We start from the raw sequence: 113665 nt of genomic DNA on the forward strand, positions 1-113665 counted from the left end.
TTTGGGAGTCGAAGATTATGTAGCGTTAAGAGTAACATTTAATTAATTATTGCGATTAGTTATAGTTAGAGTAGTAATCTGTTTTCCACAAGTTTCATTATGTTTTGAACAGTATCTACCCGCCTACCAATTATAGAACACAATTTTATACTTTATTCTATTTGATTATCTCTAAAATATAATTTTTATTAATACATAACTATAACCTAAAATAAACTATTTAAAAACTAAATAAAATCTAAAACGTCCTCGAAACCACCGCAGCGAGGCACAGTTCCTAAGATGCTGGCAGCATTTCCCCTCTGGATGGCCAAACTAATTCGTTGGCCAAGGTAACTGCCCGCTCTAGGAATATATTATATACTTGATATATTATATTATTATTATATTTTTATTCTCTATTTTATACTTGCAGTTGTTTTGGAAAACTTGTGGGAGTTATTAAATTTTCTAGAATAGATTTATCTTGATATGGCAAGATAGGACATGTCCTATCGTCTCTCAGATGCAATTCGCAAAATCTAAGCATAACGGTTTATGTTTGAAAATCATGGACACATTAATTTTGTAGGTAGGCATTTATTTTCTGTACATGGGTTTTCTCCGCCATCGATTGACTGGAAGAGATCGCCATGTAGCGATATTTGGCTTGCAATAATTGGCTATCATACTTTTTGGCTTGTATTCATTCATTTATTCATTCATTCATTCCTTTATTAGTATAACGTTTGAATGGAACCAAGAATCAAAATTAACTTATCCCACGTAACGTCTGTAACAAGCTTCTAAATCTAAATCAATGTTCACAAGTTTAGTCTAGATTAAAATCTAATTGGCAATAACATTGCAGAGCTAGAAAGCTAGCGGGAATTTATCAGGGTGTGCAAGGTGAGAGGTGGCTGTGAGGGGGTGTAAAGTAATCAACAATTTAAAATTGGGGCTAATCCTGCGCTTGGCGTAATCGCGGACGATCACTCAAGATTCTGAGCATTTGAAGAATGCGCACACCTTTCTACTTTCGTAAGACCATCTTTCATATTATTCACTTATCGTATGAATCCTGCAAAGTCCTCGCAGCACGTCAAATATTCGTGTATTGTCCATTCATATAGAACTAAATCAGTAAAAAATTACACTAAACACTTTTGAATTGAAATTTGTACAATTTGGGTGAAGTGAGTCGGAGATAGGCGGTAATAAATGCAGCACAGTTTTTACTACTACAGTGCTATATTTTAAGTATATTTTAACATTGTGGCTTTGGCTTTTTTATCCTACTATAAATTAGCCCTTGACTGGAATCTCACCTGGTAAGTGATGATGCAGTCTAAGTTGGTAACGGGTTAATCTGTTAGAGGTATTGGCAGTTGTATTAAACCCATAAACTATGAACATTTCTCTTTTCTTTCACCATATTGGATGTATTGTGATTTCAGATACCTAGCCTACAACACATGGGGCTAAAATGAAAACGATATCGCAATTATTAAAATCAAAATCAGAATAGAAAATAGTTAAAAACATTAACCTCCCGTAGTCGTGTAAAAAAAAAGTAGGAATGTAGGTAAGTATGATAGTCAAAATCGCACATGTGTGCAAAACTTCCAAGGTGTTTGTTTAACGAACGCGGGACAAATCGACGCGTCAAAGCACCCATCTCACTCCCACAAGCCTACTTTGCATTATTCGTCTTGCTCTAACTAAATAACGAACAACAAACATAATCCACGAATAATGGCGAATGATGCCGATCCAGGGATTATTCCGAATCATTTGTTGCCCAGATTTGTTTAAATTGTTCAAATGGCGCTAACTGATGGGTCGAGGATTGGTGTTATTCATTTATTTTAATATTATTTCACAAATAAATATTTTAACTTATAGCTTATTAGCGACCCGCCCGGGTTTCGCACAGGATGATATAAATTTGTTTTTATTTTCTTATTGTCATAAAATAAAACTAGTTACTTTTTGTGACTTAAATATAAAAGCTAGACATATGATATCCGTGACTTTTTTGTAGGTCTCATCGCTTCATAACCTGCGTCCTGCCCAAGGTTCGGAGGAAGACCACGTCAAAAAAAGACCTCTTTAAGCTCTACAACCTTTCTCTATAACTCAATCATATTTCTCTGACCATTAAGCGCTGTCTTAATTATAAGACAGCGCTCGTAATAGACGTGGTAGTTCGCCAAATTTTATCCGACTTGGTTTGCAAAACCGACTACCGCGTCATGTCTTTCCAATTTTCTGGTGAATATAATAGACGCCTACAGAGCCTATAGACCGCTAGACCACAGAATGAACACTTATTTTGAATGTATGATGAATAAAATTGCTTGATTATAATGCATTTCTGTTAATATTTTTTGTTAATATTTGATTTTGTTTTAATATAAGATGATAAACTGAAAGCATTGCTACAGTTTTATAATTTTTTATGTCGGATACATAATTTTCACAAAAGATAACTTCATGAATTATTCCGCCCATTAGTGCAATCCTATCTTCAAATACTGTGGAAGGAAATGATTAAATTAATTATCTAGGTACTACCTACTTATACCAATAAATAAATTCATAACTGTTTTACGCTTGAAATTATAAAACACAAAATGGTCTTTGACTTTTTTCGTTTTATTCATTCTACCTTTTCATTTAAGCATATTGTAACTTTCATTCTCATTATACTCTTATTCGGTGGTCTAAAGGCTTAAATGTTTATTGGAGGAACTAAGTGGCAGAATTTGTAAGGAAAAATCTAATCGACGTCGCTTTACGAATAGAGGTTTATTATACCGTGGTTATTGTTAAAAAAAGTAATTTAGCGCGGACAAAGTCGTGGTTATAGAAGGTACTTATCATCAATAAAGTAAGAATTTCGTAAGAATAAACCCTAATATTTAAATTTATCAAATTTTTTGGAAAGTATTCAAATAATTCAAAATATTGAAATAGATAAAAGCAAATAAAACTAAAACCAAAACACTAGTAGTACCCTCTAGCGTTTAAGTACAACACTACTTCACATCCTGAGCGTTGGACTACATCAGGCTTAAGAGCAGCATTATAGTTCAAAGTAGAATGCACAGATGGCGCTCCAACCTAACGTTGCAAGCTAGTTTGTAACATATTCAATAGATGGCGCTGTTCGCAATTTTTTAAAGCCTAAATAAATTGTTTTTGAAAGCCTTCCTCGCAGAATGGTATGCGGTATTTCAGTAGACCATTCCGACATTAATTCTTTCTTAAGATTAATGTTTTATTTTGAAATTTACTCAAGTCTGGTCGAGTGGGAGGCTTCTATTTCTGCATGTATTAAGAAATGCAACCAGTTATATATATATATATATATATATATATATATATATATGTATAGTCGTGTATTACGTTATAGAGCTCAATGACTTTTTGGGCTATTGTGCTATTGGTTAGCATTTTTAACTGTTGGTTACGAGCTCCTGGGGGCTGGGTTCGATTCTCGGGACGGGTCAATAATTGTATATCATCATCAGACTTGAATTATTCATTGTCGGTCTCCAGGTACCTCTGAATTATGTTACGTTAAGATTTTTTGAGCGGTGGTGCCGTATCTACAAAAAAATGAATCTTAATATTAAGTAAAAAATCCATTAACGTACCGGGATAAAAAGTATCCTTTTTCTATCGCCGGGATGCGAGCTTTCTCTGTGATACATTGAGATAGGTGCAACAATTGAGCCGAATGTAGGTAACAACAGACAGATACTTTCACATTTTGGTTATTGTATTAGGGGGCTCCAGCCGTGGCTACTTACAACCCTTGCCACAAAGATTTAGCGTTCCGGTACGATATCGCATAGAAACCTATTACCACTGCCATACTCCATAACAGGTTAGCCCGTTATTTAACTTGTAGTAGATTAACGGTAATAACCCATAGAAAAACTCAGTAGTTTGTATCCTCTTTCCAAGTAGGCATTAAAGATTAAAATAATACACTGAAGTATGAAAAACTATTATATTTTTCAATCCGTTCTCTCTCTAACACTAAACTACAATCTTGCGCTCTCCAAAGTCGTCTAATCTCTGCACAAATAATTTACAGTTTTCCACTTATATCTATAGGAAGCAAAATTATTCTTATGTGATAACGTCACCTTAGCCAATGCTACACCTACAAAGAGATGAGAGTAAGAGTTTGTCGCACAACAAAAATTACTGGAAGGTACTTTGTATATTGTACTAAGGAATCTGTTTTGGTCTGTATGTTACAAATATTTCTCTCAGACAGTACCGTAAATTTTTTTTTTAGCATAGTTAAAATACATAGATCTAAAGTAAAAATTTTAAATAAAAAAAAACATACAATCTAAATAGAAAGCTAATTAATCATACTACTGCAACTGATTTATTTATTTTTACTTTTATCTCAATGTATAAGTATATATATATATATATATATATATTAGATGACCATCATGTCAACAAAATATTCAAAACTGAACTCAGTAGTTGTATAAAAAACTGAAGATAGTAATAGAAATATTGAATGGCTATTTTATCGATTGTATGGTTTTAGCTGATATTTAGGCATATTTATAAGTTACTAATACAAAATTTAAAATAGCATTGACTGTAGCTTTAGTAAGGTAACGGTTACTCTATTAATATAAATATTGTATGAAGACCAGGTAAATGAGATATTATATAACAAAAAGTTTAAATAATGGATAGCCTAACTAACATGGATAACATAGATAAAACATAATTAAAGCTGTACAATAGAGGTAACGTTGTAGTAAAGCCTGTATATACATATTGTACATCTTTAATAGGGTTTTAACTTACTATTACTAACCGTAGGTTCCAGTTAGACAAAACAGAACAAAATAAATAAAATACTATATTAATTCGAGACAGATACTTGAAAAATTGTGCTTTACATTTTCCAAGAAATCATTTAGGAGTAAAACTAGGCTCTGATTTTATACACTGAATTTAAATTGCCTCAAACTCATAACTGCAATAATAAAAATCAAATCTTCAGTGGTGCATGGGCAGATGTAAAAATTTATATCTACTGGCCCTCACATTATATAGATTCAACAACAATTCATCTCAAATTAAAGTATCGGTGTTGTTTCAAGTGAGCAGAGTGCTACTGACACACAAATATTGAAAAGTTTGCATTATTTCACATATCAGAAAGCTCAAATTACATTTCACTCGAGTCACTAAGAGTGGATATGGTGTACGAAGGCTAAAAAATGTATTTAGCGCTAAGTGACGTTTTTAATGTCATACCAAATCAGGGCCTACATATTAAATCTTAAAAGTAAACTATACACGTAATACAAAATATTACAACTATTGGAGCCAACACAGATGAAGTAATATTATTATTTATTTACATTGAATTCGCATTTATATTTAGTTAAAATCACGCTAAAATACATATTCTCAACTAGCACAAGAAATTAACACAAAAATAGAACGTTTTGAGCCTTCTAATAATGGCTATAGCATTTTGCAGTGATTGCCAATATACATCTCTTCTAGGCTTTTAAGAGTCAAATTATGATTGCTAGTTGTAGTTTTCATTCGGTCTTAATACAATAAAATATAAAAAATCTGCTAGTTTCACACATATAATAGTATTGCACAAAAATTATCAAGCTTCTTAATAAACTAAATAGCACTGTATTGTTATAAACAGCATGAAGTTATCTATATTAATGAGTTTTACTATAAAATACTATTGTTCTCAATTTGTATACCTATTTAGGATTGGCAATGCAGATTTGAATAGCTATCGGATAATAAATAGGATCCTCATTTTCTAAGGCATTTAAACCTTAAATAGCACTTGGAATTTAATTCGCAAAGATACTGCAGTTATCGTTTAAAAATGGTTGTTTATTAGATGTCAGTGGACTTATAGCTTATAGTAGTATTATTTAGAATTTTCCGGTTCATATGACATACAATTATTGATTCTATTATAAAACAAAACAATTATAAATAAACTTAGTAAATTTAAAACATTATATAAACGGGTTTGAAGAACTTGTGTACTTTTCTTGAGTTTTATTTCTTGCTGGTCCACCGACCGCACATGAATTAGGAAACTCATTTTACACCAGTAGAGCTATTTTGAAAGTATCTCAATTGACACCAAATTTAGCTAGACACTGTGGAAAGTTGCCACCCGGTTTAGGGCTTAAATAAGGACTTCAGGTTTAAAACAGACGCATTTAACTTTAAAATTATCAACTTTGCAATCAATAAACAAATGAACAAATCGTTAAAATCATTAAAAAAAATTATAGACTAGTTTGTGTTGCGGTTTATTCGTAGACAGTGGACAGTCAGTTTAAGCAAAATTGAATAAAATCAAATCACACCCACACTTATAAAAATAAGCTATTAGAGATCATTCCGCGGGGCTTCACATGTTTGCAAATTAATGATCCACGCAGAGCATTTTTGTCGTTACCCAATGTAAAAACGATATGTGTAATTACACTGATTCCAAAGTTTAGAGTGACCACCATTTTGTCCCCGGGACTTTCCGTATCAATCTCTAAGCATTTAAATTTGTATCTTATTACAACTACTTACGTATGAATTTACCTTGGGTACAGAAAAAAATGCTCTGCCATCTCCAGGTTGCGTTAATCATTAGGCTCGAAGTCAAAGCATCTTAAGGTGATTTATTCCGAAATATCCGCAGAACAACCAGAGCAACCAATATAACTCAACGAGTCGCAAAACCAAAGTGCTGATGAGTGGGGCTCTTATTACGGAAAACCGTGATACTCTGCCCCAAAGTGCTGAAATAGAAGCCCGCATATGAAGATGCAGCGATAGTAGGTGGGCAAACGCAAGGCAAGGAAACCCCTTCAAAATAGAATTGAAATGATGACGATGCTAACAAATTGAAGTATACAGAAATAGTAGAGGATAGTTATTATCATCATCATAGTCTCGACAGATTGACGTTCACTGCTGGACTTTATTTTGTTGGGAGTTTCAAAGTCCAAGGTTACGCCACTTGTTTCCAGCTTTTCCCCGCGACACTTATAATGTCGTCCGTCAACCGACATTTGGGTAGATCAACGCTGCGTTTACCATTCCAGCCAGCCATTCCAGCACCTTGGGAATCTAACGTCCATCAGTTCTCAGTGCTATGTACCCCGCTCATTGCCACTTCGGCAAATCTAGTTCTTCTATCCATCTCCATGAGCCTAATTGGTTCACGTAGAAATACTGTGGGCATAGCTCGCCCGATAGCTCGCTGAGGAGAATAATGGATGTATAATGGATGGATGATCAGTTGAGCGTAAAATGGTACAGTTCTACACATGTAGAGACTGCGTCATATTAATGTGCCGGAGTTAACGCCGTAGCTCTGTTATTGTACGTATGGCAGATAAAGGCACCAATTTCAAGTATCAGTAATAATCTAAAAAAAAATCTCTTAATCTCTCTCGCCCTAACTGAGCAACCAATGGACTTGACTTTTGGCAAAGAGTTAGTTGAAAGACAACATAGGCTGGTTTACTGGAAGGTTCGTATTTTTACATCAAATGTCGTCCTTCCTTTAAGCCCTTACCGCGGGTAACACCGCAGTATGCATCTAGTAATTAAAATATTTAAAAAACACTACTATTTACTAATTTATAATGGCGCCATACAGACGCCATTTTGAATAAGTTGACAGAATTGATGCGGTCGATCGGTGACACTCGGGATTTATGGTTTCTAACTATACCTTGTACATGAAAATAAGATTGAGCATTTAGAAGTTACGTTTAACACACTTCATTTTTGGGCGTCTAAAAAGTTGTCAAGTTCATGGTAGCCCGCAGTCCACAAGCGCCCTTCATACATGTACACTGTCTACCCTTAAATTTTTTTGCAACGTGAGCAGGAGGGATTTTTTTATTTAATGCCATCTTTCTGCTTTATGCATAGCCTGACCCGGAATTCAGTGTCTTTTCTTACAATTGCTAGCCGATTTTGTTCTGTCAACTCAAAACAAGATTAGCGTTAAGTTAACAACTGTGGCGATCAGTTTGCAACTTGTTGGAAAAGTTACTGAATAAGGCAGCTGGTCAGAAACCCTGTGCACGCTACAGACAAGCGTCTAGCCTAAAAATAAAAATAAACTATAATTCACATCTCAACCTCTCTAGAGTCGTACTTCTCCTTCACCTCCTCGGGAGTGAAACTTTTCACCGACACGGCCTCCGAGAGATCCGTATTCGATAGTTTGTTCGTTATTTTCGTTATCGATATCCTACTTTCTATGTCATTCGAATCGCATATCGATTCTAAGATAACACCTTTCTCTACTTTTCTAGGTTTTGGTATAATTTGAGGGAGGTTCACTTTTTGCGTGGTGCTCCTAAGCTTTTCACTGAGTATTTTGTTGCAGGTTTTTTTGGACATGTCCAAGGCTAGGGGGTCTTGAACTTCTTCAGATTTCTCTTCTGTGCCCGGCTTTGTCTGTTGTTTGATTTCGGCTACTTCTGCGTTTGACAAGTTGTCCTTCTTCTTCCATTTCGTTCTTCTATTTTGGAACCAGATTTTCACCTGGAATGAAGAGAAACATATATTGAAAATATATCGAGATACTCATTTTACCATCATCATGATATAAATAAATTGAAAAATTAAAATTAAATAAAATAAAAAATTAAATTGATGACTGAGGAATACTTTTATGAATAATATACATTAATACTTGTCATATACATATAAACATATGACCCAGACACTGAAAAACATTCATGTTCATCACACAAACATTTTCCAGTTGCGGGAATCGAACCCACGGCCAAAGCAAAGCGGAACTTAGAAAGCAGCGCAAAGCGAAACTGCGCCAATCAGCCGCCAGAGAATATACTAACATATGTTCTAGTTATAGTTTATAAAAACAACTTTTTCAACTACACTAGTTGAAAAAGTTGTTTTTGAGGGTACTTATCTCTAAAATTACTGTTTTGTTTAGGTTTAGTGCTTAAATTTCTAAACTCGCGGTAACTTCTAAATCAAATGTCCGATTCGAATTAATCAAATAGTATTTTACTACTAAACAAGTACCCTTGATGATACAACTATTTGTTTCAATAAGAATCAATACTGCAAGTAATGTATCCGACATTTGTTTCTAGCAGCGAACTAATAACATTTTAGACCAAAAAAGCTACTATTGTGAGTTAATAGTAACAATAAGATATAGGTAGGTAATAATATGTACTTTAATCACGTAGTACATGATTTTAATTTATCACAAATAGTTTTCTCAGCGCACGCCATATAGAAAATAATACATTACATTTTTGCAATTTTTTGTACACACAATATACGGTACAGCAAACATCACACTATAGGATCAGTAACAGCAATTACTGCCCTACCAGCAATGATATATCAAGCGATGAAGCGTGTCGGTACAATGCCAGGGGCAAATTAATTAGGGGTAGGGTAACATATAGGATATAGACACATTTACCATCAAGTAAGATCTCATTCGAGCGCTTAAGAGTACCTGTTATCGGATAAAACTCCGAATGAACTAATTAAAACTGGTCGACAAGTTTTTGCGAAAAATTGTACAACACAAACACGTTTGCGTAAAGTCTGTGTGTTGTCTGTGACTTTCCATCTCTGTTCGTGCTTATGAACCCATTCCCGGCCTGCTACAGGGTAAGGGTCTCCTCCCAAAATAAGAAGGGATTCAGCTGTAGTCCATCACGCTGGCCAAATGCAGATTGGTGGACTTCACACTACTATGAGAACATTATTCTCCAAGACATGAAGGTTTCTTCCGTTATAGAAAGTGATATTTAATTGCTTAAAACGCACAAAACTCCAAAAATATTTATGTAGTAGTAGAGCTTTTTATGGCAGAGCTCGTCCGGAGAAGTACTACCGCCATGCTTAATTCTGCCGCTAAGCTAAGGCTGTGGTTCTCGGTGTAGTGACAGGCCATGAGGCTTGACTTGATATGTTTTTTTAAAAAAAAAACATATATATATGGAGGTGCGTGGCAGGCTTGCTTCCCCCGAATTTGTGTTCGTTCAAGTGTTTATAGGCAATGGTTTTCCACTTACAGCAGGTGCGCCATCTTCGGTCAATTATTACGATAAAAAAAAATATGTATATATGGAGGTGCGTAGTGGGGTTTCAACTTGCTCCCCCCGAAAGTGAAGCGAAAGTTCTAACCACTAGGCTATCAGCTTAGTCTATCACTATCTCCCATACATTGCAAAAACAATAACGAAAGTTCATAAATACAAAGACAACATCAATACTATCCGTGTTTAAATGTAACCGTATAGCAAAATATGAGGAATGATCGATTCCTATAATGACTAGGGATGCTCAATAAAACAAAAAAAAATATCGATACAAAATATTTTAGCACCAATCTTAACATACTAGATTGTCAAAGTCAAAGTCAAATATTTCTTTATTCAAATAGGCACATAGATGGCACAAAATGTGTACATAGCAGTGAGTAGTGATGGCGATAACTACAATCGTAAACTTAAAACTAAAGCTACGAGGGTTCCAATCGCGCCCTGGTCTAAGAAGAAGCCCACAACAAACTTAACCAGGTGTTCTTTTTGTTATCACCATCTCACATTGTCATTAGAAAATATTTAAGAAGCAACCTGGTTAGAGCAATTGTTTACACCCAAGCTTTTTTATCGTTTACGTAATCCTTTATAACAAACTTTGAACTTCTTTAGTGACATCCCCAAGATATCAACCGGTAATTAATTGTAAAATTGTATACAATTGGAAATTGTATACAATTTTACAATAAATTACCGGTGAATTGTGATTGCGTATTTGAAATTTTTTATGAATTTTATCATTTGATATGAATAACATACATAAATACTACAGACACTGAAAAACATTCATGTTCATCACACAAACATTTTCCAGTTGTGGGAATCGAACCCACGGCCTTGGACTCAGAAAGCAGCAGGGTCGCTGCCCACTGCGCTAATCGGCCCTCTAAAGATGTATTCTTTCATAGTTAAATGTCGAGATCAATAATGACGCAAACCCATGAGTTTTTGCTCTACCGAAAAACGCAATAGCTAGCTAAATAAGTTTTCACTTCAAAGAGACGAATGTAGTAGTGTATGAATGTAGTATACTGACATTTAATAAACATGTCGTATTGTCGATATGCATCGTACAGGTAATCGCGCATCCCTAACACGCACTGACACAATTAGCGCGACTTTGACATGTTGCATATAACCATTGTATCTCCCCGTCCCCCTCCCGGCCCCTACACAAACACGCGCTCTCTCGCTCTAGCACAGCACTAATGCGCAATCAATAATAATTATCTTCGTGTTTGCGACCAAGTGGATTGCATTGTGTTGTAATTTGAAGGTGTATTGAGGGTGACCATCGAGTGGTAATCAGAGGGAATATCCCATATGTAAGGAATGATATTGTAGAATAGAACCCTGTAGTTTTAAAAAGTTTTATATAAAGGATATGATAATTTCTGCACCCTGCTGCTAAATAATTATTTCTATTTATATGAAACAAAATTAAATTGAATTGGACTGATGAGTTCTTGAGGTTTGCGTATTCAAACAATTAAACAATCATTTCACCTTCATCATGATTTCATTTGTTCCATTTAAAGTTTGCCCTCAATTGCCCCCCTGCCGGTAAGTTATAATTGTGTATATGTATTTGTATATATATATATATATATATATTTAAATATAATTGTTGTCTCAGATGGTATGGATGTACTTATTCGGGACACGGCACCACCTGTTTCTCAGCAGCATCGTACCAGAACGCTATAATCGTTTGTGGCATGTCTTTGTATTAGCATAGATTATGGAAGTGTTCTAATATATTCGTTCGATTAACTTTATATAAAGCTCAGCGGTTCTGAGCGTGTAAATTTAATTCTGAAAGCTACGTTATACGTTCAACTGCGAACCACTGGACTGGATCTAAATCAATTTTATCAGGAGCTAAAGCTTCAATTAATGGAAAGGGAAGTATAAGTCATGTTGAAAAGCTGATAAATAAATAAATGTTTCATAAGCATGCCAGCCCTTTTCAAAGTATAGTAATATCTATATTAACCAAAGATTAAATTAACTACTTACTGGTTACTCTATTAAAGAGGTCACACAAGGTGAACAATATGAATCTAACAGGCGTTCTTAGGCCTTAAGGAAACGAGTGAAGGACCTAAGCATTAAATCTTCTATGAGCTAATGCGGTTATGTTTTGGTTTTTCATGAATCCTGCGGAAACCAACCATTTTCCCCGGAATGCAGCCTATGTGTTCATCCAGGGTATTAACTATCTCCATGCCAAAATTAAGTCAAATTGGTTTAAAAGTGGAAAGAGTAACAAACATTCATCCATCTATCCATACAATTTTTAATATTAGTCGGATTGGCTGAGGAGGCTATGCATAAAATAGTAGAAACATCTATCTATCCATCCATCCATCGTTACAGTTTAAAATATTAGTAGGATTGGCTGAGGACGATGATGAGTGTGTAGACAGTCCGTAATATTGTAAACATCATGGTCGCCGCATCAATATAGTAGCTATAGACCGCAGCGGGTCAAATGTCACATGTTAGCGGGATTAATTTGCGAGCCAATTACCCGGAAGTGCGCCATCATGCGTCGCGGCACACGTCACAGATCTGTCGCCGGATGTTACACTAATGTATATCTGCGCCCAGCCGTGGGGCGAAACAGTGACTAAGGTATATTAGGGAACGGCCCTAAGATATTATAGTTATACAAGCTGTTTCCGGCGTCCGCGTTTATTACGGTTTTTAACTAATTCCGTGAAAATCATTTGTTTACCTGAAATAAAGAGTGAGCTATGTTACTCTCCGTCTTTTCAATTAACTCGTAAAACGACGTACGACGTTACTCACTTTCGGATATATAATATTAACTGGCTGTTGTCCGAATACTTCGCAAATCCCATGGGATCCGATTATTCTCCTAGGATATTAAATAACCTAGGTATATTACTATCCGTCATTTCAACTAAATCTTTGACAGAAATCAAGTTGTTTGGTTGCTTGTTTAGGGATGGACAAACAAACAAACACATTTTCGCATTTATAATGTTATTAGTAAGGATAGCTTGAGCGTGCCCATTCGCTACTGAAGTAAATGACGTTTTATAAATACCTAAAATTTCACGTAGTAATATATTTAGATGCTAAAACTATTTCAACTTATATGTAAGGTAAGTAGACTGTGTATATTTGATATATACACAGTCTACTGTGGTGTTTTGATCAATAGTTTCATGATGGAGCTGCAAATGGTTACTTTAACAGCATTTACAGGTCCCTCACAAAAACATCTCTAAGGCTATATTTAAGGACTCTTTTTGAAGAATTTTTACTGTGCTTAAGGGCACAAATGCATTACATTTGTGTTCCTCAACTCAGCAGTAATTTAACAGACAGGGAATAAGAAACTTTATTGTCCAACCACCAAAGTAAATCTGTATTCGTGGTACAATTAGTTTTTTACCTATTATCCTTCTTGTTTCCACGTGACTTTGTGTAAGTTCCTTAGAGTTTATGACATGTGCTTGTTCCGACAATATGAGTAATTTAAATTTGTGCTTGATCGGTAATATTTTACAAATCTTAAATAATTTATTCTATTCTCCTTTAAAATTCTTTTATATATGATAACATCATAGAAAATTCTCAGGCTTACCGATCTCCTCCATATACTTCAATATTCAATCAAATGATATTTAATATCTTAAATTGAACTCAACTCCTCAAAGTTATCCGGGATGTATACCGGGGATCAAACTCAGTTCCCTCGAGAGCAAAGTTAAAGTCTTAACCACAAGGCTATCGTACTAATTCATTTGGGATAATACCGTACTACGTAAGCTAATTCATTTGGGATAATAATTAGATACGCAAGAATTACTCAAACGTCTGCCTTATCCGAACACGATAGATAGGTCAGGCATACGAAATATTAGTCAATAGGGGTGGGAAGTTGATGGATATCGAAACACTAAATTTTATTAATGTAAAAAACTTCCCTGTGGAGATCAATTGCTGATTGGTAGACCTTTGAAAACTCTGAGAACTGGAGTTGAAGCAGGTGATATTTTATTTGCTTAAAACGCACATAAAGTTGAAAAGTTAGAGGTGCGTTCTAGGATTCGAACTCGGCCCCACGAAAGTGAAGTCGAAGTCGTAGTCACTGGGCTGTCACTGCTTACACCCAATAAGTATCTTGAACCTTCGAAAACGCTCTTGCAATACGTTATCTAATCCCTCCATCTAAAGTCAGCTTACTTGTACTTTTAAAGTGTGGTTATTCAAAGCTTTGGTGATAGTTCTATCATCAGAGGAAAAGACAGAAATTGTATGTTCACAAAAATAATGTATTGCAAGTCGGACAAAAATAAATTTACACGGCAATAATTTAAAACCGAATGAATGAATGAATCCACTTTGATTGTACACCAAAGAAAAAAGTAGTTACAGAGATATTCACATAGAGTAAGAGAGTACCATTTGGTGGCTTTATCGCATAGCGATTTCTTCCAGGCAACCAAAGACACAAAAAGAAAAAACATAGAACAGAGGTAGGTGGTGCAATATATGAGACATAAACATAACACACCATATAATAAATATAATACCAATATAATATAATAATATAAATATAATAACGAATCAAACTATCGATAAAAACATTACGGACAAATAATATCCCCATCACTAAGCTTATCTCCATTCTGATCGGAGTCGATGACTAAAGGCTCGTTAATCTAACAATTATTCATTGAAGACCCGACTTGCCGACAAGTGGGCCCAATCGATGTAGGCTATCCTTGTCCCTCCAACAGTAATCCATGCCCGAACGACAGAGATAGTTTATGAAGACTTGCTGTATTAGAGACGGTTAAATCTTCATTGTTTGAACGTTTATTTTACTTATGAACATATTCTCGTCGTTTTTACTGCGACGTAGAATAATATAGAACAACAATAGTAATATACTTTATAAAAAAACTAGTAATAGACTTATAGTGTAGTGTTCCTTGCATGCTCTGCGAAATATTGCTTTGTTTATAGGCGATGGTTTTCCACCTACAAAGAATAAAAACACATACGGATGAAAACTGAAAACCTGTTCATGTTTAAGAATAAGCCCGCAACAAACTTATGAAAATTAAGCTTAATTTGCTATACCTACTTCGCGAACAGCAGGAGAATCGGTATGGTGTAATTTATAATTTCTTCAATCCTTAACCTCTACACCAAAAAGATCTTCGGCAATGTACCCTGTACGCACGTTTCGCTCCGAAACCGGACCATCCTCACGAGATGTTGACATTACAATGTTATTAAGTTATTATAATTGTTAAGTGATACTTAATTATTATTCATTGTAAAGTCAACATCTCCTGAGGATCTGGAGTATAAAGATTGAAGAAATTATAAATTAAACCAGACATATTCTCCTGCTGTTCGCGGAATATACCAAATAAAGCTTAATTTTTATAATATATATATATGGGTTTCCGCAAATTAACGCCTGCTTCTATCGAATACCCGCAACAAACTTTAATTCAATTCAAGCTCAAGGTAAAGTTTGCTAGATAGATGTGTACTGCAAATTCATTTGATTCTAAATGTTTGTAGTTTAAATCGCTAAACATTGTCCAAATATACATTGCCCTTTAATGATTCTATAGTACACATAGACTGTACCAAAAATAATTGTTTAAACAGCGGTAAATCATCGATAATTTAAATTGGTATTCACATGTAATGCCTATTAACGGGCGAGCCTAATGAGCTGAAATAATGCTCCACTGAAATATAATGCTGAGTGCCAGCGACATACTGCTACTGGATGTGATCAAAAATAAGTACATTACAAAAAAACTCAAATATAAAACAAAATTTCCCCTAGTAGGGAAATGGAGATAGCCCAGTGGTTAGGACTTGACTCTTGGAGAGCCGAGTTCGAATCCCAGCTTATCTAATCGAACCTCTAACTTATCTTAGTTACGTGCGTTCCAAGCAAATCAAAATATCACTTGCTTCAACGGTGATGGAAAACATCATGAGGTAAGTAAGTTCTGCATGCCTGAGAGTTCTCCGTCATGTTCTTAAAGGTGTGTGGAGTCAATCAATTCGCAATTTGCTAGCGTGGTGGACTACAGCCTTAACCCCTTCTTCCTGTGGGAGAGTACTCGTGTTCTGTAATGGGTTGATATGATGTGGTGGGATTTAAATCTGTGTTTTATAACCTGAGGAAAGAATGCGTTGTTCTTAATTTCAAATTTCATAGCTCTACCGATTCTAATTGTTTATCTGTTGTTCGTTTTCTTGTTGCGTTTTTGGTCATTCGGGCATTCGATTTTTATTAAGAATACTTGAGATACTCGTTGACTTAGTTCGTGTTCCCGTATGCACACACTAAACCTCCACCCATTGTATCATGTCGCCCGCCTGCACTATTACTTCCTTTGTTGTCTACAAATCCAACTAGTTCCAGAAATTAGCGAGTTCAAATAGAAAAAAGATTGAACAAAAGTCAGAATGTACTCGAACGTACTTTTAAAGTTGTAGAACTGCAGTTTAAGAAGCAGAAAGAAGCCCTTGTATGGGCTGCATATTTTGCGCACAGACAAAAGCCTAATGACGCAGAGAATAATGGCTATCTTCTTCCTCTCGTGCCATCTCGTATCAGAGGTTGGCAACCATCAGCGCTAACTGAACTTTAGTAATAGCTGCTCTAAACAGTGACTGTACTGTACTCATGTTGAACCACTGGCGTAGATTTTCCAGTCAGAATATTCGCCCTCGACCAGACCTACGCTTGCCCTTTATCTTGCCTTGTATAACTAATAGTTGGAGCAGGTCGTACTTTGGACTACGCATTATGTATCCCAAATATTCGAGCTTTTTCTTTGCACACTTTATAGTATCTCTGCGGACTTCCCCATCCTCTGCAACACGGTAATATTGCGGACATGGTCTCTTTCTTTAAGATATTCAAAGCATCCGCCTGTATATCCACATCTTCTACTTCATATACACACACAGAGAATATTTAACAACTTGTTATTCTCATACGAGAGTAATGGCTATAGCAGAGAGCAAAAGATATGATAATTCTGGGCATAAGGCCGGAAATGGCTCATGGACCGCATTAAGTGGCTGGCGAGTATCAGGAGGGCCACGAATAGTGAATGCCCTAGGAGAATTAAGGTTATATATACCGTGACCCGTGCCCTGTAGTGGGTCGGAAATGGGTTGATATGATGATGATGATTATGTCTGTTTGAAGTGACTCTAGTGTAGCGTAGTGACTCTAGCACCGATTCGTAAGGCAGATTCTACCGAGAACAAGCCGGCAAGAAACATAACTGCCAGCTATTTATTTAGGTTTTTACACACATTTTTCACTTTTTACCCGTTCGAATATTTCAACAGAATAATAAAGTTACAAGTTTTATAAACTTTAATAATAATATTCGTAAGTTTCGTGCAATGTTGCCATGAATAATGAATTTTATTTCTAAGTGGGATAAAGAAAATTTAGTGTCTCTTCCAGCGACTCAACATCTCGCGTTTGATCGCTGAAACGTTATTACGAACGCAGTTAAACAGACGGATTACCCCCCGCAGTTATTCACGCATCGCTATTATTCATATTTTGATAAAATATTCTGTTTTATGATTACACATAGGTACTCAAATAAACATCATATCTACAGAATAGTTAAATCTGGTCAGTGTTTAATAACAAATGATTTTTTTAAGACAAAAAAGGTTGGTGCTTCGGTACATTTTGTTTTTGGTTAAACGTTACAAGGTAACTTTGAATATTTTCAATCGAGAAAATTACACTTTATTGTTTCTAAAGTATAAAATGTTTTTTTTTTCGTACACCACCCACGTATGGGCATACTAATTATAAATAATGGTAAAATCCTCAATAAGGATTACTTAATCAATAAAAAAACTTAGCTGAATTGCTAACTTCATGACTGCTAGATGATGATAATAAAAAAAATATTACCCTGCTAAGTTTGTTGTGTGCCCTTCTTAGAGCTAATGTTTAGTAGTTAAGTTGGCGAACGAAGTTATCACTATTAACATTCCTCACAATTATGTAAACATATATGTATGAACGCTTCATAAGCGCCTGTGATAGGCCTACATGAATAAACAATTATTTGAATTTGAAATATTGAATTAAATCGTTTTTGAGCAAAATCGACATAATTGTAGAAATATAATGACAATAATAACTGAGTTTAACTGATTAACTTACTGTTCGAGGCATGGTCAACTTCACCCACCAGTCACCCATCTAGTTACTGACTTGGGTCAACGTTGCTTAACCAGCGCTATCATCATCATCCCGTCAACCCATTACCGGCCCACTACAGAGCACGGGTCTCCTTCCACAATGAGAAGAGGTTGAAGCCGTAGTCCACCACACTGGCCTAGTGCAGATTGGTGGACTCCACATACCTTTGAGCAGTGGCGTGCACAGAGTTTTTGGCCAGGGTATGCATAAAGAAGGCAGATGCCATAAAATGGAACAATCCCTCGCATTAATGGGTTATACAAAAATTTTAGGGTATGCAGAGCTTTTGTGCATGTATGAAGTGCACGCCACTGCCTTTGAGAACATTATGTAGTACTCTCAGGCATGCATCCTCGCGACGGTTTCCGTTGAAGCAAGTGATATTTTAATTACTTAAAACGCACATAACTTAGAAAAGTTAGAGGTGCGTGCTGGGATTCGAACTCGGCCTCCCGATATGGAAGTCGAACTCCTGCCCAATGCGCTATCACCGTTTCAGATAATATAGATAATATAGGAATGTGTATTATGTTTCAATTAGCCGGTGTTAAATTGTGTTAGTTAGTGTAGTGTGACGTCACGCATCGCCATGATCAAAGGATTAGCGTTCGACATAAGCTCATTACCCGGCTTAGCCTGCGCTGAGGTGAGTTAATTATGATGACAATTATATGTTTCCATTAATAACATCGTGTTTAGAGCGAGGATTCAACAACATGTATATTAAACGATTGCTTGGTGGACAATGTAGAGGTGCTAGCCTAGTGGGCTTCGGGGGGACCGAGTTCGATGCCCAGCGCGCAACTCTTACTTTTCGGAGTTATGTGCATTTTTAATTAAGGCAATTAAAATACCCATGACTTACTTTAGCGGTGTAAAATTTTGAAGAAACCTGCATGTCTTAGAGTTTTCATGAATGTCTCAAAGACGTGTGAAGTCTACCAATCCGTACTTGTCCACCGCACATGGTAGACTGCGGCCTAAACCATTCTGAGAGAATAGCCAAGTCCTGTAGTGGGCCGGTCGTGGGTTATTAGTGATGATGATTGTGGTGGACAAAGTTCACAATGCCTGGTCAGAGTTAGTGTAAGCAACTTCGGGCAGAGTTCTCTAAAATCGATTAGAATCTGACTCTGATTGCGTCCGCGTTGAATTTCTGGTTTTCCAATGTACGAACAAATTTTGACAGGCCGAATAAAAAGGGTTTAAAATAAAAGCTCCATACGGTCTTTCTCGGGCGTAAAGAAAGGACAAACCATTACACTTTCGCATTATAACAATACTAGCTGTTGACCGCGTTTATTACTATTTTTTATAAAACCTGTGGGAACCGTTGCTTTTCTTGAGGATAAAAAGTAGCCTATGTTACTCTCCGTTCTTTTAACTAAGTCTGTGTCAAATATCAAGTTGTTCGTTTGGTATAAACGAGCCATATTTATAAGGAGAGCACTGTCGCCTATAACGCAGGTTTATACTTAGGGTCAGTTTCAAATTAAAATTCTATCACAGGCACTTATGAAGCGTTCATGTGTTTACATAATTGTAAAGAGATGGAGATAACTTCGTTCGCAAAATAACCTAAAGCTACGAGGGTTCAAAACGCGCCCATGGCAAACGCGCAAATGGTCTAAGAAGAGCCCATAACAAACTTAGCCGGGTAATTTATTTTTTTGTGATCACCATGTCACAGTAAATTTATATTAAGCTATGAATTTAGAGCAATTAACACCCAAGCTTATTTATCGTTTAAGTAATCCTTAACATTATAGTAGGATTTTTTTGTAAGATTACGTTTTATATTAACTATGAACTTATGGAGAGACATCTCAAAGATTTCATTCGGGAATTTGTTATAAAATAATATACAATTGCCTTTCAATGTATTAGCTATTTTGTGTAGCTAATACATTGAAAGTAAGCCTAGTAAACTGCACAACGAGTTTATTTATGCTTCTAATATTTATATTGTTACAGTCCATTTTCTTTTTAAATATTGTTACATTTTTAAAGACATACATTAAATTTTCTAATTTAACTTTCAAATATGTATTCAACAGTTGATTTCTGTATACCGATTCAGGTAAATTATACCTATGTAATTTTTCTTAAACCTATATATTTTTTTATAAACAAATAAATATATTATTAATATTATAGTATATAACTTTGCCCGGCCAATGTAGCGTATTCGCGATTTAGCACGCACGGCCAAACACCGAGCACAGGAAGGCGTTTTTAGTACAGTTAGCATGTGCTATCGCTTCGGTTGACGCTTAAGTGACATGGTCGTGGCCCTACGATTAGCTTTGATGACCTTGTAAACCTTGAACATCAAATTACGTAGTAATGTTATAAAGTCGATGTCACGTAAACAGAACACTGATGGTCAACTTGCCCATTGCAAAAATCAAAAGATGCATTTGTATAATCATTAAATAGTGTAAATAAAAGAATTTTTTTTTACGTATGTCTGTCTTTTTACGTCTGTCTGTCCATCGGAGTCTTATAACTTAAGCGAGGTCTAAGAATTTACTTGCGTAAAATTGTACTTGTCCTCCCTGTCCAACTCTGTGTGCGGACTCCACTCTTAAATATAACATAAAATTAACAAACATTATTATGTAAGTACCAAATGTGAGAAGTATGAAATGAAATTACAAGTAATAAAACAATTTTATTTACGGGCGTATTGATATCAGTACTGGTTATTTTAATGTTGAGTTTATTTATCTAATAGGTAGCCAAATTGAATTTTAGTTCAAGTAGACAAGGAGCAGTTTTGTCAAAAATAACTTGACAATATAAATATAAATATAGAATGTGACAATTTAAAAGGGTGGCCTAACTAGATTAGAAAAGAGTTAGATAAAGTTTTTTCTTGAATTTGCGATTAAATACAGGGCGGAGTTTTGAAGGACATATACACAAGTTAAATTTTAAATGTCAATAAAGGCTGCAATTTAAAGGGGATAGAGCCTAGATTTCCTTTTGTAACTCATTTGAAACACATTCAGTGCTCATTTTGCATGCCACGCATCATAGGTAATACACAATGATTGTATTAATACACTCCAGCAAGTAATTACATGAGCACTAAGGTATATTGAGCGACGTGTGCGATCAAAGGATTACCGTTTGACACGAGCGCCTTAAGAGGCTTATCCGCCTCGCGGGAGCTTGATTATTATTGCAATTATGTAAACTGAACTTACATTATATACGAGGCTTGTTGGATATTTGGTAGTCATATTACAGTTTCTTTTATTTCCTAAAATTATGGGAAGCGGTGATAGCCCAGTGGTTAGGATTTCGACTTCGCTTCCGGGGGCCGAGTTCCTCACCTCTAAGTTATTTGCGTTTTAAGCAATAAAAACAATTATACCAAATTACCAAAAACTTTAAAAGACATAACTCTACATAAATTTAAGATAAAAGTTACTGAATTATGCTTCGTCAGCTTTATTCAGTAGACGAATATCTAAAATTTAAGGTATAAATAATTGTGTTTATTTAATATTATTTATTTTTAAGTTGACATCGTCATTTGATTTCACAGTTATGATACCTTATTTTTCTGACATTTGTATAAAATGGAAAAATAATTTTATAATTAAGGTGTTATGATAATTTGCATGCCATAGAATGCCATAGCCCAGAACATGTAATGTATTATTATAAGATCAAATTTGCTAACCTACTATCACGGAAATAAAGATTTGAATTTGAATTAGAAAATATCACTTGCTTCAACGGCCAAAGAAAACATCGTGAGGAAACCGTGCTTAAATTAAAAATGCACATAACTCCGAAAAGTTATGTCCGCGGATCTAATTCTGTCCCCCGAAAGATTCCGAATCCTTACTCACTAGTCTATTACCACTAAATAAAATACAAATTTAGAATTTGTTTCAATATCATTAATTATGTTTACCATTATATAAAACATAGACTGCATGGTTTTCCGAATCAAAACCTTCAAAATCTATCATCGGATTTGTAGTGGCTATTTCTAGAACATGTTTTGCTAATTAGGGAAACGTGTAATGAAGTGCACGTGACCCGCTAAACGCCGTCGGCGTATTCGAAAAATACATTAATGGCAGACGGTGTACCTTCCTATCTGTGCATCACCCGGGTTGGGAGTTTTTAGGGTTCCGCAGAAAAAACAAGAGGGTGCCTATGTCATGGGATGTGTGGATAAGGTTTGCATATAAACGCATTAGCGCAAATCTTTTGGTTGCGTTGGTGAAACGTCCATCGAAGTCGGTAATTGTATGAGACTTTGTAGATTTGAATTTGACCTACCTGGATTTGTACTTTAATGTTATGAAAGCAGTAGTAGAACTTTTTGTGACACAGCTCGTCGGGGAAGTACTACCACCATGCTTATTTCTGCCGTCAAGCAGCATTGTTGCAATGCTGTGTTCCGGTCTAAAGGACGTCGTTGCTGGTGTGATAACAGCCACACTTCGCAGGATGTATTCGACGATTACGAAACGATTAATATTGAATGTTAGAAATAATAACCGGGATGCTAAACTTGCTCTCCGAAGCACGGGTGTGGAGACCGCCAATTTCCTCACTTTTTTATATTTTTTATTCCACTACCCGTCATCCCTTGACTGCAATCTCGCCTGGCTGTATGTGATGATGCAGTCTAAGATGATAAGATAAGAGTATGATAGTCATACCCCAAATTGGTTTCAATACTAAATCGCTTAGCGGCACGACTTTGTCGGTAGGGTGGTTACTAGCCACGGCCAAAGCCATCAGACCAGACCGGAAAACATTCAGAAATTATAAATTCCAATATTGTCCCAACCGGGAATCGAATCGATTCACAGCGCTCACCGTTACGCCAGGGAGGTCGTAAAACTAACCAAACATTTTTTTTTTTTGCACAGACATTAAATAAGTACCTCGTCGTCCTTATTAAAACATACTAGCCACTAGACAAACCCGACATTGTGTGCGTTAGGTGAATGTGAGTCAATACAACTCCACAATGATCCGATTTAGCTAAAACACGCTACATTTACTTACAAGCTGTTTATTTGCAAGTTCTCAAGTAGAGCTGAGAGCACTACAGCACAAATGGACTGCGTCAATAAATTACAGCCGGCGGACTGCAGGTTTACTTCAAAGCGACTAGTACGGATCATGGCAATCGTAATGGCGTATTATAAATAAGATTAACGGTAATAGACCAGTGGTTATCGCTTTAGCTTCTTTTTAAGCGGGGACGTAGTTCGATGCTGCCAGGCATCTCCAACTTTTGGGAGTTTTTTTTTAATTGCATCACAACTCGTAGGCCTTGATTGTAAACTCACCTGGTAGTGATTATGCATTCGGAGGCGGTAGGTGGCTAAGCTGATACGGGTTTTAAACTTCTTTTTTAAATAATAAATAAATATATTACGACAATACACACATCGCCATCTAGCCCCAAAGTAAACGTAGCTTTTGTTATGGGTACTAAGGTGACTGATGAATATTTTTATGAGTAACATGCAAACTGCGCCAATCGGTTGTCAACTCTAATAGGTATGATGACTAATTCCCTCGATTTCTCCAGGATTGCTTTAAAAGATCTTGACCTGATGAAAATTGGACCACATAGGAAGTTTACCATTTGAGACGCAAAAAAAATTCTTCAAATCGGTTTATAAACGACGGAGTTCTGAAGTAACAAACATTAATAAATAAAGAAAAATATAACCGAATTGTTAATCTCTCCGAAAGTCAAAAGTCAACAATATCCTTATTCAAAAAGGCTTTTGATGCGCACATTACATGAGAAGTACAAGGTAGTGAGTGCGCGATAACCATATTCGTTAACTCAAAACTACGAGGTAAAGCTACGAGGGTTCCAAACTGCTTTTTACGAGTCTGTTAAAAATAGTATCAGAAAAATACAGCATACATTTTCAAATAGATATCAACACAGAATTTCCTTTCGGAAAGACTGAAAACAAACATTTAATATTAACTAGCCTTCAACAACCTGTCTTCCGCTGCCAAGTCGTAGTGCTGAAAGAGTGCACTAATAGGTAGGTGCATAGGAAGGGGAATAAATAAGTAGCGATAACATCAAAGCGGGCCCCGAGTGATATGAGCTTCGGATGCTGCTCTTAGCTTCGAACTCTCTATACACTGACTGCACCGGATATAGCGGCACTAGAAAAGACACGTCTAAAATTTAGTTTTTTTTTAATTTCCCTACTAGCGGTTGCCTACGTTTTTCGTTTTTATTTATTATACAGTGTGTGTAGTCGTAGTTATGATGGAGTCTAAGATGGTAGCGGGCTAACATGTAAGGGAGTATGGTAGTCATACCCCTAATTGGTTTCTACGTGACATTGCACCGGAACACTAAATCGCTTAGCGGCACGTCTTTGTCGGTAAGATGGTAACTGGCCGAGGCCAAAGCCAGAGAAAATTCTGAAATCTCCAAATGGTCCCAGCTGGAAATCGAACTCAGAACATCCTACTTAAATTCATGGCGTTCACCGTTGCGCCAGGGAGGTCGTCAAAATTACGAGGTTTATTACGGTGTTTTGCAAATTCCGCGGGAACCGTTTGTCTTGCTGGGATAAAAAGTACTTAGCCTATGTTACTTACTCTCCGTCCTTTCAACTAACTCTGTGCCAAAAATCAAATTGATTATTTATCTTAGTTAGATTGTAGAGGATAGACACACAAACATAAGAATAAGTTAGCCCTTAACTGATAACTCACCAGATAAGTGAAAATGCAGGTAGAGGTATGGCAGTTTTGTTAAATCCAACCCATTGATTGGTTAAGTAAGCTATATGTGGTACCCTAGATTGTAACGGAACGCTAAATCATTAAGCATTATTTTTGGCGGTGGGGTGGTAGCTAGCCACGGCCAAAGCGAAAATTATAAATTCCAAAACTATCCCTGCCGACCGGGGACCAAGAAACACCGGGGATCAAAAATGTTACCATCTTATAATGATTTCTACTTAACTAGCCAAACCAAATAAGCAATTTATGAATAATATTCGTGAGGCGATATCATTAAAGCGAATCTTTATAAAAAAGCTACTACACTCAAGTAAAAACACCACGCTTTTTTTTCTGACACAACCTAACTTGCTATTTTATAAATATCTTGTGTATATGTATGAAGTGCCAGCATAGTCAACAATGGCAACATATGCGAGCTAAGAGTTATTGATTGGTTTGAGGATTATTGCCGTCAAAAATCTAAATCACAACCTCATGATTATAAGAATTAATGTACCAAAACACCCGTATTAAACAAATAAGTAGCTCCCACTAAACTATTCGAGAACTCGTTTTAAATATCAATTTAAATCAAAACTTGGCCTTTACGACTTGTCAGTATAGACTCAAATGTCAGCTACTTAAAGGGCTTCGCATAGCATATCGACACGAAGCCGACTTGACACGAACTCCACACAAATTAGAGCACAAATGTGAGAGTTATGTCGTGAGGCATGAAGTTAGATATTGTAAAGACTGTAAAAAATATTCGACAAAACCTCTGAATTACTTCTAGTCTCTGGACGGATGCTTTGAGGTGAATTATAAGCGGTCCTGGTGCTGTCTTTATTAAGATCACGAAAAATGCAATAGATAGAAATTTAAGTTCATTTTATATTTTGTAACATACTTTATGCACCATCCACTTTCCACTTTTTTATCGGCTACGCACGCTCAGGTTGCCTTTAAAAGCCATAAATTGCCAAATGCCAATTGCCATTTTGAGTGATAAGGCCGCCTTTGCACCCTAGCACTAAGTACTATTACTGTTTTCCTTGTATTTTTCCTACTGTATTGTGTTGCAATAAAGTTTTTCTATTCTATTCTAGATCCTAATTTCAATGATTTTGAACATACTACGCTTAGGAAGTCATACAAACTACGCTCTGTCATTTCCAGTGAGCATCTAACTCAATACCTTGCGATATCTGCAAGTGTATGCGCTTGGCACAGGACGACTCGCCAGCGCGACTGGCAGTTGGCAACCAACCAAATTATATATAAAATAGACCGCTTAATAAAACGCCTGCCTCTTCCGTTGTACACTGGGGCAAGAGACGGTTCGGACGGTTCAATTTATCAGTGTTTCCCAATTGTCTATTGCCTCCGAATAGAGAAATAATATTTTGAAATATTATAGATACCTATCAGTTTAACCGGTATTGTTTTAAGTGATATATTAAATAGTTCACTAACTGAATGATGACCGCCAAAAACTAGCTAGCCCACCAAGCCGCATCGGAACAGCGTGGTGGGCTCTAAAACCGTCTCTCCTATAAACGGCGATGCCTAAGAGGTATTAGGTTGCGGGAATAACTGCAGAATTACAACGATCAGACGACTAAATCTAAATTTATAATCTAATTTAGGAACCTTGGATATGCTTATTTACTATATTTATACTACAGAAAAGAGCTGTGCAATCGATATATAAACTTAGGTCATGCAAATTTAAAGAAATAGGTATACTTACAGTAGCCTCGCAATATATTTATAATAATATTATCTTTATTAAACAAAACATAAGTAATTATAAACTAAAAGTCGCTATAAACAGTCGACTAACTAGAAATGGACATAAATTAGTGATATCTGCATATCGTCTGAGAAAAGTACAGAAATCCTTTGTGGGGGTGGGTATATGCTTCTACAGCATGATACCGACGGTAATATTAGATCTACCTTTACCTAAGTTTAAACAATATATTAAAACACATTTAATAAATCGTGGTTACTACACGATTGATGAATTCCTAAACGACAAGGCTGCTTGGAAGCAGGCCTCTCCGCTCTCATCTCTCACAAACAGAAAAATTCTAAAGATTGTTAAACTTTGATTGTTTCAACTTTCATGTCAATGTCAAGCGATAAAGCTAATCACGTTACGCGTTTATAATTAATAAGTATAATTTTTACCTGCGTTACAGTTGCTAAGTTAAGGTTTTTGTATACCTAAGTGACGGGAGAATCCTCCTGAGTGTTATCTCAGCAAAACATTATTGTTTTCGTGCAATAAAACGATTTTAACTTAGTGATTGTGGTGTCGCAACAATTTTTTCAATCTTTTTTTTTTCGTTTCACCCTCATATGTGGTCGATAAGAGTAATATGTGTCACGGAATAGTTCGAATCTGCCTTGCTGCTTGTTTCTTGGACCAAGATCGAACCCCGGTGTGAAAGGACGCAGATTTTAAATTTTAATATTTTTTATTCACATTTTAGTTTTTATTTTTATTCTTTTTTTTTTCTCAAACCTTAATTTTACCATGAACTGTAGTGCCTGCAACTCCAGTATTTCTGTCACTCAAAAGCGCGTTAAGTGCTCTAACAGCGACTGCTTGCTACTATACCATTCGGAATGCGTTAACTATGACGAGATTTCTACCCATCGATCTAAGTGGATTTGCCCAACGTGTGTTGCCAGCCGTCCTAAAGAAGATAATAGTAATACTCCAATATCTAATAAGGGAAAAGGTATTCAGCGTGCTGAAGTGGTTCTCTCACCTACATCTGTAGACCTGTCTCTTGATTCTATCATGAGTGAAATACGCAGTTTTCGAACGGAAATGAATAAAAAGCTTGAACATCAGCAAACTACTTTGAGTAATTTCAATGTAGCCTTAAAGAAATTACAAGAAGAGGTCACGGGAGTCATCATAAATTTTACTGGTATTCAAGAGGAACTCAATGAGGCAATCAAATCTCTGAAATTTTTGTCCGATTGTCACGACGATCAAAATACTTTGAATAAAGAATTGACGGCTAGAATATCAAAGCTTGAAAGTGAAAATTCTGAACTACGATCTAAGTCATCTGAGATTGAATTTAAGATATCTCAATTGGAGCAACAGTCACGTGACAGTAACTTGGAAATTCAATGTGTACCCGAACATCGGTCGGAAAATTTACTGACGCTAGTAAATCAATTAGCTAAGGTGGTAAATTTCGAGCTTGGATCTAGTGACATTTTGAACTTCCATAGGGTTGCAAAAATGAATGCCGAATCGAAACGTCCTCGTAGTATCATCGTAAAACTATCAAGCCCACTTAAACGAGATAACTTTTTGGCGGCGGTACGAACCTTCAATAAAAAACACGCTGCCGACAAATTCAATACTTCTCACCTAGGGATTGCTGGGAATAAGCAGCAGGTTTATGTCACGGAACATTTGTCCCCAAATAATAAACGTCTGCATGCAACTACTAGAATTGCAGCTCAGGAAAAAAAGTACAGATACGTATGGGTTCGAGGAGGCCGTATCTTTGTGCGAAAGAATGATGAGTCACCGCCAATACAGATAAAAAGTGTAGACGCCCTACAATTATTGTGATTTGTTTTGTGATTTTATTCTTTCTTAATTTTTTTTTTTGTAACGTTCCTACCAAGATTTTAAGTTTTAAAGTTTTAACAGTTTATTTTAAAATATTTTATCAAAATGTAAGGGGTCTCAGAACGAAAACTGATGAGCTATATCAATCCATACTACACACTGATTATGACATTATTGTTTTTACAGAAACTTGGCTTAATGAAACGGTTTTTGATCATGAATTTATAGATGATAGATATATTGTTTTTCGACGCGATCGTGCATCGACCTCTTCGTCTGTTAATAAAAAGGATGGTGGCGGAGTTTTGTTGGCGATTCAAAAGAAATACCAAGTTCATAGAAAGTTTGGGTTTGAATCTATTTGCGAAGATCTTTGGGTTTCCGTTGGTATTGGTAACAATACATTTTTGTACATATGCGCTCTTTATGTCCCGCCCCCGGTAGATTTAAAATATTTAGAAGTGTTTTTACAAAACATGACTAATGTTTGTCAAAACACAGTATTAGCATCACATTTTCTGCTTATAGGAGATTTTAATCTGCCACAAATTTCCTGGATTCCTAGATCTGATAGTCTATCTCTGAGCCCTCAGTCCTCCAATCATGTAACAGTTCATTATTTTCTCGACACATTATCTTTCTGTAACTTACATCAATACAATCCTATTTATAATGCCAACAATCGAATGCTTGACTTAGTTATATCTAATTATTCATCGTTCACTGTAACCCAGTCTTTTTCACCATTGCTCCCCATAGATTCGCACCACCCTGCCTTAGTTATCGATTTTAAAAATATCACTGAAAGATTGCTTAAAAGTAATTCTGCTTCTTCCCTTAACTTTAATTTGTGTGATTTTGAGGCCATTAATTATGACTTGGCTCAGATTAATTGGGAAGTGATACTCAATTCGGTTGAGTCCGTAGATGCTGCAGTAGATACATTCTATGGTTTACTGATGCCAATTATCTATTTGCATACACCGATGTCGAAAAGTAAAACTAATAACTATCCTTTTTGGTTTTCGCGCAGCTTGATTAAATGTCTTAAAGAGAAAGCGAAGTATCACTCTAGATACAAAAAATATAAAAACAATAGAGATAAACTTTCATTTGAAATAATTAGAGACCGTTGTGATTTATTAATCAAACAATGTTATACAAAGTTTAAAAAATCTGCTGCAAATCATTTACGTAGTAATCCTAAATATTTCTGGCGATTTTGTAATCATCATAAGACCAATTCTACTCCAATTCCAAATAAAATGTTTTTTAAAAATGAATCTGCTAAAGGCGGTCAGGAAATATGTGATTTATTTTCTAAATATTTTCAATCAGTTTATGATGAACGCACTCTTACTTCTCAAAACTCTCTTATGTACGATTGCAACCTATACTACAGAGAAACAATTACAACGTCTCATGTTAGAGTGAACATAGATGAGGTTTATAAATATTTGCTCACTATTGAAGTTAATAAGGGCAGTGGTCCCGATATGGTTCCTCCGATTTTAATTAAGAAATGTGCTAAATATCTTGTGTATCCCTTAACTTTCATATTTAACCTGTCATTAAGATCTGGTGTATTTCCAACTAAATGGAAAATTGCTCATGTCACTCCAATACTCAAATCTGGCGCGATTGATAACGTTGGTAATTATAGGCCGATTTCAATATTGTCATCCTGTGCCAAAGTTTTCGAAGCGCTTATACAAAAAAAACTTATTTTTCTTCTGAGAAAATATATTAATACCAATCAACACGGCTTCCTGCCGCGTAGATCTACGACTACTAACCTCATTGGGTATGTAGCTGATATCGCTGAAGCATTGGATAATAAAATGGAAGTTCATGCAGTTTATACTGATTTTAAAAAAGCCTTTGATTTGGTTAATCATGATTTATTATTACTTAAACTTAATCATATGGGTATACATGGCTCCCTATTAAGGTGGTGTGAATCATATTTAAAAAACCGATCTCAACTAGTGTCTCTATTCGGTCACAAGTCTGACATTAAATCAATTCCATCCGGAGTTCCACAAGGGTCTCATTTGGGTCCACTTCTCTTCTTGATATTTATTAATGACCTTAGTCTTACACTCACATCAAATTTTCGTTTTTACGCAGATGATCTAAAAATTTATCGCGCCGTTAGAAATAAAAATGATTCTGAATTACTTCAACGAGATATTAATAATATTGTTAACTGGTGTAATAATAATTTAATGGCATTAAACTCCGATAAATGCTTACACATTAAATTCACTAGAAAAAAAATAACAAATAATACAGTATATTATGCGTATAACGACATTCCGTTACGGGAAGTAGAAGTTGTCCGTGATTTGGGCGTACTTTTTGATTGTTCACTATCTTTTCGATACCATTTTGACTCAATCGTGAAAAAAGCTTCAAAATTGTCAGGTTTTATATCCCGTCAGATGAAATTGTTCCGAGACCCTTTTTTATCAATTACTATCTATTATTCTTTGGTACGTAGTATACTAGAATACTGCAGTCCAGTTTGGTGCCCCACATATAACGTACATAGTGTCCGATTGGAACGCGTTCAAAAACGGTTTATCTACCACCTAGCGTATAACGATAACAAATCTCGTGAGTTGGACTCGTACGAATCACGCTTACGTTCGTACAATATAATGTCACTAAAGAACAGACGTAAAATGCTAGACATGATTTTTTTTTTCAAAGTCATCAATGGAGACATTGAGTCAACGGAAATATTGGAGAGGTTGAAGTTTTGTGTACCGCGTTCGGGTAGTCGCCTGCAAAATCGGAAACCGTTTCATTTACCTTTTTGTCGGACCAAGGCAGGACAACATGCGCCTGTCTTTCGAATTTGCTCACTTTTAAATGCTTACAGAAATAACTGTGACATTTTTAGTACTTCTTTGACCTCATTCAAAAAACATGTCAAACATTTACTTACATAACTTAAATTAATTTATTTTTCGTTTTAATTTTATATCATCACTATTCATTGTATAGTATTGCAGGTATGCAGTTTTAAATTTTGCTTTATTTGATTAGCTTTTAGATTATCTAAATTAAGCATGCTGTGGTCATTTCTAGAAGGTTTCAATCTCTGTCTTTCTCTTGTATTTATGTTATTCTCATGATAACGTCATTGGTTGTTACCAGTTTAATGATCCAAAAAAAAAAAAAAAAAAAAAAAAAAAAAACTTTAAAATTATGTTGGAAAAGAGCAATCTGCTGAGTTTCTTGCCCGCTCTTCTCAGTGGAATCTGCCTTCCGAACCGGTGGTAGAGTCACTACAAACATACTTGACGTTTCATAAGTGCTTATTAATTAGGCCTACTTGAAATAAATTAATTTTGAATTTGAATTTTACTAAAACTTAGGGCTTAGAATCAGAGCCCTAGTGTAACTTATCAGGACTGAGGTTAACCAACTTTACTTTGGAATAACGTAAATCTATCAAATTTGAATGGAGTTTCCAAATTTAAGAGTTTGATTTTCCTCATAAAGTCATCTCTAAGTTTAATATTAATATAATCTCTTGATTTCAGGCAAAGCCGTACGCGGTATTATATATAAAATAGTATAATAAATTATTATATAATATATTATAAATAAAAACAGTAGATATATTTTCGTTTAAACCTACATACAAGACTTGAGATGCTTCGTGCGTCTCAAATCTTGTACGTAGGTAACTCAGCTACGTTCATAGGTAGGTACTATAGCCGGAAATTGGCTCGAGAAAATATCTTAATTCCACAAGAAACGCATAAATCTCGAAGAAGAACTGGATAGAGTACTAAATATAAAGTTTAAAATGTAAAAATATTAACAACCATTAACAAATCATCACAATATAAGTGTTTAAAAATTGCTATAAATGCAATAACGTTTGACGAATACGGAATTAATCGGCATTTAAAAACACGCTAGCTCATGAATTGCTAACTAAAACATGCGCCCGCGCACGCGACTCATTGGCTGGCGATATCTAGGCCGTGGAATACTGCGCAGTGATTGGCCAGAGATTTCACAATAATATTTTGGCAAGAAATCAACTAGGCGGGGCTTGTTACTAAAGATATGTATGTCCGTCTTATGACTTGTTTAAAAAACGATAGATATATTGTCACCGCCATACTTTTCCATGATAACGTTAGCGTTTGACAAACGGCATTAATAAAATTATATAGCTATGCTATTTTTGAAATTTTTCCCTTTTCCATATTTTAATATTGCCTGAAATAGGTTTATCACTAACATTATAAATATACGGAGGTCTTAGGCACTGAGAGGGTTATAGAACATAGACCCACCACGCTACTAAAATACGGATTGGCGGAATTTAGAGATTATTTTCATATGTGTTTCGTAATAAACGGCATGGACAATTTCACGTGCTCTAAGTAAGTATTACAAATATGTGAATCGACTCGGGAATAAACAGACCTCAAATTAGGACCTTCGTATTCCTTAGTTCAGCAATCTAACCACTACACCAGCGAGCCAAACTAGCTTAAAAACACTAGATTCAATTCAAATATTCTTTATTCATGTAGGCCTATCACAGGCACTTATGAATACTTAATACATATTTGTTTACATAATTGTGAGGTGGATGAGATAACTTCGTTCACCAAATTAAACCTTAAGCTACGAGGGTTCCAAACGCACCCTAGTCTAAGAGCCCACATCATATTTAGTCGGGTAATTTTTTTTTATCACCATCTCACAGTCAATTAATATGTAGCTATGAAGTTAGAGCCATTCACACCCATTTTATATCCTTTAAGTAATCCTTAATATTATCATAAGATTTTTCTATAAGATTGCGTTTACATAAACTTTGAACTTTTTGAGAAACAAATATTTCATTCGGTATTTGTTATAAAATAATATACAATATATACAATAGATGGATATTTTTTACCCCCTTTGGACTAAACTATTGCACCGATCTTGATTGCGACATATATATAGCTTGCACGCTTGAGACGGACATAAAATATTTTTTAAACCGACATAACTAATGGTTCCTGCGGTGTATACAAGTAGTGATGAAGATAACAAAATAAATCGTTATTTAGCATGATTTAGAAATAGGAAATAGCAGTGATTTCCTAATTTCTTTATTGTAGAGACGCAACCGTAGATCAATAGTTTTGATGTCTTTATAATATATATATATATATTTTTAAAATATAAATGTGTATTGTCGTACACATATCACCATCTAGCCCCATAGTAAGCGTAGCTAGAGTTATGGGTACTAAGACGACTGATGAATATTTTTACGAATAATCCTTCCTTCATTAATATTATAAATGTGAATGTAAGTTTGTTCGTTACGCTTTCGCGCGAAAACTACTTAACCGATCATCATTACACGTATTCTTGGAGGTATCAGAAGTAACATATGATACTTTTTATTAAAAAAATATATATAATTTTTACGAAAGATAAAAAAATGTTTCTCATAAATCACGAGTATGACTATAGGTGTAGACTATGTAGCTGTACGCTACGTCCTGAAATTTACGCGGGCAAAGCCGCAGGGCATATCTAGTATGTACATAAATACTTATAATATACAGATAAACACCGAGACAATGAAAAACATTCATGTTCATCACACAACATGTTCCAGTTGTGGGAATCGAACCCTCGGCCATGGTCGCTGACCACTGCGCCAGTCGGCCGTCAAATTTATTGTATAACTTACAAAGAAAACGTAACATTTTAAATTAAATATATGTAATATAGACTCTATTAACAATAAAACAAAGGTCACTCTCTACAGCGGATAACATAAAAGAGTAAATCTAAATTCAGTCTATGCGACCCGATATTTAATACTATTTCGACGGTTATAAAGTTTAATTTAGCATGGTATGAATAAGAGGTAAATCCAGTTCGGTAGCTTTTAATCGATTTAAAATAGTGGAGAGATAACTCGAGGTGCTAATTAAGCCTAATCGGATGAATAGCTCGGGGTATTTAATCGATTTCGTGCTTGTTTTATGTTATTTATTTATAGTAGTTTTGGTTAAAAGCTTTAATGACGACGGAGTTTGTAATTTTGACGGAATACTTACCATTCTGATGGACCTAATGAACGTACACATGTACGAATGTACGTATCATAAGTGCCTTCTATGGGCCTGTTTGAAAAAAGATATTCTTGATTTTGACTTTGACTTTGAACTAGCCTGTGTTACTTTATGGAATTCTATAAAAGTCAAGCTTAAGCTTAATCCGCGAAAAGCTGGAAAATCGGAAATGGTTTAATTTATAATTACTTCAATCGTTATAATAATAATAATTTTTATTGTTTAATTCAAGTAAAACCCATCTCAATATAAACGTTAAAAAGTAGCACAGTATTTTAAAACATGTAAAAAATAAGAAATGAAAACAATTTAAAAGAAAATACAATTAAATAAATTTACAGTCCAGAGCAAATAGATCTTCCGCTGTACTCTCAACGCACGTCTCGCTCTGCCAATCGAAGCATTCTGAGGAGATGTTGACCTTACATTAAATTACAGCTTAGCAATTATTCGTTGGAAAGTTATCGTAATTTTAAAATTCCTACAAGTTTTCCAGCTTCCAAATTTAAATTCCAAACTCTCTATTGCTTATTTGGGTGGTTGAATAAAAGGAGAAACACTGATAAGTACAGCCAGATTCCGCCTAACAGCGTGCATTATTATGCAAAAACCTTAACATTTTCCTTCATAGTATAAAAAATCAAAGAATGAAAATTCAATAATGTTATTTTACCATTATTGGTTTTCATTAAAATTATTCTTTCTTAACTTTTTACTTTTATTTGATTTGATTTAATCGATTAGATACTCTTTTGCAGAATAGTAAGACTATTCCAAAAAAAATCTTTAGTTTTAGCTTAGTTCTTTAGTTTCGGCTTTTCGCGGATTATAGCAATTGTAGCTTGATATTTACTGCATTCACATCAATATCCACATCAATATTCCGCGAACGAAGTCACGTGTCAACCACTAGTATTAGTAGGTATCTACTTGTTTTTGTAGCTCATTATTTAATTTATATACTACTAGCTGACCCCAACGCCATCTTTCGGGCTGATTTGTGAATCTAAACCATCCAGGGTACCACCCAAACGCATACCGAAAAATTCATTCAAATGGGTCCAGCCGTCTAAGAGGAGTTCAGTGACATACACACGCACACAAGAATTATATATAAAGATTTCCCCAACAGCGTTACCAATTGTTTTAGTCAAATCAAATCAAATCGTTTATTTGCAGATTGGTATTACATTGTTGGTAGGTACACAAAATATAGGGACAAACAATCCGCCTTAGATGGCATGCAAAAATATATATGATCGTACACTAATTCCTACTTACTATAATAATACTATCCTAAGTCAATCCACATTATTAAAATAAGAATAAACTTTAAGACTGATATTGATACAAAATACTCGTGTTTAACTTGATACTAATATAAGGCCAAACATTGATTTCAAATCTTAACTGTGACAATTGAAAAGTTGAACAGATATGAGATATATATACTTAACAAGAAATTCTAGCAGCCTATTTGTGAAAACTTGTAATCGTCATTCATGTTCTAGGTACGTGACTTGTTCTTATATATTCTGTATCAGCTGTAAGTTTTGCCAACCAATAAAAAAATATATATGCAAATACAAAATAGACAGAACGATCAAAAGAAAGAACGGAACAATAAAAAGAAAGGAATAAATAAAAGTCACTATGCAATTAATGACATTCTCATAGATAAGGTGTGACATTAATTTGACAGGATTTTTACTATTATACCAACATGCTTTGCATGCTGTTATGCGAAATTTGGTTAAGAGCTAACCATAATATTGAGACCTAAGCTACACTCAGTGACTTGCATAGAGGGATGAACAGGGTATGCAGAAAATATCCAGTACGAGATGTAAATACTTATGGGTAGGCTTTTAATTACCCTTACAATGCCTTTCCTTAAGTTTTAAAATCTGGAGATTTTCTTCATTTCATATCACCTACATGCACGCCACTGGCTAAACTAACGAAAATTCGCAAAGAATTAAATAAAAAAAAAAAAAAAATAGTCAATTGGGACATTTACAAAGGCACGAGATAGCGAGAGTGGGTGTTTGTGTATAAGTGCGTCTGTAAATGTGTGTGCGTGTGTAATACTCAGCATCTTAAGTACAATTACCAGTAAGCATTACTATTAAACTCAGAAGAAATGCGTACAGCTCACGCGGGACGCCTTACCGGGACCTCGGCGGATCCGGGGACCACCGGCGCGACTCATTTGCATAAAAATGCAGCGACACGCGCCTTAATTGATTATACGTGGTGACTACTAAGTTTATTCATTTAGTTATTTAGCTTTAATTGCGTCCTTAAGCGTTTGAAATACGCTTTGCAGTTTAATTGGGGGGCGAATTTTAGTTTATTACAGTCGGCTTTTGCCTGCGGTGTCGCTTGCGTTTGACTTATCTCAATGGTTTATTTTTTTAATAAAATTCCTTTATATAGCGCCTAATGCGAAAGTGACACTATTTGTTTTTTATCTTCACTAAGATAGCTTATATCCATAGTCCAGGAAGCGACAATTGGTGACTTTTTCATGGGGAAAATCAATCTGGAACCGTTTTCGCGGAATTTGAAATTTCAATTTTGATACATATCTTGACCTATAAATAGATCTAGACGAGCATAGAGATTGAATTAGATACTTTTTTAACCGGCTTAACGAAAGTATCTCTCGTATAAATAATCTAGTTTTCCCTGCTGGGTTCGAAGCTGGGACCTGCCTCGTATAAGACCACAGAGCTCATCACTACGCTAGGAAGGTCGTTAAAAGTCATAGAGAGATTACTGGGCGTTAGTAATCATTTAAACGACGCACACGTTCCTTTGCTTCGTATTTATTTAAAAAAAAACTGTCAGTACGCCCCTCCCGCGGAGTTATTGAGGCTTCAGGTACTACACTGTTGAATAGACAACTCCAATTAGTGTCCACTCAGCTGCTTTAATTGTGCTTGTTTCTTTGGACTATTTACAGATCTCGGCGTGCTCCCAGAGTGCCGAAATTTGGCTACCGAATGGCCATTTGCCGATTTTTAATTGCATATTTTGTAATTTCGCTAACGACTGCCGACTGCGCCTTCTGCGCCAGTGACCGGATACGATTCGTACTCACATTTGCTATAATCCGCGATAGCCGGGCAAAACTTTTAGTCATAGTAATAATTACGTCAATTAACAAGCAAATGGCAGACGGAAGTAAGGAAAGTCATTGCCTATAAATAGAGCAAAACATCACAGAGCATGCAAGGAACCCATCATACAAAGTGCCGCTCTGTGTCCATCAACTCTAAGCGTAGGTGCTAAGCCTCATATGGACCAAATTACACTGGTAACTACGTCTTTTAGGCTGGAACACAGTAATGCTGCTTTGGCGGCAGAAATATGCATGGCGGTAAAACTTCATTGTACGGTGCGTTTATGATTTTTATTATCCTTATACTCTACACCATTGTCCATATAGATATTTTTATAATTTTTCTTACTGTGTTTACCTACACTTTGAGGAATTATCACTTTTATAAATATAAAATGCATATACAAAATTTCGGAACCGACAGGATTTGAACTTGCGACTCTCGGGCAATCGCGGCCTGAGCGCTTTCACCAATTAAGCTACGGCTCTCCTACCATCGATGCCGAAATTAGTATATGCCTTTCACATCAGTCTTATAGCTGTCGGTTCCGAAAATTTTAAATGCATTTTAAATTTATAAGACCATATAGATATACCAAAATGTACACTCTACGCACGTTTCTCCCACCCCGGAGCATACTCAGAACATGTTGACTTTACAAATATATGAGTAAGTAAGTAAGGTGAAAAAGAGTGAGTAAGTAATAATAGCTAATTATTACTTACTCATAAATAGTCCACTACGCTGGCCAAGTGCGGATTGGTGGACTTTACACGCTTTTCAAATCGTTATGGAACTCTCAGGCATGCAGGTTTCCTCACGATGTTAAAACACCGATAAAACAAGTAATATTTTAATTGATTACCGAAGTTAAAAATGAACATAACTTCGAATAGTCTTAAGTGCGGGCCGGGGATCGGACGTCCTCCCGGAAGGAGAACCGAAGCCTTACCGAATCAGCGACAAACAATCAGAATGACATAAATTAAAATTTAATACACTCTTGACTTCCACAAACACTATATTAGTGTAGATTATTCAATCCCTTTCATATTTTGAAACTCTTATTGAGGGAGTTTAAAAACAATAAGAATTCACCATTTCATGGCGGCAGCCATCTTGGACCGATTTTCGCCAAACATAGCTAAGAACGTTACCGACTAATACACTAAAAAAAACAAAATCAAAATCGGATCAGCAGTTCGGGAAATACGATGCCACAGACAGACACACACAGACACGTCAAACTTATAACACCTTCATTTTTGCATCGGGAGTTAAAAACAAAACGCGTATTATCCATAATGTCAATGCTTACTGTCGCTATCTAGATGCAGTGTACCGATGCCTGCGAGCCCGACATATCCGCTGCATCCGCAGATATCCGCATACTGCGATCGATCGACCGCATGTCAATCACATGGTGCGGTCGCCAGGAACGCGGTCAAACACGCCGACCAATACATGTATCGGTTAATAACTTGTAGATAATTACTATTGTTAGTGCTAGCTACATGTATAAACGGGGATAGTCTAGTGGTTAGGGCTTCCTCCCTTTTAGCTAGGTATTTAACTATATAACTACTGATAGATAGGTCGGGGATTTTTATATTAATTTAAATTCTGCTGCCAAGGTAGCAGAGCAAGGTAAACATGCAATGGTGCTCTTTTAACGTTGGCGCACCAAAGAGTTGTTGCCATTTTGTTCAATGATCCGGTCCATAAGCAGTAATATAATATATCTATGGTATCACAGAATGTTATTAATAATATATACTACGACAATACACACATCGCCATCTATTAATTTTTTTTTTTTTTTTTCGGATTGTGTGTAGCTGATTAACCCTAATGATTTTAACAGCGTAACGCGGGCTTGTTGGCGAGCCTCGGAATGGGGCTCTGCCAGGAAGAGTTTGAACCCTAGGGCTCGAAGAAGCGAAGGGATCGTCGGCCTGAGGGCGCCTCATTTGAGGCCGAACCTCGGCTCAGGCGACGATTGGAGTGAAAGGGTTACGGACGGTGATTAATCCGCACGCTTCCGAGAACGTGGTGCGAGCCCACGTCCGGTTGACGTTAGAAGTCGGGGACCTCGTCTTCGCCGGCGAAGACGCTGTGCATAGGTTGATTGTGTGTTCTGATAGGGAGCTTTGTCAGTAGTAATCTGATCGTCAGGGTCGTGAAGGATATGTTTAGGCCTCCTCTTGTTGAGAGTGGCGCTAAGGTTGGGTGAGTAAAAAGAAGCCGCAACTATGAGAGGGTTGGGATGTCGGATAGACTTCTCAAAGTAGATTTTCGAGAGTTTTTTAAAGTATTGAGCAATAGTGGGGAGTTTGAGATCTCTATGGAGATCGACGTTGCGTACGAACCAGGGGCACCCAGTAGCGTTGCGCATGAAGCGGTTTTGGAGAGTCTGGAATCTCTTATATGCGGAGGGAGGGCGAAACGCGAAGGCGACGCTCGCATATGACATGATGGGGCGGACACAGGTTTTATAGAGTGTCACTCTATGACGAAGTGACAACTTGCTACGTCTGTTTAACATGGGGTAGAGTCTACCGAGAACGAAGGCAGCCTTGTTACGGGCTGCGCTAATGTGATCTGCGAAGTTAAAGCGACTGTCAAAAGTTACACCCAAGTACTTGGCTGTCTTTTGCCACGGTATAGGACGGTTGAATAAGGTCCCTTTTGTCCCTGAGGTCAGGGCGGGCTCGTCCAGTGAAAAGCACTGCTGTGCTTTTATCCGGATTCACCTCTATCCTCCATTGGCGAAACCAAGCGCCTAAGCGCTCGATGGCCTTTTGGAGGCGGGATATGATGCTCGCCATCTAGCAACTAAATAAGCGTAGCTTGTGTTATGGGTACTAAGATAACTTAAGAATATTTTTATGAATAAAATAAACATAAATATTTATAATTTACAGATAAACACCCAGACACTGAAAAACATTCATGTTCATCACACAAGCATTTTCCATTTGTGGGAATCGAACCTACGGCCTTGGGCTCAGAAAGCAGGGTCGCTGCCAATCGGCCGTCAAGTTTAGCCGATAACAGTCCAGTCTGAACTAAAGGCCTCTCCCAATTGTATGGTTTGTCCAAAATATCTACGCCGGGCAGACGGGTAGCTTATCACATATTCTTTACTATGTATTGTGAACAAGCTGTTGGTGTTCCTTTAATAACTAAATAAACTTCCCTTGAAATAATAATTTCAAAAAACAATGCTAATATGCAAGAATCGTTTTCGCACAAAGCCACTGATCAATTTGCCAAGATTCCAACCCCCTCCCCTCACCTCCAGCACGAATGCTGAGTTACATTGTAATTTGATCCCTGTAACACTTACTTTACTACGTCAAAAGGAATCACTGACGTAGGGTTGTCACAACACAGTAATAATTGAACTTATGGTTAAAATGTGTGTGTTCGTATGTAGATACTGTCCTTATATCTGTATTAGTATTATAAAAACAATACACGCAGTTTTTTGTATCGTGTGCATCATAATAACAAAAGAACTATTCCACCAAAGTGTTCAGTCTTTGATACCGGGTAAAGGCAGTTTATTATTCCTACATGTACCTTTTTCTGAGTTCATTGTTATATAGATGAAGATTCTTTGTAAACCATATTGTCCAAACCAAGATTTCATTAAACAAGTTTCGCGAAGGCTTAATAAGTTGGCCAGCTAAAGTTATAATGAACTGGGTATATAGCTTGTATAACAGATGGTCGTTGGGATCCTCGGGTGCTGGTTGCGTTAGTTGACCCCCGAATGTGTGGACAGATGGCATCCCGCGCGTTGTATCCCGCCGGCAGAACCAAGCGACAAAGACCGTGGACCTAGGAACTCGCTAGAAAATTTAGGCCTTTAGGGTATATATGTCCATTGGTTAACATGATGATGATGACAAGTTCCAGTTAAGTTTACTGAAAACTACTCGTTAAATGCCTTACCATCTAACTGGTTCCATTTTCACCTTTTGTACCATCAAACTGCAAGGCATCGTAAGGATCTGTACCGTTACGTAGTTGATGTCCCATGGACTCGTACAAAGCGTTTTGCTTCCTCGTTCCTAACTCATACCGCAAAGATATGGAATGCCTATCTGGAGTGCCTCGAATCAAGAGTGAATAGACATCTCCTAGGCAAGCGCGCTTTATCCTAGACCGCATCTTCACTTACTTTCGGGTGTTATTGCGATCAGGTGCTAGTCTATAGACACAAAAAAGGACTTATTGAAAGTCAAGGAAAACAACTTTTTAATTGCTACTATAAATATCAGTGACAGCCCTATTAATCCCCGTAATAGACACAATTTAAACGGCAAGTCATCATTAAAATAAAAGCGTAGGTACCGTCGCCCCAACCCCCCGGGCGTGCGTTATCACCATCGGGGGAGGCCGGCGAGCACACAAACGAACGTACCGAGACCTTGTATTGTTTCATTGGATAATTGTTACGGAAGATGAGGAACGCAGATACAGAAGAATGTTTTATTCAATAATTGGTGAAGCTTTGGATTCCCATTTATAAGAGACATTATATACAAAGATTAATGCAGGTGGGCGTTCGTATGAACATGGGCAAGACGAAAATCATGACTAACACTCATGTTCCGCTCCACCCAGTGGCGTGCACTTCATACAGGCACAAAAACTCTGCCTACCCTAAAATTTTTGCATAACTCATAAACATCTTCCTTTTTTATGCATACCCTGGTCGAAAACCAGCACGCAACTGGCTTCACCCAGTAATAGTTGAGAGTTCTGCACTAGAAATTGTAGACGAGTACATATACCTAGGACACATGATCCAGGTAGGTCCAATTTCGGGAAAGAGTTGAACCAACAAATCTAACTCGGTTGGGCGACGTTCGGGAAACTTCGTGACGTCTTATCGACCAAAACCCTCAGTGCCCTTCAGGCAAGATGTCACTCACCGGGCGTAGGAGAGAGCGATCATTAGAGTATCTAGACGGGAACGAGGAGATCCGTAGAAAGTAGTAGAACTAGAGTTATAGCTTGACAAGGTGCGAAGCTGAAGTGCAAGGGCGGGATAACTAGCTCGGAGAAAAAAAGGACGTTGGGTCCAGCAGCCTTTGAATTCTTGTAATTTTTTTTTTAATTGGCTATCTTTGTCTGTTGGTTAGCCTGCTACCATATGAGACTGCATCATTACTTGTGAGATTGCAGTGAAGGGCGAACTGGACATAAAAATATCTACTATCTGCATGCAATGTGAGGTAGGTATCTGTAGATAAAAAGAGCTGTTCCCAGAAGCACAAAAATACACATAACTGCTAGACTGGGCTTAAATTGTCACTGGATCTAATTAACAAATCCGCCGTGGCATCCGAGAAGCTAAACATATCAAACGCGATTTCAAGGCGGCCATTTCGCGGAAACGTATGTTGTCGTGGGTGCCGTCTTCGGCTGAAACACGGCTTAAGAGGAATCAGATACTACTTTGTGTGTTAAATATCAAATGGTATAATGTTTGTAGCACAGTAGGGACTGATTGCGATAGAGAGATATAATATATTATTGTTTACCATGCAGACTAATCGCAAGGTCAGGAGGTCGGGAGACGCATTAAGATATATTTTTCGTACGATTTATTTGAGCCAATAACTTTATTTACGCTAATTAAAGACAATAGCCGGTGACGCTGCTGAGTACAAAATGATCTTTAGCCAAAATGATTGATGGATATAAAATTCTAAATGTTATCAAAGATACACTCTAAGAGATATAGGCTTTTTCATTGCCATATTAAGCTGTACATTTAAAAATAAACAATTTAACAGGGACCGATTCACATTTACAACAACTCGTCAGCTAATGCTCGATTTTAAATGTGCTGGTGAAAGTCTTTCCATTGTATGAAAATTTTGTAGAATCTATAGATTTTTTTGTAAACACTCGCGATTTTTGCCTGTATTATTATACCCGTCGGAATGAAATCTATCTATTGATCTGCTTTTAAGTTGGACATTTTAAATTATTAATAAATAACCTCAAAGCGAAAAAATTAACAAAATATTAATTACGGAAAATGGCACCACGGTTTTTCTTTCGTGTACCAAGGTAAGCCGACCTACCGCCAGCATCGTTCGCTACATACGGCCTATATTAAAATATACGTAAATATACGTCAATCAGTTTAGGTAAGCCTCTTGTAAAAGTTATTTTTCCATCACTCGGAAACAGTCCTTTTTCTGGATGTAAAGTAACTCCGGGATTTTTTCTGTAGCCCTGACAATGTGTATGCAAAATGTAGATAGATAAGTCAATACTATAATTTCTTATTTTCTCTTTTGATTTGTGCAATAAAGTCGTTATTGCAAAAATTAAAAGACAAAACAAAAAATACCAAAAGACAACTTTGTTCTAATTTTAGCATTTTAATTTCTGCGTTGATGATTTGAAAGCAGGATTCAAACTTTACGCGCAGCTTAGCTTTACGTGGATAGTAAACTTCCCGGCATCTCTGTCGAATGCAATTTGACAACTGTCCGTGCGTTAATAGCTATTTTCACTGCACTACGCCATGTTGGTCTCTTCTTGTGAAATGTGCTCGGATTTTCAACACTTCACTTCGAATATTCAGTGTCCCTCGAAATAGTCATTCGTGGTAGTGATTAGGTGATTATGAGGTGTTCGAGAGATCATAGAGCTGGGATATTAAAAGCTACAGATTTTTAAACTTACTTCGGAAAAGAAGGACAATTTAGTTATTTAAGTGCCTACTTACTTATACTATAAGCTTTCTTCATAAGCATGCTGAAAGGTTAATATTATTTCTATCATCTTGTAATGAGCGATTGAACTCCAATTGAAAATATATTTGAGCACTTAAAAAATCATGAAATGTCCGCACATTTCATGATTTTATCGGATTGCTGAAAGATATGAATATGCAGAGTTTGATAACTACCTCGTTGGCTAAATTGGCATATTCAACAACGAATGACGAGGTCATGGGTTTGATAGAGCAAAAATTGGCTATGTCCATCACCGTGCACGGTGAGCACGTTGAGCCATCGGTCTTATTTAGTAATCGTTAAAGTTCACCAACATTTGAGTGGTTGGGCGGTAATTAGGTTATGCTCAAAATCCATCCGTCTTTTATAATAAGGGGGTCCTTGCCCAGCTATGGGTCTTTGATCGGCTTATGACGACGATGATGACGATGTCTTATTAGAAGTGGATCAACACGGATGTGCTGAGATCAATGGCGCGGACGGCGCGTCTGTACCCCCAGTAACTCGATCACAGGAAGTGTGCAATTAACTGTGCCTGGTCACTGCGCAGGCGCAGCGCTCGCCATTAATGTCTGTAGATCGCTTTCTTAAGGCAAGGCCAAACAGCGTCATCATTGGTCTGGTGGGAGGCTTCGGCCGTAGCTGGTTACTATCCGGCCGATAAGGACGTTCCGCCAACCGGTAAAGCGTTCAGCGTTGTAGAAATCGATTAGGGGTAGGTTAATGTTTACTATAACTACCTAACAGCTAAGCCCGCTACCATCGTAGACTGCATCATCAATCAAGGGTTAACTTGTAGTGGATTAGTAAAAAAAATAAAATTTCGTTATTGGTTTCATGCAGGACACAAATCCCGCTGTTTGTTCCCGTCTTAAACAAGCGTAGTAGCGAAGTTAGCAATAGTATTATTGCACCAATTTTACCGCAATGTATGTTACTAATAAAAAAAACGGTCATATCCTAGTGGTTAGGACTTCGACTTTACTTTTGGAGGGACCGAGTTCGATTCCCGGCACGCACCTCTAACTTTTCCAAGTTTGAAGCAATTAAATATCGCTTGTTTCAACGGTCAAGGAAAACATAGAAACAGGCAACTACGGCAAAAGCCATAATTTTTCTGGGAGGTGACCCGTGCCTTGTTCTGGACCGGTAGTGGGTTGATATGATGATATGTCACTAGCAGTTTCCCTCGATTTCACACACGTTTACTAGCTTTGGGCTCGCGATCTGCTTAGCTACATCTCGTGGGAAAGCATCCTGATTCTCCTAAGTGTCGGAACCTACCGCAATACGCGACAGGTATAGCGACTCCAGCCCTACATCGCACAGGGGCTAATTAGCGCGACCCTCTAGGGCCTCCCTTTGTCCCGCGCCCCTCGCTGCGACGTCATAACGCTTTAATTATGCCGTAGACTCTATCTGTGCCAATTACTTCATTCGCTTAGCTGCGACCCCAGCTGGCTGCAGGATAAGACGTGTGATGGTGATAAGTGTTCTCACGGTAATTTTCCTTCACCGTTAATCAGAGCGATATTTTTATTCAACAAACCACCACCATATGTAATTTATTTTTTATTTATGGGAGAGCAAAAGGCCTCTCAGATGCCTTGTGCATTGTGCCCGTCTCTATTGGAAATGATTCCCAACTACTTACGGACTTAATAACCTCCTCACTATCTCCACTGGATCTTCCAGGAACCGTTTATGCATTACATCATAATATCAACCCATTACCGGCCCACTACAGGACACTAAAGAGCAAGGTTAAATCCACCATGCTGGCCCAGTGCAGATTGGTGGACTTACCTGAGAACATTATCAAGAACTCTCAGGCATGCAGGTTTCCTCACGATGTTTTCCTTCACCGTTGAAGCTAGTAATATTTTTTATTGCCTCAAACGCACATAACTTGGAAAAGTTGGGATGCGTGCGACGAAAACGGTCCCTCTGCAAGTGAGCCGAAACCCTAACAACTAGGCTATCACCGCTAATATGAAGCGTGCGTAGATACGTTTCAGCTAGATAGGTAGGTGTACAGCATTACGCCGGTAGCTTCCTCTGCATCGCGCCAAATTGCGAAATCTATAATGTAGCGATAAATGCTCGTAATAAATCGCTCTATGATAAGGGGAGACTCCATAACAAACCTGTTTTGTTATTGTTATATTAAATTTACACATTGTTAACTTTACAAAAATGTAACCACATAAAGACAGCTTCTAGAAGACTGATTAAATTTTCATTATATAATTTTAGAAAACAATAACATTTTGTTATACCATAGTCATAGTATTTATCAGCGTATGGACCGGATCATTGATCAAAATGGCATCAACACTTTGGTGCGTAAACGTTAAAAGAGCACCAACGCATGGTTACCATGTCCTGCTACCTTGACGTTAGGATTTAAATTAATATAGCAATCAATCCCTCACCTATCTGTAGTTTTTTCTTTAAACTTAGCTGTCCTAACAATGAAACTCAGGTAAGTTCAGTCAAGTGACATTTTTTATTTAATTAATTATTGTTTTTATTTATATTTGTTGTATAGCTTATTTTTTCCGGAGTATGTGTAACTAACCTAACTTATTGCTGCAAGACCATCTAGAGTTAGAGCGAGCAAAGTCTGGTAAAGGTTGGGAACAACGTCACAGCTAAGGGGTCAATTGTACTGAGCTTAAATCTAAGCAATTAAATATCACTGGCATTATTGGTGAAGGAAAACATCGTAAGGAAACTTTTATGTCGGAGAGTTCTCCATAATGTTCTCAAGGGCCTGTGAAGTCTGCGCACTTGGCCAGCGTGGTAGACTACTGTCTAACCCTTCTCATATGACAGGAGACTTGCCTCCTGTAGTGGGGCAAGTGTCGGAGTCCCGTCGTGACCACGATCTATGCTACTGGGTCGAAATATCAATTCTAAAATATTATCGTGGTATGTACCCGTTAAACTTTACATAAGAAATGTTGATTAACCACGAAAATATTGGTTTAAAATCTTTAAGTGTGTCTGAGCCTAGTCTACGTGCCGTGATTGTGGATTTGTAGGTACTAAATCGGTTGCCGTATAAAGGGGTGGTCTTTGCTAGCATAGTTGTGCAGAGGTAATTATTTGTACTCTTTATTTGCACAACACTACAAGTTAAGGTAATAATAGAAAAATAGAAACAGAAAAACAGAAGCAGAATACAAAACGCAGCCTTATCGCCCAATAGTGATCTTGCCTTAATAATTAAAGAAAAAAAACTGTAATTTGTTGCCCGAGTATTACTTGGGATATTTTGTTGTCGGTTGCGAGCTTCCCCTTAACACCGAGACCAAATAACACCCATAACACGATCGCGTAGTACATCACCCGACACGGGCTTGCCCTTTGATCTCTCATGCAAACAAATCACAATCGCATAAAAGCTTTGCCAAAGTACCATTTTCCTTTGAAACCTAAACCAAAACCTTTGGTTAAACTGCATAACTTTATTTCTACAAAACCATCAAATGATTTTGTACTGCACGCCTATAACATTAAAGTCTATATTAGGCTGTGTGGATTTCAATGCATGACTTTATAGATCTATCAAATCTATTAAGCTATTATGGACTTTATATGTATGTTGTTGGAGTCTATTTTGAGCTGTGTTTGTCAAATTTAGTCCAGTGCATTTGACACAAAGTGTAATTGGCGCGAAATGGACTGGGCCGCATACAGGTTGTTTCAAAATGTGTCAAACTGAAGCCGGGTTCAATGACGGTGTATCGCTAGCCGCTGGGCCACCAATTTGGTACATAAGCGGGAGATCAGAGCTAGAAAATTTATTGTACGGGTATGCGATAACCAACTTCTAATTGGTTGTCAGTTTTTAAGTTTGCCAGAAGGTACGTCACGCAAAACAAAAACTAATGGTAATTGAAAAATCATTATGAAACCTTCTATACCTTTAGGATTACATTAATAAAATAAACTTTGGAGTGAATTGCTTTCGCTAATTCTTCAAGTACCAATGTGAGATGGAAATAACATAAAGAATATGCAGCTAAATTAGTCGTCTACTTCTACTTAGGCAAGGGCAGGGTTTAACTTTAATTTAAGTTAGTGAACATGAAAATTTATAATAGTAGGGAAAAAAATTTGAAAGATCTCGGGTATGGGCATATTTGAATGAAGGTATAGCCTATAGACTGACTGTAACTTTAAAGGTAAAGGTCGCACACGAAGCATAAGAATCAAGACAGTGTAAGTGAAGATAATTTTTATAACTTACTAGCTGTTGCCCGCGACTTCGTCCGCTTTTGTTTTTCTATTTCGAAAGACATGTGCCTCATAAATGTAGCAGCACTTTATGTATTTAGGATAGCTAAGCCTGGTGTAAATTTGTCAAACATTTTCGTTCCCTCTCCCAAGAGAACTGAGCTTAATTTTGGGATAAACGTGTCGAAAACATTCTACCACAGTTATCTGGGTCAGCGATTTCACCGTATCTATCCAACGAATAGGTGACCGCCCTCTTGCCCTTTTTCCATCAACCTGTCCTTGCACCACCAATCGTTCAATCAACCCCTCATTCCTTGATATGTGGCCAAAAAACATGAATATGCGGTAACTGCACCGTAGACGACAGTCGTTCCTTGATATTCAGTTCTTTTAAAATGGAATTGTTGGTGAAGAATGCAGTCCAAGGGATCAAGAATGCGTATGAACCATAAATAGCAAAACAGATTAACTTGGCAAGATAGTATTACGAGAGCCGAGCCCAATTAAAACCATAAACAGAGCAACTCTTCAGAGGTCTTGTAAGGAACATATTTAGGATATGCAGTGCAATATCAACCTGAGGCGTAGGTGTTAAGCTTTATGTGCTTGCAATTACAGCGGCAACAGAGCTTTTTATACCGAAACACAACAATGCTGCTCGGCGGCAGAAATCAATGACGGATGAGCTTTGTGACAAAATGTTCTTGTCAACTAGTAAAGATTATTTGTGACGTAGATTTTAGTAGTAGGGGAGAGAGGGGCTAGTTTTAACATTTTTTTCTTTTTTCGACAGGGTGACTATAAACCATTGAGTATTTTAAGACGAAACATTGAGTTCAAAATGAAAACAATTTTTTTAAAACCAGCTGAGTTATTAAGCTGTTACTAACTAACCTACAACAAGCCCCTGTCTCCCCTAAATTTATATTTTTTTCATTTGATTGAATGCTCAGAACAACACAGTTATGGCCCAGTGGTTAGGTCGTTAGCATGGATGGTCTATAACTTCCGACTTGCTCTCAATCTGAATATCGTGCGATTCTCAGACGACACAATAATAACATGAAGTCCTCTGTTGCGCAGTGGACTTCTCTCGTCATTCTTTAAAGGCTTCTAGTCTATTCAGATGCGCGGGTAGCTACATCTTACACATTATTAGTAGGTGGAACTTTCCTCAACGGAGCCCGTCTGAGAAAGTTTTACTTTCATGCCCTCCATGATTATTTCCGCCAAGCCTGTCGCAAAAAATTCAAAATTTACATTATTAGCACTTTTGAAACGCCAAGTCAGTCGTTATGTAGTGACGCTACATCCGGTTTGGAAAGCAGATTCTACCGGGAAGAAGTCGGCAAGAAACGCAGCAGTGCTCTTTTCTAACATAATTTTATTAAAAATTCTATTGGAATATGTTTACTAGAAGGTTTCATTTCATTTAAATTAGGAAACCAAATCAGTGAGTGGGAACGATTTAATTTAAACACGAGATAAGAACACGCTGTGAGTGAATATTTCAAGTAATGGCCGAATAAATCACAAGCAATCATATAATTACTGTGCAGCTGTTCTGAGAAGTAGTGTCGGGCTCGAGCCGCCACGTGTTTACTTCCAAAGTATCTTCAGACAATACTAATATTATACAATATATACAGCAGCGATAGCCTCCTTATAGAGTTAGGTGTTAGAGCTTTAGTGGGACCAAAATTAATCTCCGAGTACCTCTAATTACATATACTATGTAACAATTATAAGTTTATAGAAAAGTCCTATTATAAATGTTTACGTAATAGATGAAAAATCTTGGCTGTAAATTATTGCTCTTACCAAGTTGCTCTTTTAATAACTTCAAATGACAATTTCAGATGGTGATAACAAAAAAGAACACACGCATTATAAGTGGGCCTAATTTGATAAAGATATTTTTGACTTTTACTTTCGTAACGTCATACAAATAGATTAAGATTACCCGCACATAAAACCGCTCTGTATAACAATAGTTTTTATATTATGGCGATAAAAATATTCAATAAATTATTTGACGAAATGAAGCTACTAATAAATGACATGAAATGTTTAAAAGATAAGTTATTTCACTATTTAAATAGACATTATTTTTATACTATTGATGAATATTTAAAATGACATTCGTTAGTAATTATTAATTTATTTGTATTCTTAGACATGTGCCCTTATAAACTTAATTGTAATTTATTATTTTATTAATTGTATTGTGTTATTATAAACATTGTAATTGCCAATATCTTAATTGTACCTAGTAGTAACATCAATTAAAATTTTAAACACTAGCCTGACAACAATTTGCAAGTCAATTTGGCGTGGTACAGTTAAGATCTGCAATTTTTTTTTTTGTAACACCTTTTTACCTGTATCAGCATATAAATAAAATTGAATTGAATTGAACTTTATTCTGAGTTATGTGAGTTTTAAAGAGTTTTTTTTATTTGTATACATAAATATAAATAAACTACGACAATACACACATCGATCTCCACCCATATTGAGAAGGGGTTAAGACCTTAGTCCACCACGCTGGCTCTGTGCGAATTGATGTACTGCACATACCTTTTGAGAACTCTTAGGCATGCATGTTTCCTCATGAGGTTTTTATTTACCCCCAAAGCGAGTGATATTGTTTAATTATTTAAAAATCACATATTAAACTTATTAAAGTTAGAGTTGCTGGGATTCAAACTCGGCCCCCTGAAAGTGAAGTCGAGCTCGTATCCACTACGTTATCACCACTTCAGCTCACGACATTATAGAATATAGCTAGAGCTGTGAATACTCTTTTTACGTAGTACAAGGTATGCCTACTCGACAAAATTTTGCTTTTAATATGCTTAATATAACAAATCCTCTACAAACAATTCAAATCGTAAACAATTGCAACAAACGTCATTATTCCCGCTTTTTATGACATCGCCCGTCGCTTATTAAAAGACCAATTTAACCCATTATGCCGCCATAAAAGCGTTTATCATCCTGTTTTGTGGCCATCTCTTTTACACCTGCAACAATTTCACTATTTGTCTCCTTTGCTCGGTGGGAGGAATACTGCTGAATATGGTTTACGAGATTCTTAAGTGAAGGGAGTATTTTCAAAATTGTTAGGGAATGACAGCATTAGGGATGTAATGTATACACAAGAAATTGAATCGATAGATAGTTAGATGTTATAGATTTGTATTGTATTTTGTGTATGCGTCTATCAGACCCTACTACTATTACCCTGTTGCTAAATAGAGAAACTTAGTTAACAGAAAATCTAATCATTAAGAGGACCCTCATACAAGCAACAAGGTGTCAATTTATCCGGCTTGCGCATGTTTGGTTGTTCTTTGATATATCCAAATTGTGGGTTAGACAAAACTCTTAAAAATAAAACTTCTGTACGGCTAGGCAGCAGATAAAAGTTATAACCACTGCCAAGGGATAAAATTTACCGTTTCATCTGCCAAAGCACGGCAACAGGTAAGTTACAAGTATATTATTTGTATAAAATTTCCATCTTTACAGACATAGTTAGAGAGTTTATAGCTGTGGGAGAAGATAAAAATGGTATCTATTTCCCAGAGAGAAAAATAACTACTTCCCTTGCTAGCCCTGCTGCTGTTTTGAAAGAATTTCATTGTATTGTCTCCATGTAGCTTAATCATGTTGTAACATCTCGAAAAATCCATCGGTTACTCACTCGTTTAATAAGTAGCCTTATGTACCCAACGGATTTGCAAGCTATGTTCGCATCAAGAAGACACAATTGTATACACATGCCAAACAGTGCTTTAGTTTAAATTAGAGTAAGCAGATGATTGTCAGTTTTGCGAACTAAATAAAAAAAAAATGTTATGGAAAACTAAATCTAGCAGGAGGCAGCATTTTACGCGAACCTGAATCCTGAACCCAAATTCGCCATGAGTTCTTTTGTAAGGGTCGATTTATATGGTATTAATAAAAATGATAAGAATCGTAAGGGTTGTAACAGCATCACCAGCAGATGGAGAGCAAGCGCAAAGCTCACAAGAAGTTTAACCCCAATTCTAGATGACATCTAGGGGATTCGTAGAATGTTATATTAGTCTGATAATAGCTTAAACAACATACGACCTATACAGAAAACAAAAAAGTGTTAATTTAACGTTATTAATAACTTCATAAGAGAATAATCAAATAATATTTTCAAACATTTTATTTATGTAATTCAATACCCAACAGGCCATTTATAAATAACATGTTCATCATTTACTGCGGAACTACAGATCTCTTACCAAAAGTAGCAATTAATAAAACGAGTTAGAAACATCAAGCTGCTATACAGATACCATTAAACCTCAATTATGAGAATAAACATCGACTAACAACTTCATACACATCACTAGCGCCTAAATAAGTACGGCGCGACAACTTTATATTTGCGTTCACTGAAATAGCATTCAGAACCTTGTTGCTTAAGAAATAAGAGTCGATTGAGGTTTTCACTGTCGGTTAGTTAAGTTTGTGATTCGCTAAGTGGTCGATGAGTGCTCTTGTGATTTTATTTGATTGTTTATTTGTGTGATTCGCTCGCAGTAGGAAATTAAAGCTTATGCGGGGTTATCGAGCCCTCGGGCGAATGGCGATTAATGCGAAAGGTTAAATCGGGATCGAAATGTTTGCGCTTCGAACACAGATCCTTCAGAAAATGTCCACAAAAGAAAATATAACTACCTCCTTGGTTATTGCTTGCTCTCCGAGATGATGCTTAGTTTATAATATGCGATTGTTATGATGTTATAAACGCAAAAGTGTGTTTGTTTGTTCGTCCTTACGTTACGCCTTAACTAAGCAACCAATCCATTTGATGATGATTGGCACAGAGTCAGTTGAAAGGACAGAAAGTAACGTAGGTCTTTTCATCCCACAAAAACAAATGGTTCCCACCAGTGACCTGCACAGCAGCGCGGTTGAAGAACGAGGTCAATAGTTAGTTATTACAATATCGGTAAACTCACAATTTTTTGTTCAGCCCAAAAGACAACAGATCTTCAGAAACAGATCTTTGAGGGTACATTGCCTAAGATCTGTTTGGAGTGGAGTATAAGGATTGAAGAAAGTATAAATGACACCATACAGATTCTCCTGCTTTTCGCGGACTATAGCAAATTAAGCTTAGTTTTCATAATATAAAGGGGTTAACCGCGTAGTGACGGCAGATAAGAATATAGTAGTCAACACAGCCCTCTCCCCGCGGTTGTCTTACGAGCATCCGCTGTGACTCTACTACCATCTCCTGCGATCACCATCCCGTCTGCCCAGCGTGGAGATTATGCTCCAAACCCTTCCGTTACTAGAAGCCTTCAGTCCAGCAGTGGACTGTCATAGGCTATCGATAAAAGAAAACGGGCGCTGACATATCTAAACGGAAGGCCAATTTTACATACAGGTACACGCTATCATGTCTTCAAATCTATTTAAAAAGCTTTCATTGATCGTCGCTCCAAATGTCAAGCCAAAATAAATTCTATGTATAGATTATTAAATGGGATGGCAACTTTGCCAAAACGTTGTGTCATCCAAAATAAATGGATTCGTTTAGCTGCCGTAGAGCGCTTATACAGGGTGCGCCAAGAATATCGTGTAGTAAGAGTATTCAACACCTATCAAAACAGTGTTGTTTTTTGTTTATTATCAACAGCATCTTTAATAGTAGACTGGTGAACTATAGCCTCAGCCGACGCCTTCCACCATACAAAACTAAAAAAAATCTATATATTTAGAACGGTTTTTATATAAACAATGTTTCAATGACATTTAATAACTACCATATACTTTTATACTAAAAGTATTTTTTTTATTTTCCAAAAAAAAATATTTTATTTTTTAAGTTATACAAATGTTAACTGAAAATTACTGACATTATGCTTTATAATAATTTGTACCTTACATATACAGGTAGGTTTGCAGTAGTCTTTGTTTGTTTCAATAGAAACGGGAAACGTATCAATTTTATTTCTAAAAGCTAAAGAATACATTATGAGAGCAATTGTTTATTCTGTGGAATCAAATCCACATGCCCAAAAGCTAGTTTGATATAAGTTATGCAGGTTTCCATTCATCTACGCAAAATGTAGAAAATTATTAGAATTCGAAAATTAATATAAGTATTATTTTACTTAATTATTAAAATTTCTAGGTCAAAGCTGTTAATTACTCTCTATATTTACTAAACATCCTGTATAGTATCACATTCGCTAAGTGTATTTAATGCACAATAAAACTAACATCAAAGTTTGTGTTTGTAGAGTGACACAAAAATAAACAGTTTCAGTTTTGAATTACTTTTAAGTGGCATCAAATGACAGTTAACACTCATTCCGAAAATATGAATCAGCGTTCCGGTACGCTTCCACATAGTTACCGATTTAAGTGTGTACCGACTAATAAGGTCAGATGTAAAATGAGTACGACATATTGTAACACTGAACACTTGATTTAGACAAATGATTTTAATTTTAACTCATCATCAACATAAAACCCATTACCTACTGCTTCATTACGGGGTACAAATCTCCTCCCAGAATATTTATTTATTTATTTATATTCTTATTCTAACACTATCATTACAGAATACTTAAACCTAAATAAATAAATAAATAAATATACTACGACAATACACACATCGCCATCTAGCCCCAAAGTAAGCGTTAGCTTGAGTTATGGGTACTGAGATGACTGATTCATATTTTTATTATCTAATGATATAAATAAATACTTATAATATACATATAAAAACCTGACACTGAAAAACATTCATGCTCATCACACAAACATTTTCCAGTAGTGGGAATCGAACCCACGGCCTTTGACTCAGAAAGCAGGGTCGCTGCCCACTGCGCCAATCGGCCGTCACTTAAACCTAATACGATAGTGTAGCTTTTCTTAAGAAAAAAATCTTAACATCATACTATATACTTATCTATTCCTGTAACAAATAAACCACGCGCGTCATTGGTGCCTCTTTTTAATAAATTTGTCCGACCAATCGGTACTTGATAAATAAGAAGGGTTTACGCCATAGTCCACCACGCAGGCCTAGCTCAAATTGTTAGACTTCACACGCATTAATTGATAGCATTATAGAGAACTCTCAGGCATGCCGGTTTCCTCATTTTCCAAGTGATATTTAAATGTACAAGTAACCCAAAGCTATAAATTAACATCTTCTTCTAATTATTATACCACTGTGAACGCGCGTGTCGCCAGTGATGACTTACGGAACTGAGACATGGACGCTAACTATGGGCCTCATAAGAAGGCTCAGAGTCACTCAGGCGATGGAGAGAGCTATGCTAGGAGTATCTCTACGTGATCGAATCAGAAATGAGGAGATCCGTAGAAGAACTAGGGTTACCGACATAGCTCAGCGAGTCGCGAAGCTGAAGTGGCAATGGGCAGGGCACATAACTCGGAGAACCGATGGACGTTGGGGTCTTGAAGAGCTGGAGGGGCGACCCCGCACCGGTAAACGCAGCGTAGGTCGGCCCCCGACGAGGTGGACGGATGACATCAGGCGAGTCGCTGGGAGCCGCTGGAGGCAAGCGGCCCAGGACCGTGTATTGTGGAACTCCCTACAAAAGCATAGGTCTTTTGTAGGGAGTTCTCCAGCAGTGGACGTCCATTGGTTTACATGGTGATGATGATGATAAACGAGTATGAATTATTTTTTATTTAGTCTACGAACATAATATTTCTTCTGTTGCCGTGACTCCATTAAAAATTTAATTTAATTTAAGGTTGAACAACAACTACAGCGAGGTTACTATACATTTGATGAATTCCTCAATGACAAGGTAGATTGGAAGCAGCCAGCCTCGCTCTCATCTCCCGCAAGATAGTAAAATGATTGTAAATGTTGATGTTGGAAAAGAGCAACTACTGAGTTTCTTGCCGGCTCTTCTCGGTAGAATCTGCTTTCCGAACCGGTGGTAGAGTCACTACAAACATACATACTTGACGTTTCAAAAGTGCTTATAAAGTAGGCCTACTTGAAATAAATGAATTTGAATTTGAATCAAATATAATTATAATTGTTTCATGGAAACTATTTATTAATTGAATAATAATAATAAGCGTTTTTGTAAAAATCCTAATCAATGTAATAAAATATCTGGCCAATATGAATTTATAGTTATCAAAAGTTTAATTATTTACCCACTTTATAAAATTTACTGTAACAGTGGATAATGCTCCCTATCAGTGTTTTCTAAATTTAAAAAACCAAAATCATTTTAAAAACCTAAACGGACTTTGGAAGCCTAGGGTGGCAATCCTGGTAAACGAAGCGTTGATAGGACTTCTCACTACAGGTGCACTAATCGCTGGACCAAGCTGGACAAAAAATCCCTACAGAGATATATTTGCCGCGACTGACGTAAAATTTGACAAGACGATAAGCTATCTGTACTTTATAATTCCTCTGAGCCAAGTATACTTGTACAAAGTACTGGCAACAATGCTGATATAGATCGGAAAACCAATGGACTTTAAAGACCTAGAGGGCGACCTGAACTGGTAGACGCAGTGTTGGTAAACCTTTCTGAACCCAAGCAGCACAAAACCTCAACGTTAAAACTACAGAAGAGGTTTGTCCAGCGATAGGCGCTACATTTTTGACAAGACGTTTGTATAAAGGACGGCCGATTAGCGCAGTTTGCAGCGACCCTGCTTTCTGTATCCAAGGCCGTGGGCTCGATTCCCACAACTGGAAAATGGGTGTTTATTTTTATATTATAAGAACTTATGTTTTTTTTTTTTCTTAAAAATATTCAGTCATCTCAGTCCCCATAACACAAGCTACGCTTACTTTAGGGCTAGATGGCGATGTGTGCGTTGTCGTAGTGTATATAGTATATAAAGCTACTAGTGGTCCCACGCGACTTCATCCGCGTATAACTGACCTTAAAAGATAGAAATATGCTGACGCGGACTTTATTTTAGAAATTTTAAAGTAGAACCACTTTGTTATACATCATTTTATCGAAACTATAATCGTTTACGTAACGCAAGCCGAAGAAGATCTCAAAGGGGGAAAAAATCTCCAACATTGAAACATTCTTCATTGATGCTGTGCTACTTTTGGTCTTAGCGTGATGATATATCGTCAAATGGGCTATCGACACTAAAATGTTTTCAAATCAGACAAGTAGTTCCTGAGATCATCGCGATAAAGTAAACAAACAAACTCTTCAGCTATTTATAAGTATTAGTATACCATTTTGCTTATTAGCTACATCTCTCCCTATTATATTTAAATCCCCCTAACAGCCAGGTATCCTTGTACAAAGTACTAGCCCCGCTGCTGACATTTGGAAACGCCATTAAAGCCATGTACGATGGAGTTGACTTATGGGCTGTAAAATGTGTTTATGGCTTTATTCCGCCAGTTCACAATAAATTAATACGCTATTAAGAAGTAAATTTCGTGAAGGAAATATGTAACTGATTCTTTAACTTTGAAGATGTGCTGTAATTCAAAGAAAGAAACGTTTACTTTAAAAAATATTTTTGAAGTTATTTATTCTACCCGCGACTTAAAAGTCGTCTAAAGCTTAGCTCGTTAACAATTTTTTATCCTACAACGGTATCATTTGAAAGATCGGTTTAGAAAGTACATGTCCTTTTCCATAGCATAGGTGACATGCATACCAAATTTCAAAGCTGTCTGCCCGCGGATTAGCTCGTAGACAATTTTCGGGATAAAATGTTCATTTCCATGTCAAAAGCTACATGCATTCCAAATTTCATCCAATTCCGTTCAGCCGTTCGGCGTGATTGAGAAACAAACATCCACACTTTCACATATATAATATTAGTAGGATATACATTTATGATGTTAACTCGCGTGGATGTTATCATTACTGTTGATGTGGGTGATAATGTAGACTACATTATCACCCATAAAGCCTAAAAAATGGAGATTCACACTTGATATTACAAAAGGCAAGAACACAAAAATTGGTAGTAAGTAGGGTATCTATATATATAATACGTGAGCAAGCTACTTTCTGACATATTTAAATTTTATTTGCAACAAATGATACAAATGTACACAATTGTGTGACAATAAAGACTTTCTCTTTCTTGCTTTATTACATGTATAAATGAAGATCTTGATACTATAATTCCGGATGTAGTTTTAAAAATATTTAAAAACAACAAAAAGCACTACCTTCTTTAAGTCCCCTCATCCCTTCATCCACAGAATAAATAGCCCGAGGCAATTAAAATTGTCACTATTATTCAGCCGGGGATTAATATGACGACGAGTAAAGTGTGAAGTATGGCGGCAGTTACAGATATGTCTTAATCCGTCAAACAACATATTATAAGAGAAGGGCCGAAATCTTCATTAGTAATACAATAACACCGGTGTAGGGCTACCATATTGACAACAATAACATTCTTTAACAAAAAAAACGACATTTGCAATAGACGTCATCAGTATACGAACTGGAGAGAGCAATGTTTGGAGTATCCTTAGGTGATCAAATCAGGAATGAGGAGATTCTTAGAAGAACCAGAGTTACCGACTTAGCTCAGCGAGTCGCAAAGCTGACGTGGAAATGGTCGGGGAACATAGCTCGGCGAACCGATGGACGCTGGGGTTCCAACTTTCCAAGGTGCTGGAATGCTGTGCTGTCACCCCGCACAGGTAAATGCAACGTTGGTCGCCCCCAACGAGGTGGACAGACGACATCAAACTAGTCCCTGGGAGCCGCTCGAAACAAGCGGTCCAGGACCGTAGACTTTGAAACTCTCTACAAGAGACCTATGTCCAGCGGTGGACTTTAATTGGTTGAAGCGATGATGATTATACCAACTAAAAAGTAAATATGTTTTTTATTTAAATCAAGCTTAAACGCTATGTGCTAAAACATATGCTACATACTTGTAACTTTGAATGAATGTATGTCTACGTTACCTACAAACGTGATATTATGGTATATGACCGCGTAAACAATGTATATTGTGCGATACAATCATTCGCGGTTAATTTGCTGTAATTTTTGAGTTCCGTTGTCTGTCTCCGAAATTGAAATATAACTATTTTGGAACAAACAGCTTTCGAAAAAAAAAGAATTTGAAAAATCCGATTTTAAATAGCGGAAACACGCAAATTGATAACCTCCACCGTTTTTAAGGGAATCGTTTCAAAATAATTAATTTATCACTCGAGTAACCTGAATCGTATTTCTGCTATCAGCTTAGAAGTATTTATTTAGTATATATTTTTGTTAAAGGTCTAAGCTTAGCAGCGGATGTCCGCAGGCTGAAATGATGATTATGATGACTAATTTTTGAAGCACATTCATCTGCAGAAGTATTTTAATTAAAACTTAATAACTTAGTCAGTTTTTGGTGGGTTAAGCTAAGTCGGCGTTAATGGCTCGATACATTTCTACATAAAATAGGAAATTCTCAACTTAAAAATAACATGGTCACAACTATACATGGTGGTAGAGTCGCCGGTAGCCCTCAACTCAAATCGGGCATAAATCAAAAGAGGAATTTATGGTCGTCCGGGAGTCGGCTTCCTAAAATTACATCGTTGACTTTTTTGCGCCCTCATAGGTTGAGATCACACCGTAGACATGAGACGAGACAAATAGTTGTATTAGATTGTAATTAGATTTGGTTTCTTACTCTCGACGGTTTAAAATCCATTACTTTACGTAACATTTTATGTTTGCATAGCAATTGGTTAGTGATTTAGTCACCCCCATCTTACAAAGAATGAATGAATGAATACACTTTTATTGTACACCAAAGAAAAAAGTAGCTACAGAGATATAAATACATAGCAAGAGAGTACAATTTGGTGGCCTTATCGCTACATAGCGATTTATTCCAGGCAACCAATGCGTAAAAGGAAAAAACATAGAAAAGAGGTAGATGGTGCAATAAATAAGATTTAAAAATTATACAAATATATAAATAATACAATATATATATATGAATAATATAAGAAAGATATAAGTAAGGTCAAATAATTTAGCGTTACGGATAGAATCCCGCGTTTGTGCGTAGTGAGTGACACAAAAAAGTTAGTGAAGAACAAAATAATAATAATTCCTCTTTATCGAGTCTCCTTTAGAAATACCACACGACAAAAAATTTATTTACACACGATAGAAAATATGTCGCCAGTGTGTCACACCCCTTACTGTGCTTTGAAGAACGAATGATAATTCAAATTAATTAAAATATATTTAGTTAATTATAGGCCGAGGGCGGGGGTTCGAAGCTCGGGCTGATCAAAACCGATTGGTATGGTTTATGTTGGCAATAAAAATACTAATTAAATAACTATAAATATCCATACCTGACTGTTTCGTTGGTCTAGTGGTAAGTTGCTTTAACTACGGATCACAATGTCCTGGGTTCTAATCCCTGATCAGGCCAAAGATTTTTGTATTGTGTTTTTCTGTTAAAGAATTCAAATTCAAAATTCAAATTCAAAATTCAAATTCAAAATTCATTTATTTCAACTAGGCCTTTTTTTTTTTTTTTAATTTATTGTTCAAAATAAAAGTAAAAAATATTTTTCCAACATAATTATCTATCCCCTTAGAAACTATGCGTTTATGGTGGGGTGCCTAATATAAGCACTTTTGAAACGTCAAGTCTGTCTGTGTGTAGTGACTCTACCACCGGTTCGAAAGGCAGATTCTACCGAGAAGAAGCCGGCAAGAAACTCAGCAGTTGCTCTTTTCCAATATCAACAATTTACATTTTACATTTTAAAATTCATTTTTCTATCTTGTGAGAGATGAAAGCGGAGCCGGATGCCTTCACGCAACCTTGTCATTGAGCCTTGTAATTTCTTGTAAAAGAAAGTTGGTATCTTCTTGCCTCGGAGAGCACTTCAAGCCGTCATTCCCGCTTTTTATTACTTGTGGCAATGGTCGTTAAAGCCCACCATTGGAGTAGCGTAGTAGATGTATGCTCTAAACCCGTCTTTCCAATGTTAGAGGAAGCTTGTGCCCAACATATATTTTGGGCAGCGGTAGGCTATATATATAATTTTTGGAAGTCTATATAACATTCATCATTGTCAATCTATTTCCAACCCTCTTCTCAGAATAAGAAGGGGTTTATGTCGTGGTCCACCACGCTGACCAAGTGCGGACTGGTGGACTTTACACGTTTAAATAATGTAGTTACATTATAAAATAATCTCAGGCATGTTGGCTTCCTCACGATGTTTTCTTTAAACGTTATAACGAGTAAATTTCAAAGAGTTAAAAGTGCGTGGGATTGGTCGCCCCGAACGGTAAGCTGAAGTCCTAACTACTAGGCTATCACTGCTCGAATCAGGATCCTGACAACAAAGTCTAGTCATAGTTGTATTGAAAGCTGAATGACGCGGTGGACAGTAACCCTGCTTTCTGAATCCAAGGCTGTGGGTTGGATTCCCAAAACTGGAAAATATTTGTCTGAATGAACATGAATGTTTTTCAGTGTCTGGGTGTTTATAAACTTATTATAAGATATTTTATAAATTTAATAAATTTAAAATGCATATAAAAATTTTCGGAACCGAGAGTATTTGAACCTGCGACTCTCGGGCAATCGCGGCCTGAGCGCTTTCACCAATTAAGCTACGGCTCTCCTACCGTCGCTGCCGAAAATTAGTATATGCCTTTCACATCAATCTTATAGCGACTGTAGCGTTATCTAGTGGGAAACGTTGCAGTTTCGATCTAAGATATATACATATTTACTGAGATAACAAAGGGATATTTTTAAAATACCCCTTTGTTATCTCAGTACCCATAAAACAAGCTACGCTTACTTTGTAGCTAGATGGATGCTATTGTCGTAATATATTTTTTTTAATTTGAAATTTGAGAAAATAGATCTACGCTTAAACTAATCTTAACCACAAAAACTTAATGTTTCGAGTTAGCATTCACGCAAGTTTATAAATCCTATCCTACAAAAAAGGTTGTAGCGCAAACAAGAGCCGAATAGGTCCCCCGCCGAGACCCCTTACAAGGGTGACCAAATCTCTACGCTTGAAAGAAATAAAATTTTCTTTACTCCGCTACAAATCTTGCGTAATAAGACGACTGGTTTTTATTTTTTTTTCATCTATTCATTAATATAGCTTATCATAATATATATTAGTTTATTATTTTTATATTTATATTATATATATATATTATTTTATGTTTTTATTTGTGCATATTTTGTTTATGTTATTTTATCTAGTTATTTGAATGTAGGTTTATAATAATTTTACACCACCTATTTGTTCTCGCTCTTGTTGTCCTATCGCTTTTAAGCGATAAGGCCGCCTTTTGTATTCCACTCCAGTTTTGTTTTTCTCTCTATTCGTCCTTTATTTTCCTAACTGTGTAGTGGTAATAAAGAGTTTAAATAAATAAATAAATACCAGTTTACGCTAGAAATATGTATATATATGAATGAATTGCTGTCTCAAAAAGTATATTTATAATGTTACAATAAAACTTATGATTAACTAATTTCTGCTGCTTAGTGCTGGCTGCAAAAAATGATCCAGTCCTTCTGTCATTGTTTATTAGTCTCACTAAAACTCGAGAACTGCTGGACAAATTTGGCTAATTTATGTACGTTTTACGTATTAAAATATGCATCGAAGCCTATAGGATTAAATGGCAAGAAAAGCACACTAATAACACATTGAATTGTTCGGTAAGTGTGTTTCTCACCAAACTTTTCCTAAGCTGGACCAATCTTGATGAAATTTTTTGCGGAATATTTTAATAGTTTCAGTTTGGTTTTACACATTATTAGAAAGTGTAGGTAGCGCTGCTTTACCGCTATTAATAAATTAAATCAATCTAATCCAAAATCTACAGATCGCATATTGTATATAGTAATGCTATCTACTAATTTCAGTCCACCATCTGAAGATATATAATAAAATTGATAGCTAATTTCCGGCGTTAAACATTTCATCACTGAAATCATCAAATCATCATCATTTGTCACCAGGAGTGTTTGCCAGTTAACAAACTAAATTTTTAGTTCATTACAATATAACACATTTTAGATATTATGAAAACGTGTAAACGTTAAGTAAATCTGAAGTACTTTACTGTCCACCATTCTTAGCTATTAACTAGCGGACCGACATCGTCCGCGAATAAGTCGACTTAAAAAAACACGTCAATTATGCCTATCCAAAAAACCACGTCAATCTAAAACTCCGTTGCGCGGATTTTGAAACACAGATGCTTTCATGTGATGTCCGGACAGACAGATAGACAGACAGACAGACAGACAGACAAAAATTAAATAAAAACTTTTGGACTCAATATCGATTATAAAGTATTCCCCCAGTCCAAATTTTCAAAATATATTAAATGTACAGAAATCTTCCAGTTACAGTTTTATTATAAGTATAGATATTTGAAATAAATGAATATTGAATTTGTTTTTTTTTTATTTAGTTCCCACAGGATTTGTAAAAAAAACGTAGTAAACGCGGATGAAGGACACGGGCAAAAGCTAGTCCTGTACAACTCTTGACGCGTGGTCACGTCACTTCCAAAGTAAGCTTAATGAGGCGGTCCTGTTTGATGCCTCGGCCCGATCGGCTCTCCATCCATCAAACTTTAATGGCGGCATGTTTATTAATTTAAATTACGTATCCAATGGCCGGCGTAATCGACGATTTGGCGGTTGTAAAATAAAGTACTTGCTTACCAAGTAGGGATGTCAAAATCAGCTTATCTTACGGTTTGATTATTTGTGATAAAATAACATATAAAAGTAATTGTAATTAAAACAAGATGCAGCCAAATCGGAAGTTTAAGGTATATATAAAAAATAACAATAATAAAATTCAAAATATTCTAAATTCAAAATTCATTTATTTCAAGTAGGCCTAATATAAGCACTTTTGAAACGTCAAGATCTGATAGTTAATATTGTTACCGATCTTCGTCTCAATTTAAGGAAATCTACTGCTATGGACATTCTATATGTTAGTAGTCCACTTAAATATTGGCATTTCATTATACATACTTGTTGTTTTCAATTCTAGTTACTACAAGTAAGCTCTTGACTACAATTTTACGTAGGCACGACACTGCCAGCAGCTAAACAGGTATGCACCAAGCGGGCAGATGATATTAAAATGGAAAGAATCTCCAGTATGAGTTATAATAACTGAAAGCTAGACATCGTACGAGTTATAAAAGCCCCACCCTTTAGTTTTTTATAACTTCCAATGTAGATTTTTTCCATTTAATATCATCTGCCCCCTTTTTGCATAACTTGTATTTTCGTATAGAAGCAGGCGTTACTTTGCGGAAATCCATGATATATTATCAAATTAAGCTTAATTTGCTATACTCCGCGAAAAGCAGGAGAATCTGTGTGGTGTAATTTATAATTTCTTCAATCCTTATACTCCACACCACACAGATCCTCGGCAATACACCCTCTACGCACGTTTCGCTCCGAAACCGGAGCATCCTCAGGAGATGTTGACTTTACAATGAATAATTGTTTTAACAATTATTCATTGTAAAGTCAACATGGGTCAACAAGGGTGGAGTATAAGGATTGAAGAAATTATAAATTACACCACACAGATTCTCCTGCTTTTCGCGGAGTATAGCAAATTAAGCTTAATTTTGATAATATACCTGTATTTTCCACTGCCTGCTGATAAGTAACGATGCAGTCTCATATGACAGCGGGCTAACCTGATCACCGGCTAACATGAAATCGCAACATCGTACCGGAACGCTTAATCACTTGGCGGAACGTCTTTAACGTCTAAGCCGGAGAGGCAAGATATATCCCATCGCTTATTATTTCACCTTTTGCACCTCGCAGAACTTTATCAATGTCTCTGTTTAATAAAAATCATCATCATCACCTATAAAATTCCCACAGCTGGGCAAAGGAATTTCCTCTATCACGGGCAAAAGAAATGCTTTAAAAAATTTGAATTTGAGTTGGGAACTGAATCCAGAATATCAACAAGAATCACCATAATATAATAATTAATCCGTGCAACTGTGACTTGAACAATTAAGTTTTAAACTGTCGTTATTGAAGTCATAAATCGCATTAACGAGACTGTAAAGATTTGAACGTGATAAAGAAAGAGTGTCCAAGTGAAAATCACGGTGGAAAAAGATATAATAATGATAATGCTTAGTATGTAAATGATTTCTCTCATGCCCATTACGATTAGACTGGCCATTAAGCAGCGGCAGTCCCGATTGGTGTTTATTAATTTATATTGGGCCTCCAATGGTCAATCGACCAGCGACTCAACGACCCATTTAGTGGTTGTTAGCTAACTCACCGTAACTCAGGGCTGGCGCACCGTTGGAAATGTGAATGATATATTATGAATATGCTCCATACTCATTGCATATCATCCACATTGTGATAGCCTAGTGGGTGGAACTTCACCTTAACTTTTCTTTATATCCAAAATATCACTATTTAAAATACCACTTGGTTCAACGGGGAAGGAAGACATGGGGAAACCTGCATACCTGAGAGTTCTCCATAATTTTCTCAAAAGTGTGTGGACATCACACACTTCTGCTCTGGTCCAGCGTGTTGGAATTAATGAATGAATATTCTTTTATTGCACGCCACAAAAAGTACATAAAAAAGGAAAGTATAACAAAACAACGTATATAATTTGACTGACTACGGAATTAGTCGAGTCGAGTCGAGGAGTGGGCCGGTAATGGGTAGATATGATGATTTTAACAGACAGAGTTTAATTTTATGAAGCTTAATTTCTGTAGCCCACAAATTTAGAATCTGTACGGTGTACCGATACTGGATCATCCTCAGAAGATTTTGACTTAACATCTCCTGAGGATGCTCCAGTATCGGAGCGGCACGTGCGTGGAGAGTACACTGCGGAAGATCTGTTTGGTGTGGAGTATAAGGATTGAAGGAATTTTAAATTACAACATAAAGATTCTCCTGCTTTTCGCGGAGTATAGCAAATAAGCTTCATGTTTTGTTAAATACGTACTAGGTTACATTGAAACCAATCCCAGTCGCTTGGCAACCCTAAGTTAACTTGTGTTCGATCGCTGTGTTATTAATCCATTACGATTGCTATCTGAGCCAAAACAAACTTTATTGTATCAAAATAGGGTATTGTTTTCAATGTATTGCCGAGTTAATAGGAATTATTTCTGAAATTCGGTTCAAAGGCCCGGCCCATCTATTTGTTCTCAGATTAAGGTAGTCGCACATTAGCAAGCACCGCAAAACATTAATGGTTTACAAATATGTATCAAACAGATAGTTGGTTGAATAGGACCGCACGTCATATAATTTTAAGATTTACAATATTCTCTCCACGCAACTAACTATGGTTAAAAGGAGGTGAGAATATATACAATTTATTTTTAAAAGCCCTGTTATTTATGGGTAAAGTACGTTATTTGAATATTGCTATCTCGTTTCGTTGAATGATTGCGTCCCTTTCACTCGCCAGAGTTCGTGAAGTGCTTGCCGTATGGTTTTAAAGTATCGCGAGGTGCGAAAAGTGGAGTGTTCATCCGTACTTTTATTTTGTGTAATAATAATGATATCTTGATGAATTAATGATTAATCTTTAATTGATGGACTAATCAGCCCACCAGATGGTAAATGGACATGGAATTGCAACAATCATTGACTAATCGGTTTCTACCCGACATCGTACCGAAACTCTAATTCTATTGGCGTTAATGTAAATAGGTTCCCACCAGACCAGACCAGAGAAAATCCAGAATGAATAAATTCCAATTACCGCCCCATAAGACGACATCGCTCGCAGCTGTGCCAGCTGAGGTCGCTTCAATTAGAGATTGTTAATTGTGCGGCAAATTCATATCGTTCGATAAGTTAGGTGTGCGACCAACCTCAGAGTCCCATCTATTTGTTTATGGATTACGAATGGCATATCAAATTATAGCCGTTGCGCGTGCACTCAATAATGTTATTTAGTGGCCAAGTAATTAGGTTTATTATCGCGTGAATTAATATGCACGTAATTTAATTACAGCTCATCACACAATAATAATTGTCTATTGTGACTTTGTTTAGTTTACGGTTTTTATGTATGTCTGTTTGATTACGCACGGTTTTTGGAATCTATTTTCAACTGGTTTAAATAAAGAAGAATTTTAGTATTTTTTCTCGTGGGTACCTTCTTATGTTTTCAGGGTTCATCATCACCAAAGCTCTACTGCCCTGGGTAGGCCTTGACATGCTCAAAAGAATTTCTCCATTGGAGACCATCAGAAGCAGCTTCCAACTCCGAACTCCTAAAATCCTCATGTCCCTCTCTACTCCATCACTCCACCTAGGTTTTAGACCCTAGGTTTTCTGCTTTTCAGGGTACCGTTGACAAAATGGTAAAAGCGATTTTACTGTACATCCGTTTGTCATATTTACATATTTCAGTAACCAATAGTGCTATTTACTTGAAATTTCAATTAGTTATAGAATATGCATTTTGGCGATATAAAACAATATCTGCATCAAACCAATGTTATTTTATAACGTTTGCATTGTTAAGTCAACATCTCCTGAGGATGCTCTGGTTTCGGAGGGTAGAGGATACATTGCCGAGGATCTGTTTGGTGTGGAGTATACGGATTGAAGAAATTATAAATTACACCATACAGATTCTCCTGCTGTTCGCGGAGTATAGCAAATTAAGCGTAATTTTCATAATATATTATGGTAAGTAACGCCTGCTTCTACCCAATATAATTATGCCTATCATTAGTACATATATGAAGAAAACATAAAATAAAAATAAATTAATAATTCTTCACCATATTTCTGACCATAAATGGTTAGGTTACATAAAATTTACCGACAAAGTCGTGCCGCTAAGCTATTTACAGTTCCGGTGCGATGTCGCGTAGAAACCTATTGGTGGTATATCTGCCATACTCCCTAACAGCTTAGCCCAATACCATCTTGGACTGCATCATCACTTACCACCGGAGATTACAGTCAAGAGCTAACTTGTACCTTGTAACTTGAATAAAATAAAAAAAAACAGAAAAAATTACAAAGTTACTGCAGTAAGGCTAGTTGTTAGAGCTTCAGCCTCTCTTTCGAGAAAACCAAGTTCGATCCCCGTCACGCAACTCTAACTTTCAGAGTTTTGTGCGTTTTTAATTTATGCAATTAAAATATCGAACACGATATTATATTCATAACTAACTATGGGTGACATAAGAAGGCTAAGGGTTACTCAGCGAGCGATGGAGAGAGCTATTTTTGAAGTAGGTATCTTTAGGAGATCCATAGATGAACCAGAGTTACTGACATAGCTCAAAGAGTCACGAAGCTAATCTGGAAATGTGCGGGGCACATAGTTCAGAGAACCCATGGACGTTGGGGTCCCAAGGCGCTGGAATGGCGACCTCGCACCGGTAAAAGCAGCGTAGTTAGACACCGACGAGGTAGACGGGTGGCATCAACCGAGTCGCAGGAAGCCACTGGACCCAAGCAGAAGACCGTGGTATTTGGAACCCCCTACAAAATACCTAAGTACGAGTATATCTAGCAGTGGACGTCCATTGGTTGACATGATAAAGTTGAACAAAACACCCGCCAAAGTTTGTTTTGGGCTTCTCCTTAGACCAGAATGCCGTTGGAACCCTCGTAGCTTTAGTTTTAAGTTTACGAATATTCGTAACCATATTGTTATCGCCATCATCTACTTGAATAAAGATATTTTTGACTTTGACTTTGCTGATGATGAATTACATTATTCCCTGGTTCCTGTAACGGTGAAGGAAAACATCGTGTGAAAACCTGCACGCCTGACAGTTCTCCTTATCGTTCTCAAAGGTGTGTGAAATCTCCCATCCGCAGTTGCCCAGCGTGGTGAACTGCGGCTTTTACCCTTCTCATTCTGACAGGACACTCGTGCCCGGTTGCGCCCGTTTTGGGCTGATTATGATGACATTTAATTTGATTTAAGCACCATAAAAAAAGAAAGTGGACAGAGAAGCCACTTAAAAGCCTAGGTCGCGTTTTAGTTTGCAACGTTCTGAAATCGAATTCCGTCATACCACGCTCTCACGCTTAATGGAGAAGCATAGTTAACATGTTTTGTGCGCTTGCGCAGTTAATAGCACTACGTAGCGGGTGACAGTAGTTGATGGGATAGGAGACAACCTCTCGCCGCGGGGGACGGCAAAAACAACTGCGTCACTAATGACATATGCTCTTTTGGGCTTACAGGGTGATGCATACTATTATTATAAACTAGCTGTTGCCCGCGACTTCGTCTGCGTTTGATATTGTTTTTTGATATCGCATTCAATTTAGTTTTGGTTCTAAAAAAATTTGAAGTATTCAGTATCGCTAAGTATTAAATGAGGGGTTTGCTGCTGTCCGCTGTGGAGTTCTGTCCTCTATCTCCAACCACATACATCAGATCTACACAAATTTTGGGCAAAATTAAATAAATATTATAGCCTCTATACTACAAAAATAATTATTTAAATCGGTTATAATTTTTCGGAGTTATGGTGTAAAATCGTCAAACACTTTCATCCCCTCCCCCGAAGGAACCGAGCCGGGATAAAAAGTATCCTATATTACTTCTAACAATTCCAAGAATATGTTTACAAAGTTTTATGAGGACCATTTAAGTAGTTTTGCGTGAAAGCGTAACAAATAAACTTACATTGACATTTATAATATTAGTAAAATGATAAATCTGCTTGTTTATCCGTTTGTTACCTATGGTGAGCTCAAGAACAGCACCGATTTTGATGTAATTTAGCAATATTGCATCTTAGAAATAGATTGCGGAATTATTTATTTTTTAATCCTAATAGAAAGGTACTTGGGAAATGTTCCCGGGGGAATTAAAAACGAAGACTTAGTAAGCTTTACAGCTTTACAGCTGAATCAGTCTTGGCAATATTTTATATATTTCTTGCAACCTAATTTCTTAAATCCGTTGGAAAACTATAAAAACTAAAACATACCGAGCAAGTTGCGGGCAATAGCTATAGTTTGTTATTATTTCGACCATGATTCTTGATCTCATCGTATCTGAATCAGGAACCATATCAATAAAGCAAAAAGAGCACAATTTGTTTGGTGTAGTCAGTAATGATTAGTAATGACTAGAGCTTTGATGGAGCCGCCTATGGAAAGTGTTGACCATCTGGAATACAATATCTCTTCTTAACCTCAAAAATTATAATTAGCGACTCCAGAAGATTGAGCCAACAAAAACACATCAAATTAAAATCACCCTATATCTTCAAATCCCTGGGGACTGCACGTTCTAAATCATAACAGAACAACACAAATACAACGACAAAAACAAACGAAAACGATCTCTATTTGTTAATCCACAAAGTTTAGAATTGTGTGTACTGATTTATTTTTTTATTTTAATACAGCGTGGGTCAATTAACGTTGGCATAATGGGTGTATACAATAACATTAGATGCAGACAAACAGGCAAACGGGCCGTAGGTAATATGATCGCAAAGTGTCTACACAGCTACAGGGAATTAACTAGATTAGAGGTTAGATTATATTGCCATTTCTAATCAGTTTTAATATCAGTAGATCTTTTCGTGACAGAGCTCCGGGGAAGTACTTTCGCCATGTTTATTTCTGCCGCTAAGCAGCACTGTTGCAATGCTGTGTTCCGGTCTGAAGGGCGTGGTTTCCGGTGTAATTACTGGTACAAGAGGCTTAATACCTGAATAATGACGGCCGATTGGCGGACCGGCCGTTTGCAGCGACCCTGCTTTCTGAGTCCGAGGCCGTGGGTTCTATTCCCACTACTGGAAAATGTTTGTGTGATGAGCATGAATGTTTCTCAGTGTCTGGGTGTTTATATGTATATTCTAAGTATTTATGTATATTATTCATAAAAATATTCATCAGTCATCTTAGTACCCTTAACACAAGCTTCGCTTAAATTGGGGCTAGATGGCGATGTGTGTTTTGTCGTAGTATATTTATTTATTATTTATTTATTTTGAATACCTACGCCTCAGGTTAATGGACACAGGGCGGCACGTAGCACTACGCGTTCTTTGCATACCCAGCGAAGTGTTGCTCTGTTTATAGGCGATTGTTTTCCACTTACCAGGTGGGCAATTTGCTTGGTCCGTTATTATTAGTTAAAAAAAAACAGTTACTCTAGAGTTACTCATAATTACATACATACAGAAGCGGTGATAGCGCATTGGGTAGAAGCTCGACTTCACTTCGGGGGGCCAAGTTCGAAGCTCAGAACGCACCTCTAACTTCAAGTTATGTGCGTTTTATGTTATTAAAGTATAACTTGTTTCAACGGTGATGGAAAATCGTGAGAAAACCTGCATGCCTGATTGATCTACATAATGTTCTAAAAGGTGTATGGAGTCCACCAATACACACTGGGCCAACGTGGTGGACTACGGGCTAAACAGTGGCGTGCACTTCATACATGCACAAAAGCACTGCCTACCCTAAAATTTATATAGAGCTCGTATAGGAAGGAAGATTAGGAGATTATTAGGGATTACGAGAAGGATTTCTGCCATTTTATGAGATTTTCCTGCTGTATGAAATCTTTGAGATGTCTCTCAATAAGTTCAAAGTTTATATAAAACATAAGCTTACAGAAAAATCCTATTATAATATTAAGGATTACGTAAACGATAAAAAAGCTTGGGTGTGAATTGCTCTAGCTTCATAGCTAAATAAATTTACTGTGAGATGGTGATAAAAAAAAATTACCCGGCTAAGTTTGTTGTGGGCTCTTCTTAGACCAGGGCGCGTTTGGAACCCTCGTAGCTTTAGGTTTAAGTTGGCGAACGAAGTTATCACCTTCCCCTTGCAATTAAGTAAACATGTATGTATGAACGCTTAATAAGTGCCTGTGATAGGCCTACGTGAATAAAGAAATTTTGAATTTGAATTTTGAATTTATGCATACCCTGGTAAGAAACCCAGTGCACGCCACTGGGCCTTAACCCCTTCTCATTGTAGGGCGAAACCCGTACTCTGTAGTTGGCCGGTAATGGATTTGATTATGATGACAAACATGTATAACACACGGAGTTTCCATACTCGACAGACGCAAACATTCCGTCGTATTCTAAAGCAAACCTTTGCAACTAATCACACTAAAGTGTAAGGCACAAAAACCTGTTAATATTGGTGTTAAGTTTTTGCATCTCACCGTCGGGTTTCCGGTGCTCGGTTATTTAATAAGCTGTCAAATGAACGTGTATTATGACACGTGCTACTTCACAAACAGTGGCTGGAGATAAATAAACAATGTGAGCGAAGAGGCGACAAAAACCATGCCTCAAATGGCTCGGTTTGCCGGGTGATTCGCCAAATGACTCGAAAGAAAACACAACGCTTCTTTGCATTGATTTTCTTATATTGTATTGAAGTATGAATGAATGAATGAATACACTTTTATTGTACACCAAAGAAACAAAAAGTAGTTACAAAGATATAAATACAATCAAGAGAGTACAATTTGGTGGCCTTATCGCTACATAGCGATTTCTTCCAGGCAACCAATAATAAAGTAGAAAGAAGTACCTATTCTAAAACTCACATCCTCAGTCTATAACCGTTTTACTGCTTGTCACAGGCCTCTATTCTCATAAGGCAAAGCCTTTTAGGGCATAGACCCACCATGCTGCTCCTATGTGGGCTTTACCGATATTGCTCTAACTTCATAGCTAAATATTACCTCGACTGTGAGATGGTGATAGCAAAAAAAACCTAGCTAAGTTTGGTGTGGGCTCTTCTTAGTACAGGGCGCGTTTGGAACACGCTAGCTTTAGTTTTAAGTTAACACCATCACCTAACATTAGTGGTAACATGTTACATGTATGAACGCTTCATAAGTGCCTGCGATAAGGTCTACGTGAATAAAACAGTTTTGAATTTGATTTTGATAACATTAACATTTTCATTTAAATTCTAAAAATGATAATCGAGTATATACTGGAAAGGCGACCGTCCCCTTCAGGATGGTAATTGGAAAATCATCGCCTATAGAGTCAAAGTCAAATTCAACGTCAAAAATATCTTTATTCAAGTAGGCCCATGGGCGGCACTTTTGATGCGTACGTAAGAATTACACGATAGTGAGATGATGGCGATAACCGCATTCGTAAACTTAAAACTAAAGCTACGAGGGTTCCAAACATATATGGTGGTAGAGTCACACAAACATACATACTTGACGTTTCAAAAGTGCTTATAAAGTAGGCCTACTTGAAATAAATGAATTTGAATTTGAATTTGAATATATAAACAGCAAAACTTCGCGGGACATACAAGGAACACGTCCTGCAATGTGCCGCCCGACGTCCATCAACCTAAGGCGTAGGTGTTAAGCCTCTTGAGCATGAAATCGTATCGGCAACCACGCCCTTCAACCGCAACACACCAATGCTGCTTGGCGGCACCAAAAAGCATGGCGGTAGTACTTGCTACCCCGAACAATTTCTGTCACATAGTACCTACAACTACTGCAATTATGATTGAGGGTTTATAATGATAACTAGCTGTTGCCCGCGACTTCGTCTGTGTTTGATTTTGTTTTTATATGTGGCATTCAATTCAATAGTTGTAGTTCTAAAAAAATTTAAAGTATTCAGTATCGCTAAGCCTTAAATGCGGGGTTTGCTGCTGTCTGCTCAGGACAGCAGCAAACCCCGCATGCCAATTCTATAAACAAAATCAAACGCAGACGAAGTCGCGGGCAACATTTAAGGCGAGGAGTTCTGTCCCCTATCTCCAACCAGATCTACACAAAGTTTAGGCAAAATTAAACACATATTATAACCTCTATAGTACAAAAAATATTATTTAAATCGGTTATAATTTGTCGGAGTTATGGTGTAAAATCGTCAAACACTTTCATCCCCTCTCCCAAAGGAACCGAGCTTAAAGTCGGGATAAAGAGTATCCTATATTACTTCTAACACTTCCAAGAATATTTGTACAAAGTTTCATGAGGATCGGTTAAGTCGTTTTTGCGTGAAAGCGTAACAAACAAACAAACTTACATTGACAGTTATAATATTAGTAGGGAAGTAGGGATAGGTATGTTTAGGATGGTACACCTATACTTACGAAGCGTTTGAATGCTAATAAGGTATTGAGGTGTGAAGCGGTGATAGCCTAGTAGGTGGGACTTCGGCTTTACTTATCTTATTTTGGCCTTAGTTGTATTAATAAAGAAATTTATTATTAACTTTTATTATTTATTTTTGTGGGGCTGAGTTCGAAGTTACCTGCTTTTTCAAATTTATGTCAAATTTAAAATTCATTTATTTCAAGTAGTACTAGGCCTAGTTGATAGACGTAGTAGTAGACAAACTCTACCACCGGTTCGGAAGGTAGATTCTACTGAGAAGCAACGGCACGGCAATTATCTCAGCAGATTGCTCTTTTCCAACATTATTTTATAGTTTAACAATCTTTAGAATTTTTCTATTTTGCGAGAGATGAGAGCGGAGTTGCCTGCGTCTAAGCAGCCTTGTCGTTAAAACAATAAAATATCACTTGCTTTTACGGTGAAGGAAAACATCGTGAGGAAAGCTGAGAAGTCCACCAATCAGACTGTGGCTTAAACCCTTCTCATACTGAGTGGAGACTGAGATAATGGGTTGTTGATAATAAATAAATAAATAAATAAATAAATAAATATACTACGACAATACACACATCGCCACCTAGCCCCAAAGTAAGCATAGCTTGTGTTATGGATACTAAGATGACTGATGAATATTTTTATGAATAATATACATAAATACTTAGAATATACATATAAACACCCAGACACTGAAAAACACTCATGCTCATCACACAAACATTTTCCAGTTGTGGGAATCGAACCCAAGGCCTTGGACTCAGAAAGCAGGGTCGCAGCAAACTGCGTCAATCGGCCGTCAATCAGATAATGATGTGAAGGTAAGCAGATTAAATATTTCCTGCACACAATATCCGAAATATATCTATATTGTGTGCAGGTATTTGTAGAACAATGATAGGCAAGTAGGCAACTATAGGCTCGCCGCGCGATAGCTGCTGTTCTGTCGGCTATTAATTGATGGCAGTGCGTCGCGGTGACACAGCTTTAATTAGTGTCGCCATCTGCGCCGCGTCACGGGGGACGCCACCTTGGATGGTATAATTATCTCGCGTGATGCTTAAGTGGCTCAAGGTGCAAGCATGAGCGACTGGCGAGTTGGACGTTCTTTCGAAACAAACAAATCGAAATAGGCGTGACGACAGTAACAAAGAATCGCTAAAAAATGGTATTAATTTATATTATAAGATTCAGGTATTATGAAAAACCTATCTTTTATTTACAATAAGAAGTTGTCAATTTATATCTTTACTTTTAATATTTACAAAAACCAAATATCTTAAAATAAGATAAGATAATTCGCAAGGGTACTTATGTTTTAACTTAATCGCCATGCCTATTCTGTAATCAAACAGACTTAAAATGGAAGTAAGCGCTGGGCCAATATTTCACCTGATATCATAATAACAGGTTTCAGTTAGTCGAAATGGAATTTGGCGAACTTTGAAGTTGTCCGGTAGTTAAATAATAAAACCATCCAGACTCGTTCTTATTAATCTATCTCAAATCTATAAAAATAAATTCTATTACTACCATCTTTTCTTTTTATAATTAAAAACGGCTAAAGTTGAGTCTCGTTGTATTATAATTCATAAAAAGGAATTTACACCCGCAGTCTTCCGATACTCACAGAAACCTAAAACTTCGACAAAACAACATTTGGAATTGTATTATTTGCCTAATTAATTTAAAATGACATTATTGCTTATTTCTGATTGTTGTATTTTTATAGTTTAAATTGTAATGTAATTTATATTTTATTTTTTATTTTTATAAACATTTGCACACTGTCTGTAACAGTCGATTGTAAAGGGTCTGTTTAATGAAATGTGTACTTCTTATGTACCCACAATTTGGCAAATAAATAAATATTAATATTATTGCGATATGCCAATCAAGTCACGTTTTGATTCAAAATCTTATTAAACTCACAATCACTGATACAGAGATTATGATTGATGTCACTTCTTTTGGATAAATCCAAATTTATGTCCAAGTGTAGATACGATGATTAAATTATCAGAAATTCGACTATTAATAATTACTAAGCCCGCTTCCGCTTATGATTTAAGATTTATATGAGAGCGTAGTGTGTAAACTTACAGCTGGCGGGTAAGCACTTAATTTGGTGGAGATTTCGAAGAATCCCGACCGAGATGTCGGCCGTTTAATGACTCGCGCGAGGGAATTTGTCAACACTTGCATGGCATCATCATCTCCGCCCTCCGCAGTCCCACTGCTGGGCACAGGCCTCGACTAATCCGAGGGATTTCTTTTGTATTACAGGGAATAAAATACAATACATCAATATTTTATTAATTTAAGTGGTTTAAAATAAATAGAGTAATTAAATCTGTCTGTCATGTATCACATATACATGTCGTGGACCTTTTTTAAACAATTATATCATGACTCAAATCGGAGAGGCTATATTATAGTCCTTATAAAAATATTACTGTTGGTGGTTTGTAGAATTACTGAATCCGCCAAGGAAAAACTATTCAAGACACCTGTTTTGATTATTAAAACAAAATCTACCAAGTCAAAAAAAGGTTTCCCATATAATATCTTCAGAAGGGGTTTCAGATAGTACTTCAGACTGTCTGAAACCCCTCCAGGCTCGTCGACAGGTTCGTGATATTGTTTTTTTGTTTAAAATTTTAAGGAATGAAATTGATACTCCAAAACTACTTAGTAGAATTGGTTTTGTTTGTCCAAAGAATATTATATCTAGGCGAAAATCCCCTCCATTTTATTTGCCCTTAGTCAGATCAAAATACGCTCTTAATAGTTATATTTATAGAGCTACTCAAAGCTATAATAATAACTTCTCTGATTTAGATTTATTTAATCTTACTCTTGCTCAGTTAAAAAAACATCTTTATTCTAAATTCTAACTTCTAATTGTTTTACGTAAAAGTTAGTATTCCCTTATTTACATTATCTGTCAATAATATGTGTTTATACATATTTTAAAGTTTCATAATTATGTTATAAGTTTGCTGTCAATTTTAATGTATTTCGTTAGATTTATTAGCGGCTACTTAATTGGTGTATGTGTTATTTTCTTTGTACTAATTTTAAGTATTAAGTATACTGTTTGGGCCTTAATAAATAAATAAAATAAATAAAAAAATAATAGTTCTAAGTCATATATCGAGAAAATCCAAATATAGCAAAAACTAATAAATAAGATTGGCCTTTCCTGCGACGACATCGCGACGTTATTCATAATACATTCAGTGATTGATGTCTTATAAACAAAATTTACTCTGTACACACGTTGGAAGTTATACTTATTTGGCGTAATAAGATAAAAGTATTTTCAAAAATTTTAAACATTTTCTCTCATAATTTTTCCCTAACGCGCTAAGAGAAGTATAACTTCAAAAAGAGTACTAATGAAAATACAGATCCAATAATAGGACCTAGAACACAACTTGCAGCGACCATTGCCAGTCTGTGAAAGTCTCATCAAAATCAATATAGCAGTTTGAAAGATCTGTCAGAATAAACATACTACAGCCATTATAAGTACGTTTGTTAGTAATTGGAAGCGAGGATAAGTGTTCTAGTGTTCAAGACTGCCTTTAAACTATGTGCGTTTTAAGCAATTATAATATAATTTGCTTTAAGGGTGAAGGAAATCATCGTGAGGAAGCCTGGATACTTGAGAGCTTTTCATAATGTTCTAAAAGACATGTGTAGCCCACCAATCCGCACTGGACCAGCGTGGTTGATAACGGCCATAATCCTTCTCATGATGCAGCTATTAAGAAATTAAATGTTCTTTTAATCTACTTATAAACTCTAGTTTCTTATGCCTTGGAGTTGACCGTTTCCAAAGCACGTTAGTTACACCGAAGCGTTTAATTTGGTGAGATTTCGTAGAACCGAGCGGAGAGATGTGATGACCTATTAAATATGATCTTTAATTCATTATTGAATGAGACATCTATAAAGCGATAGTATCTCATTTTTTTTTAAATCTAAATACGTATGCGGTTGTTGTGCCTACTGGTTAGAGCTACGGCCTTCCTTTCGAGTGATCGAGTTCGATCATCGGCACGAACCGGAGTTAAACTTTTCGGAGTTATGTGCGTTTCTAATTTATTAAAATAAATAAATTACTTGCTTTAACGATGAACAAAAGCATACACCGACTTGACGTTTCAAAAGTGCTTATGAACTAGGCCTCAATTTTGAATTATGAATTTTATTTGTTGAATCGGTCAGCGAATCTATTATCTTTATATATATAATTCTTCTGTGCGTGTGTATGTCACTGAACTCCTCCTAAACGGCTGGATCGATTTGAATGAATTTTTTTGTATGCGTTTGGGTGGCATCCTGGATGGTTTAGATTCACAAATCAGCCCGAAAGATGGCGCTGCAGTTGGTATCTAGGTTATTTACCTATACTGCAACTAAACGGCTGATTTATTCAGGTACGAGTCTGATTTGATAAACTCTTTCAGTGTTGGATAGCTGATCTATCGAGGAAGGCTATAGGGTATATACCATCACGCTAAGACTAAAAGGAGCATAGGACCAATGAAGAATGTTTCAAAATCGGCCACTTAGCTTACGCCACGTGCGCTGCGTAAACGGTTAAAGTTTCGATAAAATCACGCATAAAAAAGTTTCTCCCTTTATAAGTTCTAAAAAAGCCTGGTACAGGCGACAGCATGTCTATCTTTTAAGGTTGACTTTTAGGGACCACTAGTTATATATAGTTTTTACTTCTGTCTGCAGTACTCATGACTGCCTATTTTTCAAGTGAAACTTCTTTAGAATCGTTGTGATTTGAAATTCGATGAAAACAAAATGCGTATACATAAGAGAAAGAAACACAATTGTATGGGACAGAATGAGATAGACTACATTACATTATTCTTTTTACCTGTGTGTAAAACAAAAACATATATAATATAATTGAGACATACCTGTGTTTCAGTTACGTTTAGCAGCTTCGCCATATCCGCCCTCTCGCCAGAAGACAGATACTTCTTCACTTCGAACAGTTTCTCCAGCTCGAAGATCTGTCTCCCGGTGAAGGTGGTGCGAGCCTTCTTGCGCCTGCCCAGTTCTTCCCCTTCTTCACTGGTCATGGAGCCTTCTCCACCGAGTGGCGAGCGAACGTCGTCCGTTGACTTCTTGCGCTTCATCTGTTTTGTATCTGAAACAAGATTTTAAGACGGAGTTTAACTCTGGGTAACTAACTTTTCACATACAGACGAAGAGGTCCCAGGTTCGACTCCCCTCAGGTCAAGAGTTGTTATGTTTCCCTGTAAGACTAGAGACAAGTTATGTCTACGTATTCTGAGAGACGACCCGTGCCCTGTTGTGGGCCGGTAATGAGTAGATGATGAAGTGTTAAGTTGACATGGTGTGCAAAGAACATTATACCCGCCAACCTACATTGAGGTAACGTGGTGGACAGTTAAACATATCTCTCCAATGATAGAGCAGATAATTACATCCTACTCCCTGGGTCTCTCATATTCCCGTGATGAATTGCAACAGTTCTCAAGTAATTCATGACTTATTACCTTCAACTGCTTGCAATATCTATTCCTATAACTAGTTATATCCGCCGCCAAATCATAACAGTAACTCAAAGATCAATACGACACCCCTATTCTGAAAGCGCGCGAAATTGCTGTAATTAACCGCAGTAAACACTCGATAAATCCTCGCCGAGCAAATTAGGGCTGTCCACAGCTTCTGTTTAAAAATGTGTCAAAGTTATTTTGAAAGTAGTTTATTTTTGACGTCCTCCCTGGCGCAACGGCGAGACGGTCCCGGGTTCGATTCCCGGCAGGGGCGATTTGGATATTTATAATTTCTGAATTTTCTCTGTATAGCCTGGCCACGGCCAAATCCTCCCAGGCTTTGGTCGTGGTTAGTTACCAACCTACCGATAAAGACGTGCCGCTAAGCGAAACCGAGCATGACAGTACTGGACATTTTCTTCGTTTTATATCATCTGCATACCCTGTGCCTCATTGCGACGGGTATAGAAACGCAAAAAGCAAGAAAAATGTCCGGCCGCGAATAACATAGTTTGGAAATAGAACTGGACCTAGTAGGTAGCGCTGCAGTTCGTTTCTTGGTTTTTTTAAGATGTTAAAACCTCTAATAATCGATTCGGTGCAGGAGAATTTGCGCGGGTCAGCTAGTTTATCATAAAAATGTCAAGAACTAACGATGTATTTAAAGTTTAACTGGCAATTTTCATATGAGTATAAGAAAACTTATTTTATGTTTGCCACAGTCGCCAACCCTAATGTGAAGCGTCAGAGTACGCTATCAAGTCAAACCGCCCTTTTTGCTCGCGTTCGACGGCAATTAAAATATTTGGCGACGAAACAACTATGTAATGTCGAGCGCGAACAAAATAGAACCTGCGATATAGGTTCATTCATGATCACATTCTGGGCAACAAAATACCAGCTTTAGCGCTAACTTCTTAGCTTTTAGATTATTATTTTTATTAAAATAACTCTCATCTTTTCAACTGTTTGGTCTATCTGGCTGTCACCTTTCTTAACATCATCAACCCATTAAAATAAGTGAGGTTTAGGCCTTAGTCCACCACGCGAGGCATGCATGTACCTAAAATGCATGGCAAATTCTGAGCTGTACAACCTTTCTGTCTGGTGTAACACAGACATTCTGTTACTTTATTAATAGTGATGTAAGTGAAGATGTTCGTAGCACTTTATATGAATAAATGTATTTTCGTTTTTTCTTTCTTTACTCTCCCTTTGACTTTTCAGAGTTGTGGGCGTTTTTTCGTTTAAGAAATTTAATTTCACGGCTTTAACAGTGAAGGAAAACATCGTTAGGGATGCATGCATGCGTGCCTGAGAGTTCCTCATAACGTTCTCAACGGCGTGTGAAGTCCACCAATCCGCACTGGGCCAGCGTGGTGGACTACGGTATATACCCTTCTCACTGTGGGAGGAGACCCGTGACCTGTTGTAGCCGGTTATCGGTTTATCTGATGATGCTGATGAATAATCGACGTACCAAGCAGATGGCCTAATGATAAGTGGAAAGCAAATTACAACACACATAGCCAACACAGCGTCTTCGCCGGCGAAGACTAGGGCCCCGATTTCTGACGTCATCCGGACGTGGACCCTAACCACGGTAACGGGGGTGTTCGGACGAAACAATAATAAGTCCAAAACTCCACCAACACTCAGATTAACGTCGAACCAAGTAAAGTCCAAGTCCTCGCAAGAGGCACCCTCGGGTCGACGTCTCCCAATTGCCCCCCGATGTCGTAAAGCCCTGGGGCTCGGGCCCTGCCTTCTAATGGTGAGCTTTGGCGCTCGCCCCACTCCCACGCTGAGGCCGTAGCAACCCCTCAGGTGGTGGTGGTATGCAAAGGGCCACTCTGTGTCTACTAGCGGTGTAGGTGTTAAGCCAAATGTGACGGTAACTACACCAGGCCCTTCCGACACCGCAATGCTGCTTAGCGAAATAAGTATGGCGATAGAACTTCGCGGGACGAGATCTCTCACAAAACCTCTGCCACTATCACAGTCTGTTTTATAGAAATAATAAACAAATACCTGGCATTATGACTAGTACAGTTACAAGTATCTAAATGTTTTTAATACATTTTGAAACATGAAAATTCGATTAGACGAAACTATTTCCCTACTTAATCTGAAGTTATAAATCCAATTAATTATAATCTTATCTTCGCTGTTAATATAGTAGGTATACTTATTTAATTAAATAGTCCAATTAAAAACTTCGACCACGTACTCGGGAAATTTCCTAAAAAACTTTCCTTTGTCCTGAATAAAAAAAAGGCCGTAATGTTGATGTGTAAACAAACCTTTATACATTATGAACATAAGTCTTTGTTACATTGTAATATTATATGAGATGATTGTGCTCTGAAGGCGTTGCTCTGTGTAGCTTATTTCTTGCCTTAACCTGCGACTGGGTAACATATCTGTACCTATTGTAATAATTATGTTTTGAACTCCCACTAAACCATAAACTTCAAGTGTAACCCGTAGGTTTATGGGCCCAGCATGCTACTTTTGCGCACTTCTACAGCTGAACGAATAAAGTAAAATATATAAAGATGAAAAACTTAGTAAAGTGCGGGCGATGCGACGAGGTCGGTCGGGGAATATTGTGCTGAAAAAACTTAGGTTTTTGTGTTAAGGAAATAAATTTGTTAGCACACACACATAGGAACTATACTATATATTTCGATGTATTTTCACGTGACACCTATAAGTGAGGCGAGGCGAGCCGCGTGATAAAACACTACACTAAAAAAGACAATAAAACAAGGGAAGAATAAATTTCTTTCGGAGATTATGCGCTTAAAGATGCAACGCAGCCGGTGCGCGGGATGGCTTTGGCAACTTTACAGCGGAAACGTATCCCACTCTTTCTTTCTTTAGGCTCTCCTTCCACCAGCGATGTGGGAGTATGTATTTCATTCGGTTTATCTTTACGCTCTGATATATGAAAGGTAATGTCATTTGAAGCCGTTTGTCATTTAGTAGAAGTAGAGCTTTTTGTGACAGAGCCCGTCCAGGGAAGTAGGTACTATCGCCATGCTTATTTCTGCCGCTAAGCAGCATTGTTGCAATGCTGTGTTCCGGTCTGAAGGGCGTGGTTTCCGGTGTAATTACTGGCATATGGGGCTTAAAACCTACGCCTCAGTTTGATGGACTCAGGGAGGCATGTTGCAGGACATGTTCCTTGCATGCCCTGTGAAGTGTTGCTCTGTTAATAGGCGATGGTTTTCCACTTACCAACAGGTGGGCCATCGGTTTTGTCCGTCAACTATTACTTTAAAAAAAAAAGGTAACATGACGTTTGATAATTCTGAAGTCATAAATCTTTCGCAGGGACGGTCTTTGGTACTTTGTAATTTTACAAGAAGTCGATGATTGTGATCTGTAGGCGTTGCTCTGAGTAGCTTATTTCTTGCCTTTCGTACCTACTGTAATATTTATGTTTTGTACTTCCAATAAACCATAAACTCTCGCAGGGACAGCACACAATTAAGTCACTTGAATAAACTCTAATAAAGGACCTAGCCTCTGTTATTCGAAGTATAATTTATCTCCATTAAAAATTTCAGTCTAATTCTTTTAATACGTTCTGCACGACAGAGTAACAAACATTTATTCATCAATACAAACTAGTTGCTAGCAAGCCATTAAAAGTAACAATAAAATACTGCACGCAATTAAAGAATTACATTTTAATCAATTTTATAGTAGGTATACGTTTTATGTACGATACAGTAGCTTCGCAATACATTTATAATAATATAGTCTTTGTGAGGCAAAATATTACTCTTTATAAATCAAAAGCTGAAATTAACAATCGACTTACCAGAAACGGTCATAAATTAGTGATATCTGCATATCGTCTGCGAAAGGTGCAGAACTCCTTTGTGGGGTTGAGTATACGCTTTTACAACATGATTCCTAAGGAAATTCTTGACCTACGAATGCATACATTTAAAAAAATGTGTAAAAACGCATCTAGTACAGCGAGGTTACTACACATTTGATGAATTCCTCAATGACAAGGTAGAATGGAAGCAGCCAGCCTCGCTCTCATCTCCCGCAAGATAGCAAAATGATTGTTGATGTTGGAACAGAGCAACTACTGCTTTCCGAACCGGTGGTAGAGTCACACAAACATGCATACTTGACGTTTCAAAAGTGCTTATAAAGTAGGCCTACTTGAAATAAATGAATTTGAATTTGAATATGTCACTGACAATAATAAACGCTATTATTTACTGATTTTTTTTAGTGATTTAAAAACAAGTTACCATTTGAAATTCGAATTGTATTAATGCATTTTATTTTTAATTTAGTTTGGTGGTTTTTATATTTAGTTCTGGCGTAAATTTTTTTATTTTTATTTTATTGCTACGTCTTTCTTCTAGTAGTTTTAGTTATCATGGACTCATTTATAGCACAATATATAAATATACTTAGTTACTATAATACAGTTAATACAAGTATGTTTTTTGAATTCTTATCATTACCCACTGCAGTCTTTGATAGATATTAATACTAAATATCGTAACGTATATGAATACAACACTTCTTAAAAAAAAAAGGGCATGGCTAGTTGAAATGCAGCTTTATGGTGTTTGTACAGTAAACAACGGAGATAGGAACACCATGTGTGTTCTTGAATGAAAGCTCTTGATTGCTTCCGCGAAGGACACTATTATGTGGTATTATGTAACCCTTTATGATAGGCACGGTAATGACCATTAAGTGGTTGGTTATCAGTATAAACGTGCTTTGAAGTGAAACATTTGTTGTAACATTTTTATTTTACAGCACACTTTAAAGGAGTTAAGGCCACTAAATTGTACCGTTTATTTAGTTACCTTAAGCTGGCCCCCCTGGAAATCTCACAGAAAATGTATAAACTCTCTTAAAAAATGTATGGCGGCCAAGTTACTGACAGACAAACAAAAGTGAAACACTGTTTTGGCTTCAAATCCTGTCGGTTTCAAAATTTTTTATATGAATTTTAAATTTATAAAATTGATAATTCCTCCAAATGTAGGTAAAGACACTAACAAAAATTATAAAATAAAATAGTTGGAAAATCCATCATCCTCATAATCTCATTCATTACAATAAAATTGAGATTATGTATTTGTAAATAATAATTAAACAACATCTAATTATACCGTGAAAACTGTAAATATATATACAGAAAGGCTTCTATTCCTCAAAAATACTAAAGCCTATAAAAAAAAACCAAATGTGACAATAAAAAAGTGACATTTCAAGTTGGAGAATCACTCGGTGTGCGTAAACTGACAGTAACACCCACCTCAACGCTTCGCTTATGAGGCGGCCAATATTCAGCTTAAATATAATACAATTATTCTAGTAACGACCCACCACCGGGCACAGGCCTCTACTCTCACAGGAGAGATGGTTTTAGAGCAAAGACCCACCACTCTGCTCCAATGCAGGTTGACTTTGGCTATACGAATTAAAAAAAAACACTTGCTCTAACGGTGAAGGAAATATCGTTAGGTTAGGTTAACAGGTTAGGTTAGTTGCCTGAGATTTCTCCGTTCTCAAAGGTGTGTGACGTCTACCAATTAGAACTTGGCCAACGAGGTGGACTACCCTAAGCCCTCCTCATTCTGAGGGCAGACCCGTGCCCTGTAGTTGATAATGGTGGTGATAATATGAATAATACACGTAGATACGGCCTGTTCTAGTTTCAAAGAACTTGTAAAAAATTAAACAGAGCGACAGGAGAATTCAAAAATAAGTTAATAGCTAAATAATTAATAGCAAGTATGTTACTACAGTAAGCCTATAAAATTAATATAATAAATAGAGATTAGGACAATACACACACGCCATCTAGCCCCAAAGTAAGCGTAGCTTGTGCTATCGGTACTAAGATGACTGATGAATATTTCTATGAATAATATACATAATTATTAAATACAGATAAACACCCAGACACTGAAAAACAATCATATTCATGAAACATCTTCCAGTTGTGGGAATAGAACCCACATCCTTTGGCTCAGAAAGCAGAGCGCTGCCCACTGCAGCAATCCACCAACTAACGTCACTGCTGGACACAGGCCTCCTCTCTGATAGGAGATGGTGGGTAACCGCATTGACCCACCACTCCAAAACAGGTTGAAAGTAAGGACACAGTATACGAATAGTAAACGAAGCCGCGGCTAGGTCTAGTATGGAAGAGCTTATAAAAAATTTAATAGCCGAATAGGAGAATGCAAAAAGAAGTTAATAGCCGAGTAATAATTACGAGCATCAATCGCAACAATTATTTACATTTCCCAACACCTATAAATCGTGCAGCGAGCGAGCTTTGATGTCTGCGGTGGCCTTTATGTCACTTGTTTTAGATTTACATGTAAATTGTTATTTATGTTGCACTTTAATGGACGACTAATTTGAGGATTGTGAAAACAAGCTTTATGGGGAAAAATAATGGGCTCCGTTCCGTAATCCCATAAGAGTGCTGCAAGCTAAATGTGTTCGGTTGGTGATGCTTTTATTTCTTCTGTCTTAAGATTTCTTGTGATCCTAGTTTGCTTTATTACAATATTTTTCAGCACGTTCATTCTTTTTAATAATTAGAAGGTACATCATTTTAAGAGTTTCTTGGAAAAAACTATGTTCTTGTATGAGAAGAATTAACTACTAAAAGAAATTTAGAAATAATTAATATGTAAAATGTAATAATTACTTAAACTAATAAAAAGAGTGTAAAACACGAAAAATAACATGTAACGACAAAAAAGGTATTTATAAAAAATATAAAAAAACCTTTTTTTGAAAAACCAAGAAGAGATTTTAAAGTCAAAAAGTCATAGTAAAAGTGAAAAATATCTTCTTTTATAGAGGCCCAATATGGCACTTTTGATGCGTACATTATTGGCCCACTACAGAGTACGGGTCTCCTCCCACAATGAGAAGGGGTTACAGTCGTAGTCCAAGCTGGCCCAGAGGGAATTAATGGACTCCAAATACCTTTGAGAATATTTTGTAGAACTCTCAGACATGGAGGTTTCTTCATGTTCCATAACCGTTGAAGTTAACTTAGAAAAGTTACAGGTGTGTGCTGGGATTCGAACTCGATCCCCCGAAAGTGAAGTCGAGCTAAGTCCTACCCATCGCGCCATCGCCACTCAAACTATAGGCTAACTCTATGTGAAATGAACAAACAGACAATGCGATAAAACTTACGACACTTGCGTCGGGATTCAAAAAGCAATTAACCAACAATTAAATAGTACCCAAGCTACCGTTTCATAACAGAATGTGAAGCAATTCCAAGTATTGTAATTGATATAGTGGCCCGACGTGTGATTCTTTAAATCGCTCTCGTCAGCGATGACGAAACTGCGGCGGTTAGTCTCATAGGCGGAGCGATATCATTTAAACATAGATAAGACCTTTATTGCGCAGAATATGTAAAAAAAAAAGATATTGTATAGGAGCAAGCGCTACTTTGCGGAAATCCATGATATATTATGAAAATTTGCTATACTCCGCTATAAGCAGGAGAATCTGTATGGTGAAATTTATAACTTCTTCAATTCTTATATACTCCACACCATACAGCTCTTCGGCAATGTACCCTCTACACACGTTTCGCTCCTCGGAGCATCCTCAGCAGATGTTGACTTTACAATGTATTATATTGTTAAGTTCTTAAAAATTATGCATTGTCTAAATTCTTAACAATTATATTAAATTAAACTTAATTTAATATTATTGTAAAGAAACCCTCACGATGTTTTCCTTCACCGTTAAAGCTTGTGGTATTTTAATTACTTAAAACGCACATAACTTAGTAAAGTATGACGTGCGTGCTGTGAACCGAACTCGGGCCCCCTAAATTGAAACCGAAATCCTAAGCGCTAGGACCATAAAAATTGTAATTCGTTAAGCGTAAGCGGAAACCAAGGTGTCCACGTCTCGGTGACAGCAACCTGCTCGCGACAATCATCGCGAGCCGCTAACGTAACTATACACCACAGTTTCAGCGGCCATTATTATCATTCATTTAATAATTAAGCACCGTGAACTGTTTTAATTATATTATTATTGTGTCGTTTTAATTGCGTTACAATAATTGTATATTTAGGCATTTTTGCTAATAATTATCTCAGAGCATTTTTACAAAATGGGTGTCTCGCGAGTGTTTGTTGAAGAGTGAATGATTTATGTTAGTACCTAAAAAACATCAACCACGCATTTCAGACCATGCTGCTTGCAGAAATATTCATGGTAGTACTGTTCCGGACGAGCTCTGTCACAAAAAGTTCTAAGACACCATAACTCCGACAAATTATAACCGATTTAAATAATGATTTTTGTAGTATAGGGGTTAGAATATGTATTTAATTTTGCCCAAACTGTGGTTAGAGATAGAGAACAGAACTCTTCAGCGGACGGCAGAAAACCCCTCATTTAAGGCGACTGAATACTTTAATTTTTTTTAGAACTGCAACTAAATTTAATGCCACATGAAAAAACAAAATCAAACGCAGACGAAGTCGTGGGCAACAGCTAGTTACTCATACATTATTTGGATATTATTGCCACTTGTGCGCCAATGCTCTGAGAGTTAATAAATCTGTGGGAGTAGATACATTTTAATTCTTTCCCCGGGGAGATTATTGTCTCCTGCCCATTCTAGCCATGTAGTCTTAGAACTTATAAATGCGAAAGTGTTTATGTTTGTCCGTCCTTCACACGCCAACTAAGCAACCAATCAAACAGATTTTTAGCATAGAGTTAGTTGTAGGGACGGAGAGTAACATAGGCAACTTTTTATCCCAGAAAAATAAACGGTTCTTACGGGATTTACAGAAACGAAGAACGCGGGCAACAGCTATCCAAATATATAAGAGACCAGCGCTTACTTCAATTAAATCTTACTAAGAAGATGTTTATTCGTAAAAAATTTAAACAATATCAGGAATTGCTGTACAAATTTTATTTTATGGAAAAGCAGACAGAAGTAGGAGACAGAGCTCGCCCGGCAAAAGTATGACATGACTGTGTCATTACGTAAGTGAACGAACTAGTTGATGGAATGATTAATAACATAGCTATTAAAACATAAAGTAAACTTACCTATGAAAATCAGAGACATGCGTGTACTTCGGTACAATGCATGGCAAATGCTGAGCTGTACACCCTTTCTGTCTGGTGTTACACACAGACATTGTTACTATGTTGTTACTATATTATTATAAAATGTACTGTTTGTAACACTTAACATGAATAAATGTATTTTCTGTCCTTCTTTCTTTCTATGTTTGTACTAACACTTAACTATGTTTTATCACTTATAATACCACAAGAGCTTCAAAATTATCGGGTATTTCCCGATAGGTTCGTTGCAAACAAATGAAGGATTCAGTGAGTGATTTTTCCTGAAAAACTTGACGACTTTATTTGTTTGCAGGGAACCTTGAGGGAAATGCCAGATAATTTTGAAGCTCGTGTGGTATTCGGGGGATTATTTTTCCGTCCCAAATGTCGGCCAATAGAATTGCACCATGAGACGAAATGTACAGTTAACAAATAAGAATTTCACAATGAATAAATATAGCAAAATATATATAGCAACTACCAGAGAAAATTTTCAGAAAATTATCAGTATAATACCATGTAGGTTGTACCACGTGACGTCGAATGGTGCAATTCTATTGGTCGATATTTGGGTCGGAAAAATAATCATATAAATTCATTTATAGTAGCATTTTAAAGTATTGGTCAACGGCTACTTTGAGTTATATTAATAAAGCAGCACATTAGCAGATGACACTGGAGTCATCTCGACATCTCCCAGCAGCCTTTAATCTTGCGCTGGAGCCGCAAATAAATCACGCGCGGATTATGGGATTGGTGATCAGTTGACTCATCCCGCGATATAATTAGTAAAAACTACCACAACACACACATAGTAAGCGTAGCTTGTGTTATGGGTGACTGATGAAATTTTTTTATGAATAATATACATAAATACTTATAAAACACAGATAAACACCGAGACGCCGAAGAGCATTCATATTCATCAGACAAACATTTTGCAGTTGTGGGAATCGAACCCACGGCCTTGGACTCAGAAAGCAGGGTCCACATATTATATTGGTATATAATATGTGGTGATCCCGGGATTGATCGCTGAAAGAGGAATTCATCATCATTCAACCTCATTTAAAATCCGTCGTTAAAAAAGTTAGAGCGTTACCATCTTAAAGAAAGAAAGGGATATGGTGATTGAACCCACCACGCTGCTTTAATTTCATGTAGGTTAGACACTAATACAACCCAAATTCAAACACTTCAAAACTAAAATAGCGGTTCTCCGTAACTGCGACTACGCATTTTTCATAAGGTACGCTAACTAGTGCTAAATTTTCATCCGCTATTCTCAAAGTTTGAGCAAAGGCCAATGAAGCGGTGATAGCTTAATAAGTAGGACTTCGACTTCACTTTCTAGGGAGCGGGTTCAAATCCCAGCACGCACCTCCAACTTTTCTAGGTTATGTCTGTATAAAGCAATTAAAATATAACTTTGATACACCATAATGTTCTCAAAGGTGTATGGAGTCCACCAATCCGCACTGGGCCAGCATTGTGGACTACGACTACAACCCTATCTCATTGTGGGAGGAAATTCTTGGAAATTACGTAGTGGGCCGGTAATGGGTTCATATGATGATGATGGTTCTACACAAAATACCCCGCGACCCACCGCGTTGCATTGCCCTCGGCGCTTTACTTCGTTTGCTCGGTTCCTTAAGGCTACCGAAGCGTGATGTAATATAGCGAACCATCCTCGTGAATCAGGCCATAAAATGCCAAAAAAGAACTTTCAAATCTGACTGGGAGTTCCAAAGATTAGCCCGTTCAAACAAAAAGCAAACTCTTAAATTTTATTATTTGTATATTCAACAAATAATATAAAAAAGTCGAATAATGGCAGGCAAAATTATCTCTACTCAAGAGCCAGATTAAATACTGGGAAGTCTGTACGCTGTCCTAAGATAACACTAAATCTAATAGGGTTGCCGACCCTCTAAAAGTAGATCCAATGTAATCTCAAGTCGCCTGCATTTATACTGTAGCGTTTTAATAGAGTCCAATGAGACACAAACATACAAATTACCGTCTTTGATGCGACGTTATGTTCGATTTCCACCCTTATTAGCTCGCAGTAATGACTCTGATTGGTTTTATGAGTGGTTATTTATGTCTGCTAAGTATAATTTGAACGTCCAAGCAATAAGCTATCGGCTTGCAGCTGCGTCCGTCAGTAGGGTTGCCAACTTGCCAATTTATTTTTAGCCAATAAATTTATTCGGATTATTTGTGACACGCTAATGTGGGATCATTGCGTCAATGATAGTGTACAGCTTGTAATGCATGTCGGTAAATTAGGGGCACTAATGTGGCGCGCGTGCGCTTTATAACTAATAGATTATTATTAATTGCTCTCTCACTACGTGCAACTAATGCGTTGAAGATGTCTAAACAATTTAAGTATGTCTATTTTTAACTATTCATTTCTTTTATTGAAGCGGATGTACCCAAGGTATTCGGAATGTTTCTCTTTTAAGTAATTTAGTATTACTTGCTTCAACGGTAAAGGAAAACATATTATTAAACCTAATAAGAGGTTTTCAAAGGCGTGTGAACGACAGCAGAACCTGGGGAATGGGAAGGGTTTAAGCCGTAGTTTTAAACGCCATCTGCGTATTGGTAGACTTTAAATACCCTTCAGAACATTATCGAGAATTCTCCTCACGATGTGTTCCTTCACCAATTAAAAAACTCACGTAACTCAAAAAGTTACAGGTGCGTGCCAGGGATCAAACTCGCCCTCGCTTAAAGCCCAATTATGTGATGCGGTGATAATATGCGCATCACATATCCTAAACAGAGGACTATTACATTTATTTTTTTATTTTAAATATTTAAACTCTTTATTTTTACACCACTACACGAAATATAAAGGACGAATAGAGAGAAACACAAAGACTGGAGTAGAATACAAAAGGCGAATAAAGACATTTTTCTAAAAAATATTTTTTTATTACAATGAAAGTTGTCAGCCCTGACATCCGATAGTATTTGCGAGTGATCAGAAGTTTCGCGCCAGTTAATTTGTCCGCCGCTTGTTTAGACTGGACTTAGGTCCCGCTTTAGCTCAGCGCTCTGCGTTTTGTTATTTTTATTGAGTCGTATCAAAACATAAGTAGGCAGGACTTACGTTTCTAAATATAATACTGCGCTTGAAACTCGACCAATTTCATCTGAAAACTGACCAAAGAAGTGCCTGCAAAATTCTGCAAAATCTCTACATGGTATTGAACAAAGTCGCTTTCCGCGACTGTTTGTTTATATCCCTAATTTTTTTAGTTGTAGTCTGGAATAGCACGTTGATGAGAGATCAACTTGTTATGTTTTTGCATATCTTATATATATATATATACATTTCTTGTGTGCGTGTGTATGTTACTAAACTCCTCCTAAACGGCAGGACCGATTTGAATGAATTTTTTGGTATGCGTTTGGGTGGCACCCTGGATGGTTTAGATTCACTAATCAGCCCGACAGATGTCGCTGGGGTCCGCTAGTCTCTACATATATATTTCTTGTGTGCGTGTGTATGTCACTGAACTCCTCCAAGACGGCTGGACCGATTTTGATGAAATTTTTTGTGTGAGTTCAAGGGCATTCGAGGATGGTTTAGAGTCACAATTTGATCTACTGGAAAATGTTTAAAAAAAAAATTATCCGCTATACGAAGTTCGGCGAGTCAGCTAGTTATATGTATATATGGTTATTTGCGTTGTGTTCCGCGTGGTGATGGTAAATAAGAATTTAGTTTTCACCACCTCTATTCTTCCCGCGGGTGGTGCGAGGCGACTAAGGAAATATAACCGAGAACAGGTAGCAGCGACTTTCGTGCTACTGCTACCATTTACTGCGATCACCAACCCAGCTCAGCGTGGTGATTATGGGCAAACTCTCTCTGGGAACTGTTTAATTTAAAAAGGCTAATTGAAGATGGAACAGCACAAAGGCTACCTTCACCTGAAAGAAGTAACGGTTCCAGTGTGATAGATTTGTTTTTGTTTGTCACAAAACAAGAGATCCATATGCTTTTGTGCATAGAGGTAAGAGAATGAGATAGACATCATCAACCCAGTGCCAGTCCACTACAGGACACAGTTTTCCTCCCAGGCCTGGCCCAGTGCCAATTGGTAGATTCCACACATCTTTGAGAACGCTATTGAGAACTCTCAGGCATGCAGGTCTCCTCACGATATTTTCCTCCACTGTTACAGCTAGCGCTAGCTAGCTTGATTCCTAAAACGCACATAGCTCAGAAAAGATAGTCAAAAATAGCTTTATTCAAGTAGTTATACTTTATTCACTTTAATGCGTACTTGAGAATTACAAAGTAGTGAGATGATGGCAATAACCATATTCGTAAACTTAAAACTAAAGCTACGAGGGTTCCAAACGCGTCCTGGTCTTAGCAGAAGCCCACAACAAACTAAGCCGGTTGTTTTTTTTGTTATCACCATCTCACACTAGCATTTAAAATTATATGAAAAGCAAACTGGTAAGAGCAATAATTCACACCAAAGCTTTTTTATCGATTACGTAGTCCTTTATATTATAATAGGACTTTACTAAAGGCAAATATGATATAGTTGCGAGCCGGGATTCAAACTCGTCCCGCCGAAAGTGAAGCTGAAATCCTAACCACTAGACTAGATCACAGCTTCTTTCACAAGAACATAAAGCAACAATAAAGCTAGTTCGAGTCATCACAATAAACGACAACTCGGGACAACATAAAAGCGTGCCACAGCCACAGTCCGCCGACCGACGATGATATAACGCCGGGCTTTTAAACGCGCAATCAATAAAACTAATTATGCCGCATAAACAATTCCCTACAAACAAACACGTGCCCGTACTAGTGGTGTACCTTTCCGACTCGACTCACACGACCGATAACGCTGCAACACCAACAAATTCTGAGGTTTTAAAGTTTTGTTAGAAAAAAAAAGACATCCCATTTCAATAGCTTCACAAAATGACAATAAGTATATAAAAATGTGTATTCATTAGCTGGAAGTTTATAAGTATTAGTATCTCATAAAAAACAGTATTATGCCGAAACAAATACTCATGAAACTTATTGAGAAATTTATTGACTTATTGAGTTTTTTTATGCTATAATGTATTAATTTTTTTCAAGATACAGACTTTTAAGAGTCTTGGAATGTATAATCTCTACATATTTAGAAAGTTTATATACTATAATTTGAGTAGTTTCTTACACTAGTTTGTCTTACTAAACCACAACTTGGTTTCATAGAAAACATTACATTAAGCTACGACATCGCTCGCGCGACAACGCTCTTTAAAGTTTATTTTTTTTCATTTAATTTTCGTTAGGTAGCTTTTTTTTAGTTAATGTTATCGTTTATGTATAACTAAGTTCTGGAAACTTCAATGGTTTATGTAACAGAAAAAACGACAATGCTCCTATGTATAAATAAGTTAAAAAATATAAAAACATAGACTTCGACAAATTCCCGTCAGGCATCCCTAGTCTCATAGATGCATATGTATATTAATATCATTACGCGGCCAAAAATATAAGAGCACCGCATCCAGCTCTTTCGACTAATTGACTGTGATTTACAACTCCTCCGGTTTATAGCCCATCTGCTTTAAAGATCCATCAAGACATAAATCAATACAACTGCTCTTCAAAAATGAACTCTCTAATTAAAATAAAAGATCACGTATTAGATTGAAAGTATTTTGGAGATATTTGTTAGGGAGCAAGCTGGTCCAGTGGTGACCTCCCAACCACAAGGTTCTTGGAATGATTTGTTTATTTTTCCGCGTGTGTGGGATTTTTTGATGATTATATCGACGTTTACGGTTTAAGTCCGTGGGGTGTAATTGTTTGGAGCATAACGTTTACGGTTCCCTTTAATTTCCGAATACAACTGTTGTGGGACTCTATCACGACTTTCTCTAAATTCCGAATACTAATTCACTGGAGTAAATAGACAGTAGAAATAGTACAGTGTTTTTATTCCTACTTCTGACTTTCGACAGATTAACCAATGTCGATGATCTCAGAAACTCCGATTCCGATTTGAGAAATTATTTTAGTTCAACGCTATCCAGCGCATTTATCGAGGAAGAATATAGCCCATATTCTTCCTCGCCCATCATCACGCTAAGACTAAAAGGAGAATAGCACCTAAAGAATGTTCCAAAATCGGAGTTTTTTTATCCTTTTTAGAGGCTGCGTAGACGGTTTAACTTCGATTAAATAATGCATGGCAAAGTTGTTCCCCTTTAAAAGTTCCAAAAAAAAAGTCCGCGGCTGCATATTTTCATGCTAGACTCATACGCGGGCGAAGTCGCGAGGCACCGCTAGTAGAAATAAAAGTTAATGAAAGTTTACTTTTACTGTGCTATATGTGAATGAAGAAATAGTGTGGTGAGAAAAAGAGTCATACGAATCACTTACTCATTAACTGCACTTCACTACGGCAAATGCCATATGCATTCTTAAAATATTAATATTATAAAAGCGAAGTGTTTGTTTGTCTGTCCTTGCTTAACGGCCTAACTAAGCCACCAATATACTTGATAGAACGGGCGAAGAGTAACATAGGCTTCATTTCATCTACGGAGAACAATAGGTCTTAATGGGATTTTAAAAAAACCGTAAAAAACGCGGATTAGGAAGTGGACTACAACTAGGTGATAGCCCAGTAGGTAGCACTTCGACTTCACTTTCGAGGGGCCGAGTTCGGCTCCCAGCACGCAACTATAACTCTTAAATTTATGTGCGTTTAAAGCAATTAAAATATCACTTGCTTCAAAGGTGCAGGAAAACATCGTGAGGAAACGTGCATGCTTGAGAGTTCTACTGGGCCAGCTTGGTGGACTCATGCCATAACCCCTTCTCATTGTGGGAGGAGACTCTTGCCCTGTAGTGGGCCGGTAATGGGTTGATATGATGACTATGAAGTGATTTTATATAAATAAATAAATATACTACGACAATACACACATCGCCATCTAGCCCAAAGTAAGCGTAGCTTGTGTTATGGGTACTGAGATAACTGATGAATAATTACATGACACTGAATAACATTCATTTTCATCACACAAACATTGTCCAGTTGTGAGAATCGAACCCACGGCCTTGGATACAGAAAGCAGGGTCGCTGCCCACTGCGCCAATCGGCTGTCCTAATATTGCATTTAAGTTATATAATTTGGCGGTTCTAAGAACCCCTATAGCTTTTTCCCAGATCGTGCTTGATCGTAACTCCAATGCATAGTTAATAGTCGGTTTATTTATATGACCGCTGTAAAGCATTGAACGTCGCCGGTGCTCAATCGATGACCTATTAAGTGCTTATAGCTTTATTCGCATCGAGTTAATCGCTTCAAACGATTGAGTTAATAAGTGTTGCGATTTGCATCAAAGCGAATGCGTTTTAACGAATCGCTGTTTATTTATAAATAGCTCGTGGTAATTATGTTTAAGTAAACATTACAAGTCCACTAATCCGCACTGGGCCAGCGTGGTGGACTGCGGCCTAAACTCACTGTGGGAGTAGAATGTAATGGATTGATGTGATGGCGATGAAACATTACTAATGTAACTATCAATACGACGTCATAGAGGTGCCGGATTCGATCCCCGGCAGAGACAGTTACGGAATTTATAATTTCTGTTATTTCTCTGGTTTGGTCTGGTGGGAGGCTTTGGTAGTGGGTGGTTAGCACCTTACCGACAAGGTCGCCAAGTCATTCACCGTTCCGGTACGATGTCGCTTGGATACCGATTAGAAATATGGGTTTAATACTGCCATACACCTAACACGTTAGCCCGTTTCCGTCTTCGACTGCGTCATCACTTACCCGGTGAGATTGCAATCAAGGGCTAACTTGTAGTGGAATAAAAAATGGGCTGTACCAGATTTATTCTTGATCATTAGATTGTGTATCGTAACATTTAAGAACCATATTGCGCTTCGAAAAAGCTTTTTGGCAAGCATGTTAGCGTATAGTCTGGCTCAATTTTAAAGAACTGGCTTTCAATGCACCAAGATGCGGATAAGACAACCTAGCGCAGCGGTGAGCGCTGTGATTTTAAGTTGGGTTCGATTTCCGGCAGGGCGAAAATTTTTCTCTCAAACCTTTAATTCTGAATTTTTCTGTGGTCTAGCTAGTTACCATCCTACCGACAAAGACGTGTCGCTAAGCGATTTAGCGTTTTGGTACACTGACGCGTAGAAACCGATTAGGGGTATGGGTTTAAGTATAACAGTCATACTCCCTAAAGGGTTAGCCCGCTACCATCTTAGACTGCATTATCACTTACCACCAGGTGAGATTGCAGTCAAGGACTAACTTGAAGTAAAACAAAAAAAAACGTAAATAGGTCGAGGTACTTACCGTACCTCGACCTATTTACGGTGATATTTTTTTCATCTTACAACAGTGGCCAAGTATATCTGTCTACTATTCATTTAAAAAAAAATGATTATGAAAATTATATTAATAGTTTGATGTATATATCATCCTATATTAAGTGTAAGCGACGTGGTGCGTTGGGGGTTTCAACTCAATAAATTGCGGTAGTTTCATGCGGTAGAATTTAATATTCCAATAGTTACGAGAACTTCATTCGATCTGCTACTTTCAATTAATGACTAATTGTAGATTAGTGTTGGATCGCTGGTTTATAGTAAACTTTAATTATTTGAATATTACTTAGAAAAAAAAGAAAGAAGGGCTTTATTACTTCATTATAATCTCTTGCTGTAAGTATTAGTAGTTATTATTAGGAGAACAATTTTAGTAAACCGTTTTAATGTGTAATTAACACATGAACTTAGTGAGTTATTGTCGATTAAGACCAAAGCCGTATTTCGATTTATTTGGGGTTATCGAGTCTACCGGTGATCCTAGAGCGGGCAGTTAACTTGATCAAAGAATTAGTTTGGCCATCCAAAGGGACAATGCTGCCAGCATCTTAGGAACTGTGCCTCGCTGCGGTGGTTTCGAAGACGTTTTAGATTTTATTTAGTTTATTTTAGGTTATATTTACAAAACAAATTTACGCCCTAAACTTAGTTATAATTATGTTGTGTAAGAAGGGACATCTTTAAAAATAACATAATGATAAAATATGCAAGTGATTTTTGCGTCCAAAAATTACAAACTATTTTATAACTTTCCTAACCACATCGCAAAAGCTGATAATAATATTTGATGTCAATGAATGCATACCACGATAATTGTTTAATTGAGTAATACTTAACTAGTTGTTAAGTTACAGATAAGAATCAGACATGGCGATAGATTGATAGCAATCGATTTACCAATGCTGTTTCAAAAAAGACCTTCGCTGTCCATAACACTTTTATATTTTGCTAGTAAGTGTTGCCCACGTTATAATCCTCGTTTATTTTACACAAATATAAATATACTACGATAACACACACATCGCAATCTAGCCCAAAAGTTAGCGTAGATAGTGTTATCTGCACTAAGATGGCTGATTAATATTACAATGAATAATAAACTTATAATATACATAAAAACACCAAACATTTTCCAGTTGTGGGAATCGAACCCACGGCCTTGGACTCAGAAAGCAGGGTCGCTGCCCACTGCGCCAATCGGCCTTCAAGTCTATGTTACTCTCCTTCTTTTCATCTAACTATATGCCTAAAACCAAGTTATTGGTGGCGTGAAGGAAAGACAAATATCCATACAAACATACTTTCGCATTTAAAATATTATATATATTTGTAACATTTCTATTGTGTAAATTTCTTTTGTGTAAATGTAAGTACGTACCTTTATTAAACTTATCTTCGTCCCCACCAGGACTCCACGCTGGAGAGTCCTTGGCCTTTGGCACGGACAGGTTCAGCGGCTGATCGTCAGTCTTAAACGCGAACACTTTGTCATAATCACTATCACTAGTTCTAACACCACGTTGAAGCAATTGCTCTTGCAGTTTGTTCTTGTGGGCACTTAGACTAACCTTCCTCTCTGGCACGTCCCTTGGCACTTGAGTACTCTTTTCTTTGTACGCAAAAGTCTTTTTATTGGCGAAATTTCGTTTCACGTTCATTAATTGACTCACTGTCGACCTCTTTTGTTCTTTGACCTCTCCTACTTTTGATAATCCTAAAATGTACTCTATGGTATGTGGCGTTGGCTTCTTAGGGGGTTTCCCGTAGACATGCGGATGCCATGACGGTTCCCCGCTTTCTTCTCTATCACTATTTATATTACAATTATCTTGTATTTGTACGGTACTATCTTCGGCACCTCTGTCTAACTGATTTATGTTTACGTTATAAGTATCATGTCCTGTACTTTCATCTTGACATTGATTCGAATCTTCAGTGACATCATCAGCAATGACCAATTCGTCTTCCTTTTCATCCTCATCGACGTTAATATTTTCATCCCTGTGTTCTCTCTCATCTCTAGCGTCAAACGATAACCTATCTACGTCTTCACCATAATATTCCGTGTAACTATCACTAGGATAATTGTGAGAAACAATTAACCTGTCGGCTTGCGTTATTAAGTTTGGTGTCACGTAATTTGATACTACTGTTTGCATCTCTCCAGTATCTTTTTTAGTATTTACCGGTTCTGCGTGGACTTGTTCTGCGTTCATGTGTATCTTTTAACCGCGAATTTTACGAGAATAGTCGTACATGTTTGTTTTTATGATTGAATTAACGTTTAATAGCCCCTCGGGGTTGAGTAGTTGGCCGTTTGATGTCGGATGGTGCTTTGAAGTCTCGTGTTATCCCGCTTCCTGTAACAAACGGACGATTTGAGTCTAATTGAGTGAGTAAGCTCTTATTGACTAGGGCTGCGTTGGCTATTTTGGTTTTGTGCGTTTGACGTTTTATTGTGAGACATTTATGTATATTATTGATTGCGGTAGATAAAAAAAGACGTGGAAGTAAAAGTTCGTTATAAAAAGAAAAGTACGGTTTCTTCGCTTTGAATAGTCTATGACATTGTTTGAGCAAGGTGGCAATAAATAAACCAAACGAGTTTCTCCTATTTTGAACTAGCTGTTGCCCGCTTTTTTCGTCAGTATTTATAACTGATCCCGTCGAAACCGTTGGTTTTGCTGCGATAAAAATGAGCCTATATTACTCTCCATCCTTCCAACTAAATCTATGCCAAAATAAAGTTTACTGGTTGCTTAGTCAGAGCGTTAAGTAACGACAAACAAAATGAACACACTTTTGCATTTATAAGATTATTAAGGATGAACTCAAAAATAAGCGCAACTTGCTTCAAATAAAACAGAGCGATAAGTATGTATTACAACAGAAAAACTTTTTTTTAACATTAATATCTAATTAAATAAAAAGTTAAACAATAACTTTACAGTCAACATCATAATCCTAAGCTTCTTTTATCACGGGTGGGCACAGGCCTTCTCTCTGGAAGGTGAGAGAGAAAGAGATTTAGAGCTCAGAACCTCCACGCTACTCCAATGAGGATTTGGTAGGCCAGCTTCATATTGATTCTGAATTAAATTTTTGCTCTAATATCGAACGTGTTTGAGATAAAATTTTCTGAAATAAACGCTAATTGAAATCATTGTCACATTACATTTCTTGAATTCACACGCGGGAAAAGATTAGCTGTAAAAGAACTATATCTCCCTCTATGCTACTCTCTACGATTTTTTTCCTTCTTTTTAATGTAAAAATATGCTTCCAAACGTAACCACGTTATTAAAGTCTTAAGTCAACCTTGTTTCATTTAAAATATAAAAAAAAAAACAAATTGTGTGAGAACAAACGACGAATAACCACGTTAAAGTCAGATGTGTATTTATTTCAACCAATCATTTTTGTAGCAACTCCCGCGTAAATTGTTTTTTGTATTGAGTCATTGCCCATACAATATCAAAGTGTCTTTCCTCTTCCATAATCCCCATTTTCCTTCACAAACGTGCCCTATCTGGCCCAGCTCATTGCTCACGTAATATTCACCCCTCAAAATGTCCCTGGATCACCCCCAATCGTCCCTGTACACTAGGGTTGCCAAAAGTGTAGAGAGTTCAGATGAACGCGTCGCATTTTATAATTATGGAATAAACGAATGAATGAATAAACTTTTATTAAAACTACTCTAACGTGCTGTGTGGTAACGACTGATCGGAATACAGTTGTCAACACTTCCCCTTCCCGCGGGTGTCGTGCGTGGCGACTAAGAGAGTGTAACGGTTGCTTCTTCCTTTCTGATCCGCACCGCAAAGCCCTGAAATGCCCTCCCATCTACCGTCTTCCCCGATACCTATAATCTAGGTACCTTCAAATCAAGAGTGACTAGGCTATAGCTTATTGGTAATGCGCTTAGGCCGCGATTGCAAGAGAGTCGCAAATTTTTTTATAAGCATATTAAAATTTTTAAAACAAATTAACAAAGTTACATATATACGCATTTATAATATTAGTATGGTTTATTCCAACGAAGTCAGACAGACATCAAACAAACGGCCCAGGACTGTAGATTTTGGAAGTCCCTACGGATGACCTATCTACAGCAGTGGACGTCTATCGGTTGAAGTGACGATGGATTTTCTACGATTGTTAAACTTTTTATATGTTATATAATTTTTATTAACCTACATATTTATAAATAATGTTGGTGGCAACCCTGATACACTCGTTGTACGTTCACCGCACGCACACTTACACACAATATCATAACTGAGTACTGATTGATTTTTATTGGCAATATATGGTTGGCACATTGGCTTTTAGCATAAACTAGCATTTGCCCGCGACATCGTCGGAGTTTATTCGCTTTTATATAAAACGCCGTGGAAACAGTTACCGAGATAATTTTGGCAAGATCGATTTCGCTTTAATTTTGCACGAGCTCTTAGTAATATTATAAAAACAAACGAAAATGTGTTGTTTGTATATGTTTTTCCTTCACCTCCGAGCTAAGCAACAAAACTATTTGATTTCAGGCATCGAGGCTATATGCGTCCTTGTATAGTACACTGTTCAGTAACCATGATTTATAGTAGAAATTCAAACAAAAAGATTTTCAGAAAAAATGTTGAGTTTCTTGCCAGCTTCTTCTTGATAGAATCTGCTTTCCTAACCGACGGTAGAGTCACTACAAGCAGACTGAATTGATTTTACAGAAGTGTTTATACAGTAGGCCTACTTGAACAAAAAAATTTTTTGATTTCATGAACATCAAAATGCCTATTATAATTTCGAAGCTGGGCCTGGGCTGAGCGCTTCACTACTAAGCTACGGCTCTCATTCTGCTGAAACCGAAATTGGTATATGCCTTTTAAATCAGTTTTATATATGCATTTTAAAATTTACAACATTGATATTTCCTCAAAGTGTAGGTAAAAACACTTTAGTATAAATCATGAATTTTGAATTTCAATTGAGACTGGCAGTGCCATCCCTAGTGCAGCTTAATTGAAACAAAGCCCGCTGTCAGGCATCATATCGCAATCCACACATACTAACGAGCGGGATACATTCGGACACAATATTGGATTTCTCGGAAATTACACGAGAGGCAGCGATGCCGATCGCTCTCGTATCTATTTAACAGTCTCCTATCACACACGCACGTAACTTTTGGAAGGTTTCTAACTGCTTTCTGAGTTCAAAGCTGTGGGTTCGATTCCCACAAATTGAAAAGTTTGTGTGACGAATATTCATGTTTTTCAGTGTCTGGGTGTATTTATGTATGTTATTCATATAAACATTCATTAGTCGCCGTAGTACCTATACCCATAACACAAGCTACTATAAGCTAGCTACTACTAAGTGTATTGTCGATATATATATATATATATCTATATATACGTTTATTCATACGTTTTTATCAATAAGCTCTGAAAATATTAAAATACTTTTTAACAAACAGAAAAAGCAACGATCTGCTGATTTGAAAACAAAATACTTATAATATTTTTTTGCAAAAATCGAATTAAGATAACTTTAAATGTTTCCTTTTTTAAGTTAAAAAAAAATACTAAATTCATTTATTTCAAGTAGTCCTATTATAAGCACTTTTGAAACGTCCAGTCTGTCTGTTTGTAGTGACCAGTTCGGAAGGCAGATTCTACAGAGAAGAAGCCGGCAAGAAACTCAGCAGTTGCTCTTTACCAACATCAACATTTACTATCATTTTTCTATCTTGCGGGATATGAGAGCGAAGTTGGCTTCTTCCAATCTACCTTGTCACTAAGAAATTCATCAAATGTATTAGATGTGTTTTTACACGTTTTTTTAAATGTATGTATTGGTTTTTGACCTGGGTACGTAAATGGGTTGTTTTAAAAATATCAACAATTTACATTTTTCATTTTAAAATAAATTTTTCTATCTTGTGAGAGATGAAAGCGGAGCCGGATGCTTTTGAACCACACCCTTAAGACTAAAGCACAGAAATTCTGCTTGTCGGCAGAATTGAGCATGCCGGTAGTATTTCCCCAGATGAGCTCTATCACGAAAAGCATCATCATCATATAAACCCATTACCAGCCCACTACAGGTCTCCTCCCACAATGAGAAGGGGTTAAGACCGTCCACCAAGATGGCCCAGTGCGGTCTGGCGGACTCACAACCCTTTGAGAACATTATGGAGAACTCTCAGGTATGCAGGTTCCCTCACGATGTTTCGCTTCACCGTTGAAGCAAGTGATATGTTAACTGTTTAAAACGCACATAACTTAGAAAAGTTATAGGTGCGTCCCACCCACTTGGCTATCACCACTTCATAGTGTGTACATGTGTACATACATTTAGTTTTCACTTTTATCAGCAGTCCCCAAAGACTGCCCCGCATTTTTTTTTTATTAGTAGGTACTTTTGCCATGGGTCGGCCACATGCTTTTTACCAGAAAAGTGGTATAAAGAAGAGACCTTACAGAATCTTTATTATTTGTTATAAGATTCGCTTGTAAATCTATAGATCCATAGATACCGAGATTACAATATTAATCGAAACTGCCCGTACAATGTTGCGGAAATCCGTACGCGACGTGTGTGGGCCCTTTGATATTACCGACCAAGCTTATAATGCCACCCACAAACGGATAAAACGACAAAAATCAACCTTAATCCCATAAAATAAAGTCCTACTATTATAGAATGAGAGGCAAATTAGTTTTGATGTGATAATAATTTTAATAGATGACGACGGAAGTCGGTAGTAGCGAATCAAAACGTGGTTTCATGACAGCGATTTTCAAAGCTTTACATTTCCTGGATTAATATATTTTTAATATCAATGCTCTTTGATTTTTGTTATTCAAATATCATCTGGTTTGGAGACAGGATATCTGGTTAGAGATCTGAGAGTGCGTCACACCATCGCAACTCAATTATTGTTCTTCATTATAACGACCTCCCTGGCATAGCGCCGGGAGCTGTGGTTTTAAGTTAGAATTCCTCAGTTCGATTCCCGGCAAAAGATTTTCTGAATTTGGTGAGAGGTTTCAGGGCCGAAGCCTCTCTAGTTACCACCCTATGGACAAGCGATTTAGTGTTCTGGTACGATGTCGCGTAGAAATCGATTAGGGGTAAGGGTTGAATATAACTAAGACTGCATCATTACTCGAGATTGCAGTCGAGAGTTAACTTGTTCTGATCGTCCACCATAAAATGGAAATAGGAAACAGTTACAGAGCTAGGAACATTCCTCGGGTGTGAAGTGAGAGTTTTCACTGTTTTTGGAAACAATGCACTGCATGCAGTAATGGCTGAATGAGCCTTCCGTATGTTCTTAATTCGAAGGTTAAATCTTAAAGATTAAAGCATAACAACGCCTTTCTTCCAATATTATGATACATATTCACGAAATAATTCAAAAACAAGAAACCTTTTGATTTGTTTGTAAATTGATTTTAAAACAACCCATTTACGTACCCAGGTTCGATTTGAGTTCACGTTATAAATTCTTTTATGTACTTACATATGTTCATTTATAATGTACAGATAAGATTATTAATTAACATCGATTAACAATTTTAATAATATTCTTATCTTTTCCACGTCTATTTAATAATCCAGGCACGCAAATAAAAATTATGGGGCGTGTCATTAATTGTAGGATACCTACAAATAAAATAAAATATTTCCTTAATAAAAAAAAAAACATTTCACAGGCGATACATTTTGGAGCGTTGTTATCCTTGAATTGTATTCTTTGTTGGAGCCCGCCATCCCGCTTGAAAGCAGCGAGGCGGCGTGTTGTTAATGCCTCTCTTCTACGAGAGACGGGGCCAAACTAGAAGATCAACATATTAATCGGGACAAGCAATTCACTCTCTCTCTCTCTCTCCGAAAGCATTTCTAGACTAGTAGGTAACTACTGCAAATTTCTTGACAAAAAAAACAAAACCTTATATATTTCGCTCGATTCAAGAATAGAATTCAAAACCCAGTGATCTGTAATCCAAACAAGCTAACCACTAAACCAAAATAAAGGGGACATAAAAACCCATCAAGCACGAGTTGGACTCGCACACGAAGGGTTCCGTAACGTATATACAGTAAAATACTTTTAAAAAAAAACTAAAGGCGCTATAATAATATGGGAAAAGAAAGGTAATTGTCTGATTTGATTGAAACATCACGTCGGTATAATAGGTTGGTGGCAATCTTTTTAATTTCGACATTTTTATATACAGATTTATTTGTCGTTATAATTATTGTTAATATGACTGAATACGCTGCATAATGAAAATATATTATACCGGCCTTTTTGAAATCGGCATTTAGGTGTCCAATTATGTGAGGCGTCAATAGTGATACAAAATCTGAAAAAATTATTCTCTACCTATTTACGGTTTATGATATATAGCCTGCTGCCAGCGCGGGCTTAGTAATATGGCCCAACACCTATCATGTACGGAACCCTAAAAATAGCGCTAGGAAAAGAAACTAAATAATTGCCCAAACAAAATGTAGATAATTAATGTACTAGCTGTCATAATTTATCGAACATCACCACTTAATAATTGCTTTTGCTTTCGTAATTTCACGCAATTGTCGCGTAATTGAAGCACTGCGACCTTATTGAGTTGCGAGACGAATGTTATGACGTCAATCGAAGTGCACTGTCAGCTGACACCTACAATGTGGATAGTGTGAACAAGAACGAAGGCATTGAGTTATAATGTCCATCAGAGACGACATAGCAAAGCAAGTAAGGGAAAGATTTTAAAATAATGTCAGTGTACTTATAGTCAGTACATATTTGAGAATTAAATGTATGTTCATAAAAACATTTCTACATTTAAGAAAAAAAAATGTGACTGCAATAATTTGAACATTCGAAGTAAGAATAAACTTACAGTGCAATACTCGTATATATATATACTATATTACATACCATTCTACCCATTGACATCTTGGAGATGTCTTTAAAAGTTCAAAGTTTGCATTAAACGTAAGCTTATAGAAAAGTCCTACTATAGTATAAAGGACTCCGTAATCGATAAAAAAAGTTGGGTGTGAATTATTGCTCTAACCAGGTTGCTCTTCTAGTAATTTTAAATGACAATGTGAGACAACACCCGGCTAAGTTTGCTGTGGGCTTCTTCTTAGTCCAGGACGCATTTGGACCTTGTTTACTTTAGTTTTAAGTTTACGAATATGGTTATCGCAATCATCTCACTACCGTGTACTTCTCATGTAATGTACGCATCAAAAATGCCACCTATGGGCCACCTAAAGTAGCTTATGCTACTCTCCGTCCTTTCAAGTAACTTCATGCCAAAAATTTAGTTGATCCGTTGCTTAGCTAGGGAGTGAAGAAAGGAACAAACAAACACTATTTTTTTTATATAATATTAGTGAAGATTATTTTCACCCGCGTGACCATTTGCGGTCCCATAGATTTTATTTGAAATGACTGCTCTAGTTCGAAGTACATTACTTTACAGTACAGTACCTACAATAAAGTAACATAGTAAACTGAATGTATGCGCGGCAAGTTAAAGAGGTTGGTATCATTAACTATTTCGATTCACTGACAGATACTGCATGACCTTTATTTTTGTAACTTCAGCCAAAACGACTTCAGCCAAATAGACGATTGCTTTATTTCTTAATATTATGTAACATAAAGTTTGAATGAGTTTAATGTTTGAATTCAAGGGTTTTATAAATTCGTAGCTTTAGTTTCAAGTTTACTCGCGTCATCATCTCACTACCGTGTAATTTCTTATGTTAGTGCCACCTATGGGCCTACTTGAATAAAGATATTTTGACTTTGACTTTAAAATGCAGATTCGGAAAAAAAATCGGAATTGAGAGGATTTGAACGTAGCTAAAGCGCTCAAGGCAGGTTTTTCTGAGAGTCGCAGGTTCAATTCGAAATTTTTTAAAAATTTATAATTTTGTAAGTGTAACTAAGTGTACTTTCTTTCAAGTGTAAGTAAAAACACTAATAAAAAATCTTAAATTCAAGGGTTTATTATCAAAGAAAAAATTTATTTTCGTTACGAAAATGACAGACTTTGGTAACGAGGGGGGAAAATCTCCTGAAATTAAAACACCCGACATCTTGGGATAGAAATCAGGTTACGTGGGTGTTGCGGCGCGTCGGCGTTTTATGCCGAACCAACGCCAAGGGAACGTGTCCCACTGGGTGACGAGGCGCGAAATAAGGCAGGTATAAGAACCCTGCCTTATGTTCTGAGACTGAGTTGGAGCTCTGTCTCGTGCGCTGGTCGGCGCCCGTCTGCTGCGCACTCCGGTCGTGAGTTCTTCCGTGTTCAGGTAGTCGTAGCCCGTGGTGGGGATAGCGACACCGTTCTTGATGGTTTCAGGATGTTCTTCGCAATAAAAGACGAGATGTTTCTTGATTCAATGCTCCGGGACGACTGACTGGCGTTCGTCAGAGTGGTCTATTTATATTAATTTCTCGGTCGAGAACTCTTGGTGAGCTATCGAGCGTGAAAGTACTCGACCGCCAATGGAGACTCTTTATTTAATAATATTTCTTATTCACTCTAACTATATTACTAAATAATCGTCTATTTAACATTTAAATAATATCTACCTTACCAAAATATCTTAAATGCTAATCGCTTATAATTATGCAACTACTTTTCCTACTTATATTAATTATTCTAAACTAATGTAAAAGCTAGTCGCCGACAGTGGGGTTTAAAAGCTAGGAAATTGGAATTATCCACCCACATGCCGCGAAGATTCAGTTCTGGTTATATAACTTATGATAATAATCGTTTCAGCCCACCCACACAGATCCCCGTCTCCTATGAGAGAGGACTCGCACCCACCGATAGGATATTGCATGATACAGAAATGGACATAAATTATTTTGCATTTCGTCTGCAAAAGATAAATAAGACGTTTCTGGGTACCTTTATATGATAAAATAATTTGGTAGGTCCAAATTCCAAATTCCCTTGCATAAGTTTACACGTAATGTGCTAAAACGCATTTATCACACCGAGGATAGAATACAATTGATATATTTATTTAGGAAAAGCTTGATTGGAAGCATCACGCTTCGCTTTTGTCTCACACGAGATAGTAAAATGAATGTTAAATTTTTAATTTGTTAACCGGAAATTAAACAAGCAGGGCCACGACTCGCCGATATACTCGTAAGTACCAACAACACAAACTGTCTTTTAATAAACTCTTAGTGATTACTGTGCTCCTGGTGTTTTGATTCAAGTTAGCTAATGTTACATACGATGAACTTCGGCTTCACTTTCGGGAGGCCGAGTTCGTATCCCAGCACGCACCTCCTTAACTTTCACAACTTTTTTAAGTTATTATTGTTTTAAGTAATTGAAACAGCACTTACTTCAACGGTAAAGGTAAACATCGTGAGATAACTTACAAGCCGGAGAGTTCACCATAATATTCTCAGAGACGTATGAAGTCCACCAATCTGCACTGGGCCAGCATGATGGACTGCGGCATAAATCCTTCTCATTGTGGGAGGAAACCCGTGTGCCTGATATTGGACTGAGTATGATGAATGTTACATATAACTATTACAGCCCACCAACCAGCGTGATGGGTCAATGCTCTAAAACCCTGTCACCTACGAGAGTGGAGGCATGAACTCTAAGGCTGGAGACGAACATAAAATGCTTTTTAATTCCGGAATCACGTATTTATAAGAAATAACGCAAATTTCCCAGTGATATTAAACCTTTAATATCACTGTCATGTATATAATCTTTGTCTACACGGAATCGTACCGGCACGGTAATCTTTATCTGCGCGGAATCGTACCAGCACGGTAAATCGCTTGGAGGCACGTCTCTGTCAGTAACTAGCTAGATAAACCTATCCACCAGACCAGTTCTGAGATAAACCTGAAATTATAAATACCCGATTGCCCCTTCCTACTAAGCCGAAAAATAAAACAAATTCTACTACTTTACCACTTTAGTAAGGTCAAATAGAATTTGTTTTATTTTTCGGTGACTAAATTTTAACTTACAACTTGTTACTTAATTGGTCGTTTGCATGCATTAAATCACTTAAAATTAAGCCAAGATTCACTTAATAGGCGTTTATCAAACTTAAGCGACTGTTATCGTTCACATCATGTCGAAGTGTGCACATCTCGAAGGCTTTCACAACCTGCTATCAATCACAGCTAACCACGCGTGCCTCGCACGTTATGATATTATCTTTACGTAATTTTAACACCTGCTGTAACAAACGTTTTATTAATAAAGTAATCTATCTGTCCCACATCACTACTTTCGCGATTTTCTTCGATTAAAAATTTATTCTTTAAAAACCCCACGGGAACCGTTTTCCCGGTACATAAAAATATCCTTTGTCTCCAGGATGCAAGCTATCTTTATCCAAAATTATATCAAATTAAGTTAAGCAGTGAAACAAAAGATATATATTTAAATCCCCGACAATACCTCTGAGTTTACCGAGATTACCTTTAAATGTTTTTGCATACCCTGCGCATATAATGTCAATACAATAATAAATATTTTTGAATATTAATCGCGATTATGAATTTTACTCTCGACTATAAACACCTGATTTATCCCCATTAAGAAGTAAACTATGATATAAATTCAACACGGTCAAATTGCGAATTTATATTCAAACGCATGCTGTTAATGCGTGAAAAGTTTATAAGTTTCCACTTATGGCGGCATCTTAACAGCTATAAAACGTTTAAAATCAAGGTATTTTTATTCAAATAGGCCACTTGTTGCCATTTTTCTGTTAAAGTAAGTACGATTCAAACAAAAGCTACGAGCGCTTTGTTCTAATAAGAAAAAACACATCACAAATGCAATAAAAAGTCCATTTATAGGCCTAAATGGAAATTCATAGGAGACAAAGTACGCGTTGATAGCGATATCAAACTTGCTAGCGGACTTTGTTTTAATTAAGCTAAAGTATAATTACTAAACCATTACTTAAATGAAAAACTAAATAGACCATCAATATTTGGTCCTAATTACTGCCCTAAACCTATCACACATGTCGTTGAAATACTCCATCGTCTATCTCCGAAGATCTTTATTAAATACTTACTAATTTTCACTATTACTATACTTATGACATTAAATAGATTACTGATCCATTGAAGTAAAAAATAATTAATAAAATCTAATTGACGAAGAGTAGGTATAATAGTAGTGGATTATTAAATGCATAGGTATTACACTTATACCTATATAGTTAAATGGATATAATAGAAAATTAATGGAAAAGTTACTAACATTGTTGTTTTTAAGTACCTATGTTTTACGTAAAAAATATTTAAAAATAATTCTATTAATAACTCTGCTTGCGGATGTGCGATTTTGTATGTAATAATATTATAATGATGGAAGGAAAATTAATTTGTGCAGCAATTTTAATAATAGAATATTATGATGTGTAAGTCAAACTAATTTAAAATTAGATTTCTAAGACTAACACAAATATTGTAGGATAAAATGCAGTAAAAGCTAGGAAATTTGTTATAATTATTATTATACTGGTATTTTTATATCATTATTTTAATTAATTAATTATATAAAAATTATAAAAAAAAAATATTTCTGTTATAGTACCAATTATAATTGGCAATAACTCATTGTAATGTAATATAAAATACGAAAATCGTAGATAGATAGGTAAGTTACTGTAATCTTTTATAATTCCTAATTATTTAACAACAATCAATCAATTTGATTACTCGATAACCGTTGTTTTTGACCAATATCACTGTCCAAAAGATAATTTTATTAGATAAAAACAATTGAAAAACCTACGTATTTAAAACAGCGAACGTACTCTAAACAACCGAGTAAACAAAGCATCTCCCTAAATATAATTGACGCTTAAGTTATTGTTAAAATATAAATTAAGAACTAGAAATTGATGTAGAGTTCATTCGGGAATGTATATAATTCAATTATTTTTATCATTAACAAAAAAATTATGTCTCAATTTACATTGATTATTATTATAAAACCCTATTCTAATAACTTAATTGCTCACCTGACCGGTCCAACATCCGAATCCAATCACATTACACTAAAAATAGCCCAATTAAAAAAGGTCACAGTTTAAAAAAACGTTTAAAAACAATCAGTGATAATATCACGTCAATTAATCGTTTCCGAACGTACTCGTAATGTCAACGCATTGTGGCGGGAACAATGGCCGTTCACGGAACCGCTTGCGAGCGAAAGTATGAACTATACGAGCGAATAAGCGAGTGTAAGCGTGTGGGTGAGCGCGCTTGTGTGAGGAGCAGAGCTGTTAACGCGACGATCCTCACAGTTAGACTAACTCACATCCAAATCGCTTAATTTTATGAGTTGTTGCCTTCTCCACCCCTCGGTGCGATGGCTGACGTAACTTTTGTATGACGTCGTTTATCAAATAAACCATGCACAATAAAAGGACGGAACGTAAGCAAATGATTATACTGACTAAAGTTTGCAGTTTTATGCCTACATAGGAAACTTTTGGGTAGTACATGCATTACTTAATTAATATTTAAGCATAAATTTAACAACTGAATGGGCTGTATGGTCAATTACCTTTGTCTGGTAATTAAAAAACAACAACCAACAAAAAGTAAACTCAATTTTCTAGAGTATTTTGTTGATATTAAAAATAAACAAATATGATATTTTAATTTGAATTATTTATCACTGAAACCTAAGTCTGTCTTGAATTATTTACCAGCTTAACCCAAATTTTCTGCGAGCGAAGCCCGTACAGCCTATCTTTTGCACGATAACATAATTATGCGTTTACAATTAATTACATCAATTACTAGCAATACAATGAAATAACAAATACTGACGATCAATTGGAAAATCCAATCCTGCCGATTTTCTTAAGTTAAGTTTATGTATAAAGAAACTAACCTCAATTATCTTACCATCTCCATTGTTAAAATAAATTCCCACGACTTTTTTTTCACAAGAAAATTTTTTTCAAGTCCCATAGTTTCAGTTTCAATATTAAGTGCTAATCTCAAAGGACAGGTTGAAGGAAAAAGGACAAGAAGGCGGTCACCTACTCGTTGGACAGATACAGACAACTGTCGTGGAATGCTTCCGACACGTTACCAACGGCCAAAAGTGGAGAAGACTCGCGCAGGAACTAACGCCATGGAATTCACCTCAGAAGCCACGTGCACGACTAAGAAGAAGAAGAATCTCAATATCAAAAAATCATTAAGTAATGTATTTAATTATATATAATAATATTTAATAATACAAAACTATTGAGAAATAGCAAGTTAAACGCAGATGATTAAGTCAGAGAT

At 36.7% G+C, this 113665-nt stretch overlaps 1 protein-coding gene across 1 annotated transcript; it reads right to left on the bottom strand.

The window, feature by feature from the left end:
* Nucleotides 1-7305: 7305 nt before the first annotated feature.
* Nucleotides 7306-112649, bottom strand: LOC120633695. The gene is made up of 4 exons (XM_039904013.1): nt 112381-112649; nt 99686-100667; nt 80153-80385; nt 7306-8580 (listed from the first exon to the last, which is right to left on the bottom strand). The coding sequence occupies exons 2-4, from the start codon at nt 100521-100523 to the stop codon at nt 8161-8163; spliced, it is 1491 nt and encodes a 496-aa protein (XP_039759947.1). The 5' UTR covers nt 100524-100667; nt 112381-112649; the 3' UTR covers nt 7306-8160.
* Nucleotides 112650-113665: the final 1016 nt, after the last annotated feature.

The sequence above is a fragment of the Pararge aegeria genome, chromosome 22 (assembly GCF_905163445.1).
Source record: "Pararge aegeria chromosome 22, ilParAegt1.1, whole genome shotgun sequence".
Classification (NCBI taxonomy): Eukaryota; Metazoa; Arthropoda; class Insecta; order Lepidoptera; family Nymphalidae; genus Pararge; species Pararge aegeria.

What these genes read in the sequence shown, in the direction of transcription:
- LOC120633695 (XM_039904013.1), bottom strand. Translation starts at nt 100,523, where the DNA reads ATGAACGCAGAACAAGTCCACGCAGAACCGGTAAATACTAAAAAAGAT. An exon ending in CGAAGATAAGTTTAATAAAG is followed by an intron (nt 80,386 to 99,685) that starts GTACGTACTTAC and finishes ATCTTGTTTCAG; the next exon opens with ATACAAAACAGATGAAGCGC. An exon ending in TAAACGTAACTGAAACACAG is followed by an intron (nt 8,581 to 80,152) that starts GTATGTCTCAAT and finishes TCTTCATTCCAG; the next exon opens with GTGAAAATCTGGTTCCAAAA.